This window comes from Ctenopharyngodon idella, chromosome 13 (genome assembly GCF_019924925.1).
Source record: "Ctenopharyngodon idella isolate HZGC_01 chromosome 13, HZGC01, whole genome shotgun sequence".
In the NCBI taxonomy this organism is placed as follows: domain Eukaryota; kingdom Metazoa; phylum Chordata; class Actinopteri; order Cypriniformes; family Xenocyprididae; genus Ctenopharyngodon; species Ctenopharyngodon idella.
Genome location: NC_067232.1, coordinates 6,177,352 through 6,321,530, shown reverse-complemented (window position 1 = coordinate 6,321,530; position 144,179 = coordinate 6,177,352). Strand labels below are relative to the sequence as shown.

General features: G+C 36.4%; 8 protein-coding genes across 16 annotated transcripts; 3 read left to right on the top strand and 5 right to left on the bottom strand.

Annotated features, from left to right (window-relative positions):
* Window positions 1-9,066: 9,066 nt before the first annotated feature.
* emx2 (empty spiracles homeobox 2) lies at window positions 9,067-18,868 on the bottom strand. 2 transcript variants are annotated; one of them, XM_051915878.1, is made up of 3 exons: window positions 13,342-15,320; window positions 11,798-11,982; window positions 9,067-10,334 (listed from the first exon to the last, which is right to left on the bottom strand). In XM_051915878.1, exons 1-3 carry the CDS (start codon window positions 13,730-13,732, stop codon window positions 10,167-10,169), a joined length of 744 nt encoding a protein of 247 aa, XP_051771838.1. In that variant the 5' UTR covers window positions 13,733-15,320; the 3' UTR covers window positions 9,067-10,166. The 2 variants fall into 2 exon arrangements, with proteins under 2 accessions (XP_051771838.1, XP_051771839.1); XM_051915879.1 differs by lacking the exon at window positions 11,798-11,982 and having other exon boundaries at window positions 13,342-18,868.
* Window positions 18,869-19,100: 232 nt separating this feature from the next.
* On the bottom strand, window positions 19,101-34,442 carry eif3s10 (eukaryotic translation initiation factor 3, subunit 10 (theta)). Of its 2 annotated transcripts, none has more exons than XM_051915872.1 (22): window positions 34,210-34,442; window positions 33,302-33,492; window positions 32,609-32,745; window positions 32,232-32,395; window positions 31,500-31,699; window positions 31,007-31,215; window positions 30,655-30,826; window positions 30,199-30,303; window positions 29,756-29,854; window positions 29,529-29,645; window positions 29,149-29,334; window positions 28,713-29,060; window positions 28,491-28,595; window positions 28,237-28,350; window positions 27,827-27,949; window positions 27,493-27,646; window positions 27,118-27,299; window positions 23,314-23,393; window positions 22,667-23,202; window positions 21,029-21,167; window positions 20,274-20,443; window positions 19,101-19,746 (listed from the first exon to the last, which is right to left on the bottom strand). In XM_051915872.1, the coding sequence occupies exons 1-22, from the start codon at window positions 34,256-34,258 to the stop codon at window positions 19,553-19,555; spliced, it is 3,774 nt and encodes a 1,257-aa protein (XP_051771832.1). In that variant the 5' UTR covers window positions 34,259-34,442; the 3' UTR covers window positions 19,101-19,552. The 2 variants fall into 2 exon arrangements, with proteins under 2 accessions (XP_051771832.1, XP_051771833.1); XM_051915873.1 differs by having other exon boundaries at window positions 22,682-23,202.
* Window positions 34,443-35,672: 1,230 nt separating this feature from the next.
* On the top strand, window positions 35,673-40,814 carry dennd10 (DENN domain containing 10). Its single transcript, XM_051915874.1, has 9 exons — window positions 35,673-36,127; window positions 36,515-36,711; window positions 37,816-37,895; window positions 38,090-38,238; window positions 38,482-38,593; window positions 39,021-39,121; window positions 39,216-39,323; window positions 39,399-39,493; window positions 39,634-40,814. The coding sequence occupies exons 1-9, from the start codon at window positions 36,088-36,090 to the stop codon at window positions 39,799-39,801; spliced, it is 1,050 nt and encodes a 349-aa protein (XP_051771834.1). The 5' UTR covers window positions 35,673-36,087; the 3' UTR covers window positions 39,802-40,814.
* A 44-nt stretch (window positions 40,815-40,858) lies between these two features.
* sfxn4 (sideroflexin 4) lies at window positions 40,859-44,996 on the bottom strand. Of its 2 annotated transcripts, none has more exons than XM_051915876.1 (14): window positions 44,827-44,996; window positions 44,650-44,715; window positions 44,385-44,447; window positions 44,274-44,300; window positions 43,620-43,674; window positions 43,456-43,481; window positions 43,270-43,323; window positions 43,127-43,189; window positions 42,879-42,947; window positions 42,281-42,371; window positions 42,030-42,145; window positions 41,670-41,755; window positions 41,456-41,573; window positions 40,859-41,266 (listed from the first exon to the last, which is right to left on the bottom strand). In XM_051915876.1, exons 1-14 carry the CDS (start codon window positions 44,863-44,865, stop codon window positions 41,189-41,191), a joined length of 951 nt encoding a protein of 316 aa, XP_051771836.1. In that variant the 5' UTR covers window positions 44,866-44,996; the 3' UTR covers window positions 40,859-41,188. The 2 variants fall into 2 exon arrangements, with proteins under 2 accessions (XP_051771836.1, XP_051771837.1); XM_051915877.1 differs by having other exon boundaries at window positions 44,650-44,701; window positions 44,827-44,984.
* Window positions 44,997-45,724: 728 nt separating this feature from the next.
* Window positions 45,725-49,007, top strand: prdx3 (peroxiredoxin 3). Its single transcript, XM_051916872.1, has 7 exons — window positions 45,725-45,886; window positions 46,446-46,563; window positions 46,670-46,811; window positions 47,041-47,176; window positions 47,448-47,551; window positions 47,704-47,869; window positions 48,766-49,007. Exons 1-7 carry the CDS (start codon window positions 45,812-45,814, stop codon window positions 48,814-48,816), a joined length of 792 nt encoding a protein of 263 aa, XP_051772832.1. The 5' UTR covers window positions 45,725-45,811; the 3' UTR covers window positions 48,817-49,007.
* A 1,097-nt stretch (window positions 49,008-50,104) lies between these two features.
* On the bottom strand, window positions 50,105-64,959 carry tm9sf3 (transmembrane 9 superfamily member 3). The gene is made up of 15 exons (XM_051916871.1): window positions 64,710-64,959; window positions 60,990-61,185; window positions 60,654-60,776; window positions 57,600-57,760; window positions 56,314-56,391; window positions 56,079-56,210; window positions 55,640-55,806; window positions 55,350-55,444; window positions 55,049-55,179; window positions 53,999-54,138; window positions 53,678-53,746; window positions 53,425-53,571; window positions 53,135-53,218; window positions 52,000-52,076; window positions 50,105-51,869 (listed from the first exon to the last, which is right to left on the bottom strand). Exons 1-15 carry the CDS (start codon window positions 64,800-64,802, stop codon window positions 51,802-51,804), a joined length of 1,761 nt encoding a protein of 586 aa, XP_051772831.1. The 5' UTR covers window positions 64,803-64,959; the 3' UTR covers window positions 50,105-51,801.
* A 2,567-nt stretch (window positions 64,960-67,526) lies between these two features.
* Window positions 67,527-73,598, bottom strand: LOC127525069 (lysophosphatidylserine lipase ABHD12-like). 3 transcript variants are annotated; one of them, XM_051917302.1, is made up of 14 exons: window positions 72,339-72,475; window positions 71,977-72,042; window positions 71,759-71,850; window positions 71,577-71,670; window positions 71,327-71,446; window positions 70,752-70,782; window positions 70,624-70,669; window positions 70,390-70,519; window positions 70,235-70,272; window positions 69,633-69,721; window positions 68,781-68,863; window positions 68,557-68,635; window positions 68,330-68,454; window positions 67,527-68,166 (listed from the first exon to the last, which is right to left on the bottom strand). In XM_051917302.1, exons 1-14 carry the CDS (start codon window positions 72,422-72,424, stop codon window positions 68,139-68,141), a joined length of 1,107 nt encoding a protein of 368 aa, XP_051773262.1. In that variant the 5' UTR covers window positions 72,425-72,475; the 3' UTR covers window positions 67,527-68,138. The 3 variants fall into 3 exon arrangements, with proteins under 3 accessions (XP_051773262.1, XP_051773264.1, XP_051773263.1); XM_051917304.1 differs by lacking the exons at window positions 71,977-72,042; window positions 72,339-72,475 and adding an exon at window positions 73,475-73,598; XM_051917303.1 differs by lacking the exon at window positions 71,977-72,042 and having other exon boundaries at window positions 72,339-72,506.
* On the top strand, window positions 73,559-136,332 carry srbd1 (S1 RNA binding domain 1). 4 transcript variants are annotated; one of them, XM_051917299.1, is made up of 24 exons: window positions 73,559-73,671; window positions 74,108-74,175; window positions 74,429-74,720; window positions 75,561-75,812; window positions 75,998-76,164; window positions 77,663-77,780; window positions 77,897-78,035; window positions 79,327-79,423; window positions 79,609-79,771; window positions 85,632-85,735; window positions 86,850-86,957; window positions 87,037-87,194; window positions 88,827-88,917; window positions 89,003-89,110; window positions 102,435-102,526; window positions 106,613-106,695; window positions 119,721-119,827; window positions 121,239-121,406; window positions 122,589-122,738; window positions 131,177-131,361; window positions 134,192-134,401; window positions 135,014-135,118; window positions 135,244-135,332; window positions 136,168-136,326. In XM_051917299.1, the coding sequence occupies exons 2-23, from the start codon at window positions 74,108-74,110 to the stop codon at window positions 135,330-135,332; spliced, it is 3,054 nt and encodes a 1,017-aa protein (XP_051773259.1). In that variant the 5' UTR covers window positions 73,559-73,671; the 3' UTR covers window positions 136,168-136,326. The 4 variants fall into 4 exon arrangements, with proteins under 4 accessions (XP_051773259.1, XP_051773260.1, XP_051773258.1 ...); XM_051917300.1 differs by having other exon boundaries at window positions 135,247-136,332; XM_051917298.1 differs by lacking the exon at window positions 136,168-136,326 and having other exon boundaries at window positions 135,014-135,255.
* Window positions 136,333-144,179: the final 7,847 nt, after the last annotated feature.

Genomic DNA, 144,179 nt, shown 5'->3' with positions numbered 1-144,179 from the left:
CAGGTGTGCTAGATAAATAATATGCAATTTCTGTTTTACTTTGTCGAATTAATGTTTTAAAATCTCCACCATCTGGGTAAGAAAACTAGTAATCTATAAAATGGGTGTTATTGCAGATCACTTACTGTTGTATATTTGAAAATTATGGGGATCTTTCACAAACCAATTACGTCTCGCATGTAAACAGAGACACAATGAACAGGTCCGACCAAACCACACCTGCTCTTTTATGCACTGCAGCTTCCTCCATTTGCCAGTTAACAAGTTTACATCTAGGCTAACTGATATTCAAAATGTGGGAAAAACAGCTGAATAGCAGGCGGGGGAGATATAACAGATTCAGGTCAGACTGAGGTGAAAATTAACATTTCCCTCCATTTTTCTGAAGGGTCTGAGAGCCTAGTGTCTGTGGTCAGACCGCAGGCCATAGCACTGATGAGACTGGACCACTAACACCCAAGGGAAGCAAGTTCCTAATTACCCATTGTGCCTGACAGAAGCCTCTTAATTACCAACTTCATTAGCTTGCTGGTCTTTGTTTTTCTTCAGAGGGGGCCAGTAGGATGGGGGTGGAGGCTCGTAGGAAGGAGAAACGAGTTGCTGTTTTAGCACCTTTTCTCCCCTTTCTGAACAATTCTTTTCTCTCTCTCTCTCCCTCTCTCTCTCTCTCACTCTTTACTCTCTCTGAGGAAATGTTAAGACCTCAGTCAAGGATCTAATTAGATTCATGGTGAGAATCAGACACCTTTTAACTAGCCTCTGGAGTCCCTAAAAGGACAGCAAGTGACTGGGCAGGAGAAAAGAAGAGCTTCTCACACGCACACACATGTACACACTACCTTTCACGTGTGAAGTGGCCTGCTTTACTCTTTTCTCTCACGTAGATTTAAAAAAAAAAGAAGAAAAAAAAGCAACCTCCAGTGAACACAAACCATAAGACTATATGAAAAGGTCCAACGTAGTTAAAAATGGGTTTTATTTCATATTAAATATTATTATCAGCTTGAAAATACAATATAGGCTAATCAAAAATTTGTTTTTATTGCCCCAATAGCTTACACGTTTGAGGATCCTTGATGATAAAAATAATATAATAATTAACATGTGAATAGTTTATATGACAACAGTATTTAAGAGGGAACTTTTCTTAGATAGAAAAGTACATTGTCTTAATCCTTCATTATTAGCCCCAAATAGCCTACTTCAGTCCAGTGAAAGCATTCTTCTATTTTGCCGTTCTGCTCTTCTCACAGTGCTCTGTTGATGGAAATAGTGATCTTTCCTAAAACTGTGAGTTATCAAAACATTAAGGTCATAAAGTTGAAATTGTGGTCCTGGGTTTGCTTTTTACGCGTTTTTTTTTTTTTTTTTATTGCACTGCATTAGCCTACGCACCTTTGCACTGCATAACTGTCCAGGGGTGCGTTTCCGAAAAGCATCGTTAACTAACATCGCAAGTTCCGTCGTTACTATCATAGTTCAACGATTTGGTGTTTCCCGAAACCATCGTTCAAACGAACATTCGCAAACTACATCGCAAACTTGTGTGGTTGGAACAACAGCTCTCGAGCTGTGGTTAGAAGCATAGTTTCTTGTTTTTATGACATGTGGACTTAATAAATCGTTGTCTTGAGCAAAATAAGCAAGCTGACGTTAAGTACAATGCATATCTTTTATTTCGAATAATGAGCCTATGATTAAATCTGGAAATAAAGCAAAATAACTGAGAAAAATGAGAATTAGTCCCCAGATGCCATGTCCGTAATTTATAGCATTAATTCGATCTGAGACGGATTAATTTAAAGAAGTTATTATACTCCACCACCTGCGTGACATCATTCACCAACTTGGCTGAACGACATGTTTGCGACAATACGATTTCGGGAAACAGTCGTGACTCGCTAGTTGATTTGTCAACGATGCATCATACTATGGTAGTGAAGTAGCTACGTAAGCCTAAGTTCATCGTAGAACCATTGCCACCACTATAGGCTTACGACGCTTTTGGGAAACGCTACCCAGGGGTGAGTTTCCCGTATAACGACGCTTAACCACCAAATACGATGCATTGTTGTAGAAACTATAGTCACGACTGTTTCCCGAAACCGATGTCGCACCTCATTCGGACCAAGTTAGTTCAACAATATGACTATTATGACGCCATGTGCAGGTATGGTAATAACGAATTAATCGATTCAAGATCGCATTTAATGTATTTATTTTTATTGGTAATTTACATAAATAACAGAAAGCCATTCATTTTTTAAATCACGTTAACATACAGTAGGCTTTGGCGTAGGCCTACACTTTATCCGTAACCAAGGCTACACGCGGTTCATTCAGTCAGCAGCTTTCTCCGTCCACGTAACCTTTTTTTGTTTGTTTGTTTTTTTTTTTTTTTCTGACATACTGCTGTAACGAGCTAAGGACTACTTCATTGTTTTTGTTTCCTGTCGTTTTGCTTTATGTGATGTTAACTTTAACTTCGCGGGTTCCCTCATACGTCGGGATTCCTGTACACATCAAAACGGCGCTGATTGTTGACATGCTAAAATATAGACCTATAGATTAAATATTTAAAAAGGATGAAAGACAGAATGTAGCTTACTGAATGTTAGCTTGCTTGTTGTGCCCAAGAGCATGATCTATTAAGTCCATGTGTCATTTTAACTAGAAAGCTTCTAACCACAGCCAGAGAGATGTAGTTCCAACCATGTAAGTTTGCGAATTCGTGGGACTAGGTTTCGGGAAACTCCAAATTGTTCAATTATGTTGGTAACGACGAAATGCCAATGCGACCATTGACTAACGAAGCTTTTGCGAAACGCAACCCAGGTCCAGTTATTAGTTCTATTAATTATTCAGTTCAAAGCAATATTCATAATGTACTCACCCAAACTGGAGTCATTCTTAAACAAGAAAGTGAACAGAATTCATCTAACCAAACTTTTGGATCTCGTGCACCCTCCTCTTCTCTGCTCCACACTTTCCCACTAAATGCACTGGCCAAACATGGATCATTAGCATTTTTCCGTTTAAGAACATATTTCTTTTAGTTGCACGGGTGCAACTGTTGGACAATATTTGGTCTATAGGCAACGCACCAGTAGTTAATTTGGGTCTGATTCCAGTTTGAATCAGGGATAGAGCCTTTGACTTTCAGAGGTTGACACTGACAGTGAGTTATGTCAAGTGGTTTAGTGTTTTCTGTCTGCATGAGAAATGTCAAAGGATTGACATAAGTCCCAAACTGAAAATGAAATGAGTCTGAAAATTCCAGACCACACTCTGTGTGTGTGTGTGTGTGTGTGTGTGTGTGTGTGTGTGTGTGTGTGTGTGTGTGTGTGTGTGTGTGTGTGCTTATATCAAGTTTACAAGCAATTTGAGCAGTGCACGTGAAGCAAGAAGATATGAAACATTTCAGATAATACAGATCAGGCCTATGTATCTTGAATAACTTTTAAAATTGTCAAGACAGAACGAAATGCATAATCATATAGGCTACTTGAATGTCTAATTCAAGACAACATATGAGAGGAGTGACCACGAGGGCAGTAGACGAGGCGAATCAATACGGCAACACATGTGATATATTTAGTGAGGCCATTGTTTATTTTATTTAGGGAACGAATCGAGGATTTTCCAAACAGCGAGACCCCAGGGATATTTTATCAGGTGTACAGTTCAGCCACGTGGAATACATTAGTACTTTTAAGGGAATGTCATTTGAAAATAATAATAATAATTATTATTATTACCATTATTATGATTATCACAAAGTCTAAACTCAGAAATAAACTTTAACTTTAAAAAACGCTTGCACTTGCACGCTCGGCTTACGACTCCTCCGTAAAAAGTTCAAATATCATTTCATTTAAGGAAGAATTAAATAAGATGTAGTGACCACAACACTACTTTCAAAAGTCGTGCATTGCTTTCAAATATAAAATACGCGAGGCAGTGCACTTGGGACGAATTCCAGTGTTAATTTAGTTTCAATCCACTATATGCGAGGTGGTCAGTTCACCAAGCTGACCAGGTTCATGCAGAAGATCCAAGATACCGCAGCAAGCTGCCTGCCAAACTGACCGACTTACACTATTTATTTACAGTAGACTATTGTTAAAAGTTCGTTATTTGTGCACTAGGTCTAAGCGCTACAGGTCTGTTTCTAGGCCTATTTGTGGTCTGTACGTGCATGCGTGCGTACAGTGTGAGCTCCCCTCTCTCGCTCTCTCTCTGTATGCGTGTCTTCAGACACCAAAATATGTAGAAGTGGGCTGTCTGTGAGATCTATCCATAGACCAGTGGGGAGATTTGCAGATTTCATTTTAAAGCTAAAGTTACAGATTTTAGTTCTGTTAAGTGATTTCTGTTCTTTTAATCATCCAGGTGTTAGTTGTCTCTGCTTTTACTTTCCAAGAAGTAAAGGCAGTTTAAAGGTAGAACGCTAGTTGCACTTATAGGCTACTTGATCCTTAGATAAAGTTTACCAAAATCATATAGGCCTAGTTATCTAACCAGCACCTAAAAACGTTTGTAAATTAAACACAAGTCTGTTGCATGAAACTTTGAAGGATTATTAATAGCCTAAATAAACTACTATTATAATTGCAAGGCCATTTAACACTATACAAGAATTTAAAAAATAATTTTAAAAGTAATATAAAAGGTGCTGGCAAAATTACCTTTTAAAACAAAAGGCTACTCCGCAGTGTGTACAGTGTACATGCCATTTGATAGGTCCAAAATTACATGACAGATAACAAGGCTTAGCTTCATAGTCCTACCTTGATAAGAATAGTGATTTCATTTAAAAATACTCTTCAATTAAATTTTACCAATAAAGTTAACAAAGAGAATTTGAGAGAGATTGTGCTATTCCCACTTGCTCTTCTTCCTCCTCCTCCTCCTCCTCCACTTCCGATGCAGGTTCAGCATAGCCAAATATTGGACGTTGGTGATTGATTGCAGTTATAAATGCATTGGATCTGTTAAGCTGTCGACCAAAACAGCACAAAGGAATAGCTAAGCTAAACAACTGCAGGGTCACTTAAAATGATCCACACAGCGCGCTATATTTTATCACGTGCATTAGACCATCTCCATGCAGTTGAGCTGTGCTGTGCTGTATTCCTTACTCATTGTGTTGAAATATTTATGATTTTTTTTCTTCCGAAAGCGCAAATCATTTCTTTATTATAGAAATGTTTACTTTGATTACGTGCGATTCTGATGTTTGGCAACATTTTCACGCAATGTAATATTGGGGTCAAGACGACAAATGTTTGGCGAATTTTTTGGACTATAGGCTACTGGCGAAAGTTGCGGCCATAGTTCAGCACCTTTGTACCTGACAGCTGTAGACACATTGTAGGCCTATAGGTTTATGTTCTAGGCAACTTAATGCGATCTATGTAAAAAAAAAAAAAAAAAAATCCATACAATGGTCTTTATAAAATCTTAAGAGCGTTTGCATTATAGGGAAACCCAGTTTACGTCGTACACTTTTTCATAGCTAGCTTGTCTGTTGAGCGACTTAAAGGTTTTCGTCCAGGACCATCTAGATTTTACACAAATAACTACACATAAATGCATTTTTTTTCCATTGCAAAGACTAATGCATTAATAATAAGTCGACGCGTTAACCATAGATTTTTAACATGTATTCTAGATCCGTCCTTTCAATGCGGATGAAAAACCCGGAAATTGTAATGCTGTTAAAGTTGTCAATGAAATGACGCTTTGTGCCATCATAGTAAGGCAGGTGAAAGCCATAACAAGGCAAAGGTAAGCCCTAAATCTCACGCGGCGGGCTCGATAAAGTCTCAGCAGTGACACCGCTGTCACCCGTGTTTTACCTTTGATCCATTGATATTTGTGTGTTTAGTGGAGGGGCGGGGATGGAGCCTTCATGCAAGCAAGGGTTAGAGGATTTGACAGCTGCCAAAAGAGAAGTACAATGCACTTGACCAAGAATACAAAAATTAAGGCCTATACAATTAAAATTCTCACCGCACTTTCATTATCTTCTAAAAGTTGTGCCTAAATTTACTAAGCCTAAATAACAGCGCAATTCGCCGTCTCCAGACTTCCAATCTTAAATCATTTTAAGAATGGAAACTCTAATCTTCTTCGTTAATAATAAAATGAGAAACTGAATCTAAGATGATGATATTTAATTTGTAACGTAAACTATTTTGAAGGGTGATTATTTTGTAATTGCTCATTAGTCTTGTATATTTATCGCTGTACCTTATGGCAAGGCCGCGGGAATTGTGAGGGGGTTGATTCTCCCATTACAAGGATCAGTTTCAAAAGCAATTTGTGAAACTGGATAGATTGTGTTTGTCGTGACGTCACATTGCAGTCCATGCTATAAATATCACCTCAAACCAACATTAATGGCCAGTTGCAACCGGAACGCGGCCCTCTGCTAATACAAAGTCCAACGAAACTATAAAGCAAAAGCCTGCAAATAATTTAGGACGGTGCAGGACCTTTGATCAAAAGACAGCTATTATGTTTTTTTGCCAACTGTAAATAAATTGAAGTGGAACTGGAACAGGCTGTACTGTACATCAATCTGCATTATACTTTTTAATTTTTCAAGGGTAGCTAATCTTATATCAGTATATGGTGCAATGCATCATAAGTTGCTATAATGTAGGTAGTATTTTTTTTATTATTATTTTTTTTTTAATCAAGGCATAACTTTATTTTGCACACCAGCCCAGACCGTCCACCGTACTGTAAAACTGCCTTTTAGTAGGATCAGCGGACGTAATTAAAGCTAGTAATTGCAGATTAGAGGTTTTGGGTCATTGGGGTTATTTGATAGGAGGCTGTTTTAAATGACGGGTAATTATTTAACATCACTCGTATGGCGCAGGTTTTTCACCTGTTTAAAACCCAGACCTCAATTTCAGAAACCACTGCAAGCAAGTTTCACCAACATTTTTTTCTCACTGTATGATGAATCATGGCAATGGCCCTCTGTGATTGATCGTTTTCCCTCTGCATAAGCGTGGCGTTGTTGAACATTTAAGTTAATGTTGCTTCTGAAACAAGTTATCGCAGCACGGGGTAACTTAAGCGGGTCAGGAGGTTCTCAATACAGCGAGTCCCATGGCCCGTATGCTTGTTTAGTAAAGCAAATCGATTAATAGGCCTAGCCTATACAAGGTCGAAGTCATAGTCCATCGCTCACTTTTTGTGAATAATGACATTTCTGTGGGTAGAGATTGTATCTCTCCCAAATGTATTCAAATAATTTAAGATGATCAGAATATGAATAATTAGTTCGACAGTTATTCAAATTAAACACGGTGCTAATATATGCTTTGAAAACAGGCTAATGTATAGAATAGAATAGGCCTATATAGCCTACTTCGGCTCTCTAATGTTAAATTAAATTAATTTAGTCTTTTCAACTCAAATAACGTTAACAAATTTTAAAAAGTTTCTAAGCCCATACTGTTTAGTGAAATATAATTTCCCTCCTTTAAATTCAGCTAGCTAATTGTCCAGCATTAAATGCAAAACACCAGTCGCATTTAAATCGGCAATGCAAAATTAATAAAGGGGAGCAAGCGGTAACGAGGGGGTGTCCTGTCTTTTGAGGCACAACGGAGGGAGAAAGTGCGCCAAATTTGTTTGCAGCGGATCAAGGCTCACCGCCTTCACTGCACTTTCTTTATCTTAATTCCAACTTGAAAAGATATAATTATCTAGTTTGAACAGGGCTGCTATCAAATCCTTCTTTAGGCAGGGTAGGGAACAGCTCGAGTGGATTGTGGGCTCTGAGCTGCTCGGTGTTGCCCGAGATAGGAGTAATGAAGTTGTGGAGTCCGGAGATACAAAGGGCATTAACCTCATTAGCATGAAACCTTTTCTTCTAACTATTGTGGGACCCTTTCAGCCTTCTAATCCCTCTATTTCAAAGCTGGGTTTGTAATAAAGCTTTTAGGGGTTTTTCAAAGCTAATAGTATTCTCTGCAGATTTTTTTTTTTTTTTTTTTTTTTTTTTTTTTTTTTACCGTTATAGTCCACAGACTGTTCAAAAATCCCCTTATATAGAATGTGTATGTATAGCCCTCTAAAAATTTTAACCTTTATCAAACTACGATTAAAAGTTTTGGGGACAACACGAAAACGCTCAGCAATTTTTCGGAATATTTTGTCACGTAAGTAATAGTATTTTTATGCAATTTTATTTTATAATAAAAAAAGTCGATTATTTTGGGATTGTTATTGTTTTTGTTTGTTTTTTGTTTTGTTTTTTAAAAATTGATTCAAAATAAGGTAATGGATGAATTGACGTGTTTTCACATACAAATATAGGCTAAAATTAATATCTGCATTCCTATAATAAAAAACAAGAACTGAAAACGAAGGCTAGATACATTCCATCCGTTGCTGCCGACAAGATTTTAAACAAAGCTCCTATTTTATGGCACATTGCAAACCTTCTCTTATCGCGTTGTGAGAGGTAGTCAGATTGTACTAAATTATGTCCAACCAGGCCCCCTTGGATCCACGGATTAACAGATTAAAGTGGACCACTGGGCAATGCATCCCCTTTCCCCCACATATTACTCGTATGATAATTGCCTAAACTGATTTGCACTTTCACAAAAGCTCGCAGGACTCTTTGTAGCTTGAACAGACCAGACGCTGCTCGTCTACCAATGGAAATAAAACTGGTTAATGCCAGTCTATCAGACTGAGCGGCAAATGAGGCAAGAAAAAAACAAGCACTTCGCTCTGGAAAAATCGAGCTCAAGACCGTTGTTTAGCATTCTAATTGTGTTACATTTTAACCAGTCCGTTTCCCCGTTACATACTTTATATGCTCGGATTAATTACACAGCTGGTGGAATATTCCATTGATAACTCCATTGAATAGTGATAACTATGATACCTCGCCTGTTTGTCCTAATGACAATGACACCAAGGAACCGAATCAAAAGAAGAGAACTGTCAGTGCAACCCATTCAATGTTGTCCTATAATGTTTTTTCTATTACAATGCATCCTAAACCATTCACTATACAGGGCAAACGTCTCATTTTGGCCTCTTTTTGTAAAACAAAAAGGCTTTAATTTTATTCTGAGCAACATATTGATAAAACTTTATTGACAAAATATTGACAATTACATACTTCTTGGAAGTATACTTTGTGTTAAAATTGTAGCAAACTTAACACAAACACAAAATTATTTACATTCTTGTAAAAGACGATTTAACATAAACATTAGCTTTTAGTATCTCTATACATGGAATACGCTCAGTGCTTGAAGTTTTGCTGCCTAGGCGGCCGTCAATTCTTGCATTAATCCTTCGAGGCAACTCTTTAGAGGAGGGGCGAGTCCCGATCATATATTCGCACCAAGATTACGGAGTCATGGTAAAGCTTAAATTTTAAGGAATGTCATGGAGAATTTTCATTATAATTACTATTGTATGTGGTAAACTTGAATAAAGTTTTTTTTTATAATATGGTTTTAAATTGGTTTTACTTCTTAAAAACACTATAACGCAGCACTGCTACTTCATATTGTTTTCACAATCACTTTAACACGAGAATCATAAATTCAAAGACTGCACACTGTTGTAAAAAAAAAAAAAAAAAAAAAAAAAAAAAGGAAGAAGCACACAACATTTCTCAGATTAAAAATCGAATCAAAACAAATTTACTTTGAAAAAGGTCAAATTAATTAACCTACCAAAAATCCATTGCTCTACCATGCAATTCAAGTTTTACAAAAACAGCTGTATATTTTGGTATCTTGATGCGGAAGGTTCACGTCTTGAAAAAATAAAACGAGAGGAAAAAACCCCTCAGAAGTGCAAATGTCCTATGCGCATTTGAGCTATGTTTTGTAATAGTGGTGATGAGGTGGTGCGGGTAGTGTGGTGATGGGGGCGGGGGGCTGCATGTAATACCTGTCAATCACCTTGCCTTGGCAACGTGAAAATTATTGACAGTTCCCTTGTAGTGACAGCAGTGCCACCAACAGGATCTCTCACCCTCAAGCTGCCGATCTCGAAGAATCAAAATGTGATATTGGCTTTACCCTCTCCCTCTGTCAGTACACAGCATCCTTATCCGTGACATCCTTCAAGCCACGCCGCTGTCCCGGGTTCGAACAGTTTAAGTCTTTTTAATCGTCTGAGGTGACGTCAATTTCCTCAGGGCTTCCTTGTTTTGTGGCCAGTCTCCATCGGTTTATGTGATGAGTTCCTTTCTTTTTCTGTTGTGAATCCGACCCTTCCTCCTCCAGTTTCTGACGCTTGAACTTCGTCCTTCGATTCTGAAACCAAACTTTTACCTGTGGCGAGAGAAAAAAAAATGAAAATAGACCTTATCAGGTTAAAATACAACCGCTTGGTCTCTGAATAAAACAATTAAACAAAGAGAGTTTGCCTAACAGAAAGTATCACTAACAGGCCTTGCGAATAACTAGGGCTAGACGGACAAAGAAGTGCCAGGTATCTCACAGTCAATCTAGTCGCGAGAGCATTGGTCGACTTTCATTTAGTGTCTTCGGTCTGAATAAATTAAAGCAACATAAAGAATTTAAATGAGGTATTAAATACATTTTACTGATATGTGAGGATGAGATTGGGGCATGGCTTTTCTTTTAAACTGCACCTGACCTGTTTACGAACGACAGGTTGAATCATCAGTATCATTCCCTGCTGCTACTTCAAACTCAAACTTGAGGAGCGGAAATGGACAATAGTACAACAGAAGCAGCATGTGATTGTACATAATAGTGTGATACCAGTGTAACTTCACCGACACTGTCGCTTATTATCACGGATCATTATGTTAGCTGGCCTATTTACAATTCACCCCTCATTACTACATCCCCGTAAACCTTTTCTATTAGCATACATTGGTAAAGTTCAGTCTTTAGCTTAATTCATCACCTTTATCATTCATATCATCCGTAAAGCTCGCAGCTGACAACTTGGCAAGTGAGGCACATTTAATGTGCTTTCAGAAAGCTAATTGAAGCATTGAAGTGGCTCGTAGTCCATTTCTCTCTGTTGCTCTTCAGAAAGGCGGCGTTTAGAAAAGGGCCGGTGCTGTCACTGGGACAATAGACTCCGACCGGGCCACTGAACGATACGCGCAAATACGATCTTAAATATGGTTAGGGAAATTCATAGAATCCGCCTCATTCTTTTAAGTGTCCATTTAAAACGGTTAACTGGTTAATTGCCAAACACAAGAGCCCTCTGCCTAAAACGGAATCGTTCAACCTCATCAAAAACCGGGGTGAATTGGAAATGGTGGATTTAACTCACTTTAAACCATTTCGCTTTTAGAACAATGCTTAGCTCTTTACGCATGTGATTGCCAACAAAACCAAATGCTAAACAAAACAACATTTTCTCTTATAATCAACTAGAAATCAAAAAGTCGCGAAATCTGTAAAATAATAATAATAATAATAATAATAATAATAATAATAAATATATAGTATGCTCCAATACTAATTGCGACTACAACTATATAAATATGCTTGTAAAAAGAACGAATAAACGTTAAAAAACATAAAAAAAAATAAATAAATTTAAAAGCTTTCATTGTTTATTAAATCATTCAGAATGGCATTTGTGTGACACAAACATTGCCTATATGATTACATTTAAGGTATAACCATAACACGTAGCCGTTTCAAGGACTAGCAGTTGTTATTTAGGCCGTATAATATCCACAGCCCCACGCGCACATCCGCGTATGGCTGTACACGCTAATGAAGACAGGTAAACATCTTCTTACCTGAGTTTCTGTGAGGCTAAGGCTGTGAGCGAGCTGTTTTCGTTCCGCACCGACGACGTAATGATTTTTTTCGAAAGCATGTTCAAGCCGTAGTAGCTGTGATGGTGAAAAAGCTGTACGAATCCTTTTGGGCTTTCTTGCCAGTGCATTGTGCAATAGGAAGCTTTCCGGACTCGTTTCGTTTCCTGTAATGAAAATGATGAAAATCAAAACCCATAGTCTCCCATAATAGCTTCAATTTTCAATATAATTGTTAGACTACACTCATTGTGTTCCCATGAATTAGTTGCCTACTATAAGGCCTGGAGTTTTAAAACATTATATAGAATGCAACATCTTACTGAAAATATAGCCTGCAATAATATTACAATTCCCGGTCTTTTCAAATAGAAATTGTGGCCAATGTGAAAGAGTTTTTTCTGTCTTCTTTCTAATGTGCTCGGCATATAGTGATAGCCACTAAAACATTATCACTAAGTAAACTTTTGTTGCAAATGCAAATGATAGACAAAGTAATGTTAATTTACCGATAATCATTCAAAATATGATGCTCACAATATTATTTTCCTACACTTAAATAAAACATACGGAAATATAAGCTACGACTGTTTTTATTTCAGAACTGAAACATTCTCGAACTAATTCAATGGCCTTGAGTATCTTCACCAGTGGTAGGCTAAATGAAGGTTTTCATTACGAGTGTTTCGGTAATCAACTGGGATGACAAATGTTTTTCCATATTTAATATTACAAAAGTAAAATAAAAAAGTTAGACTTCTGCTATAACATTTATGTGTAATTTAGTAGTAGGTATGTATTAATACGATAGTATCACACTTATTAACGTTTAATAATATTAACGTTCATTTTAAGGGAAATTAGATCACAATTTTACAGCATTTAAGAACCAGACAAAGGCACTTTCAGATAAAGGCGAAATACGAGAAGAAAAAAAAGTCAAACGGAAATTAAACTTCCGTTCTTTTCATAAATTAATTCGTTGCACTTAGGTTTTTTTTCCCCTAGTGATATGAATGTGTATTATTTGTAAATTTTTTCATATAGCCTATTCAACTATACTGCATTCAATATGTTTATCATAGTAATTCTTTTAAAAGGCGATGGAACGCATTTAGGCTACGCTAAAAAAATAAACAGGCTATTTAAACTTTAAAATAATTATTTTTAGTTACTAAAAAATCAAAAACGAAAGTTATAAATACTTTACTTGTGAGTTTTGAACTAGCTTAGTATATATGGAATAAAGCCAGGTTTCTTTCTTCCAGAAATGTACTGAGAACCGTTGTAAAATGCCATACTTAATACTTCACAACATTAGCCCATATTTCGATACAATAAAATGGTTATAAACTTTTTTCGATAGCATTAATTTTAGCATTTCTAATATATATGCACAAAAGCGACATTTAGCTAATTATCAATGAAAAACCGCCGTGTCCTTGGGCCGTACGTGTGGCCTTTTTTTTTCTCTCTGGACGACTGGTCAAAATAATTGGCGAATAAAATATTTTGCATGAACTTACCTTGAAATCTGTGTCCCAAGTATCTATATCTATGTATCAACCACGGGTAAAAAGTTGAAGGGTCCCTTTGCTGGCTTGCGAAAAGAGGGTGCGGACTGTGCGAGGACGACAGTGGGTGAGCAGCCAAAGCATGAGGAGGAGGTACTGAATGGACTGGGACGGCGGAGTTGGGAGGATGTGAAACAGCCTCAGCGAACACCAAGTCCGGGTTTGAGTAGACGCCCCTGCCGCTGGAATGAAAGCCGTTTAAAAATGGATTCATCTGGCTTGAGTTTGCATAGCTGAGCGCCGCTGGTCGTATGGGCTCCTCGGATCTCGACGCTGGCAAAGGATTATCCTTCGCTACCAAAGACTCTATGGTAAAACACCTCTTCGGTGTGGGTTGAAACATGGTTCACCAGTCAAGATTCCCCAGTTTAAGTGAAAACGGCACACGCGTTAGCACTAAAAAATACTCCACACCCAAGACCAAAGTTTTGTCAGCAAGAGACAAGTTAGTGGCAGCTAAAGAAATGGTAAAAAAAAATCTTTCAAAAGCACACAGCTCAACACATCGTGAGAGAGGTGGCCGACTTCTCCAGACAATCCATGAATGTGATCGGTTCCTCACCAGTTGTGCTAGCGATTTGTTAGTTCATGAGCCTAATTAGCTCTGGAGTCACATAAACAGTTTCCTCTGAAGCCTGTAATGGCTTGGTGATTGGTCGCTGCCGCTCGCCTTAAGGTTGAGGGAAGAGTCTTTAAGTGCGTCAATACGAACGAGCACGGAGAGGCGGATTCAAGCAAAACGGAACGGATTCGCCCAGAAACAGAGCTGTGGAGCAATTTACATACGCAGCTGATCCCATTGAGAGACTCAAGGTACTTCAGCATGTATTTGTGTTGCACACAGGGCATAACGACGCTTTTACACACGCTGTTACTACAGCGCCTCAGTGCTTAATCAGTGCACGTTTAGATGTATAACTACACATGCTGATTTGTACTTGACTACAACAGTATAAATGCGGAGTATCGTTCCAACAAATGACTGTATTTAATGAAATGATGTCAGAAAACAATCAGTTCAAATGACAATCTCTGTATATCAAACTTTTGAAGGTTCTACTTTTCTGGCAGTTCGGTGGGCCTGTCTTACGCCCACCTCTGTATTGTCTCTCCGCGTTTTCATTTTCTCCGATGGGTTTGTGATTAGTTTAGGGATGAGAGACTCTCTTTCTCTATTGGCTAGGAGACAAGGATGAGGCTTATTAGACACAGACAATATTTTCAGCCCTGTTTGTTTGTCGTCTGACTACAAGAGTCTATTACCCTCTAACTACTCATTAAATTAGCTGAGTTCAATCCCATTATGGGTTACTAATGTGCATTCTGCATCTCAAAAGTTCAGGTATGCACAGTTGACAACGCGATATCTCTTGGGTTTTGCAGGGTGTGAGGTAGTTCGGTGATATTTTAATAACGTTTTATTCTTTTTACTTTAGATAAATCTCATACTGCGCTACAATGGCTTAACATATTATTGGGTGCAAATGAAGGCAAATTTAGGCCATATTAGTAGAATATGTAAAATACGGAAACTGCAGACATTTTAACAAAATTTCTACACTTCAATTTCTACCGTTATATAGAATCTAAAAAAATTAATTAAAGAAAAAAAAATTAAATAAATAAATAAAGCTAGTCTACTGAATTTAAAACTCGCGTTTTATGTCATTTTTACAAGTGTGTTTTATGGTACGGCAGTGAGCCCAATGTGCAACAATGTGGGAATAAAATATTAGCCTAAATGTTTACTAAATATATAGTCTACATTTTCCCACGGTTATTGTTAACTTGAATAATTTTACCTATAGCTCTCAAACCCCACATTTGTTAAAATAAATGTACAATTCATCAGCTATTGGTTTAACGTACGAACGCAGCATGACAATATAAGTGGTATTCAGTAGGCTACTCATGCTGCATTGCATAAAACGAAGGAATTATTCTTAGATCTATTACCCTTTCCCTTTAGCTTTTACTTGTGTTAACGCAAAGTGAGTTTATAGAGTAGTTTAATTTGAATTAAATTTTAATAATAATAATAATTATTATTATTATCAATATTAATATTATTAATAATATTTATTATTATGTCGGTCTATTTTGCTTGCGTCTGATTTATTAGTAAATGCACTGCTGTGTAGGCTACTATCTCGGCGTGTTCAAAAAGCCTATACTTTTTTGTTTTTATAGCCTAATCCTGTTATAATCCTAGCTCAAATATTGAAGTGATTTTTTGATTCCAGAAAGAATCCCGAATCTTCAAGCGTAGGACGGACAGACATCAACAATTAGCTATTCAATATTTAATTAAAGGTTATTATTAGGTCACTCTTAGATTTTGCTCGCTTGCTCTTCCGTGCAGTGAATTCTCTGAAGGCTGTTTGTTATTGCACTTTTGGTACACTTTTGGACTCCAAACAGCTGATATAGCTACCCCGCACATTTTCTTGAACTTCCATTTCCTCGGCCATAAATAAATAAGACACAACATTTCGATTTTTATTATGAATTAATCGTTTGCTGATGTAAATAAAGCACACGTTTGGAGGAAAAACGGCAAAAGAAATTGTGACTTATTTTTTTTTTTACACGTCAGTCTTTTGTGAATTTGCTAAATAAGGCATATAGAGGCTTTTAAAATCAATTTAGATATTCTACATTATGATTTCAGCTTTGTATTCTAAAGAAAAAAAAATGAAATGTGCTGGATGAGGATCTGTATGCTTTTCGAAGGGGGTTCAGAGTGCTCTTCGATCCTCGCACTGAAGTGTAAGGATAGTGCGACACCAACTGGTACTTTTACAAAATGCACTTTCCGACAATTCTTGGACGTTTGGCTTCACAGTCGGCCGCATTAATGAAAGCATAGTCTCGCTTGTCTACATTGCTAATTCCTTTTTTTTCTCTCAGGAAAATGACATTTATCGTTAGCGCATGTTTACAGCACCTTTCGATTACATTCAACGACATCGAACGTCTTCCTTAATCGTCCATGTTACCACCTGCAGTTAGTGATTTCTTAGTTCTCCCGGTCTCCCGTGGACAAAGAATGACAAGCTCATGACAAGCTTTGACGAAAACATTCAAATCCCACAATTAGATTCACTTGATCAAAAACAACCCAGCGTTACATAACATTTGCAACACTTTGCGGGCCTATAACATAAAAAAAATGTAAATAAATTGCACACGTTACAACAAGCTCAATAAATAATGATAATAATCTAATAATAATAAATGATCGATAAATGAATAATTTTTCTGATCTCAACTTTTAATTTTCATGGCTGTATTATTGATTTTGCACTCTGTCGAAAATAATATTTAAGGGTTTAAAAGAATAATTTGTTCCCATATATGCCTATCGTTAATTTGTAGCCTACATGCTGTCAGAAACCCTTTGATCAATAGCAGCACATCGTTTTAGTCTCCAAAGCATATTGATCTTTCTCCTGTGTAGTATAAAGAAAATGTTAAAAAGTTGCCGGTGACGTAGCCTAGACACAAAAGCGCATTGAGCTTAATTCGACAATTTATTTGATCCATCCTTCAAAAATGTGCCGGATACGCAATAATTATGTGGATTGCTTTTGAAAAGATGTTATGAAATGTAACTGACGCCCATGAACAGCTTTTCGAAGAGCATTGCAATAGAAATGTCAGCTGAATTATGTTATATCGTCAAACTGCAGGCTTCACAATCATGTATTCCGTGTGCAAGACCTATCAATTCCAATATAAGAATTACCTCAGAGCTGTTCCTTTCACTCCATGCATAACTTGTAAGCACTTTGCACAGATATCGAAAGGAATTATTCTGGGGTTTATATTAGTCAAGTAAGCATTTATTGACAAAATATTAACCTACTAAGGTTTTTGCTTTCTAATGATTTGCATTTTGAATTCAAGAATTGTATTCGCATTTACAGCGCATTAAATTATAGTGGGCCTCATTTTGAATTCAAGAACTGTATTCACACTTACAGCGCATTTAATATAATTGTAGTGGGCCAATAGGTAATTAATTCGGAAATTGCAAGTAAATTTCGCCATGAAATTTAACTTAAACACGTAAATAAATAGTCTACCAAAGATTATGCTATCTGATCACCTGATGTTTTAGTCATTTTCATAGGAACGCCAACTCGATGAAGCATTTGACAGCTAGCATTTATCAGTTTGGATATTACTTTCTTAAACAAGCCACATGTGTAAAATACACATAACATATAGGCTGCTACAAACCATATAAAATGCTGTCCTAGACCATTAAGTACAGTGCAACTGGAAGACTTTACAAGAAGCCTATCCCACTATAAAACATTTTTTATTTAACTCATGTTCGTTATTATCGTAACATTCCACTTTTGTTTGCCGCAACGGCCGTCATTTTTTGTAGCCTTTGCGACTATAACGATTCGTTTTTCTAAACTCCTGCCAGTGATATGATCAAAAGTATTTTATCTATTTTTAAAATTCGATTTAGTTCTGCGAGACTGAACTTATAAAATGTTTATAAACTAGTTTAAACATGATTTTGAGTTAAGTTCAATGGCTGGAACTAGACGGAAATGTTCTGTACCTACGCTATATGACTTTCTTTTGCTACAAAAGTATAAATGCGGAGTGTGGTTCAAAGAAATGACTGTAATCACTGAAATTCTGTCAGAAAATAATCAGTTCAAATGACAATCTCAGGACATTGATAGATGGCACTGGGTGGCAGATGCATATGTGTCGTGTAAAGGCATGGATCCCACATTCACAAGCAGCACCCCTCCAGCTCGAGGTCCGCGGAGTTTACACACGGTGACCCGTGGTCAAACTTCACAAAGCAGGTCTTAGCAAATATAAGGGTCTAATCTAGTTTGGGAGTTCATAACCTCTTGCGTGGGAATTTGAGGCTCCAATTGTGGGATTATTGGCCTTAATTGTGGATTTTCCACTAGAATGCAACAAAGACCTCTAACATAATTGTTTCTCTCTTTCTTTCTAGTTTTTTCTGCATAATGATATAATGCGAGCAAAAGTTTATCACCCTCGCAGCGGGAAGAATCACGATCCAAAGAAGCCCTTCCATGAAACTAAGAACTCGCATTGATGAGGTTTACCGAGGATTACCTCTTATCAACGTGTGTGTGTGGTCTTCCTAGCCCAGTTAGTTTAACCAAGAGCCAGTCTTTTTTTTTTTTTTTTTAAAAAGGTGGCGTAAAAAAGAAAAAGGCCAACCTAATCGAGTTTGAGACTAGATAATGCCATTATTGTTTTTTGTATAGATCTCACTCTACTGTTAGAATTGTCTGCATTTTTCCCAATTTGCAACTAAAAAAAAAAAAAGAAAAGAAACACAACAGACTGTAAAGTTCATTTACTAAACCTTTTAATGTAGCAATCAGGAGGACCAACAGCAGCGTATTAAACGCTATTGTTTTCTACTAACAACAGCATAAATGAATAGATTATAGGGATCGAATCAATTGTTCTTGGTTTATTTATGAAGAAGCGTCTAAAGCTTCAGAAAAAGTTGCTGAGATTTAGGTGACACCTAGTGGTGGCCAAAAAAAAAAAAAAAAAAAAAAATCAACCATTGAAAATCCGATGCAGGAAGACTACTTAAATAACCATTGATTCTTATTCCAGACAGTTTAATTTATGACACAAAAAAAGCATGATATTGTCTTCTGCTGTATGATAATAACTGAAATTAGTCATTTAATGAGCAAACGACTTTATTAATAAAGATTTTTTTCATATTTCTTGAGGGCATACAACCACAGCATAAGCAGCAACTACAGCATAACCTGATGATTTCATCTCAAAACCTCAGAACTATTTGAGGTCTTTGAGGTCATGTCTGCAAAAACGTTCATGTTCTACAACACCCGCACCTCAAAGAAAAAAAACATCTACTTAATTTTGTGTGACCAATTTAATCCTCTAAGCATGCATAACAAAAAAAGGAATGAGCTACTTTTCAAATGTAAGGTGAAGTTTTTAAAAAGGGAAGAAATTTAAATGGCCATGTTTGAAAAGCCACTGTAAGTGTTGTAATTCTATGGCAAAGCTTTATGCATTTCATGTTAATGTAAGCAGTGACCTGTACTGATTAGAGAACACATCAAGGCTTAGTACAACATCAAGCAAGAAAAATTATGCTTTAGTATTAGCGGCGGACAGTGGTCCAGCCATCGTCATCCGTCTCGTTCTTGGTCCGACGTGGGTTTTCCTTATCTTTGTCAGAGCGCCAGGTGCTCTTCTCACCGCCCTCAAGGTCCCGTTCACGTGGTCTGGGAGGAGCATCTCTTTCAACCTTGCGTTCCTCCCGTCGCTCATCTCCACCACGACGCCATGAACCACCTTTTGAGTTGGAGAAAAAAAAAAAAAAAAAAAAAAAAAAGATAAGAAACTGACCTTTTAAAGGTGCCCTAAGCCGTTTCACTGATTCTTTGTCTCAGAGGTCTTGGACTTTATACTGACATCTACTGTTGTGGATGGATTTTTTTACTTCTGCCTCTTTAAACCAGAACTGCTCATTTTGTTTTGTTTGGAAAAAAACTTAATGGATTCAATTGCAGTTTTCAGGCTTTGTGTTGGTGTGCATTAGGCAGTGTTTGCAGCAGCAAGGCTGTCTTAGAGGAATTTTGCACTGTTGTGCAAAAAAGCTGTGAACATTATCATTGCTATTAGTAACTCTGGTCACTCATGATCCAACTCTAAAACAGCTTTTTCTGTGCGACTGATACAGTGTATTTATCTCAAGCAAGTGTATATTTTAATCAAATCTTTCAAAAAGTTCAAGTTCTTTGTGTGCAACTTAAAAGAACAAAAACAAAATCTAACTGCACTATTAAAGGTGCATTTAAGGCAGAACATAAGATTCTAACCTTCATCGTGGTCTCTCTGGGGGGCTCTACTATCACGTTCACGGTCATCTCTGGTCCTCAGGTCACGGCGCTCACGGCGATCCTCACGGTCAAAGTCTTCACGACGAGAGTCACGCCAACTGCTCCCCTCATCACCACCACCACCTCTTCTCCAGCCACTGCCTTCTTCCCTGCACATGCACACACATTCATATTAAAAACTTGCTGGACTTTTAATTACAAATAAGCCCAAAATACACCAGGACTCTTATTCTGAAATATCTATGCATTAGTAATTTCAGCTGCTCATTCAAAAAGAAGCAAAACATGCATTCTCAACCATCTACAACATATTACAATCTAAAAACCAGCAAGTAAACACTGTCAATTCATCAACAGTAGATCATAAGCAAACGCTTGGCATACATGCGTGGAACTGCTCTGAAATGCCTGTAGAAGACACAACAGTGCTATATTTTTACTTTGAACCATGCAACACTCACATTCAAGTCAGACATTTGAAGTTTAATAAACAGATTAGGCCTTAATCACGATTTCTGTTTTTCTGTCCCCAAATTCAAGTCCTCTTAAAATGATAATTTGTTATACCATTAAAGAACTGTTATGACCTTGAAATGTCTTAAGTTCTGTTTTATCAAATTTAAGACTTTTTAAAGACCCGCTGAGACCCTGCATGAGTTGAAAACAAAAGCCTTCAGACGCCGGTTTGTTTTTCATACAGAGTACATTTTATAAAAGTTGCATTATGTTTTCACCTGGGAGGGCGGCGATCTCTAAATCGATCTCCCTCAGTACGGTCATCTCCCTCACGCTCACCACCATCATCATCACGGTCAGTATCACGAGGAGGTCCCCAGCTTTCCTCCCGAGCCTTCTCTCGCTCTCTCCATCCACCTGCAAAAGGTTACATGAAGTAATTGCACGAGTTAAAAAAAAAGTTTATTAAAAAACTGAAACTGAACTGACTACAGATAATAAATACACTGAAATTCACTGATCAAACACAAAATGGTTAAAGAGGTCATATTTATTCCCCTGAGGTCCACAAATATTAGCTAAGGATTTGCAACAAATGCAGTCATAATTTTTTCCATTTTCCACCCACCCTTCCTCCGACTCTTAAGGCCCTGATATATTCCAAGTGTGATGTCATTTCAAAACAAAGGCAAAAATGAAAAAGCTTGCTCTTGGCAGGTAAACAGCTTCGAACTACCACTAGTCTGTGGATTACATAATACGCAGGTAGGTGTGCTCTGGGGCTCTGCCTTTAACGTGGAAATCTTTATTTCTTCTGTTCAATCTGTCGAGGTCAGACGCAAGTAAAAACATGAACACACTGGAGAGCAGCTTTAGAGTAGAAGTTGAAGTTTTAATTCTAATTAAAAGCAACACAGACGTTATTTTTTCCTGTTTAATACTCAGGCATGAACTAAAGACGAAAAAAAAAAAAAAAAGAAGTAAAACCTGTTCCCCCTTCCCTCCGCAATTATTATTAAAAAATATTTTACTAAATTATTAAAGAAATTTCTTATAATACATATTATTGTACTGTACACTTAAAAAAAAAAAAAAAAAGTATTTAATGATAATAATACTATACATTTATATGTAATATGTTATAATAAAAGCATTAATAGAATAGTTATTATTAATAATAAAAATAATAGTAATAATTCTTATTTAAATTTTATTTTACAGAACAACAGTAAAATTACAATCCTAAGACTTGGTGTTGTCCTAATTTCTTTGCTTTTAGACATTAAAATATTGAGCTTTTATTTATGTGGAAAACCACAGGGAGACTAACGCTTCTCTTTGCTGACAACATTAGATTTATAAACAATTCTCATAACAAATTTGGAAAGATGGTTGGAGCATGTTCCGTTACCAAATGCCAATTATAAGCGAATCAAACACAGCAAGTACAGAATAGTGTTTACTGTGAATTGAAACAGAAAATGAACACATTATATAAGAATATATAATTACATCCCAATCATTGCGTTTTGATGATCGAACTAAGCCATATCACATTCTCACAACCATGCATTGTCAAAATTCATAAAAAAAGTTACCAGGCAACTGGCGAGTAACACTGTTTCAACACCGATTTTTACTCTGATTCGGCACTTTGAACCCTGTCTAACATGCTAAGGGTGTCCCGTAGCTGGCGCTGCAAGCTCGTGCAATGCCGTCAAAAGCAATCCGTACATTTAGCAGTTTTTTTTGTCAGGCCATTCCATGATTTCAATCATCATTCAGTAACTAGCCACCCACCTTGCATCACGATGTATTCCATTGCATCGTGACAGGAAAATTAGATTCCTTGTGATATGACCCCTTTAACAACATATTTGGCAATCTGCCCTCAGCAAGTAAATATAAGCAAATACCATTTGGGCTCACACCTGGTCTCCCAAGTGGTTTCCACGGTCGAGCGTCATCGCCACGACGTGGGCCAGAGTCATCCATACCCCTGCGGCCTCCCCTATCATCATCACCCCCTCTTCTGGGGCCCCAGTCATCATCTGCCCCACGTCGAGGCACTCTGGGTTCATCCATGCCTCTACGGGGCCCACGGTCATCATCAAAGCCTCTTCTTGGGCCACGATCTTCATCAGCTCGTCTGGGGGCACGGTCATCGTCCATTCCACGCCTTGGTCCACGGTCGTCATCGCCTCTCCGGTGACCTCGGCCATCTTCAAAGCCCCTCCTTGGCCCACGGTCATCATCAAAGCCCCGTCTGGGTCCACGGTCATCGTCACCTTCCCGGCGTGGACCTCGTTCATCATCAAATCCGCGTCGGAGTCCTCTGTCATCTGGGCCACCACGACGAGAACTATCTACGCCTCTCCGGAAGGGCAGCTCACGGTCGCGGTCTTCTCGTTCAGGCTCTTCACGGCCTTCACGTCCTTCCTGACGCCATTCCCTGGGAGAATTAAAAAAAAAAAAAAAAAAAAAAAAAGGACACTGAATCTCAATACGTGGCATCTTTAAGCTAATCTGTCATCAACTTATCAATTAAATAGATATCACTTACTTGTCAGCAACAGGACGTCGCCACTCTGACTCGCCCTCAACGCGTTTCCTCCAGCCACCCTCTTCCCGTTCAGGCCATTCCTGAAGAAAATTATTTTAGAAAATTTGAACCTAGATATAAACATTTGTATTATATCTAATCAACTGACTTCTGTCATCATCTGGTTAAAATAGAAATATACACAAAAGACATTTATAATTACAAAAAACTTTCAAATAAGTGCTGTTCTTTTAAAAAGTTGACTTTTTTTTTTTTATCAAATAAATGTAGCCTCAGTCAGCATAAGACTTTTCAAAAACAAAAACATCTTACTAACGCTAAACACTTGAACAGTAGTATATTAGAATCCACTCACCGCTCAAAACACAGGATTTTTTGTTCAGCGCAGAGTTCTGCTGACTCAATGTGTAGACGAGCGCTTTTTTTTTTTTTTTTTACATGCTTGACGCACTAATATATATATATATATATATATATATATATATATATATATATATATATATATATATATATATATATATATATATATATATATATATATATATATTCCATTGAATAAAAGTTTTGTTTTTAATTGAATCGTGGCCTTTGATTTCACAATAGCACTATGCTATTTTAGGGATGGGCTATATTTTTTTTCCATGGCATACAATTTCGATATTTATCACGATATTCATTTACCATTAATGGGGAAGGCTTTCCACATTTGTTAGACCCTGAGAATGAATGTAAACTTCTTTGTTCACAATTAAACTCCACAGAATAGGTACCTTTTATACGATATTCCTTAGACAGGGTTTCTGCAGGATACATCAAATCTAATTTAATGCTTTTTAATGGCATTTTTTTTATTTTTAATGCCATATACATGTAGCCCTTTACATTTGTTTGCTTCTCTGCTGCTACTCTTTGTGCTTACATAATGTATTTTAATGCAGCCAAAATCCCAATAAAACTATTTCATCTATTTTTCTTTTGTTGTCAGACAATATGAAATAGTGAGTGAAACGCAGCTCGACATTAAGCCTCATCATGTGCTTGTCCTATGGAGAAGTAAATCGGTCATTCACTTGTTCACATTTTCACTAGTAAAAAAGTTGCTTGTCTGGGGAGAAAAAAAAAAAAAAAAAAAAAAAAAAAGGATTTTTGTGTGGTGTAAATATAAATTTATTCTGAATATTCTTTCAGAATATTGCAGTTTTGACATTTAAATCTGCATATTTGTGATATTTATCCCCAAAACATTTTTTAACCTTTATAAGGGGCATGAATGAATGACAGCCAGTACAGCCAGTAGGTGGCGGCAAGTGACCATCTTAATAAGCAAGTCATTCATTCAAATGATTCGTTCAAGTGGCTGACATTATTGATTACAGCAGCACTGTGATTCTACAGCAGATCAGCTTTTTCAATATAATCCAAAGGATTTCTTAAATTGTTCTGATCAAAAAAAAAAAATTCTTTCTTTTAGGCACACACGGACATCAAGAATCAGCGTATGAATCTCAACGGTGACAAGCAACTTATTCTGATAAACAGATCAACTCTGAACACTAGAAAACAAGCTACTAAAAAGTCACATAAAAACAGCAAAAAATAAAATAGTGAGAATAAAGGAAATTACTAAGACAATTCAGCTCATAATTTATTCATGCAGCAATGCATGATGGGAGCCATGGATGAATTTTGATTGGTGGCACCCAGAATGCACTGCAACATGCTGATTCTTGATGTCTGTGTGTGCCTAAAAGAAAGTTTTTTTTTTTTTTACTCAGAACAACTTCAGAGAAATCCTTTGGATTATAATGAAAAAGCTGGATCTTCTGCTGTAGAATCACAGTGCTGCTGTAATCAATAATGTAAATCTAACTCAGAGATTGGGCTCTAAATGAGTTCAGGTCAAATAATGATTATGTGAAAACATGTGATCATCTTTTCTCTTTGCTTGTCTGGCTATTACAACTCAGTTACAACAGCCCAAACAAAATCTAATATTAAAAAGTTAAGGGTCAAGAGCTCAACTAAAGCAAACCCTGATCTCTATGATGACGACTTAAATTGTGATTTTCTCCTTTGATTCTGCTTGTTAACAGCAGATCACCTTCCTGACACTTTTACTGTGTTAAAATCATTGACTCAGTTAATGTGTCAGAATTAACACAAGTGTTGTCCCTAAACTCACACACTGATGTGTAAAAATTTAACACATTTTGAGTCAGTTTTAACACATCCTTTCTAAGAGTGTATACTGCATTCATTTTAACTGGTCAAAAATAGTACATCTATGACAAATTGTGTGATTTATGGCACATTAGTGTGTTAAATATTTTATGCTTGTGTAAAGAAGAATAACACACTGGTTGAGTTAAAGTAACGCAAAATGTGTTGTCCTTAACTAGACACACGGGTGAGTTAAGATATAACACAGGTTGTGTTGTTTTTAACACATCTATTTTAAGAGTGTACTTGTTTATTAACTGTTGTATGAAATCAGTGTCACGTTTACAATCGTGATGGTATTCAGGAAAGCACTCTTGGTCGTGTGATGTTGCTTAACTGTATCATGTGTTATAAAAACTCCACATTTTCAATTTTTACAGCAGCATTTAACCAAGTTCTTGCGTGTGCTGCGCTCATTTGTTTCGATTTCTCCTGGTACATCAGTACATTATACATTATATAACCTATTATTATCCACTATCGATCGCCACTTGCACTAAATGTAATAAATGAAAAGAGCAGACGCAGATAGAGGTGCGCCTGCGACAGGAAAGCAAGATCTCGTGTTTGTGCAGCAGTACTGGAGAGTCTACTTGGGCCGCTGCCCAAAACAGCGTTACAGCAATTTTGCACCGGCCGGAGGCAATTACCAAACTGGTTCCGCGTGTGTATCACACCAATGTTCATATTTTGTGACAGCAAATTAAAGTTATTAATTATGAAGGCTATATTCAAAATAAACCGGTAGTATTATTTTTCTTCAAAACTATAAAAAAAATGAATGCCTGTAAGAATAAAATTTAATGACTTTTAATGCCTTTTAAGGCCTTAATTTTCGCAAAATCCATTTAATGACTTTTAATGCTTTTTAATGCCCCGCGGAAATCCTGTTAGAAATAATAAATATTAATACTAAAATAAATGTTATTACTTCGAGAAGTACATTTTAGTATAGGCTACAGTAGTGATATATTTGTTATAATTTCTTGAAGTTTTAGTTTCAGTGTGTATTTGACGGTAGTTTTTCCTCAAATGAAATCTTGTGAAGTGACTCTCAGAGCAGCTCTAGAGATGAAGTTAATCTGTTTATGTCCTCATAACACGCAGACTCTGAAAATACTGAGCATCACGTGTGCGAGTTTGCGTATCAGACAAAACCGCACTGTTCATTCACACCGAGACACGCAGAAATCACTTATTAGTGACATGCGCTGACTGCCTGTTGTCGAGTTTACTTCTGCTGTGTGATAGGCTGTTAGATTAATCCATACCAAGTAAAAATGCCCAGAGCTTATCATATCTCAAAATGATATAATTTATCACCAAGCCCTATGCTGTATTATGATTTTTAAATATCACGTAGCCTTAGAAAACAGTCTAATGATGCGGTTTACGGATTCTTGTCCATGGAATGCGCCACTTCCGGTATTCTGCCATTTCATCGACACAGATTAAAAAAAAAAAAATGCTTTTTTTTTTTTATTTTATTTTTTATAAATCAAGCACTCATATTTAATTGAACTGTGACAGCCCTAGTAGTGTATGGTGTACAAGCAAATTTGAAGCAGGGTTCATATGAGTTACCTTGGTGGGTTTTTCTTCTGGTGCTCTCCTCTCCTCCTCCTTACGGCGTTCACGCTCCTCAATTTCCTGTTGTCGGGCGCGCTGCTTTCTTTCCTGTTCCTCCAGCTTACGCAGACGCTCCTGGTATTCACGTTCTTCCTCCTCTCTTTGCTCCTGTTCCAAGCGTTCCCGCTCTTCCCGCTCTAAAACACACAAAATCAAAGACCAAATTCAAAAATTAAAAAGCGAGCACCTGCAGCAAAAACAGCTTATGAATGACATGATTTTTATGAAGCCATAATTTTTGCAAATTACACAAAGAACCCACAAAGAGACTTTTCATTTAATAATAAAGCATCACTGTTAACTAGGGGTTGAAGAATGGCAGATAAGAACCTTTTTTGAGCTGTTCTTCACGGATTCTCTGAGCGTCCTCTTCTTTCTGGCGATAGAAGGTATTTCGTCTGTCCTCCTTACGCTGCTTCTTTCGCTCCTCAAGACGCTTCTTCCTCTCCTCGACCATACGTTCTTGGAACTGCTTGAGTTTTTCCTGGGTACATGAGAATTGCTCATAGCTTAGCTAAGTGTCAACATCCTTAATGTCAAGGACTTTATGCTACTACTGAAACTTTTCATCTAATACATTGTCCATACTAGTCATTGAAAGCAAATACATAATCTGTAAAACATTAACTGAATAAGTGAGAGTTGAAATTACAATTTGATTTACCTCATAGATGAAGCTTCGAGCAGCTTTAATTTTGGACAAAAAGTTCTCCTTGTCCTCCATCATCCTGGACATTCTCTGTTTGTGTTCTAACGCCTTCTCACGCTCCATCTTCATATTGGTTATCTGAGCAACAGATGAGCACAACCTTTAGCTTCAATTACACTAAACAATATGACATCACAACATGATTCAACATATGTACTTTACATGTGGGTGATATTAATAATCTCGGAATCAAACTAAAACCAGACAATGACAAAGTACGGCCTCAAGAATTACTTCGAACTACAGTTAAAGTGAAAGTATGTTCTAGTATGTGGTGGATTTAAAACTTCAGCAAAAAATTGAAACATGGACCAGAGGGCAAAGTAAATCACATTCGAGCGCAAAAGGCAGTATGCGATTATTACCCTCTCTTCCTCCTGCAGCTCCCATAACTCCATGTCTTTGATGCGCTGCTCCTCATAAGCTTTCTTGATCAGAGGAATCTCCTCAAGGCGCTTGGCCCTCTCAAAGTAGTCGATCTGGAATATGTATAATAATATCACATCAGTGTAATAATCGGCTGTCATCTACTCACCTAGTACACAGGATTAACCCTAACAGTTTACCAACATACTTACTTGCAATAAAGTACTTCATGAATGGATAACGGAAGCTGTACCTTCTTTTCCTGATTTTTCAGACGCTCTTGAAGTTCTTTCTTCTCCTTTTCTAGTTGTTCAACCTGTTTGGCCATGATGAAGTCAGGGTCCAGTTCCTCCAGATCCTACAGCATAAAAAATAAAAATAAGAATTACTTTATTTCATTTCCAGGGTAATTTTGCCAATAACACATTCTGTTAGTTTCTGGGCTCAATGTCCACTTCCCTAACAAACTCATTACCTCAATATCAATATCTTTGAAGGCCTTGGCACCCAGCTCAGTCTTCTTGATCTGCTCCAGTCGCTCACGCACTGTCTTCTTTTTGATCTGCTCATGTTCTTGCATGATGCGCTCCTTCTCTCGCTCCTTGGCCTCCTGTCTAAGACGCTCCTCCTCGGCTTTGCGCACCTTCTGAAGCTCTGCCTCCCGCTGCTCCAGCTCCTCTTTCTCCCTCTGGATGTTGAGGCTCTCCAGACGCTCCTTGCGCTCCTCAATCGTTTGCCGGCGAGCGAGAATGCGCTGATGCTCTTTGCGGGCATTCTTCAGGTAAGCTGTGATGGCCTGTTGACTCTGTTCCTCATGTTCTTGCTGTGGGCAAAGGTGGAGGTGATCATCAAACTGAAAACTAAAACTGACCAGCAGGGAGACATTCTATGAAACGTAACTGTTCTCTTACCAGTATGGAGGCAGGTTTGATGACTTGGATAGCTTTAGCCAAGGAGGATGACATAGCAGTGAGCTGATTCCGTATCTGCTCAGAGGGCATGTTCTGTAGGAATGGACCTACTGGGGAATCCTCTTTAGTAGAGTAGTTCAGATCAGAGCCAAAACTCAGTGTGCGAGATGAATGATCAATGCGCACCTTTAGGTTTAATAAATACAAAGTGACAGTTACAACAGAATTTTGGAGATTTTCTTCTTTAACATTTAAACACCTATACTAAGATGCTTGCATTAGAAGATAAGTGTGGAAGATATACATGTGCTTGTTAAGAAATGTAAAGACAAATGAAAGCCAGAAATTATTTTTGATGACTAAAACTTCATGTACTGTACCTGCAGGTCACAGTGCCGTGCCGCATCTACAATTGAGCGCTCCAGTTGGAAAGCATCAACAAATGGTACCAGAGATGCCAACCTGCTGAACTCAATGCTTTGGTAGATCTGAGCCACCTGGTACGTTAAAAACCCAGAAGACAAGACTGAAGATTTGCAGAAGAACAGAGCATGCAATGATTCCTCAAGTAGATATCTGAAATCTGGGGGTAGATATTCACACCAACCTGTTGTAGCAGTCTAAGGATGGTGTTGCTCTGCAAGTGAGGAACATAATGCTGCAGGTCTGATTCCTTCTCAGCTTGGTCCCTAACCCAGTTCAACACCTATGCATCAGCAGCAAGAACACAAACACTACATGAATATTATATCTTTAATGTGCGTTGATTTCAGGAACACCACAATACTGAAGACTGCTGTGTCAAAATGGTCTAACAAGGGCATCACTCTTCCTCTCAACTACAATTAAGTTTATGAAAATTAGTCACTTGATGGTTTTAATGGTACAGCATGGGTGCGTGTTTACTCTGGAAATGTACATGAGTCTTATAAGCTCAGAATAAACAACAACCAGAATAGACAGTCAGATAATTTAAATGTAATGTAGCTAATACATCACTTAAATTACAGGCACAAAGCAAATATGCATTATGGGGCAAGTGCTACTCACCTTAGTCACTCTTCCACAAAGTTTAAGGGGGTGGAAGTCCATCTCCAACCAGTTGTAGAGCTCTTTGACTTCAGGGACAACATACTGAAGCAGGTTGAACCTCACCTATGACAAGAATAATACCCAAAAAGAGTGTATTATTTGCAATATTTGAAATCTTTTCCAACAAAACTTTGCCAAACATCTACCAAATATCAAGAATATATAGCGATTAAGGGATAGTTCACCCAAAAATAAAATTTCTGTCATCATTTACTCAACATGAGAGTTTTGGTTAAATTGACCCTCAATGGAAGGACAGAAACCTCCCAGGTTTCATTAAAAACATCTTCATTTGTGGGTTGAAGATAAACAAAATCTTATGGCTTGAAGCGACATTAGGGTGAGTAAATATAAGAATATTTATTTTTGGGTGAACCATCCCTTTAAACAGTATTACAATAGACAGGCTATTACCATGTCATTGATGAGACTCTGGCGGGTGGGTGGAGACTGTAGGCCAAGTAGAGTAGCTAGTCTGCGGTGTTTCTCTACAATGATACCATCCATGTCCAACAGACGAGCGATATCAGTGCGCTCAGGGGTGATGGGAATAGACAGAGTGGCCAAAAGCACACGAGTGGACATTCTGAGGGAAATGAGTACAATACACAGAGCAAATAAACATTTGAAGTCTCAATGAACTAATAAATATGATGAAAAGTTTTCTGATTTCAAGTGAAAACTACTCTACTGTAAAAAATAATTCCACAAAGCATTTAACCCAATTCCTCGATCAAGCTGAAAATCACTCCTATTTAATGCTAACCTCTGCATCTCTTCTTGGGTGAGGTTCTTGCGCATCTCTCGGGAGAGGTGATAGAGTCTGTGTAGGGTACAGGCATGGAATAAGGCATTGCCAGACTTCCAGAATACAGTGGACACCTTGTTGTAGTAGTTGGCCATAAGCTGAGGTTTAGGGGGCTTCTTTGAGAGGGCGAACAATCCATGGATGTCTTCAACTGCTTTGAATGCTTCCTGTGTTTGAATGCAACCAGTGTAATCAGTCAAAGATGGTGCTACATAAATATAGCACACAAAAATACCATTTATTGGCATATTATTTAATTTTTTTATTTATCTTTTTCTGTAATCTATATAGTTTTGTTCTTTGTTTGCAAAGCACTCTGGAAAAAAGGTTGAAAGGTACAGTATAAAAGGAGAGTATATTCAACTGAATATATTTGAATTAAACAAATTCAACATTTCTATGAATTTAACATTTCTATGGAACATTTGTGCCTACAATGGAGAACAGAGACCTGCCACAGCTCCATGCTAATAGCGCTGTCCAGCTGGACCAGACGTGTCTCAAGGTGCATGGACTGACTCTCGGGATTGTTCAGGTTGATGGCAGTGCTCTGGTTGTGATGTCGTTGGATCTGACCCAGGTGCATTCGCAGGTTGTCACACAGCTTACGGAACTCTGCTTTACGGGTGTACTGCAGGCAAAACTTAAATGCTGTGAGAGACAAATGAACATTTTTTTTTATAAATTAGTGTACAAACAAAACTTACATTTTAGGTATCATAAAATATGATTATGCACTATCATTAAAAAGATTGGGATTAATGTGTTTTTTTTAGACACAGCAAAACTGCTTTTCAACATTCATAATAATAAAGAAATATTTCTTGAGCACCAAATCAGCATATTAGACACTGAGCTTTACCATCATTATGATTAATGATATGATAATAATGATATATGATTATTTTCATTTTTTGCCACATTACTTCTTTAAAATATATTAAAATAGAAAACAGTTATTTTAAATGGCATGTTTCACAATATTACTGTTCTTACTGCATTTTTGATCAAATAAATGCAGCCTTGGTGAGCATAAAAGACTTCTTTCAGAAACATTCTAAGAACCTTACCGATCCCATTTTGAATGGTAGTGCATGTATTTATCCACAGTAATCTGAACTACATTAATAAGAAGGGACCACACACACAAGATGTCTTTGTATTATATGAAGTGTACACTGACCTTGCTGAGCAATGTCATGGTAAAGGCGCTCCACTTTGGAGTTATTCCTTAGCAGGTCCAGGCACTGGCGGTACGACTCCCACAGAAACTTGACCCAAGGCGTGAGCAGAAGTCTGTCAGTGCGGTCTTGAGTGTCTTCACCACTGACGGCACTCAACAGAACACTACAAAAGAAAAGAAAAAAAATGAACTTGATTGTCCATATGAACATGAAATTGAACATAGATGTCCTTTCTGATAACATAGATGTCAAAATTGAACATGACTTCTAGATGTAGAGAAATTCTGAAATTACAATTAAAAAAAAAAAAAAAAAAAAAAAATCTCTGTAGACACATTAGTAGGAAGGAACGGTTTAGGCCTATAGGTTCTTGTACCTTTCTGGGGTCTGAATGTTGTCCAGATCCTCAATGTCCAGCACCATCTGCTGAGACTCCTCTTTCGCTGTCTCAGTCTTCTCTTCCGCAAGTTTCAGGTAAGCACGGACCACATCTTCCAAAGATTTGATATTCACCTGAAGCATAAGAGTAGTAGTCAGTAACTTCATCCTTAGGAAGGATGAAACTGATCATTTACGTGTCTGTTTTTGTCTATACAGAAATTTGAGGCCAATTCTACAATAAAAAAGTTGATTGGAAATATTGTATAAAAATAACCTAAGAGCATTATGACATAGATTTCTATAGTGAAAAGTCACGATGAAACAGAAGTAGCGACAGATCTTTCATTCCATATTGTGACGTATATGCAAGTGTAACGGATCAATAAAAAGTGAAGATAAAAATAAAAAAAAGTTTGCATTCACAAGTGGAAGCAAAGTTTTAAGCAGACTAAATGATTGGAGAAGTCTGTCGTTTTCACTGGATGATTGAGTTATGACATTTTAATTATACATAATGAGGTCAAAACATGTTTAAAAAATGAAAATGTGCACAGATGAATTGTTCACAATAAGATCTATAACATGCATTTAGAAAAATGATAGGGTGAATTTTCATTTCATTCCAACTTTAAAATGTATAACTTTCTGCCTAAGTTAACTATATTGTTTGTATAAAAGGAGTGCAAACCTGTTGACAGATGTTTTTGTACTGATACAGTCCCTCTTTTGCCAAGTGGCTCTTGCGAAGGTCCACACAGAGCTCCAGATACTTGAGCATAATTGGCTCGTGTATCTTCTGCCATGTTCGATGTTTTTTGCTCTTGATGACATCGTAGAGCACATCCAAAGCTGGCTGCTTTTTACCAACTTCAAGAAACTCTGAGAAAGAGAAACAGAAAGACTGTCATGACATGCAAATTTTTCAATTATGACATAGCTACTGCATCCAGATGGGAATGAATCACTGGAACTAATGCAATACTTCATTTATGTATCATATAGCCTTCAACCCAAATATGACATGTACAGCTGACTATAAGGCTACTATAACAGAGAAAAAAAATCGTGTCATTTTGTAACGTTACGTTAAAGCTGGTGGCAGGAGCGAAGTGCTGCAATTCCATTCACAATCTGTTTGTTATTTTGTCCAAATTACTACGTATTTGCTTTTGATTCATGAATAAGCGGAAGACTGTTATAGTCTTAAGGATATTTTTTCCACACATACTGTCATTAAATCTTCAACCTCGGATACCAGAAGTTGAGTGCTAAGCTAGCGGAATGGAATAGCTTGCTAACACGCACGATAGCATTAACAAAAACGGTCTCAACGGTCTCTAGAAGTATGTAGATTATTTACACTTTATTTATAATCAAGTCCTCTCTTTGAGTACACTAAGAAGAGGTAGATGTGATAGAATAAATCAGGAAATTTGAAACGCTGCATCATACATGACACACAGGCCCAGTAACGGTGACATCCGGCCTGCTCCAGAGCCTGTGAGAAACATGGCTACTCCAGCACGCGCCATATCGAGCTAACAGCTATACCCACGACTACAGTCCAAGAGACGGCCGGTTACAATTTTCACTCACCGTTTGCTCGCTTAAGAGCATTCTCCGGTCTCTGGAAATAGGCTGGCATTGTTATGGCTTGCTAGCAGGCGGTATTCAGGTAGTCGAGGCTGTTTTATTGACTCTGCCTGCCCATCCGCGCTGTAACTTCACGCCGCTCAAGCAAGAAAGGACTAGCGCACGTGAACTGCGCCGGCGAGGAAGACGAGAGTTCCCGTATGTGCGCGTACTCACCACTTCGTCCACGCGCTCATCTACAGTTCAGATGACAGACATGATGCAACAACATGCTAATTAAATACAGGACTAAATAAAATCATCAGTACTGAAATGTTGCGCAGAACGAATCTGTCGAAAGCCACTGTAACTTTGGAACGGTTAATTTTTCAACCATTAAAAAAGGAAATTACCTGCAGAAAAGCAGCTTGACACATTATGACAAGAATAATTCAATTTTATGGCTTTTATTGTAGACATTCATAGTAGACATTAATAGTACACATTATTTAAAAGATGGAAGTTGACCTTAATATTTGACCTTTCAATAATATTTTCTCTATAGGATACAAAAGACTTAAGGGTTAAAAGTAAAAATAAATAAATAAATGAAAACATGGTATATTGTAATTATTAAAACTACAATTATTGTTTTGGAACAATTACATTTTGGAGGTTGAGTAGTAAATGATACAGATTTTTTTTTTTTTTCGTGTGATTTATCCCTTTAATTCTGTCTTTTGCTTTAGAGTTAACAAGGGAAAATAGTAAAATTTCACAACACTTCTTTCTTCTTGTTAAAATAAATGTTTTATTTCAGAGGTTTCCAAAAGCAGACACTATCAATATTAATACGAGATATTTTCTTTGTTACATAAAATGTTCACTTCAAATCAATTAATGATATTTATACGTATGGTGATTTTTAAGAGTAAGGTTTAATTTGAATATTGAATCTCAGGAATCTGTATACAATTGTATTTTAAGTGCTTTGGGACAGACTACATGAATGTTTTTTTAGTTAAATAATGTAATAACTGCTTTTGAATATCACATTATTCATTTTTTGTTTTTATGCAAAACAAACAAGTTAAATTTTTGTGAAATAATATTTCAATTAAAGATGGGTTTATTTACACAAATGTAGATTAGATAAAGTTTCTCCAAGTTTTGTGGCGTTTAAAGATTATTTAAAAATTTATAATTTAGTTCGCCTATAGTTTAATATAGTTTCTACAGTAGTCATCATTCGAAGTGGATCAAAAAAGTTCATCAAAGTTGTCCTAAGAAGAAGGTTCTAGGACATCTTTGATGAAAGGTTTTGATCCACTTCAAATGTTGACTACTGTATTTCAGTGTATGTTGCTAGGATTTATTGTGTTCGTGTTGATGATAAAGCCTTGTTTGAAGAGGTTTAATAAAGGTTCAAATAAATTTTAATCGCACCAACACACTAGATGGCAGCATGTTTCTGGATATTTTAGTTGAACTCGGAGCAATAAATCCCGGAAGAAGCGTGTTGGTCACTTGACCAGTAGTGGATGTCCACTGTTTATGATAAGTTTTCGTTGTTTTCCTCTTTATTTTTCTTTGATACACGTACTCGCGGAATTATTGCAACTCAACAACTGATTCGCTTACACTGATATTCAGAAACTGATTGATAATTGGCAACGCTAGGCTTTTTATTAGAAAACTGCAGCTGGATTCAACAAATAAACGTCTGTTTTACAATAATATTAATTGTTTTCTGGATTGACTGTCCCGACATATTTGACAATGGGTTGTGTCTGTTCGCGCTGAAAAACATTTGCATGTGCTTTCCAAACTGTAGACATAAACTGTTCACAAATCATTAAAGTAACCTATTAGAAACAGATTAACGCGGATAAGGAATGGAATATGGCTACATCTGACTTGATGCTGAGTCTTGGACTTATTGGTAAGATCGAAATAACTGGAAAAGATAACATTTGTATATGTACATTTTATGTATTAAAGCGATAGCTAACTCCAAAAAAGTTATGTGATAACTTACTCGTCCTCATATTTTTCCTTACCCGTATGAATTGTTTTCTTCTGTTGAGCACGATGAGTTGTTAGGCAGAGTGACAGCACTATTTGTCAGTCACTATTTACTTTCATTGTGTGGAAATTAGAAAAAAGATGCAGTGAAATGGTGACTGAGACTGTCGGTCCCTAGCGTTCAGTCTAATATCTCATTTTGTGTTCTGCCGAAGAAAAATGGCATATGACAGAATATTTTTGGGAAAACTATCCCTTTAATTAATTATATTTTGTCAGTAATAAATTTGTCTCCTTTACACAGAGAAAGATGTAAATGCAGACACACTTTGGGTTTGGTGTTATCCTTCCATTGGTGCTGATCTGCGAGAAGTTCTGTTGAGAAAATGTTGCCTGACGTTGGAAAATCGGGTGCTGCACACGTTTGTGTTCGGACAGTACAGCAGAACCTGGTACTACATCACCACTGTCGAGGTTCAGGAGCCAACTGCACTTAAAAAGGTACCAGACTTCACGATTAGGACACCACTACCATCCTAAAAGCCTACAAACCTGTGCTCAAATAATGAAACAGGAATAGTTCAACATAAAATGAACAGTTTGATCATATGATACTTTTTTGTTAATTTACTCATCTTTATGTCATTCCAAATCTGTGTGACTGACTTTCTTCTGTGGAACACAAAAGGACACAAAGCACTTTCCCAGCTAACAAAAATATGTTCTAAGAATGTTGCTAATGTTAACTATGATAACTTTGAAGGAATGTTTTATTAACATTACTGGAAGAATGTTTGCTTGTAACCTTGCCACAATGTTAGCTAAAGTTCTGAGAACGTTCAATGTTATCTGGGTTAACGTGACAAAAAAGCACCATAAAAGTAGTCCATCCTCGTGCGCTGTATGTTCTTTGTCTTGTAAAATCAGCCCTGTGTGAAAAATGTAAATAATTTTTCACTTATAATTGTTTCCACTGCCAAACAACTAACAGTCAAGATATTTCTTGTTTAAATTTACACTCTCCAACTGTTTGTTGAAAGTGTGATGTGAAAGAAGACATGTAAATTAATAAAATCTTAAAACATCATGGCCTGGTTTCACAGACAGGGCTTAGACTAAGCCAGAATTAGATCTTAGTTCAGTTAGGGTATTTAAGTAGTTTTTAGAAATGTACCCTAGAACAAAAACATTACTGGTGTGCATTTTGAGACAAAACAATGGCACTGACAAGTTTCAGTTAAAACAGCTCAAACATGCATTTTAGTCTAGGACTAGATTAAGCCTTGTCTGTGAAACCGAAGCATGAGCGTTTTTATAATGAAAGCAAATTTTACTATTTACGCCAAGCTCTAAAATATTGTATTAAAATAAGTTTTAAAAAACCAAACTAGGGCTAGGTGTATATATTGTTTGAATATTGTTGTGGACGATAGGTCTTGGAGAGCCACTGCTATAATCTATTACAATTATAACTTCATTTGTGACAAATCTGACAACTTAGTATATCTCTTCATGTGCTTTTCACCTTAAGTGTTGTATGCTTTGTACTTATTTTTAATCAAAATCATGCCAGCTTGCTAACTGACTTTTCATTTTCATTCAAAGGTGACACATTTCTCAATAGTTGTCACAGCTAAGGACTTCAACCCTGAAAAATATGCTGCATTCAGTAGAGTTCTGTGCAGGTAGGTTTAATTTAAGTAAAAACCATTTAGTTTCACAACAGAGGTTTCCACTTGAGTGTAGTTGTTTGTGTTGAGTTTAAATAATTGGTCATTCGGCATTATTACTTTGAGTAAGCATCTTCTGTTTGTCATTAAATCATTTCTAAGGACATGTGTGTTTGTCATGTTGCATCTGTAACATTGTTTTTGCTCAGGACATATACTAAACATGGGAGTCCTGTGAAGATGATGGAAGGCTACATTGCTGTTCTGACCAAAGGGATATGCCAGAGTGATGAGAACGGCTCCTTCCTTATCAAAGATTATGATGTCAAGAAGGCCTACTTGGCTGGCTCCATAAAAGGTTAGGGGTGCACCCTTAAAGTGAACATTACAAGCACTTATGGCAGCTTGAAGCATGAACTGAACAGCTAAAATCATCTGATGTATATTTACTTTTGGTACCATAACCATTTTCTCCAATTGGCTTCATGGTTGTTATTTGAGAAATCTTTCAAGAAAGCATCTCAATTCTGTAAAACATGTACATATGGTATCCAGTTTGCTATATTTAAGATTTCATGAGATGTTTCAATCTTTATTTTAGATGTTGTGTCACAATTTGGTATGGAGACCATCATCCTTTACACAGCACTGATGCTGAAAAAAAGAGTGGTGGTCTATCATCCACGGATTGAGGCGCTGCTGGAGTTCACAAGGTAACCATGGAAAGTTTCATTACACAAGATCATTAAGTTGACATGAAATCAAAATTGACACTATTGTGCATGATTCATTGACGTACATTAATCCAAACTAGAAATGTGTCAGATTAAGGAAGTAAAATAGGTTGCAAACAGCATTTCACATTGAATTTAAGTATCTTAGTGTTTATGTCCTGTGGTGCTGTAACAAAGAGCACAAAAGAAGTGCTTATGTTTCTATTTCTTTCTTTCTGCTGCGATTTCTGCACATCATGTAAGGATAAACTGTCAGGGGTCTCATAGATTGATTGATTCATTTCTTTCAAAAAGAAAAGAAAACAAAAAAAATATTACTGACCCCAAACTTTTGAACATAACGATAATGGTCATGCACTAACAAGGCTGGAAGTGGTAAAAGTTTTTTTTTTTTTTTTTAAACCAGAGCTCTTCCTGGCCTAGTATGGCATAGAAAAGACTGGTCCATCCTCCACCCTTTTGTTCACCTGGACAATAACGAGCTGGAAAACCTCAAGCTGTGTACAGGTATGAGGGGAAAACAAGTCCTTCTCCCGAAACTAGATTTATTATCACTCTTTCAATGGTTATGAATCACTTTGTTCACTATCTATCTCTGTAGGGTATGTTGCAGGGTTTGTCGATCCTGAAGTCAGAGACCGATCAGACCTGTTTGATGTGTATGTAAATCTTCCAGACAGTGAGATCACTGTATCACAAAATGCCAAAGGTGAGAGATTCTGCTTTACAGATTGATTGAGACTAGAATTGTCAAGTACCACTCACCATGCCTTGTTTTTTTCAGAGGCAATGGCTATGGGAAAACTCCATAAAGAAATCGGCAACTTCATTGTCCAGGCTGCAGAGGACACTGATCGCACAGATGCACAGGTTATTAAGGTGAGTAATAAAAACAAGGTCCTAAGTATTAGCAAAGAAACAACATATAGCTGTAGCACAATTTACTTTTGAAGTCCTGAACAGTCCTGAAAAACTGAGGTTTAATCCAACACCTTTTTTATGTTTTAATCTGTTTCCAGGATATTTCAATAAAAACTAAAGAGATCCTCAGTAACCTGATGTCTCTTGCTGATGAAGCAGACAACTCCAAATTGACTTTGGAGACTCTGAAGCAGCGCCATTACCCTCCAGCGACTGAAAACTTCCTCTTCCACTTAGCTGCAGCTGAGCAACTCCTGAAGATCTGACCAATCAGTGCATCCTGTCCAACTGGCATGCCTCACAATAATCACTGAGAGAAGAACTTACCTTTCATAGTGGAATCACAAAATGAATTGTAACATTTGAAAGAATCTCTGGCTAATTTCAGGGTTGTGAATGGGACAAAAGTTTTATTGGGATATAAATTTATATTTCTTATAAAGATATACAAAAGATAGCTATAACATGATCCCCTCCTGGGTGCAATTACGAATGCTGAATGTGACATTTCTAAGTGATAACAGGTTTGAGGTAAATAATTAATAATCAAACCTTTTGGTAGCACTTAGATCTTGAGCCAATGAACAATTTATATTTATATCTCTGCAAGCATTAACAATGTATCTAATTAAGTTGTTCATAATCCTTAATTGGGTTAGATGTTTGAAATTTTATAATATTTCATAATTGCACACCAAGGGCTGATGGTTGCCTAGTTCATGCCTAACTAAACATTTATTTAGCTGTAAAATAATAATAACTGTTATGGTAATTGTTCAATTAAATAAAATTGCTCTAGTGAGGTTAAATTCAGAATGTAAAGCCACTGAAAACTTTTTTTACTTAACTGTTGAGTGCCAAAATCTAACCATAAAGTTATGTTAATTAACAATCTGTAGGTCTATTCATGTAAGAGTACTTTTTATGATAATATACTCTAATTTAAATATACAAAAGTCATTCCTCATGTGGGATGGAACCTTGTTCCCACATTTTGCATTTGCATTGCCACATAATATTGGCTTCAGCATTCCTTTATATGTTTTGTTTAATATCCTTATTAATCTCAAAACCCCTTATCAGCTAGGGCTATCCTCTGTGCATAAATCGATCATAGAAGAAATTCTGATATGTGTGCAATATATCCTGAAGAAAAGAGGATGCTCAAACTGTACATCTTTAATTTCTTAAACATTGTCCTAATTTTCAGAGTCATAAAATGCTGTTTCCTCAGATACTTTGTTAAATGCATATGTGATTATTAAATATACAAAAAGTATACGTGAGTGGCAACAGGAATTTTATTGACACTAACAAACAGAGTGAGGGTATAACTGTTTAAGTTTTATTGGCATTATTTGGTAAAATCCATTTCAATGCAGTGAATTCAGCTATTAAATTCATATGAATCCAAAACCGTACAGCTGTACTTCTTAATTTGGTCATTACGTATTAGTGCAGCATTAATTAGTAGCTCATAAACCCTTTTGGGGGAAAAAGAGTGCATGTTTTTCATACTTCTAGTGGACACCATTTTGAATTTTTTGTCAAAATGCAGTTAACTTAATATTGTATTGTTTCCATTGTCATTTCATGTCAGCAAACCCTGTCAATAAAAGTCACCCTCAAATAAGCAAGTTTGCAATAGCAACTTTACAGTCCTCTGTGGTAAAACAGTTCCCCATTACTTTCAAGTGACTGAAACTCTTTTTCTAAATTCTCCCTCTTTATCTGCAAAAAAAAAAAAATAGGTTACTTGTCTGAATCATGCTTATCTATTGGTGATGGATAATGCATTTTTTGATGAAAACATTTAGAGAATTGAATGTATTTACAAAATTAAACTGAATAAGTATGACAACCTGGTTTATAATAAATCAGCACTAAGATTTAGCAGACATCAGTTATCTAATGTGTTACCTTGCCAAACTGTGGAAAAAGACTGAAGGACACAGGAATCATCAGGCCAAAAATAATGGCAGTACTGACATGCCGAACAGGAGCGATTATCATTGGGTTTCTTTGGCCAAACTTTGCCCTGAAACATTGACAACCGATTTCACATTTTCACACTATCAAAACTTTTAAGAATCAAATTGTGAAATGGAAAGCAAATGGAAAGCAAGGCTTGGACCTTTTAAGAAGAGCCAGCAGAAAACTGGGAACAGCTGCAGTGGTGCCAAAGAGAGCCGCTCTTGAGAGGGCTGTTTCCTTTATGGCCTAAGACCAACATGATAGAAACCAAATGATGCTTGAGATCCATGAATGATTAGATGTGAGACAACATAGAATACTAATTACATGTGAAGAATATACACCAATGAGCCAAAACATTATGACCACCTGCCTAATATGCTGTTGGTCATCTGCCTGCTGCCAAAACAGATCATTCACTTCAACTGTGACTGGACATAATATTTTGGCTCATCAGTAATATTTTAAATAATTTAATGATAAAAAGTTTAGGTGGAATAAGGTTTTGTTGCAGTCTCACCTTGGAACCAGCTTCCTTTGAGGCTCCGACAGCATTCCCGTTAGAATCAAACACTTGTATTCCGTTCTCGGACTCTTCACTTCTCACCACCATTACACTGAATGCAGCTAGACAGGCTAGAAAACCACATGTTTGGCTCAAAATTTTTCAATGGTATTATGATACTAGAATGCATACTTTAGATCAGGAATATGTATGAAATGGAGTAACTATGCTAGGTGTGTTGTGTGCATGTACATTGGTGTTCTTACCTGAGAGAGGAATAGGTAAAAAGGATCTACAGATGGTCTCAGTCACAGCACTGAAGAGTCTAAAACGCTGGAGTATAATCTGTGGAAGAGCCTGAAAAGAGAGCATATCCAGGTCACATTTCACCCCAAAATCAAAAGAAAATATTTATCTGTACTACTATAAAAATAGTATAGTTCGCTGCTTTTGATTAAATAAATTAGCATAAATTAAAATACAACAAATGGTGTGTGGAAAAAAATAATCTATAATTTTCCTCACAAAACCTTAATGAGAATTAAATGATTTTTTTCATTACATTAATGATCATTAAGAGAAAACGTGTGCCTAATTGTTATTAAAATTATGGGTATTGTGTATTAAAATAATAATAATAATGCACAACATCTGAACGGTCCTAAATTAGGCTTAATTTCTTAAACTAAACATAACTTTGTTTCTTTCTTTTGATTTCAGGGGGTGAAATATGACCCGGACATGAACCTTGACAGGTTTCATGAGATTCACACACCTGTGTCAACAATTTTCCAAACATAAAATCATCAGATGAATATGGTTTGTTGACTGAGAAAACAGGACTGTGACAAAAGTCTCTCGTACCCCTGCAAATGTTGAGTAGGAAACTGTTCCAACGATAAGAAGTGACTGCTTCATTGATGTTTTGTTATCCTAAGCAAAAAAAAAGTGAAATAAATATAACAATTAAATTATTATTATTAGTCACTTGCACAAAAAAAGTAAAATACATCCTGGGACATAACACTGTGGTTAAAATAGTCTGCTAAGCAACACAAAGACAATTTTTTAAATTTTATTTAAATGTAATAAAAAAAGAAACAATTCTTTACCTTAGTCGCTGTTGCATTTCTGTTAGAATGGTTGAATCCTGCACAGTATGTCTGAAGCAAAAACTATAGCAAAAATTGTCACAAAAATTGATAGTTGATAAGAAGTTATAAATAAAGCCAAACATGTACAAGAATGTACTTACTTGCCAAAACAAAGCAGGTTTAATGCCTTTGTGAGGTATTAAACTTGCAATAACCTGTGGAAACAAAAATATGTGTGATCTTTCATTTGTGGATTATAAAAAAAACTCACAAATTTAAATTTTTAGTTGCTCATCTCTAGCACACTGTAAGCATAATGTAAGCACATTCTGAAATTGAGAACTCACCAATGGAGCAGATATAGGCAGAAAACCTGAAAACAAAATTAAAAAGATATCATCAGAGAAAGAACATTTTCAATTCAGATGAATGCAAACTGCTTCACATATATGAAGCAATATTTTAAGTGCATAAATTACAGAAAATACAAACCCTCAAGTTGTTATTATACCTTGAGGACGAAAAACTGGTGAGATTACAGCTCCAGTATCAGCATGGACAGAAGACTGAAAATGTATAACATTGTTAATGACAAAAAAATGTAAATAAATAAATAATCAAAATAAAATGTTAAAGTCACCATGAAATCAAAAAGGACAAATATTGTTTTTTTTTTTTTTTAAATAAAATACTGCAGTATTTATAATAAAATGATTTACACGTGCACAACATTATTTTTTAAAAATTAATTTGCCCTCATAATCTTTCATCAAAATCATTTCCCTCTGATGGTGTGTTTTTAACCCTGAGGGCGGGACGACCCGTCACTCATATGAGATCACAGTAACCACAACCATACAATCAATTCCCAATGGACAAAATCAAGTCCCGCCCTACTTTTTTTTCTTCAGGAAGCCATTTCACTTAGATGTCAAAATTGAATCTATTAATATTTATTATATAATTAAAATTATACAATTATTACAACGTGAAACAACAGAAGAAGCAAGAGATCACACTAAAACATAAGTTAACACAGAGAACATATTAATACAAATTTTATTCTTTCAGTTCTGTAGCCTCCTTCGTCCCATGTCAGAAGAGTCAGTGAATATCTATATATGTTTGTCACGCTCACTTGAAATATGTAAATTCATTCACTTACAAGAGACAGTAACCAGGCATTAGCAACCTAGAGAGAGAGACAGATAGGAATATTGTTATGAATGAATGAATGAATGAATGAATGAGCTACTAAACATATTGTGCAGCCTACTTTTTCATTTCTCTGTGTATTTCCCTCTTTCTGAAGAAGTGTCCGGGCTTCCTCAATTTCAGCCTAAGGAAAAATCATATTATGTATTTTGTTGTCATATTATATGTAAGGAACAAATATCACAACGTTCTTTTCATCCTGTATGCGCGTGATACTGTTCATATAGTCTTTCTATAAGAAGCAGTTGACTGTACTGATGTGATTGATGTTATATTACAGTATGTGCATCATATGTGCATGTGCTGATTATGTTGCTACTACTCACCTGTGATGACAACACTAAACGGGGGTCGAGGATGTTGAACCAGAGACGCAGTCTGCTCAGAAAAGACTGCAAATTTATTAATTTATTAATTTATTTGTCGCTGATATCATAATTTTCATGAATAAGACAAATACAAATCAAAACATTTTAAAACGACACACAGATTCAAGAAAGTACCTGTCCATTGTTTTGCCAGTACTGTAAGTTGGGGTCCATTTTAGCTTTTTAATGACAGCTCTACAAGCATTACCAATTCATTTTATTATTCTTAAACACAGCTTAACTTGTGTAGGTCACGCAGATAAGACATGCTTGAGACTGCGACGCTTCCGCATGTCACGTGCTCAGACATCATCCAATTATATTCCAGCATGATCAGGGTGCGCGCGGGTGAGCGTCAAGACAAATAAACGTAAAAGAGCCATCAAATTAAAACGAAAAACCTATGTATTGTTATTTGACACAAAATTGGCAATTAGTTCATTTAGTTCATTCAGTTTCAATTAAATTATTCTTTGCTATGCAACAGATTGATGGTTTTAATTCTGTTTAGCAAGAAAAATGTTTTAGTATAATTCTAAAAATATCCACCTTCGGATTGTGGTCTTTTTGCTGTGAAATCTTTAATAATATTTAATATTTGTAATATTTGTAAATGAAATAACTTCTGCATTGTTAGAAATATTTCAAGATGAACATTTACTAGAGCAACTTAGATTTACTTGATTATCCAATCCATACATCATTTTTATACATGCCTATAAAAATCGCGTTAATAAAATTTGTTTAATACAACATGCTTTCGAGAATCGTTTAACGTAGACCTTCCATTTATAGCTCTCAATCAGCATTGCATTATATATTTTGCCCCCCACAATTAAAGCAGAGCTTTGATCATAAAAATTAAGCATTTAAATATCCTGATGTATAAAAAAAACATGAAGTAGGACATAAATACACATGCAAACCTTATAGCCTATAAAATTTTCTGACTATTATTTTATATGTCAGGCTTTACAGTGTTAATATAATTTTCAAACCTTGATTCTTGTGGGCACCAATTTATCTATTATTTATTTGTATTATTAAGCAATTATTTTAAGCAACTGCTTAGGGGTGTGCGTGTGCTGCGCAACAAATGCAAAATTAGTGCGCAGCTTTGATGCTCAAGGAGTTTTTGCGCACTGAGCACATTGGCAAGATGGCAGCCACCATCGGGAGACTTCTCGGGACTTCTGTAAGTTTCATTTGCAGTAGCGATAAATCAAATTTCTGCTGCGAAAGATTATTACGAGGAATGAGTGATGAATTGCATCTAGGTGCAATTTGGTTAGATTCTGTTAGTCGTCGTTTGGTTAGCAGATACGTTTCACGGTATTTAACCTTTATCCAGCTTATGCAATGTTCACTGTGAAATACCTGTCAGAATCACCAGTGCAATTGTTATGTATATATTGTGCAGACCTTTTTGTTATTAATAACTAATTAAAAATTTGATGTATTTTCAACCTAACATGAAAAGTAGCAAGTTTATGTTAGATAAAAGTATGATATACTTTTACATAATCTCGCTGCAAATATGTGTCTAGCTTTAAAAAGCACCCAAATGTACAGTATTCGTGGAATGTGCCATTATTCAGTGGACCTGTATAGTTTGACATATTTTTTTACAATGCGCACAATGTTAGGAATATGAATGGGCATTGGTCAATATTAGGGCATGGTGCTATCTGTTGAAAAGTGATAACCAACTTGTGTAACGGCTCTTTCATGTATGTCCCTCCTTTTCACAACAGGCAAGAAGAGCTGCAGTTAATGGACTGAAGGTCTTGGTCCCTCACAATGGACCATCTGTGATCAGGGCCCCACAATCCCTTGCCTGCATTGCTGCACAAAAAGCTTGCTTCTCAGTCAGTAAGTCTTAAAAGAGTAATGAGGTTTTTTTTTTTTTTTTTTTGTGCCTTTAATTAAATATATTACTATTTTTTTCTAATCCATCATGCATGTTTGTAAATATCAGGCACTGCTAGATGGGCTGCAGCAGTCACTCAACAGGCCCCACATTTCAAAGGCACTGCTGTTCTCAATGGAGAGTTCAAGGAGATCAGCCTAGAAGATTTCAAGGGCAAATACCTGGTCCTTTTCTTTTACCCACTAGATTTGTAAGTTAATCTGGTAATCTAATAATTTTGAAATAAAATTACATTTTTTAGTAATACAGCATTCACTCTTGCATAAGATTGTCTCAGTATAGATAGAGCATTCTTAAGAATACAACTTCCATTGTAATATTTTTTAAAATTTATATCTCAATTGTAATTATATTTATACATTGCTATAGAATTATTGATTAAATTAATAAATGCTTCTTTATTTCTGCCCACTTGGCAGCACTTTTGTTTGCCCCACAGAGATCATCGCCTTCAGTGACAAAGCCAATGAGTTTCGTGATGTAAACTGTCAAGTAGTTGGTGTGTCTGTGGACTCTCACTTTACCCACCTGGCCTGGACCAACACCCCAAGAAAGGTTCATACTTAACTTCACAAAGGCTGTGTACACACTGCACACTGTACACACTAAATACACTTGTCACTTTACAGTGTTTATGAGGCCTTATTAGTTGGCTGAAATGAAACACACACAGTATACATGCTGTCCAAACAGTGCAACGATTGACATTGTACACATTACGGTTTATACATTCTCTAAATAGGATCAAGGGATTGGGAAACTAGAATCAGAAATGCCTAAATCATGCTAAATGTTAATCTTGCCAACTAAAGTCTGGTTTGTCTAGAGTGGAGGATTAGGGAAAATCCACATTCCCCTGTTGGCTGATCTCACAAAGCAAGTGTCCAGAGACTATGGGGTCCTGCTGGAGGGTCCTGGAATTGCTCTAAGGTACTGTAATTTAATCAATGGACTTGGCTTATTTTATTTTAGACATTCTCAAACATTTTATTTCCTGTATCTGTATGCTTGTTTTCATGCTTTGCTAAGCTGGAGAGCTTTATAGCAAATTATCCATTACTAAATGATGTTTCACGTTATAGGGGTCTTTTCATTATTGATCCTAATGGAGTGATCCGACACATGAGTGTAAATGACCTGCCGGTTGGACGCTCTGTTGAGGAAACCCTCCGTCTGGTCAAGGCCTTCCAGTTTGTGGAAACCCATGGTGAAGTCTGTCCTGCCAGCTGGACCCCAAAATCACCCACGGTAAGCTTTTTCTGTTTTACTGGTATGTCATTGTACGATATGATTGTATAATATGTGGTCGGTGCATAAGACTACTATGAGTAAATGAGTTACTGGATGAGTAAATCCAACCTTTTTTTTTGTCAATGTGTACACCGTTTTAAAGCAGTTAAAGGACAAGTTTACGAGGAGAGGGGGGGGTTGTATTGTTACAATGTTGGTAGTATATGTAAATAAACTCTATTCATTTTGAAGTACTTAAACTCCTAAAACCAGCTAGATTTAAAGGTAGGATAGGCAATTTCAGAAAGGCCAGCAATAGCAAGCTAGCTTTGAAAGCATAAGATCCCACCCTCCCTCGTAGCCACGCCTACTCCAAAACACATGAACGCGCACAGCCAGAGCAGAGTCTGCAAAGCATTGTGAGAGAGATGATAGATTTTTTTTTTTTTTTAAATATTTAGACCACTTCTATTATTAATTGCTCAGGATGTGAAGAGTTTCAACCAGTATAACAAAAAAACATTGCCTACCCTACCTTTAATCCGTAAATCAAACCTTTTTGTAAATGTGTTAAAGGATAAGTTCGCTGTTATAATGTCCGTAGTATACGTAAATGAACTCTTTCTTCATGTTACCTGCATCTCCCTGATTATTTATCATTATAGATTTATGACAGATCTGGGTGCGTAACATGAAGGAAAAAGTATGCATAGTTCATTTACATATACTATGGACACTGTAATACAAAGCTTGTTGAAAATCAGTGAACTTGTCCTTTAAGTTATTGTGACTGGGTAGTATTTGGCCAGCTATGAACTACTTAAGTCTGTCATGGCCATAGATAATGGTGTAAAATGTAAGGTTTGTGGGGTTGTTGCTGTTGTTTTGACTCTGCATTTATGTATTTGTTTTAGATTAAGCCGACTCCAGATGGCTCAAAGGAATACTTTGAGAAGGTCAACTGAAAACCCTAAAACTATTGGTACTGACAGATCCTGCAGATCTTGGCATTTAACTGAAACAAGTCCATAATCCATATCCAAAATCCACCATTTATAGACTTAATGTATCAGTATGTTAGCAGTTAATAGGGAGTGGAATCTGTTTTGATTTATGTATTTAAGCTGTTCAAATAAAAACTGCACTGTTAAATTTGTCTCTTTGCCATAGTACATGCTTTCTATCCGAAGTGCTTCACTCTCTGACATAAGCAAATAATTTGTGACTCTTTGAATAAATATTGTGTAATTGTATAAAAATATATGCATGGATGAAGTTCACAATAAAACCAGTAACATGCATTAAGAAAATAAATAGGGTAAATTTTGATTTCATGCTAACTTTCAATGAATATTATGCCTTAAAGGTACACTATGTAACTTTTTGCTCTCCAGCGGTTTAAAAACAAATCCGCATGCATTTTGCGGAAGAACAGTTTGGTTGTGCTTTCGCTCTGCGTGACTGTACAGACTTCTTTTTTTTAATGGGTGATTTCCTGGAGGTTCGAGATTTAGCATGCTCCATGTTAACCTTTATTTCTCTTGTTGGGACAACTAACTTATGCTACTGCCATACCATACACATGACAAAGTAGCCAGAGCAACTTTTCTCCATTTACAGACATGAAAAAACACGTATGGGCAAGTGACGTCTGTACGCAATTTCCCATGAAAACCATCCCATCAGGTCTAAAATATAAAATCAGGGTAAAACAAAAACACGTTTTGGAAGAATTTATGTATTGACTCATTATTTAAATAGTTGATTTAGAACAAAAAAAGTTACATAATGTACCTTTAAGAATCTTTGCAAAACAATGATCCCAGGATATGGTGGAATAGGAGATATTAAAATCCTAAGTACTGCAGGTAATATTTTTTGTTATAACAAATAATTCTCGTTTGTAAGCTCAACAGTTTAAAAATATGCATTTGTTACTAAAGGTTGAGAAATCTTGCTTCACATTATTATTCAAGGACAGTAAAAGGTACTGTACAATGATGATAAAGCAAAACTTTGATATCAGTAACTAGAGTTTGGCTGATTCTTGTCCAAGTTATTTTGACAAACACACTTAATATGTTGAAAACAGATGAAGCTGCCGTCACACCATTTGTTTATTCTACTGAAAAGTGCAATCAATTACATACTGATTGTGTGTAATTCTTGAAGTTCCCATCAAGTACGCAGCTGTCCCTGGGGAGAAAATTTTAATTATGACAACTTTTCCTTCATATATAAACCATGCCTACATAACCTCAAAAACAATGTTTATTTTTTTTTTCTCCTTTTTACAGCAAGTTAATATTGTGTTTAAAATGTCTCTTTAGACTTCACATGGAACATGACATGAAGAACCAGAAATCAATTTTTTAAACTGGGAGGAATGGGTTTTAGAAAAAGGCTTTGCCACTTCTCAAACTTTTTTTTTTTTAGTTACATACTGTATTTACACAATTGAACAAGAAAAATAAGAACAACAGCTCTAAGTGTGTCTGCACTTAGTAACCATGAAAACATCTAGTAAAGTGTACAATAACTTCACTTTGTACAGTATGTCTGCAGAGATTTAGCATGTGCGCCTAAATTGTGTCTGACAATCACAATTTTGGTTCAGATCATGGATACAAAAATAAGCATGTGAGTCAGCTGTCCAAGACAATGAATAGCCTTTCAACTCTTTAAATAAAAAAAATAATAAAAAAAGCTGATGACTATCTCCTCTATGAGCAGCACAAAGTCAATGAAGCACTTATTTTTGAGACCGTTCTACAAGACGCAAATGAAGGGTAGTGATGAGGGTCACCTAGTGTGTAATAATGATAAACAAAAACAAACAAATAGAATCTGGTCATTTGATTTGGTGAAAAATTCATGCAATATCAGGCAAGATGTAACGGTGCCACCAAGCCCACCCCAATCGTCAAAAAAAAAGTAACAAAAAAACCTTAATCTGACTGTTCATAAAAAGAAAGAAAAGACACCCTTTAATAAATCTGTACAACCAAAATACATTTGGGATCTACATCTACAGTTTTCATTATTAAGGTTATATACATGGCCACCCCCCTCCATATATTATCTTTACGAGCAGACTTCATTCAAACCCCAACATCAACATAAGACTGAACTGGAAAAAAAGAAATATCACATCACACATCCCATTAAAACAATCTGCCACCAAACCATCATTTCAGATCATCAGTCTCACTAGAATCTGCTTGTGGATAGCGAACTGTATCTGATGTGCCAAGCTCTGTTGCTCAGGTCTGTGGATCTGAGCTACAGGACAACAGATGCCCTTCAAAAGGTAGAGCTAAAACCTGGCTGCTTCAAATATTGGTTTATCTATTTATGAAAGAAAAAAAACTAAATTAAATTTCTGTATTTTGGAATTTCAAACCACTTTATGAATTTGGTGCGATTCGTAAGCATGTAAAACAACACTACAATGATGGCATTGTACGACTAATACAAAACAGACAAGCAAGAGGATGGACATTAACCCCACTCTCTGATATTCACATATAATAGAACAAAGGCTCTCAATACACTTTGGCCTCTTCACTGAAGAGAGCTAGACTATTCCATCAATAAAGACCTGTTCAATGGTTTTTGGGGGTGGGATAGAGTTATAAGAAATAGGAGCAACGTTGTTATGTGTACTTTCTTTCCCCTTTTTTTATCTGCATTTACTGCCTGCATTGCCTCTGGAGGGAAAAACAAAGCAGATAAAATTAAAAAAAAATTACAATAAAAAGTCCTGTTTATTACACCTCTCATTTTACCCTTGTGTACGCATCATGCCGCAACTTTTAATTCATTGAGAAAATGGAAAACTAGATTTTGTACAAGATACCACAATCTCTTCTTGCAAAATAAATGGAGACTTTGTGCCCGCGTCGATCGGGAGGAAGTGTCGGCTGATCCGCAGCATTGCTGCAGAGTTTCTAGTCGATTTTCACATTTGTGTAGATCTTCCTCACAAAGGCACTTGTTCCCATGTAACCTACCGCTCCTAAAAACAAAGAGAGGATGCATTATGTTAGCATAACAAGAATGTCGCTCCCCTTTGCCATATAGCAAAATTTATGATTTAAGAGGAGAATCACAGTACTAGAGAAGTGATTTTGTTTTCTTGTACTCACCACACATGATTCCCAGAGCAGTACTAAACACAGCCATGTAGCCAAAATAGAATGACGTCTGAAATAAGCCATACATCCTGGGGAAAAATTTGCACATGCTAATCCTTGGTATCAGATCCACAGACTTAAATCTACACACAGACAATTACCATATTTTCTGGAAAATAAGTCTATAAGTTTTATAATCTGAAAACATGCTGCAACCTATATAATGCTATTAATGTCAAGCATGGAAAATAGAGTATGTATATGTACAGAAAACAAATAAGTAGTGTTGTCAAAAGTACTGGCCGCGATACCAAGTCGGTACTGAAATTTTAAATTCGTAAACACCTCTGACTGGCCTTCGTGTTCATGTGCTCATCAGATATGTCTGCGATTGGCTACAATGATCAGCGCTTCAAAAACTTGTTGTAAATAGACATCTTTGACGCTCTTCATTGAGCGCTTACACAGCAGAGGTGGAAAGTCCAGGGGTCAGAAAGTAAAAGTCCTGCCATATTTTTACTCCACCCACTGAAGCAGTGTTACAGTTAATGAGATAATTAAGTGATTAATTGAGTGATGATTGACCATTATTGAAGACACCTGATGTTAACAAGCAGAATCACTGAAGGAGAAAATCACAATTTTTAAGACACCATCATAGAGATCAGGGTTTGCTTTAGTTGCTTTAGTTTACTTAAGTGGGTGGAGTAAAAATATGGCAGGACTTTTACTTTCTGACCCCTGGACTTTCCACCTGTTACACAGATAAACATGGGAGCGTTTAAAAGCAGGCGTCTATCAGCGGGCCGGTCCCCAGATAGACACCTGCTTTCAAATGCTACTGCTTTCAAATTCAAACACTTCCGTGTGCTTTCAAACACTCCCGTGCGTTGATCATTGTAGCCAATCACAGACATATTTGATGAGCGCGTGAACACAAAGGCCAATCAGAGGTGATTACGAATCCGATCAACAGTGCTCAAAGCATCATATTTTTTAAAATTTCAGACCTGGTATCGTGGTCAGTACTTTTGACAACACTACAAATAAGTTCAAGCATTGCTAGTCTGACACAGCAGTAAATGACAGTCATTTATATATAGAGCATTCATACAATGACATTTAAGGAAAAGAAACTAAAACTCACTTTGTTTTGAAGAAATAGTAGTAGAAGGAGTACATGTAAACGTAAACTGCTGTTGAGGCTGCAGAGAGAAAGCTTGTCCACTGCCTGAAAAAAAAAAAAAAAAAAAAAATGAAAATAACATCTTAAAACAATTACTGTCATTCAGTCTCATGAAGTCATCTGGTTATGATGCATTTATGTCCCTACAAATTTAAACGCCTCTGCGGTCTGATCCCAAGTACACTTGGGAGGATGGATGTGGAAACAAATTAAAAAAATTATAAGACAGTATTGCATGTAATGCTCCTTACCATCTGTAATCTTCTGCATTGAGAAGGAAGTAGGTACAGACGATGGTGACACAGACTGTAACAATGCACAGGATCACCAGTACCAGCATCATAAATCCATACACATAGTAAATCTTGTAGGCCCAGAAAGATGTGAAAATGAAGTACCTGAAAGAAATTGTGAGATGTTTTTTTATCTTACAGATATTCATAATAGTTATGGGTGTGCGTATACATATAAATACTGTATGTACCCAGAAGTGTGCAGACTTACATCTCGATGAATATTGACCCAAATGGAAGGATACCACCTAGACACACAATAACCGCTGGCTCCATAAACCTGCCAATTCAGAGAAACATTGAATAATAACAAGACAAATTTATTTATACAAGTCTATAACTATAAATTTATCTAAAGATAATTACTTTATGTAGAAAACCTTCAAAGTATTTACATTCAAATCAATTTGATGATGTTTGAACAACACAGAAAACAAGTATGAAACATGACGACACTATGGGGAATATGGAACAGTATCAAGATATGTGTGTGACACTCTGTGATGTGTGAATCATGATTGATTGAGGTTACCATTTCTTTTCTGGGATGGGTCTGGGTACAGCATTGACCCTACAAGGAAAGTTGGGCTGACCGGAGAGGTTCCTGCCCAGGATTGTTCCCACCAGGTTCAAAGGCAGAATTACAAAAAAACAGATGCAGCACACTGCAACCTGATCAAATAAGATACATGACAATTCAACAGATGCAACAAGTATTGTACCAAAGCAATTCATGCTTTAAAGGGTTAGTTAACCCAAAAATGAAAATTCTGCAATCAATTACTCATCCTCATGTTCCAATCCCATAAGACTTTCATTCATCTTCAGAACACAAATGAAGATATTTTTAATGAAATCTGAGAGATTTCTGTCCTTCCATTGTCCTTCTACTCACCCCAAATTCTCATGGTTCAAAACATTCATAAGGAGATCATCAAATAAAAACTTATGAATGGTTTAATCCAAGCCTTCTGAAGAGACACGATCAACTTTATGTGATGAACAGATTTAATTTAGGCTGATATTCACATATAAACACTGATCTTAGCAAACTAAACGGAAGCTCAAGTATGTGTGCTTGACACGCGAGAACCAATGAGGTTCATTCTCGCATGTCATACCAGCATGTTTCTCTCTTCAGAAGACTTTGATTAAACTACTCAATTCATATGGGTTTATTTTGATCTCTATGAATGTTTTGAGTGAAAAGACTTTCAATGGAGGGACAGATCTCTCTTAATTTGTGTTCCAAAGATGAACAAAAGTCTTATGGGTTTGGAACAATATGAAAGTGAGTAACTGACAATTTTCATTTTTGGGTGAACTAACCCTTTAAGACTAACAGGTGTATAAAACACTTTCAAAAAATGTCATGTGTAATATGAAGAGGACTTGAAACTAAATGACGCTAGCATGTTCACAACCAAATTTAATTGTCTAAAATAACATATACAATGTGAAATGAGGTGACTGTCTTTCCTACTCAGCAGTTGATGTCAGTTTTAAAATCTGCCTGAGAAAATCTTGACTGAGATAGGCATGTAATCGACTACACACTGTATAAGGCAGATGACAAACTCACCATGGTGCCGAATGGGATGGCTCTGGAGGCATGGTAGTAGATTGCAATGAAGTTGATGAAGAATGCTGTGCCACACACCATGGCAGGAATCAGAAAAGCTCCTATGAACATCTGCTTTATCCATCTCCTCCCTGCACAAATGATGTACAATAGTTGCAAGAAACAACAAAAGTCTGTAGACAACTAGAACACCTTCAATAGGCTACCTTAAATCTTTACATTTATTATATCTTAATTAGATGCTTAAAATGATATTTGGAGCTTTCCTTATCGCAGATGTTACAAATATTAGTTTGCATACCTCCTTGTTTTGCATAAAGGCTTCCACCAAAGTAGCCATTGACTGGGGATGTGGCAGCATAAACAAATATGGCTGTACTCAGCATGGACCCTCTCCTACAAGGGAAAACATAAAATTCCTTTGATGAGCACTTCAGAAAATGTGAATATCCCTCACAGCCCACCTTTCAATAAATGTCCAAATGTATATCACGATTATACAACAATGTCATTTTTATTATAGCCATATAGACAATAGTTAAACAATACAAGTAGTTTACCATTGCCCTGTTAATCATAGATAAAACTCACTCTGTATACAAGTCCTCAATCATGGCCAAAATGATGACTATGAGAGAAACAGAGAAGATTTGACAGCCAGAGCCAATGAGGGAGGAGAATATCAGCGGGTGGCTGGACGGCCTGAACACATCACCGTGAACCTGCTTCCATCCATATTCATCACCAAGATCACGATCCTGATAGTGAGATATAAATAAGATAAAGAAAAACAGAATGTGCGTTGAGTTTGATAAAATGCAGAGAGGAAGACGCCATCCCTGAGAGGAACACAGCAGTAAAATTATGGAGATGTTATCAGAGCTATCAAACATCAGTCATTGTGAGGTTATGAATAAACTAATTCATAACAGATACAAGATAAAACAAGTGTGTAAATTAAAAGGTGATGGGATTCATCAGGCTGATTTAATAAAGTATTTCAAAAATTTTGTGTGAAAAAAGTGATCACCATGTCATCCATTTCCTCTTCTTTGCTATATCTGGCATAGTCTTTCCTTAATGTCCTCATCAGGATCATTGAAACAAGGCCCACCAGGAAAATCACCATCATGAAAGAGTTGAATATTGAGAACCAGTGAATCTGTCAGGTGCAAAACCACACAAAAACATTCCATAAATTAAATCTCATTCAGCACATTTTAAATTAGCTGGGAAGGAGTTAGCAAATAATATGTGGCTTTTACCCGGTGTTGAAAGAAGGACGGATCAAGATATTTGTCAAATCTATCCTCAAATTTCACATCAGATTTCTTCCACTTCACCTGTGAGGATCGGCAGAAAGTTTGTATTATTATAAATATGCATAAGAAAGAGCCTACCACCAACGGAAACACTGACATTCTTCACACAATAAGCATTAGTATTACTTTTCCACACAAAGTTGAATTTCAAATGACAATTTAACTAGCATTAGTAAATATTAGCAGTAGTGCTGTCAATGTTAACGAGTTAACGCATGCGATTAATTTTTTCCAGTTTAACGTGTTAAAATATTTAACGCAATTAACGCAGCATCCGTTTTTTCTGTCATCCTTTGGCATAGCGTTACATTATATGATCACGCTCTTATTCACGAAAATGCTTTTAAAACATTCAAGCGCTCCAAAAAGAGAACGCGCTGCCTGCTAATGCCCTTACACACTTGACGCACAAAAAGACGCGCGCCAGTATCAAGTTCTCTTTCGCGCTTGAACGAACAATAACACACAATATTGCCAAAAATATCCGTTCTGTCAAATATCCTCATAAGAGCAGCCTTGAATGAGTTAAAACGAAAGTAAAGAGCTGTGAGAAAGTGGGACGTGTGTGAGATCCGCGTCATGTGCAGCAGCGGCAGCTCTTAAAGTGACAGCAACCACTAATGCCGTCTGTCATTGAAGATAATGAAAGAACAAAGGTAAAAGTGAAAATTACTCACTGCTCTTGATTAAAGAACTTTTGTCGCTTTAATAAGGATTAATCTATATTTAATTTAGGCTATAACTTATGCAGTGCAGACAGATGATAACTTTATTCAGTTTCTGTATATTTCCTACCTGCTATTTACCTGTAGGAAGGCCACAGGTAAATATGACACTTATTATGGGTTTATGTGAGAAGCTATATTTTTTTTGAAGCCTACTTTTTAAAAAATTTATAGCTTTCAGCTACACTATAATATTGAATGGCTATACTTTATGTTTAAAATTGGAGGAAAAAAATCAATTTAATCAAGACTGTAACTGTATCGTGTCACTGGCCTTCATTCAAAAAAAGATGACAATAAACAAGTATTTAAAATACACTGTCTTTATGTTGTTTCTACCTTAATTTGGAGATTAACTGTGAAATTACTACATTATAAAATATATTAAAAACGCAAGTGTTTGTAATTGCGATTAATCACGATTAATCACAGAAAAAATGTCAATTTTAATCCATTGACAGCACTAATTAGCAGGTTTCTGAGGTTCAGGAAAGTTTTACTCACCGAGTATGACATGGGAATTCTTGTGTTTGGCACAAGCTTGACCTTCCCCTCACTGGTCAGGTTAACATCCACAATTCTATTCCCATTGTATCCAATCTCCAGCTTTTTGTAAGTCCAGAGATAATAGTCCTCTCCATTCTCATCAGCTTCACCAACAATACCTTAAATAATTCCACAAAAAAATCTTCAGCTTAGAATAAAGGCAAAAACTTCACATAATGTTAACTGTATATTATCAGTTTAAATAAATAATACATTAAATCCAAATAAAATAATGAAATACTTTCATCAAAAATGTAATAATTTTCTCTGCCTGTCTGAAATGACTGGAATGAATAACCACTAATATCACAGTCTAACATTTTACAATCCAACCAAACCCTAACGGACAAGTCTTCTTGAATATTGCTTCATGTGAAATGCTTCACATTACAGAGTTCATGTTGTCATTTCAAGTAAATAACCAACAAAAACATTTAAGCTATCGAGACAAACTTATTATAATGCATATTAGATCAAATTAAATATTTCTCCAAATATCTGCAAAATCAATATATCAGATATAATTCTCTAAAATATACAGCTCACTCACATGGCAGTTAAAGCCCAATATCTTTTCTATTAGCTTAATTTATTAAGTTCGTTAAATAATTTATGAGCAACTATTAGAACACTTAATAACCCTACTGCTCTTTCAGAACACATGATTTTACAATTCATTTAATTTCGTTAGTTCTGTTGAATAATAATGGTTTGTTAAAATGTCCCCTGGAGGGAAAGAGTGCGTTTAAAATGCTTCAATAAATGATTTCCCTTTCAGGTACAGCATTTTTTTTTTTTTTTTTTTTTTTGAGAATTAGGTAATGGCTTAGTAACATGCATTATCTGATGTACAAAATCATTTGAAAATCTTGTAGCAAGCAGACAGTCATTAAATGGGAAGCTTACAGAAAATATACAGCTATTTTGACAGCTCACAATGGATCTTAAAGAACTCTCTGGCATTTTTGTACCAGCGTCCCTACAATGATGACTGCTAACTTGAGTCCCCCAAATGCTGTGGAGATGCTCTTACACAAGCTGTTGGATGTGAAGAATTATGTGTAGGGTGCACGATGCCATGTGAAAAGAGGCCATATTCTGAAGCACCTGTAAGTATGGTGGCTTTATCTTTCTGAACGTCTGCTGAAGTCTCTTTTGGGAGTGGACATGCTCTGGACATATGCTGCTGACATAACCATTTCCTGACTAACTGGGAGGAGACACTCAGCAGCCTGATGGTGGATGGGCGAGCTGTGTTAAGGGGTTGCCAGCAACCCCGCAAAATCACCAAGAGCTTAAAACGGATTGCAATTTGAAGGAAACCATTGAGTTCTCCATGAATCCAACCAAACCCTAACGGACAAGTCTTCTTGAATATTGCTTTATGTGAAATGCTTCACATTACAGAGTAAATGACATTTCATGTTGTCATTTCAAGTAAATAACCAACAAAAACATTTAAGCTATCGAGACAAACTTATTATAATGCATATTAAGTCAAATGCAATATTTCTCCAAATATCTGCAAAATCAATATATCAGATATACTTCTTGAGTTCTCCATGATCTAGGTCATGAAAAGCTACATCAAAGTTGAATGTCTTGCCAACCTCGATGGCTTTATGGGCCTCAATCATAAACAGTTTCATACACATTGTGACCATAGGCTCAAGAGACAACAGAATTCGAGAGCTCTCAAACAACACTGTCCAGCAGAGCGGAAGAGATGACTAGATGGACACTCTCACCCTGAGGGAGGGCAATCATTGCATCCCATTGAGTGCAGGGTTGGAGATGTGCAAGCTGGGAAGCAGGGCAGACACTAACGCAGTTGTTAACTTGTGGAACAGTGGCTAACATCCAGATGCCAGGTCTTTTTCCTCTAGATTTTGAAACCACTTCTTTCAGTCATCTTGATGCTCCTTAAAGGGCTTGTCATGATGCTCCTTAAAGGGCTTGTCACAGAGCAACATGACATCAAGCATCTTAATGACCTTCTCAGCAGCCTCAAATGTTGCATAATGGACAAATCAATACTTTCTAGATGCATTCTCATCAAAAACTGTCACAGAACAGGATGTCCCAGAATGACCACCAGATACATAAAGATGTACAGACGTTGCCACTTTCGTATCTTTGCAAAGATGAATCCCAAGAGGACCTCAAAAAAACTGGTCTTCAATGCATTCTAATCATCAACAGGATGTACATACATAGTTAACTGTACCCTGGAGAACAGTTGGTTACCCTGTCTCTGCACACCCGCACAGAAAAGATGTGCCTAAACAGAATGAATGCAGCAGGATTTCATTCACATTTTAGTGAAGGTCACCCACGAAACAAATACCCCATCTAGTCTTTTTGATGAATAAAATGAACACCAGAAAACTGTTTGTCGTTTTTGTTGTTTGTGCTAACAGATGGATCTCAAAAATATCTTTACCCTTCACAATTGCTGTCTCATTTATAAACTGTCTCAGCTGAACAGTGGTATTGTGTTATTGTAATTAAAACTATTATAAAGATATTGGGTGAAAAACTGATTATATTAAGATTATATTGAAATTTAAAAAAGAATAAGAAAATCTCACAAGCACAACAAAATGACTAAAAATTAAACAAATTAAACTGAAAAGAGAAAATATAAAAATAAAAGCTAATTCAAAATATTATTATATAAATAATACAATAGTATATAATTAATGCAATAACACAGCAAACATTCTCCATCTAAAACCTAGGGACTGTTAAGGTGTGCTCGCATTATTTCAGCAAACATTTGAAGCAAAAAAAGATCCATTGTGAATAGAGTAGCAATTCACAATGTTGGGACAACACAGCAAATTTGAGTGACCAACTTGAGTGAAATCTGAATGGGGAACTTTTTCACCCTCACCCAGATTACTATTGAAATGACTGGATTAACTATATAACACCACACACAAAAAGCAGAAAAGTATTTGCTGGAACAAACCAGTGCTTGCCAATCACTCTGGCTTCCAGGTTACTCACCCCAGATGGGAAGGTCATCTATGTACATTTGGTACCAATAGTGGTTCTTGATGGCATAGACAAACGCATCTTTTTTAGGTTTGTCTAGTTCAATGTCACAGTATGTCGTCTGCATCACCTCCTCTGTAAAAGACAATTACACATTGCATTCTTACAATCACCACAAGAGCAATAATCTTACTTTCTATCAAACATGTGACTGAATGATCTACGAATGTAATTTACATAATGTAAATTACACTCGTAGTAATTTACATGGAATACTATTTAAAGCTTGTGCCCTTGATAAACTTTATTTGAAGTTAACATGCTAGCCACAATAACACAAGACCATACCTGTGTACTTGATATCCAGACCGCTGAACTCCAATTCAACCCCCTGTAGCGCCTCTCCTAACGTCTCATGATAATGACTAATAGTCTTCTTCGTGCCCACACAGAATGGTAGGGAGAAATACTTATAGGTCTCCTGTCGGTTGTGATAAGGGCCCACTGTATTCATCCATAGAACCACCTCCTCTTTATCTGTGTACTGCAGAAGAAAGAGAACAGTCATTAGCTACCTGTTTCAAATATCAGCATCTACTTCTTTGTGATGTTAATTCAACTCCAGTAAGTCACCAATTAAAAGAGATTTTTAAAACTAAAGCCAAGCTCAGACTACTGGAGTTTTTGCATTTTGCACCTAAACAATGTATAAATAGTGCAAACTAACATATTTATTTAATTAAAACTGACTAAAGAAAAACAACAGTCTGAATACACACAGACACACACTCTCTGTGGTGTTCAGGATGTATGTATGTATGTATGTGTGTGTGTGTCTCAAGCACACCCATAAAAATTACTCCATTCAATGTGAGATGAAGTCAGCTGGAAGTTAAAGGTAGGGTAGGCAATTTGTTTTATAAACACTTTTTATTATACTGGTTGAAACTCTCTTCACATCCTGATGGAAATCAATAATAGAAGTGGTCTAAATATTAAAAATGTACATTTATCTTCTGTGGAAGTCTCAGGAAACAACAAGCTTATGCTGCGCTCACTCCATGTTGTAACCGTAATTACAAGATGGCAACCCATGACGCTCTACCCAGACCTGTTTACATCCTCAGACTCGGATATATGCATTTCAGTGTCCACACTATCAATGCCAAAATGAATCTGCAGCAGTCAGGTGGTACAAGTAAGTGCTCTGTAAGTTGTTTACGTTCATTATTATCGCAATGTTTTGTGCTTTTAGACATGAGGTAATTTAACGCTGTCTCTCGTCTCGTGACAGTTTGCAGACTCTGCTGTGTTCGTTCATGTGTTTTGAAGGAGGTATGGCTTTGGAAAGCACTCTGAAAGGAGGGTGGGATCTCATGCTTTCAAAGCTAGCTTGCTATTGCTAGCCTTTTTGGGAATTGCCCTACCCTACCTTTAAGTGATTTTATAATTGAGACTGACAAAATTATGATGCTGCCAAACCCGCAAGCAAATAAAAAAAATGCAAGATAATCAAGAAAACTAAAAAATGCTTCTTTTCAACCACACAGTATCATTATTTCTGTGTAACATATATTCATATTAAAATCACAGAAGTACTGAGATACAAGTTTATAGTTCGAATATAAACACTGATGTCTATGGTACAGCAAAATATAACATATCACCTTTTGAAAGTAATAAATAAATAAAGATTATATCAAATAAAGATATCAATTACATTGTTACACCACTAGGTGGCGATAAGTGACTTAAAAAAAATGTATTTGTCATTTAAACATTCAGTCAAGAGATTCATTAAAAAAAACAATGATTCATCCAGTAATGAAACAAGTGAAGTCTTTATGAGTGAGTCACTGAATCATTCATTCAAACCAATTTTTTTTTAAATAATTCATTCAAATCAATTAAACGTTTTTAAATAGACTGCAGCACTTAAGATTATGTCAGAACCTCTAGTAAATTGTATTATTTTGTTTAGTTGTCTTTTCAGAATCTTGGGACAATTGCGATCTCTATTTAAAACAAAACAATAGTGATTCACAATTTACCCAGAACCATGCTCTAACTTCCAGACGTTTCCAGTGTCGAAAAGTACATAACATCAAAAAGTTATTTATACGTATACTCAATCTACATTCAACAAAATATGCTACACAGTTTTGTTTAGTGACCAATATGATGTACTAGAAGCAACAGCACAAAAAAAAAAATTACCTAAAATGTGCCTGCTCCTTGATATACATACATTTACAGAATAAAGTATGCAGAACCTATGACACAGACCTTTGGAAGCAATGTTATTGTTGCCTCTCAATGTTTTTTTTTTTTTTTTTTAATATCCTGTTGTATCTTTGACCCTATTCTGAGGCAAATTACAATACATGATTAGACATACAAAAAAAAAAAAAAAAAAAAAAACAGACATTTCTCGAAATATCTTCCTTTATGTTCCACAGAAGAAAGTAATTCATATAGATTTGGAACGACATGAGGATGAGTGTATGAACGCAGAATTTCTTTTTCTTTAAGGGGTGAACAATTCCTTAAATTCTTTGAATTAAGAGGCTAAAGAAATGCAGCAAAGTCAGGGTGTGAACCAGTAAATCAGGTAGTGTTACACCATCCTATCTGAATCTACAGAACAAATATAATAGAGTAATACAGCAACACTCATGACAATGGATAATGAACATGAGAATAAGAGGAAGAAGACAACCGCATGGGTTACCATGAAACCTTAAACACTGTCTCCTATGCTCAGAGGTATTCCCGTTGGCATTAGTTTGAACAAAAAGAAGCACAATATCCACCAGAAATCCCCACATCTCGAGACAAAAGATGGAAAATATCCGAGAACTTATACTATTTTATGAGCTATAATTCAACATCGCAGATGATGTGTTATGCTGAGTTATTCCAGTAATATTATGGAAGTTGTGAAAGCGGCTGCAATAAAAGTGAAGATTTACATCTCTGTAAACACCCAAAATCAACTTGTCTAAACTGATCAAGTGTCATACCACAGATGATTTTCATATTGTATTCAATAGTGAGAATTTTTACATGCCAATGCTTGAAATGCTGATGAATTTTGTAAGCATCTGTAGAACACATTTTGATTAAATATTAAGATTGTTTTTTTGTTTTGTTTTTTAATTGCACATGCACAGGTGACCTGTTCACAATAAGATGCATTTAGAAAATACAGTGAATTTTTATTCTATGCTGACTTAAAGTCATCTCAAATCCAAAGCAAACATTGTTATCACTAGGACTATAATACTGTACTCTGTACACAAAGAGTGTAAAATTGCTACAATACATTTTTTAATTGTAAGCTGCCTTATATAAAAATCTCCATTCTAATTTTAATTTTAAAAGATAATCCATGTAATTGTGGTCGAAAATATTTAGATGTTATTAAATATTTCTGAGTTATGTTAGTGTTATGTGTGTTACATTACACCTTACTGGAGAGAATAATGGTGATGAACATACTGTGACCAAAATATCATCGAAAAAAGACTGCCATTCCATCACGGTATCATTCTTGCAACCAAATCTGCTTTTTACTGTAAATGGAACAATGTTTTACAGTGCATCAGTCATATAAAAGCCTAGACGAACCGGATGTGTGTGTGTACAGACGGACATATTTATTTGAGCTAATGACGGTTAGCCGACCCTTCAGAGTAACCTAACACATACACAAAAGAAACGTACACAACACACGAAACACATCTTATGCCTAAAATAACATTATATTGATTATGCATCATACGAGGAGTCGAAACAGAGCATTTCGAGCACAGCCCTGCTGTTTGCACAACATAATGTAATAGGATAGCTGATGCTAAGCTAGCCACGTAGCTTCTGATGTGCTTAGCATTTCTAACATAGACACGGGACAATGAATCCTTCACCGTATCAAATGTTTTGGATTCATTTCTGTCCTTTAATGTTAAGCACTTTTGCCAGAGCAACCAGTTCAATATCTAACGTCTCTCGAGACTATAACGTTACACACCGAACACAGAGGGCTTCTCGGCCCGCAGTTTATCTTACCTTATGGTCGTGTTCATCTGCTCGAACTGGTAGCAATGAACTAAAAACAGTCATCAAGACAACCACTTCAATCGTCCACCTGCAGAGCCCCATGATTTTCTAGGGAAAATTCTGCGACTGATTTGAAATGGTATCTTTTTTGGGGGCTATCCCACCTTCCTTCTTCCTGGTTCTATGACAGTAGTTGTCTTGAGATGCTCACATACGAGTTTGTCGTAAAACTGTTCAGCGAGTGATCAGCGCCTCCACCGCTGATTGGTGGGAACAGGTCACATGAGTAACTTGGACCTATCGTTGGAGAGAGCGATGAGTCAACGTTGAGGAAGAAAACCCTCTGCTTCGCCACCCATGGCCACGTCATCTGAGCGCAAACAGAAGCGGTGGAAAGGCAGGCATAGCAGGATGTAAAACCGCACTGATGAAATGTTCATTGATAGGAACTTAAAATAATGTAGTCAAAGCTCACGCCTAATTAGTAAACTTACGGTTGTAAGTTTAAAATTATAAAAGCGCTAGCCTAATTAATTAAACGTAGGTTAATTAAAGACCCTTGTGATCGTCACCAGGCTTCCAAAATAAGACATTTAATAAAAACAAAACAAAAAGTTTACATGAAGAGCTCATTTCCCCCAAAATTTTTGACCTAACCTCTTTGACCTAAAATATTTACTTCACCTACTTAAGCTAATATTTAGGCCTAAACCATTTAAAAACAAATTTGCATGTTCATGGTTCTCTGTCAGATGGTCACATGACATGCAGATACATAAAATAATGAAATGTTTTAGTGTTTTATTTTAATTTTATATTTTTTACTTTATAATTTCATTTTATTGTTAGCTTTTCATCAACACACTAACCCCCTGCTGTTCCCTCATGAACCCCCAGGGATTTTCAAACTCCTCTTTGGGTAAACCTATAGGTATTTTTGTTTTGTTTTGTTTTGTTTGTTATTTGAAATGGGACAGGTAGCATAGCATGTTGGCTAATACCTATATGCATTTGCCTTGCAAAGTCCTTGATAATGAGATGATTTTCCTAGCCTTTTACAACTCCAACACAACATTTAAAGAGCACAAGAAATCAGAATGAGACTTTTGTGCTTTGTCATTCAAATGCTAAAATGATATTGTCCCTTTTCCTACTTGCAGCTGACTAGCAAGCGGCAAATCATGATTCATTACCGATATGTACTTTCTAGATCCCCTGCTGTCTGCCTATGAAACACACATTGGCATAGACAATACTTTGATGATCTGCTCCACAATGAATATTCCACCTGGACAAGGCTGGCACCACTTATGCTTTCAACATTATTCTTCCCATTCTCTGTCTATCTATGGCTACAGCAGGACAATTCTATTAAGTAAATATGCATAAACAGTAGATACTCTTATATTATACAGCATAGGCCTACATAACTTAGGACTACTTTGCAGTCCAAACATTTAAAGCAACCTTGTATAATGCTAAATTAAATGACCATTAGTTGCCCACACAATGAAAAACCTGGAAATGGATCAAGAAATTAACTATAAAACTGATTTTATAATGCATTGTGAAAAAGGTTTTACTGCAGTCTGGAAAGAAATTGTTGTTATAAATATAAACAATGCATGTGTCTTTATCACTATAATGTGTCATAACTTTAAGTAGTTGACAGCATACACAACAGCAAATTATATAATTCATATAATATATCATATGAATTCTGTCATTCAAAATTATCACGACACATTCTCTATTTGTTTTTCATTCTCATTCTCGTCAGCCCCTCTTTGCAAGTCTTTCTGATGTCACAAATGCTACAGTATTTAACAGCAACAAAGTCTCTTGCTCATTTTGTAGGTTGACGTTTCAGAGTATTTGATATGACGATTTTAATGGTTTTATCATGTGACAGCTAAGTTCATAACCAAACAAATCGCTTGATATGGAGTGTGTACATGAACCTTGAGTACTACTCAAATATACCACAAACATGGCTGAGAACCATCCTCATTCTCACCGGCTTGATGAGATGCCTGTTGGTGCTGCTGAGACTGATGGAGGGAGAGAGGGGGAAAAAAAGCAAGAAGAGCTTCTGAAAGTGGCCCACTCTCCATTTTCCTCAAAGCAGAGCTGCCAAATATGACCTGGTTCAGGCTGAGAAGGACTACCAGAGTGAGGCTGGATTTATCATTTAATAGACATTTGCAGGTGTTATAAATTTGGCCACAAGCTTGGCCAAAACTTTCCTTTTCTGTTCTGGATTCATGACTGGCATGATATGACTGACCTCTGTGCACATTAATTCTTTGTTTTGTCGATCAGGTGGCCGTGAAATTTTCAGTGAAGGGACCATATTTCAAAGTGGTGAGTAGGCTTCACTCCCTATCGATTCACAGCCACTGTTTTCAATTTATAACATCTTATATTAATGTTAATCACAGGCTACAAATTATTTTTCAGTAGGCAAACTTTTTTGTGAACTTTGCCTCCCTATGGAGATCAGCCTGACATTGATGGCCAGTAAGGGCCCGGCGTTCCTCAGATAATTAAATTGCTGGACTGGCAGGACAACAGACCACTACTTCATGGTCATGGAGTGGCCCTTGCCTTGCATGGACTTGTTGAGCTTCATGAGCTCTACGGAGGAAGCCTCGATGAGAGGACAGCAAGACATGTTATGCAGCAGATCATCAACGCTGCTAACACTCGCTGCGAGTGCGGCGTCTTCCATCAGGTCATCAAACTGAAGAACCTGCTGGTAAACCAGGACAGCATGGAGGTCAAACTGATTGACTTCGGGTGCAGTACACCCATTAAGAAATCTGCTTTCAAAGTCTTCATTGGTATGTTTTATTAATTAGCTTACAGAAATGCATCATATTCAACTTGCTGTGGAAATGTATTAAACATCAGACAACAAAGGCAGTCGACAGTGTGGACACTAGGTATCCTACTATTCAAAATGAATTGAATAATGAAATGTATATATATAAAAAAAACACTGCATAGTCTTCACAATATGAATTAAATATAGCCTACATTGATTCATATTAAAGCTTAAGCTATTCAATCAAAGAGCAGTGAGTGATTTCTATTTTTCTATTGTTGTTTGATTAACTACTGCTGCCCCTTTAAGAACCATATATGGTTTACATCAATATACTCACCAAAATGGTTCTTTTTCGCAGTTTATTGTGCTTAACTCTCTTTAACATCAAACAGTTCCCGCACTGTATTTTTTCATTCATAACAAGACAATAAATTCGCCCTAATGGGAGAAATTCAGTAAAATATACTTCAGACGTTACAATGTTTTTATCAAAGAAGTGCATACTGTTTTCAACAATTCTAAATTTACAGTTACAAAACCAGTTACAGGAAACAGCTATTTAGCTGGATCTTTCTTGGTGTGAATCCTTCTCCTGCTATGTGTCTGTCTCATGCCTTCAGTGACTGCACAAACTCCCTGTAATAATAAACATAGGCATTTGTTTTGCTGCCATTATCAAAGTATTTCTCCAGAGCTATCTTTACTTGCAACATGTTACACCTAGTACCTTGTATCTCTTATGAAAATTCTTTGAAATCTTAAAATTAATAATATTCAGAAGAATAAACCATGACATCACCTTATGATATCTGGCAAACCAGGGTCTTTATATAGCCCATTATGAAGATATCCAAGCGATCCTTTAAATGGTACCAGCTTGACCCGTTCATCGGAGTTCTGGGCCTTTTTTGCGATTCTGTAAATCTGAGCCAGAATAAATGTAATTTAAAGGAAAGATGATTTTCAAATGATATTCCAAATGATTTTTTACAAGGTAAATTAAGTTTCATACACACAAACTCAAACCTCTTGAGCCGAGGTGAAGGGCACTAAATGGTCGTCTTCAGCATGGAGAATCATAATGGGAGTTCTAATTTTCTGCAAACTATCAAAAAAGAAAAAGAAAAGTGAGATGAAAAATTTACAGTGAATTTTCATATTTAACATAACACTGGCATACTATTCCAATCACATTTCTACTCATATTGTTAAATATATTTTAATTACTTTTGTGAAACAATATCACGTACTTCTTATCATTTGGAAATTCCACAATGTTGTTTTTCAGTGGATTGAAAAGGAAAAACTGAATGTATGGGAACTTCCAATAAAACTGGAGAAAAGAAAAGAAGGTACAAATAAGACTTATACGGGTTAGTTCACCCAAAAATCAAAATTCTGTCATTAATTACTCACCCTCATGTCGTTCTACACCCGTAAGGCCTTCATTCATCTTCGGAACACGGAAATAAGATATTTTTAATTAAATCCGATGGCTCAGTGAGGCCTGCATTCAAAGCAATGACATTTCCTCTCTCAAGATCCATAAAGGTACTAAAAACATATTTAAAACAGTTCATGCAAGTTCAGTAGTTCTACCTTAATATTATAAAGCGACGAGAATACTTTTTGTGCGCCAAAAAAAACAAAAACGACTTTTCAACAATATAGTGATATATAGGAAATGTCATTGCTGTGAATGGAGGCCTCACTGAGCCATCGGATTTAATCAAAAATATCTTAATTTGTGTTCTGAAGATGAACAAAGTTCTTACAAGTGTGGAATGACATGTGAGTAATAAATGACATTATTTTCATTTTAGGGTGAACTAACCCTTTATATGTAATAAACTGTGATTAATGACCCATATTATCTTGTGTGATTTGTCCATGTAAAGTCAAATTTTATCAGAATTAAAATGTTCAGATTTTAAGTTAATTTTACTTTGTATGAAAATACCAATTACAACGTTGTGAAAGGAAGGGTTTTAAAAATATCTAAAAATGGTCAATAAAATAAAAATATCTAAAACAAAAATATCTGATACTCATTTGTCAGGAATTGTTTTGCCATGATTTCTAAGATCCTAAATGTTACTTACCCAGGAAAAAGGGTGTTCAAAAATTTGATTAGGTGCCACTCGCCCAGTCAGGAATGCACCCTCAAGTATTATTCCATCAAACTGTTTTCCTGTCAAGAAATGTGCAGTTTTTTAATCAAGAAACTTTCAAGAAACACCATTCCTTCCAGTCAGGAAATGTATAATTACAATATGTGAAGTGTTATACGTTCCTCATGTCTTGTTCAAACTTTTGTGTTACTTCCTGTTTCTGTGCCTATTTTGTAGTCCCTTGTAGTTTTTTGTGTTGATTAGTTCCCTGATTGCTCCCAGGTGTGTCTTGTTAGCTTGTTACCCATTTTTATATACTGTATAGCCCTTGTGTTTCCCTTGTTCCTTGTCAGTCGATGTCTGCTGTGGATTTATATAGACAGATTGTGCCTCAACTCCTCGTGTTACCAGGTTTTCCTGTTGTTGCCTTGTTCATGTTTTTTCAATAAACCCCTCACGTTTAGATCTGCGTTTCCTGCCTCACATTACATCAAGCTTACTATGCTATAGAATGACAAGTGAAAGTAAAAAGCAAGACAACACTGAAGAGACACCAAGACAAATAAGAGCATAAAAATAAGCCAAATTCTTACCTTGCTCCAGTAATTTCACTGCAGTGTTAGTTGATACACTATTGACAAAAGAAAAATACTGCTGTTATAATTTACAGTCATATAGTATTGATTGTCTTTGTTTCTAATATATTAATAGAAGTGGCAAAAGTCAATAAAAAGCAGATTCTACACACCCACTACCAAGCGAGTGCCCCCACACACACACCAGGCTGTTTCCACTGCGTGCCTTAACCCAGTCATACAAGTATAAGGCATCAGTACTCAGACCGGCCTCTGTAGGTTCCCCAGTGGAGTCCCCGAAACCTGACAGATTTTAATACATTTGAGTAAGCAATGGAAACATCATGAAGTTTAAAATGAGTTCTAGTGATTGTGGGCTACAGTGAAGTGACAACATTTTAACCCACCTCTGTAGTCCAACGCCAAGACATGATATCCAACAGCACTCAAGACCTGTATGGCCAAGACACTTCAGTCATTATCACTTTTCAAGTTCTTAGACTTTCTACATAATGAAGTAAGTGAGTTTGCTCACATTTGCAATTCCAATACGGTGGGGTGCAGATCTATTTATTGAGGTACAAAAGTCATGACAGCATCAAGACAAAAGCAAATTATTAACATGTATTTTCAATAAAATGCAAAATGTATCACTTTATTTATTGATTTATTTATTTAGAAGAGAACCAATTTTAAATAGTAGCCTATAACACCATTAAACAAGAAAAATTGCAAAGGAACTCAATGTGGTAATTGTATTTAAGGTGGACAAGTTGATAATATCGTGGTAGTGTTTACACACTTACAGTTTTTATGCTTGGTTTCATTGGACTGTGATATTTTGTTTAAATAGTGAGGTTGCGAAAGGATTGAATGTGGATGTTAAGTGATATGCTGCAGTTGCCCAGCCCAGTTTTTTACTAAGGTAAAGTGCAAAGCAGTGTGAAGTTCAATGCACAAGTTCAATGTTTATGTATATTGTTCAGACATTGCATAGTGTCTGTTTAGCAAATCAAAGGCATACAAATGTAATCTTTAGTGAACAGTGATTCAGAGTCTTAAAATAAAAAGTGTTCTCTTGTATTTTAAGTTGATTAAAAGGTTTCCTGCCTGTTACCCCCATTGCCATGGAGGTAGATGAAAATTGGCGATCCATCCGCCAGAGCTTTCTCATACCACTCTAGATTCTGCCCCTGCGCCTCCTTCCATCTATGTTCAGGTACGGTATACCTATAAATTAGTTACGTATAATGCAAGAACAAAGAAAAAGAAAATATTGACAACCTCAATATTTGTTATTGTTGATTTATAGTTTATATTGTTGTGTATATATGTAACATGTAGTTGTCTTAAAACTAACCACACGCCCACTCTCACTCCCTCCTCTGGTTTGAGGTAGATATTTATAGTGTGATTGAGACCTATATCCGAAGGTCGGCTGAGGTCAACATAGTCTGGAGAAATACACAAATGAATTTACAGGAAAAATCCACAAACTACAGCACATAGAAAATACATCAATATTGGGGAAAAGTTGCATACCAGAGAAGAGATACAGAAGAAATGGTACTGTTGCAGAAAGCACACACACTGAAAGGAGTCCCATTTTAGTCCAAGTCCACACCCACTGAGATCTTAAGAAAAGAAAATGCACAGAATCTTGGTGTAAAAAGGTCAGATTTTTGACCCAATAGGTTGCATTCAAAATGTGGTGAAGACAAATGTATTGTTAAACCATTGCAATGTGTTTTAGTCTTTACCTTTGTTTACAACTCAACTTTGTAGTTGTTGAAGATAAAATGTTTTCTGTTGTAATGGTATGAACTCTGCTGAATTGCACAAATAACCTTCATAGTTTTAGCTTAGTTTTATTCCCGATGTCTTGTGTTGCCTATACACATCAAAGTTTTTTTTTTAAACTTTGCAGATTTAAAGTAAAATTTATAGTCACATTTTAAAGGTTCTCCTCTTTTACAACCATATTCAGGACTTAATGACACATCTGTTAAACATTGCCTGATTTTGTTGCTGTCAGTTTTATGCAGTTGTTATGCAGTCACAAACAAAAACAGGTCTACACTGAATTACTTTTGAAGAAGTCAATACAGCAAATGTGACTTGCCTTGGATGCTCATTTAAATCCTTAGGTTTCTGCAATCTCCCTGCAGACTGAAATTTTCTTTCAGATTTATTGATTCTTCGCTTCATTTTGAAGAGCAGGGAACACTCTCAACGTTTACTTTACACAACTTTGGCAATAATTGGCAAACAAACCGTGCAACTCACGGAAATGGATGGGTGTAAAGAGCAAAGAGCATGGACTGGGCTTATGTGCACACATCTTTTTTTTTTTTTTTTCACTCAAGACATGCTACATAATTTTGGTGTGACTTATGAATATACACTGCTCTTGATAGGCTTTATTTATTTGATCAGTTATGAAAATAAAGCAAAACAGAAATAGATATAATTAAATTCCCACTGTGTAAAGCAATGTCCAAAAACAAATAAGCTTGTTTGTATAGCCATACTTTGCAAAGTATACACATATTGAAACACATTTTTAATAAGTTGTGTATTTTATGGAGAATAACCCAGTTTAGGTTAGATTTATGGTACCAGCCTTCATTAGTAATATTAATGCTGAAATTCTCAATCAGAAGATTACAGTGTCATTATTCATATTCAAAAAAATGTTCTCGCACAAAGCACACTACTCAGCAAAAGTTTATCTCTTGGCTCTCTTTTACAATCCAGATGGCTAAAGTTCTGGCAAAGTTCTCTCAAAGTTATTAACAAACATTCTTTTTTCTGAAACATTTTAGTTGAATTTTTACTCTGAATTTTACTTTTTTTCAGATGGTTCAGAGAACATTCAAAAGTAACATTCCAATACTTGCAAAATAACAAAATAGAGAAAACATTCCCTTAATGTTTTATCTAACATTCACATAAATCGTTTTTAAAACATTTAACAAACTGGATGTTCTGAACGTTCTAAGAACATTCAAATTGAAGTTTTAATAACTTAATGGGAAATATAGCAAAATGTTCTTAGAACATATTTTTTCTGCATCTCTTGGTGGCTTCTTTTACATCTCTTCTCTCCTAATGGACTTGAATGTTTAGACTTGGAGAAGTATCAAGAAGTAACGTACCATTAACATATTGACAAATATATTAATTTACCATTAAAGATTGAAAAGTTGAATTATTTAATTAAATCTGCTTATTTATAAATAGAGAATGTTTACCTACCTATGTTAAACCTGTTTACCTCCTAATTCTGTATACTGCTGAAATAATTTGAGGAAAAAAAACAGGAAGATGAACCTTTATTATATATTCTAAGCGTTCGAGAGCCTTAACTACATCACTTCCTGCTGCTGACGTCGCTACAAAGCATCTTTCAGTCGTGAAACGGGGGATAGTTTCATGTCTGTCAGAGGAACACTGTAAGTTTTAACAGTTCTGTAAGCGGCTTCTGTAGGTTAACATATCTGGTTTAATACTTGGTCATTTGGAGAACCAGCATCTAAGACAAATTACACGTACGTGCTCGCGCGCTAAATTCAAAATGACTTTCGGATTCTACAGACAGTTTTCTGTTTGCTTACATTTAACATCCACCACAACAACGTTATACATGCTTTTGCATTGCGCTGAGTACTTTGCACATATTTGACGTGACACCTGACAGGAAGGGTTTTCATATTTATCATAGTCACATATGAGCGTCTATTCTGTATATAAGTATTAATGAGATAGATAACATTGTCGGGTTGAAAACATCCACGTCCAAGTTTTAAAAGAGTTATTCTTTTTATTCTCCCATACATCCTTATTTGTTATTGTCATTTAGTTTGTTTTCATTTGTTGTTTCCCACAAAGATGCTTCGAAGAACAAGAACAGCAAAGGTGTATAAAGAGCCAGAGACGGATGATGAATCTGATGACACGTGAGTTCCTTTGCTTTGCTTTCACAATCCAACTCAATTTTTTCAAAACAGCTTCCAAGAAGACTAAGATGCAACACTGTGTGCAGTAAAACAATCTCTAGGCTCTTTCTGCCAATAGATTAACAGTGTTGAAAACATGCTCTTGAATTTTAGGTAGTGACATTGTTACAAACTAATGATGTAAAAATACAAGATCGTCTATTTCTTATTCTCCCTGATTGCTGGATAAAATAGAAATCATTTCTTGTTACAGAACAGGCAATCAAAAAGATGACAGTGAGGGGTTAGATGAATGGTTGCCAAATTTAAATAGCAAAGGCAAAACTAAAGGAAGGCACCAGAAGGGGACAGATGAACCTGCTGAAAAGAAAAAAGTCACCAAGAGGGTGGCCAAACCTAAAGAGCCAAAACCTAAAGCAGAGAGGAAGCCAAGAGCTGCACGGGTTCCTAAAGCGAAGAAGGAGAAGACTACTACAGAGCAACAAGCTGAGGATGCAGTTCTACCGAAGCCTGAATCACACCAGCATGTGACAGTCAAAGAAGAGGTAAGTTTTTAGTATTTGACTCGGCAGCAGTAACTGTCTTGTAATAAGTGTACTGTAATTTGCTCTGCATAAAAGCATCTGCTTTTCTAACTAATTACTAAATATGGTATATATACCCTGACTCACGTCAGCAGTTCTAATATAATTTAACCAACACAGACATCATGTACTCAAATCACTTACTTCATTGGGATGTCTAGTGATTCTATAATCTATGTATATTCTATGTTCTATAATTTTATCTCTTGGTTAATTTGGCTAAATTCGACATTTTCAGTACATGCACTACCATTTAGAAGTTTGGAGTCAGTAGCACTTTTTTTTTTTTTTTTTTTTTATGAAATTAATTCTGTTCAGCAAAGAGGCATTAAGTTGATCAAAAGTGATGTTTTAAAAAAAAAAAAATCAAAAAAAAAAAAAAAAAATCACGGTTTCCACAGAAAGATTAACCAGCACAACTGTTTTCAACATTGATAATAATAAGAAATGGAAATTTCTGAAGGATCATGTGACTGAAAACTGGAATTATGGCTGCTATATATTCGGCTTTGCTATTACAGAAATTAATGACACTTTATAATATATTAAAATAGAAAACAGTCATTTTAAATTGCATTAATATTTTACAATATTATTGTTTTACTGTATTGTTGATCAAATAAATGCAGTATTGGTGAGCAGAAGACACTTCTTTAAAAACATTTAAAAAAATCTTTCTGACTTTTGTATGGTAGTATAGCTTGACAATGACATTAGTTAGGCACTTTTCACATCAGCAGATGTCAGCAGTTCTAATATATAATGTACTCAAATTGCTTTCGTTCCATTGCCTTATTTTAGAGGTTGTCCATCAACTTGAGCAGGGAGTTCAGTAATAATGCAGCTGTCCCAGGAGATATGTGTGATGAGGGTCCATCCTCCAGTCAACATTTTCCCAAGATGAAAAAAGAGGAGCCAGATGACAGCTTCACCTTTGAGGAACCGGCTCAGAAGAAGCAGAAGACCACAAACATGCCCCAGGGAAGACCTATAAAACTCAAATCGGGCAATTCCTGTGTGGAAGACTTACAGATGAATTGGGATCCCATTCGGGTGGGTTATTAATTTCTTGAGACATGAAATAGTGATTGACTCTGTGTTGTTTTTGAAATAGTTGGATAAAGGTTGTTAAATGTATTATTATTTGCTATATTGTAAATGCAGTCTTTTTCTTCTCACATAGTACAACTCAAATATTTCAAGACCATTTATTTTTAATCCCATGTTATCTCATGTAGGTTCTTGCTGAGAAGACGGGTGTGGAGCAATGGGTGTGTGTGAACATTGCACAGCTCTTCCAGGAGGAGAACACTATTCCCTTCATGGTGCGCTATAGAAAGGAGCTGATTAACCATATGGATGCAGATGCTGTTCGAGACGTGCAGCTGACTCTTGAAGAGTTACGGTAAGACTGGAAGGACAAGTCAAAAAAAAGAAAAAGAAAAAGTAGACCAGAAAGGATTTTTTTTTTCCCTTTCATTTTCAGACTTGTCTACTAATTAGTGCTGATTTTATATTTTAAGTAACAGGCTTGACATAGTTTAATAAACTCATCTATTTTAATTTTCAAGGAAATGGTTTGTTGTTGCTGGATAAAGTTTTTTATTTAATCATTTTGCAGAAACTGGATGGATGGATTTTTATTTGTATATCCTGACTGCTTCCTTGCAATTAATTAATCTATATGAAAAGGCTTTTAGCAGATGAGTGTCTCCAGTGACACAAAAAGCTGATATTTGAATATGGCTATTAATTGGCTTGAGTTACCTTGATTAGGTTGCTAAAATCAAGTGTGACCTATAGATGGCAGCAGAGATCAAGCTGAGTAATGGGAAAAATTGTTCTCAATGGAACTGTCTGGTGATTCTATAAGGAATTTCATCCAGTCCAGGATTAAATGACAAAGTAAACAAATTTTAACACTTGGTTAATTTGGCTAAATATGACATTTTCTGTTCATAAACTATTGTTCAAAAGTTTGGGGTCAGTAAGACTTTTTTTTTTTTTTTTTTTTAAAGAAATTAATGCATTTATTCAGCAATGATGCATTACATTGTTTAAACAGTAAAGACATGTATAATGTTACAAAAGATTTCTATTTCAAATAAATGCTATTCTTTTGAACTTTCTATTCATAAAAAAAAAATATTTAAAAATGTAGCACAGATTCCTGCCATTACAGGAATTAATTACACTTAGGGCCAGATTTACTAAACAGGGCAAATTAGTGTGAGACTACAATTCCATAAAAGCGCAGATGGGAGTGTTAAGCCCTGCGCATGATCTACTGACGACGGACAAATTAAAGAACACAGACGTAGCCGGATCATTTCCATAATGACCAACGCAATCTACTAAGAGCAGTGCAAATTAGAATCTGGTTTAAGACATGCTTCTTTTGGATAGTAAATAATGACGCAGATACCAGTAAATTGACAAGCACAAAACCTTAGTAAATCACCTTGCCTGATTCATTTAAATAGTCTCCTCCCATAAATTTTGCGTCTGAAAGGGAAACGCCTACAAATGCATATGCAATAATGTAAGCTGCAAAAATAACCCAGTCCACACCTTTTCAGCGTTAGTTTTTCACTGTGCGTCTTTAGTAAATCCTGACAATATTTTTTTTTATGCCACTGGCGCAAGCTGTTAATAAATCTGGCACTTAATATATTAAAATAGAAAACTGTAATTTTAAATTGCATTAATACTTCACAATGTAATTGATTTACTGTATTATTGACCAAAGAAATGCAGCCTTGGTTAGCAAAATAGACTTCTTTCAAAAACATTAAAACATTTTGAACAGTAGTATAACTTGATAATGTAATAGACACTTTTCATAATAAGAAAGCAAACTGAAAAGCAAACAGGATCAACTTAATTTTATGCATGTGTCTTAGGTCAGTGGCCAAGAAGAGCAGATCTGTTATTCAAACACTAAAGAAGGAGGGAGTTCTTACTTCAGAGCTGGAAATGGCTCTGAAGAACTGCACAACAGCTGATGAAATAGACCATGTGGTGAGAACAGAACAAGCTTTTCAGCTTATTTACTTTGAAATAAAATTTTGATCATTTGGTGAGGTTTTTGTCTGTGAGGGATGTAATAATAGCCTATACTTTTGTGTTGTCTTCAGTATGCCCCCTATAAAAAGGGCAGTAAGTTGTCCAAGGCCCGGCGAGCTAAGGAGCTAGGACTGGAACCTGTTGCGCTGGCTCTGCTTCAGGCACCCCAGACACTGGACCTGCAGTCTTCGATCCAGCCCAACACTAAGGGTATCAGTCCTCTGTATACTACTTGCAGCAATCTGCATGTTATATTGGTGCTTGTATGCCAGAGGCCCGTTGCATGAAGCTAGCTGAACAAACTCTGAGTTTCAGAGTAGGTTTATTGTTTGAACCTGGTTCATATCAGGTTCAGTGGGCTCACAACAATGCTCGGTATAAATATTCTCTGGCAACTGAAGTACCAAAATCTGAAGTGCCAATCACATGGAACATAGAGAGCGTCAATTTGAATTACTTCTCGCGAAGTTGAATTACTTCATTAACTAATGTTAATGAAGATTAGTAAATACAGTAACAAATGTATTGCTCATGGTTAGTTCATGTTAGTTAATGCATTAACTAATGTTACCATATTTTTTAATATAATTATTATATTAGTTGACAATTAATATGAATATGTTATTTGAATTATACATAATTAAAGTTTATTTAATATAAACATAATAAAAAATAAGCAGCAAAAGACGGGCAATTTTGTCTTTAAAATTTTTACACTATGAACCGCTTTAGTTTGGAGTGAGAGATATAGGTGGAGTTGCTTTATTGCATCCAAAATATGTCACTTTGCTCACAGCTGATTGGCCCAGTTTTGGTTTGTGATCTCTAACCCAAAATAAAACCTGCTCCGGATCAGGGGTGCTTCTCAAAGCCAACTATGGTCGCAAGTTCCGTTGTTACCAACACAATTCAATCAAACTTGCGACCATAGTTGGCTAACAATGCTTTTGGGAAATGCACCCCAGGTTAGCCATGTAGTGTAAGTTTCCATGCCGGTGAACACTGCTAAACACCATCTTGAGCCCGAAAACCGGAGTTTGCTCAAAGTAATCTCAAATTTAACTGGGTAGGAACTGAAACTGTCTTAATGCAACAGGCCTCAGATGCCACAACTCATTTTTCATGCTTACCCAGAAAGTACATTAATTTAACAATAATAGTTTTTGAAATTGATTTATGGTCCCAACATTGCCTCCTTAATTTCTATATCAAATAAAAAGTGATAAAAGGCATTGAGTCAGTAGAGGGCAGCAAAGGACTTCAATTGTGACATATTTTTCAAGGCATTTCTTCCATTTATATGCATTCTTATGGATTCATTATTATACATGACATTTACATTATTATATAACTGTGGAATATTTGTATTGTAAACATTTGCAGGAGTCAGAGCTATTCAACACTTTCAACCAAAGCAATGCAGTTCTCATCAGTTAATGCAGGGTCACTGATAACTGTGAATATTATGTGACATTTCAGCTGTTTTGCTTCCTGTGTGTAGGGTTGTCGACCCTGGATGAGGTGACCACGGGTGTACAGGAGATCCTGGCAGATATGATTGCAAAGGACAAAGAGACTCTCACCTATGTCCAGTCACTGTGAGACACTTCAGCAAACCCAATATTTGCTGCTACTCTCCAGTCTCTCTTAATTATTATCTTTCTATTATATATTAATCTTTTTGTTTTACTCTCTTGTCATTATGAATCTCCACTTACATTTTCTAACCTGTCAGTCCCAATTATGTGTGTATGTTTGACTCTGCATACATGTATGCTCTCAGGTGTGACAGGAGTGCAGTGACCATTCACTCATCAGTGTCTAAAACAGCCCTGAAAGAACAGCAACCACAGCAGGGCAATCAGAAGAACAAACCGAAGGACATTGCCAAGTTCAGCCTGTATACTGACTTCACCTGCGACGTCCAGCGTATCCAGCACCATCAGGTATAGTCACCTCTTATCTTGTGCCATACCAGATTCTTTGTGTGCAGATAGGACACTTTTAGATCTAAAAACTTTTTATTTTTATCTTCCTTTCATTCAGAGATTTGAATATCATGCTGTGATATCACTTTCTTGGCAAATTACACAAATGCCTGTTCCACAGTAATATGTTAAAACTGCTATTTCATTATCTTCATTATGATAACATTTCTTGCCCTGTGGTCAAAAATTTGGTTTGTTTTTCTTTTGGTCTATTTGTCATTTTTATCAATGCGAATATTGGAGAAAGGACAGAAAATCATTGGGAAAGGAAGGGGTAGTGGCTAATATCAGTGTTATTTTAGTATCATTAGAAGTATTATTATTATTATTATTATTATTATATAATATATTATTATACATGCTTATTATACATATATTATGTTATTATATTATTTTTTTCATATATATATATATATATATAATTTAAATATTAGTTAACAATTACAACACTGGCTAACATACACTTACGTAGTGATGTAGTATTACCAAAAAAATCATACTATTCATCTTTTCTCAATCGTTAAAATATTGGAGCCTGGGACTTAAAATGCCAGGACTACGTATTAACACTACCAGCCAAAAGTTTGGACAGCCACATTTAAAGTTCTTTAAAGATATTAAAAATCTTTTAAACCTCCCTTCTCATCTAAATGCTTCTGCTATTTTTGTAGACTGATATAAATTGTGCCTGCATATGAATTTCTTTGAAAAACAAAATTTTAATTCCATTCTGAATAAGTTGGAGTGGATAGTAAGGAGCTAACAAGTGTCCAGCATATACTTCACTACTATGCAAAAAGCATCTCAGGATACAGCTCATGAAGTCTCTGCATAGGGTGGACACTTTGAAAAAGCTGAAATGTACTAATTTTGATTTATTTAACATTTTTAGTCACTACATAATTCCCATACTTGTGTTATTAAGGGGGATTTCACACCGGCAGTTTAGTTCGAAACGGGGTACAGTTCGCATGAAAAATTGCTAATGTGAAAGCTGTCATGTGAACCTGGGTGCGCAACGGGGTACCGAACCCGAGACTACCTGAAGGAGGTGGTCTGAGTTCGGTTGGACTCGAACTGTGCCGCGGTTCGTGTGAATATGAAAGCTACACTCGAGTGCGCACTTGTTCAGAAAGTAAAGTAACCTGCACATGCGTTTCAGCCGATTATAATATATTTACTTCAATAAAACACATGTAAGAGATGATAGTGTTGATGATTTATCTTGGATTCGAACAGGAGTGAGCCTGCAGTGTATTCGCGTTTTGTGAGCGCAATCAGAGCGGCAAATGAATGGTAATCAGCTGTTTCCTTAAAATAGTCTGTTTGCAAGCAGCGGAAAACCGTCTACATGCGACGCCCATACAGGAAACCCAAGTGTCGTTTACTCTGCTGCACACAATAGCACCAAATTAATATTAAAAAAACAACAACTGAATTTTCTGACCCGCGTTCTGTTTTCTATCATGCGCCGTGCACGTCTGTGATGACGTAAGATGAACGCAAATGCACCAGGGTTCGATAGAATCAATTTGAGTGTGAAACCAGACCAACGCTGCGGGAGGCACCAGGAACAATCGCGCCCGGGCTCGGACCGTGGCAAACGAGCCCAGTGTGAAAACCCCCTTAGATTTCATGGCTGTTCTATTATTCTAAAATAGTATGAAGGTCATAATAAACAATGAGTAGGTGTGTCCAAACTTTTGACAGCTACTGTATATGTACACACTCGAGCACAATCCACCACTCCACACACACTGACAGTGTTGTTCCACATACACAGGTCCTCGTGCCACTCTTCAGAGCTCTTCGGTCATCGCAGTTTAACTGAATGTGTTTGTTTCAATGGTGTCCCCTTCCCCCTCTCTCACTTCATGGCTACCCGCTTACTCAGAGTTGGTTATGGGCCACATGTCACAGTGACTCAGTCATCCTTTTCTCCCTGTATTCGTCTCTTTCACCCTGTTCCCTATCCCCCAGTCATTCCCTATCTCCCCCTCTTAACATATGTGACACGTCCCCATCCACGTGCCTGTGGATTAAAGGCTAGGATTGACAGACACTGCTTCATGATGACAGCCGCTCATGGGCTCTGTGAGGAAGGAGGGGGATCAGGGCGTGAGGGTGAGAGGGAGAGAGACAAAGAGCGAAAGAGAGGCTGAATGAGTGAGTGAATGAGTGCTGGCGAAATCTCCTGTGAAGCATACAGTTTACCCGTTGTTAATCTGCTGACGTGGTTTGTCAGTGAGTGTTAATTTGAGTTTGCCGTGACCTGTGAGCTGTCACACTCGGGCTAAAATGAACCTTTTCGTGGTTTTGCTAAGGAACAGTGTGGAATGTATTTTGACAGGAGGCATGTGTATACACACATACTTGCTTGTTTAATTTAACACATCAGTTGTGAGAGTGTATTAAGGACAGATGTGTGTGCGTGTGGGTTCCACACGCATATCGAAAGGGTGAACCGGTTGGTGAAAGGATTTGTTGGTCTTGGTGATGCCATCATTAACAGAGGGTACATTGTGAAAATTAGGCAAAATGTATGCATTTTTATTCAAGTTCAACTCCAGATTGATATGTCTACACTAGTGGTTTAACTGACTGTTGAAAAATGTTACATATTGAAAGATGAATAGAAATATAACTTCATTTGATGAGTTTAAATACATTTTATTTTAACTTAACTTATTTTAAGTTAATGAACTTATTTATAGTTTATATATATATATATACAGTTGCCCTCAAGTTTACATACCCCTTGCAGAGTCTGCGAAAATGTTCATTTTAATGAAATAAGAGGGATCATAAAAATTGAATGTTATTGTTTTATCTAGTACTGTCCTTAATAAGCTATTTCACATAACAGATGTTTATATATAGTCCACAAGACAAAATAATAGCTTAATTTATAAAAATGAACCTGTTCAAAAGTTTACATACCCTTGATTCTTATGCTGCCTTCATGTGCTATCGGAATTATCGTAAATACGAGTTTCCTAGGTAAAAATTGCACACGAACGCTCTTTGATGTCGTGTTTACCACTGGGAAGTTCGGAAATAATTTTGATACCTAAATTCATGAGATGGGCGTGCCATAAACTTTAAACATGGTGGAGGGGAGAACTACTGTTGTGACAGGTATGATTTATAAGAATCACACCTGTCACCCCATCACACCTGTCACCCCCCACAACAGCTAGATCATCTTGTCTTGTGATTAATGTAGTGCATATTTACATATGAATAATCATTTGAACCATATTGTATGTTTTATACACAGCGAAAATAGCTGTATTTGACCGAAATTACAGAATCGTCAGCAAGCAGAGTATCTCGATAGCATTGTGAATGATTATGATTGTCAGTGCATGGGACACTACATATAATTTTGGTTTTAATAAGATTTTCCCAATAAATAGGCAAGAATAAACCGGGTGTCCTCCATGATTCCTGCTCATTCCAACAACAAAGCACTTGAATGCAAAAAGCTCATAATCACTACTTCTGAAGTGGGAATTATGAAATTTCTCATAGCACGTGAAGGCAGCATTACTATACTGTGTTGTTACCTGAGTGATCAACCACTGTTTTTTGTAATAGTTGTTCACGAGTCCCTTGTTTGTCCTGAGCAGTTAAACTGCCCAGTGTTTGTCAGAAAAATCCTGGTCCAGGTCCTGCAGCAGATTCTTTGGTTTTCCAGCATCTTCTGCCAGTTTGAACCCTTCTCAGCTGTGGCTGTATGATTTTGAGATCCATCTTTTTACACTGAGGACGATTGAGGAACTCATATACAACTATTGCAAAAGCTGCAAACATTCACTAATGCTCCAGAAGGAAACATGATGCATTAAGAACCAGGGGGTGTAGACTTTTTTTTAATTGGATGATCAGGATAAATTGTACTTTTTTTTTTTTTGTCTTCTGGGAAACATGTAAGTATTTTCTGTAGCTGGAGGGCAGTAATAAATGAAAAATATGATCTTTAAACAAAGTAAGAAAAACTTGCATGTCATGGATGAGATTATTAACGTTACTTTAGTATGAAGCAGAGCAGGGCCGAGTGCGTATGTGGGGTAACGCAGCGCTGTGTATCATATTAAATTTGAGTGTGTTGAAAATTATTTTATGATGTTACTCACTTGTTGCACACTGCAGTAAGCTTAATCGATATTAGAATTTAATACATGCTGGATGGCTTGTGTTGTTAAATGTCATGCAATTAATTTTAAAACATATTGTATGACTGAAAGAATGCTGTGTTACTGTTAGTAAAAATAAAGCTGCATCTGATTATTCTATGTTAGCCACTTGACAAAATACTGTTGTCTCTGAGGCATGATAAAAACATGGTACTTGCGGAAAATCAAGAAAATAAGATTCAAACAATAAGACTAAACGTGCTAAAGCAAGAGATCATATTTATTTTGTATGGAGAATGATCATTGTTGTATTTTGAGCCCCATGTTGTGTATGTTTGTTTTTCTGTACATGCAAAGATAGGAAGTGAAAAGTTCACCCGTTCTTTCTGTTTTTGTAGAGGCCATCCTTTATTGCTCTGTTCCATGGCAATGCAGTTGCCTTTATTTGGAGAAAAAATATTGAATCGGAATAGCTCACTCTTTAAAATAATATTCATTTCTGTCGCTTACATTCCTCATATTTTTCCAATTATGATTTCATTGTTTTTGAGGAACATGATATGTTGAATATTTAGACTAAACTTTTCCCCCTTCTCTGTTTTGAAAATGTCATGTTTTGGACTGGCATGTCTTACAGCAGGAGAAATATGACACTAAACTAAATCTGAAAAAATGGGTTTTTAAAATGGCTGATTTTTCTTATTTTTGTCTTTTCAGTGACAAGTGTTATATTGAATCTTTATTTTTTGCACACATTCTCTTTTTTCCAGTTTATCAGCTTTGTTTGTATGTGACAAACATAATTTTAATACTGGTTGTGTGATATGACAAACAGGAGTGATTTTTTTGGATATCTGTGCGGCCTGTTTTTAACAGCTGTTTTTTTTTTTTTTTTTTTTTGGTAGAAATGTGTCCTCCATGAATATAAAAAGCCATGCTTGCTTGTATTTTTAGGGTATGTTTGTTTTTTCTCAGTGTAGTCCTGCTGTGGTAATTTTACACATGGCATGATTCAGACCAGTTGGTTTAATGTATGCATTACTATTAATATTATATTATTATTAATATATATCCAATAACTACACAGGGCTAAGTTAGAAATGACACAGTGTATGGAGAAAAGTTTGATATTTGTTTTGACATTTCCCTCATCTCATGCAAAACTTCAAATGCGATAAACATCGCATGAGAAAACCCAAGTAAACAGCTGCCTTAGGGTGTTGAAATGCCAAAATATGGAAATATAATTTTCATCATATTTCTGGCTGCATTAATTCACGTCTTGATCGGACCATTAGCTGTTGAGCGGTGCAGAGGGGGCGGATGCCTGCTCTGTGGTGGGGTGTGTGTTTGTGTAGGGGGTTGGTGGCATTTGTCAGCTCGGTTCTTCCGCTTGGAGTCCAGATTGATGGGTCATCTTTTCCTTCTTGTTTCCTTTCAAAAGGTTTTCCTCAGAAAAGGTCAGATACTTAAAACTATTTGCTTCACAGCATGTCACTTCCCCTTACAGGGTCAGTAAGGGAAAAGTGAGAGAGGCACAGAGCTTTTTGGTGCGACACGAGTGCGTCTTAGTGCGCACTGACTTGTTTTAGGAGAGAACGGGAGGGGGTGGTACCGACGGTGCACTACCGTGCCTCGCCTTGTGTCGGCTGTCTCTACAGGTTACTCTCTTGTTTCAGACGTTAGCCATTAACCGTGGGGAGAATCTGAAGATTCTGACAGTGAAGGTCAACATCCCCGACTGGGTGAAGAATGACTTCTGTAGGTGGTGCGTCAACGTCAGGTCAGCACACACCCAACAGTGTTCATACATGCACCACACCTCATCTTCTTACTTTCTTCCTCATGGTCTGGCCCAATGCCGTTGGGTTGGGAACTGACTTTTACGCTGCCAGGTGTTAAAGATTATCTATGGGTTTTGATACTGATGTAGCTCTTTCCAATATGCCTCAGACCTCATTTCTTTAAAAAAATGTTTTTGATAATGTAAAAAAAAAAAATATTGGTTAAATGTATTTAGTGAATATTAATAAACTTATCTCCATATAAAAAGAGAAGATCATATTGTAAGCTCAACCTAATATTACACAAATTAAAAAAGCTCTTTGGAAGTTACATTAAATATAATAACCATCAACATACTACATGAACAAATGGTAACACTTTATTTCAATAGTCCGCTTTGTTTTTTTAGTTACTATAAGTAACTTTGCAACTACATGTCAACTAGCAGTCTTTAGAATATTAGTAGACTGTCTCCTTAATATCTGCTAACACTTTATTTTGATGGTCCACCAACAGACATTCTACTGACTATAAGTACCTTTGCAACTACAATTTTTTCTACTAACCCAAACCTGGCAGTCTACTAATACTTTTATGAGAGTTAGTTGACATGTAGTTCAAAGTTATTTATAGTTGGTAGAATGCCTAAAGTGGGTCATCGAAATAAAATGGAACCTGATTTTTTTTTTTTTTAAATAAAAATAATTATTTGTATTTTAATTTGAATGTAACATTTTTCTCATATATTTTTTTTTTATAAGTAATTACTTTCATTTGAAGGAAGTTTATTTTTATTTAATTAGTATTTAATTTATTTTAGTAATTTTTTAAAACATTTTTACATTAAAAAGTCATTGTGCCAAAATTGATTTTTCATTAAAAGAAATATTTCAACTGCAATGAAAAGCACCTTGTTCTCAAAAAGATAATTAGTTGTCTCCGTGATTACTTACACATTTAAACTTAGAAGTAATTATTTCCGTTAATTATTTAACTGTAGTTAGTACACAATCATGTCATATTTTGAATACACTTAATAGTGTTTTGTTTTTGGGAGGCTGTATGAGTATGTGAACTGTCTATCAAGACTATATCTGCTGTTTGACTTAAAGATGGAGGCCACAGGGATTTGCACGGCCAGAACTCATGACAATTTTGAAGAATGCTGCTGAAGATTCCTACAAGAGATTCATTCTGCCCTTTCTCAGTCGAGGCTACAGGTTTGTTCTCACAAAATAGCTTATTTTCTTTACACTGAACGCAAATATGCATTGCCTCCTCTTTTTCTTCTTGTCCCAGGACTAAGTTGACTGCTAGTGCAGAAAAAGAGTCCATTGCCATGTTTGTTCGTAATCTGCGTCAGCGTCTTCTGATGTGTCCTGTGCGTGGGAAAATCATCATGGGAGTGGACCCAGGGTTTCACCACGGCTGCAAACTGGCAATCCTGTCTCCTACCAGTAAGACACCATGTGTAAATGTGTAATGAACTTGGATTAAATTGTATATGCACACAAACACAGACATAATATTGTATATTATTAGTACAAATTAAAATAACTGTTCTTACTGTTCTGTTCTTAATTAATTTTTTTTAATTTAATGTTAAAAACAATTTTTGTTCCTGAATATATTTTTGAAAACATGATACATTTTTTTTTTCTAGGATTCTTTGATTAAAAAGTTCAAATGAACTGGATTTATTTGAAATACAAATCATTTTTTTACCAAAATAAAAACAAAATAAAAGCATAAAAATGTGTCCTTGCTGAATAAATGTTTTAATTTCTTTTAAAAAAAGTTACTTAGGCAAAACCTTTAAATGGAAGTGTTTCCACAAAATTATTAAGCAGCAAAAACTGTTTTCAGCGTTTATAATAACATGAAATGTTTCTTGAGCAGCAAATCAGCATATTAGAATGATTTCTGAAGGATCATGTGACACTGAAGACTGGAGTAATGATGCTGAAAATTCAGCTTTGCCATCACAAGAATAAATTATATTTAAAAATGTATTCAAATAGAAAATAGTTATTTTAAACTGTAATAATATTTTGCAATTTTACTGTTTTTACTGTATTTTTGATAAAAAAAAAAAACCTTGGTGAGTGTAATAGACTTCTTTCAGAAACATTACAAAAAAAATCTGAATTCTTCCAAAGAAAAAGTAAAACTAGAAAGATATTAAAAAAAGATTAATTTAATAAACAATGATACAATATTTTAGAACAATTGACAAAAATACCTGCAGATCATGCATGTGTTTTTGTCAATTGGTTCTAAAGGTTTTGGGAGAAAATGAAGAAAGATGCTTTTTCTTTGTCTTAATATTTTACTGTAAAATTGTAATCAATATGTTTTATTATAACTTGAAGTTGTTTATTTAATTTATCTTTTATAATATTTTTCTAGTTTTTCTTTTGGCTGTCAACTAACAATCTGATTAATAATCTAATAGTAATGGATAGTTATGGTAAATTTAAGCTGATGTTTTGAAATCTTTGTAATCAACCAAATATAGACTAGTATTGAAATGGACCAACATAGTCATAATGAACTTTTGCCTCTTAATTGTAATTGCTTTTAGTTTAGTGCAGCATAATTTTAAAGTTGATGAAGGAGAGTGTCTGATTGGCAGGTGTGATGAGAATGCCCATTGTGTCCTCTCAGTGCGTGGAGCTGCACGCTGTGCCCTGTGTGCCCCGCGTCCAGGCGACTGATCGGCCTGGCGGGTGTGTGTCAGGTGGCATTGCCATATTTGCCCTCTGCCCTGCAGCAGCACCACACGCAAACCCAGCTTGACTGTGACATGTCTGTGGGTGTGTAGTCACATGACCTGCCGGGCTCTTGAGGTGTCTATTGCTATTAGACTGCCTCTGTCAGGCTGACAGAAAATGGTAGCCGTATTGTCTGAGGAGAGGGGAACAAGGTGGAGACAAAAAATTGAAGGGGAATCGAATGAGAGTCTGCTGTATATACAAGATGATGATGATGATGATGATGATGTATTGTTAAGTTGATTTCCACACAAAATCTAGTCGCATGTGTCCTCTACTGTCCTGACATATCTCCTCTTTTTATTCTTTCCTCAGGTCAGATCCTGCACACAGATGTGGTGTACCTCCATGGCTCAGCTAAACACAAAGAGGCAGAAAAACTGCGCCATCTTATGTTCAAACACAGGTATTGCAATCATAGTGATGACACTGAGCAGTTTGTAGGCACCATAAAGATCTATGAATAACTTGATATTTTTGTTCTCCCACAGCTGTCAAACCATTGTCATAGGAAACGGCAAAGCATGCAGGGAGACTGAAGCCTTCTTTACAGACCTAATTAAACAGCGCTTCTTCAACCCCATGGATGTGTCCTACTGGTATGACATTTCCCTTTTTAAAAAACAGAGCAGACCACTGAGCAGTACAGCAGATGTTATTCTCCTGAGAGTTGCTTAGCAGTTTTTGGCTGCGTTTGTTTGAGGTCACATCAGGCTCTTGTACAGTCTTAGTGCAATTGCAGCTTGAAATTTGAAAATTTTTCATCAATAAACTCTACTGAGAGCGAAAATAGCAACTGTACAGCAAGGTACGCAGAAAAGGAGCAAAGGAAATGGTGCCGGTCTGGAATGTGTTACTCTTGCGGGTTTTAAATGGTATCTGGACCTTGTTTGACTGTCTCTAATTAAAAACAAATATTTCTCACCGCCCTTCAAACCAAACCAGTCCAACGTGTTTTCCTCCAACCCAAATAAAGACTGGATCTGGGATTGTCTCTTTCTCCTTCTAGCTAGACTCTTGTTTGTTGACTTTTGGTTCTGACTGGAGAGCTGCCCAGAACCGCTCTGAAGTGGCCGTTTATGGCATACACTGATGGGGGTTTTCATTAAAGCTCTCCGCATCCCTTAGCACAGCTCAGATGGGTTGCCAGGTCTGCCTCAATAGTTCTCTGCAAAGCATGATGTGTCAAAATTGACATTCAAGGCACTCCACAAGTGGATCCATTTCAACCTACATTCTAAAATGAAAGTGGAAGATTTGAGATTTCCAAATTGGCAGTGCATCGTCAACTGTTATGGCGGGCATGCCAGGCAGTTTGAACTTTGTTTCCTGTCCTGGTAACCACAGCCAAGTATTTGTACAAGCAGGGTGCGAGTTGAAATAAACGATACTTTAAAACTGCATGCTTAAATGTTCCATTAAGTGGAGAAATGGATCTAGTAGCTGTATTTGCATGAAATGCTTGAACACGACGTGTTCTCGCTTGTTGTATTCCTCATTTTTAAGTCGCTTTGGATAAAATTGTCTGCTAAATGAATAAATGTAAAAGAAACATGGAGCAGTTACATGTACAGTGGGTACGGAAAGTATTCAGACCCCCTTAAATTTTTCACTCTTTGTTATATTGCAGCCATTTGCTAAAATCATTTAAGTTCTTTTTTTTTCCTCATTAATGTACACACAGCACCCCATATTGACAGAAAAACACAGAATTGTTGAAATTTTTGCAGATTTATTAAAAAAGAAAAACTGAAATATCACATGGTCCTAAGTATTCAGACCCTTTGCTGTGACACTCATATATTTAACTCAGGTGCTGTCCATTTCTTCTGATCATCCTTGAGATGGTTCTACACCTTCATTTGAGTCCAGCTGTGTTTGATTATACTGATTGGACTTGATTAGGAAAGCCACACACCTGTCTATATAAGACCTTACAGCTCACAGTGCATGTCAGAGCAAATGAGAATCATGAGGTCAAAGGAACTGCCTGAAGAGCTCAGAAACAGAATTGTGGCAAGGCACAGATCTGGCCAAGGTTACAAAAAAAATTCTGCTGAACTTAAGGTTCCTAAGAGCACAGTGGCCTCCATAATCCTTAAATGGAAGACGTTTGGGACGACCAGAACCCTTCTTAGAGCTGGCCGTCCGGCCAAACTGAGCTATCGGGGGAGAAGAGCCTTGGTGAGAGAGGTAAAGAAGAACCCAAAGATCACTGTGACTGAGCTCCAGAGATGCAGTCGGGAGATGGGAGAAAGTTGTAGAAAGTCAACCATCACTGCAGCCCTCCATCAGTTAGGGCTTTATGGCAGAGTGGCCCGACGGAAGCCTCTCCTTAGTGCAAGACACATGAAAGCCCGCATGGAAGGACTCCAAGATGGTGAGAAATAAGATTCTCTGGTCTGATGAGACCAAGATAGAACTTTTTGGCCTTAATTCTAAGCGGTATGTGTGGAGAAAACCAGGCACTGCTCATCACCTGTCCAATACAGTCCAAACAGTGAAGCATGGTGGTGGCAGCATCATGCTGTGGGGGTGTTTTTCAGCTGCAGGGACAGGACGACTGGTTGCAATCGAGGGAAAGATGAATGCGGCCAAGTACAGGGATATCCTGGACGAAAACCTTCTCCAGAGTGCTCAGGACCTCAGACTGGGCCGAAGGTTTACCTTCCAACAAGACAATGACCCTAAGCACACAGCTAAAATAACGAAGGAGTGGCTTCACAACAACTCCGTGACTGTTCTTGAATGGCCCAGCCAGAGCCCTGACTTAAACCCAATTGAGCATCTCTGGAGAGACCCAAAAATGGCTGTCCACCAACGTTTACCATCCAACCTGACAGAACTGGAGAGGATCTGCAAGGAGGAATGGCAGAGGATCCCCAAATCCAGGTGTGAAAAACTTGTTGCATCTTTCCCAAAAAGACTCATGGCTGTATTAGATCAAAAGGGTGCTTCTACTAAATACTGAGCAAAGGGTCTGAATACTTAGGACCATGTGATATTTCAGTTTTTCTTTTTTAATAAATCTGCAAAAATGTCAACAATTCTGTGTTTTTCTGTCAATATGGGGTGCTGTGTGTACATTAATGAGAAAAAAAAAAATGAACTTAAATGATTTTAGCAAATGGCTGCAATATAACAAAGAGTGAAAAATTTAAGGGGGTCTGAATACTTTCCGTACCCACTGTATATGAAAACACATGAAAGCACTGTGTGGAGTATGGTATCATTATTTTAATTTAAATTTATTTATATTTTCCCTTGAAGTGGAGAGGAAAAAAAATTAACTTATAATAAAGTTAATTTTTTGTGCCAAACATAATCAAAATATTGATATTAATATTGATATTTCACCCTTTTTCTGACCCTTAAACTTCCCATTTTTTTGCCTTTGAGACTCAACACACAAGAATGATTCCATAGAATGCTTACACATACATGGACCTGACTTACTTTTGGAGATTAATAATGCCAAAGTTGTGATAGTTAATGTATTGCATTGTACACTACTAAATTTAGGGTTGGTTTTTAGAGTTGGTTAAGATATATATATATATATATATATATATATATATATATATATATATATATATATATATAATTTTTTTTTTTTTTTTTGAAAGAAGTCGCTTTATGCTCACCATGGCTGCATTTAAAAATAGTAATATTGTGAAATATTATTACAATTTAAAATTACTTTTTTCTATTTTAATATATTTTAAAATGTAATTTATTCCTGTGAGGGCAAAGCTGAATTTTCAGGATCATTACTCCAGTCTTCAGTGTCACATGATCCTTCAGAAATCATTCTAATATGCTGATTTGGTGCTCAAGAAACATTTCTGATTATTATCTATGTTGAAACAGTTGTGCTGCATATTTTTTTTTAAGGATTCTTTGATGAATAGAAAGTTCAAAAGTACAGCATTTTTACAGAAAATTTATATAACAATATAAATGTCTTTACTTTCACTTTTGAACAATTTAATGTGTCCTTGCTGAATAAAAGTATTAATTTCTTTCTTAAAAAAAAAAAACAAAACAAAAAAATCTTACTGACATCAAACTTTTGAAAGGTACTTTGGAAGTGTAGATGAATTTTGTGGTATTGTGTTTTAGGTGTTAAGTTTGTTAGGAAATATGTACTTTTTTTTTCATTCCCTTTTGAAAGTTCATCTCCACTTTGCACTTTGTGCATCACTAGTCAATTAAACTGGTGGCTTCATTTGCACCGTCTGCTATCTGTCTCCCCACTCCTCAGCTTGTTCAGAAATAAATCATCATCCGTTGCCCCACCTACATCCCTTGCTCCCTCCCTTCTGTCCCGACGTCCCCGCTAGCCATCTCTTTTCCTTTCTTTTGCCTGACTGCTCCTGAGGAATGACAGGCAGTGCCGGCAGACTGTGTGCGGTAATGAGCCTGCGGGATGAGCTGCACGGCTCTCAGCGACCTGGTGCTCTTCGTTTAAATGAAGGGACACTTGCCTGTTGAGTTGGTGGGGTTGTTACTTGAGGAAGACCAGGTTAAACACTGACCTCTTGCCATTTTCTTCCAGTTCTTTCTATAATAAGGCTTTTTTTTGTGTGTGATTTGTATTGGTACTTAGATGTTCTTGTTAGGAAATTGGGAAAATTGTCTTTACACTGGACTTCACTTGCATGCAAGAGTGTAGTATAATGAAGTTACCGTTAGTAATACATTAGTGTTGTTTTATTCTTATTTGTATTTATTTTTAGCATAAGCTTCCAGCTTCCAACGTCTAGCTTCCAGTGTCATTCGCTTCGTTATTTTACCTGCCCTGTGCTGCTGGTATTTGTTGTCATATTATTTTAATTCATTATCATAATCATAAATGCACTGGTTTTACTGCACTGTGTTATTCTTCTAGTTATTTACCTATAGTGGCTAACTTTTTTATGAAGTACTCACTCAAGAACTGGTTTAGTAAGATTTTACCAGAAAAGATTTTACAATTTTTATCATGTGTTAATTAAAAAAAATCTTGTATAATTTTAACTGCTGTATTTTTCTGTTTGCTTGGTTTTTATTTTTTGTTTACGTAACTCTTGTATTATTGCAACTCAATTTTTGACATGAAAATAGTAGGGGTGTAATGATACCCTCATGTCACGATTCGATACATATCACGATATTGAACTCACGATACAATATTATTGTGATACTTCAAGACATATATAGCCTTAGATGATGACATGGCAATAAAAATAAATAACTACCACTACTACTTATAACGGCTAACGAATCAGAAGTCTTGCACAGAAAATAGCTTATTTCTGTGTTGCAAAATAAGAATGCAAGAATGTGTATAGTAAATATTAAATATACATTATATAATTAATTTAAATTAAATAATATATTTTGTATCATACCTTTATTATTATTATTATTATTATTATTATTATTATTATTATTATTAATGTTGTTAATATGTAATACAAAAGTACTAGCAGGCATCCACATAAACTGTTGCTGCATTCGAATAGCCATCATTCTCAAAGTTCTACACATCAATTATTTTGGCTAATTTGTTAATGCTTTCACATTTTCCATATTCAAATCAATTTCAAATGTTTTAAAAGTTGCACACAGTGCACACATGGTGTAGGTCTTTTTATTAGTCTCTCTTGTGACAATTTGCCTTAATACCTGTACAGTACACTGAGAAGCTCACATGTATGATGTAGAGTTGCCCTCTTCTTGAACTTTGTCTCTGTAGGTTGTGCCCCAGTTGAGTCCGCTTCAATATATTAGCTGTGAGATTTACACCATGCTTTGAACCTCTTCCCTGGAACCCCTCTGTGGCGCCCTCCTCTGGCCCAGCACTCTTTACTGCCAGGTGATTTTATCCTTCTAGACCGTTACCATGATTTGAATTGGTTTGAATTATGATTAAAGGTACACATAATTAGCTTTGAACTTGGGAGTGTGAGATTCCTGGAATACTGTCACTCACTGTGACTGTATGTGTGTTTTATCAGTATCAGTGTGTGTATGCTGGATTCTCATGACTAATACATGCTCAAAGGGCTTCTAACATCCAAGATGACCCAATAAAAGTTGACCTTGGCTGACATGGCGTCTTAACGCTTCTAGGAGAAACACTTGGTGCTTTGGTCATGGATTTGTCATAGTTATGTTGTACAGATTTGGGTTAGGGGTTCATTACGTATTGTGTGCCATATAGAATTGATATGTTTGTTTATTTTAGAGCAACTGCACTCTTATTTACTGAGTGTGATTTGTCAATTATATATTATAAATGGTGTTTCCCTTCTAAGAAACATGTTCAGAAGGTGCTGCTCTGACTCTGGTCATTGCTGCTGTTTGGCCCTGACTTTGCCTCTCGCCCCTAAAGGACAAAATGACATGTATCTTGCTTAACGAGGGAGCCTGTAGTGTTTCGACTGTCAGGACAGTGATCCTGATACTGAGCTATGGCTACAGACTGATTGGACAGCTCTGTCAGTTCTTAAGGTTGAAGACAGTGGCAGTGACCACCCATTTCCCCTCAGGCTTGCTCTCTGCCACCAGCCGGCCAGTCTCTGGTCATTAGACTCACTTTGCAGGGGAACACAGAATTACAGGAGCTCTCTCCTCTATCCTGTTCATTTTTCTTTTAGTACACTCTGTTGCTGGGATCAGTTGTTAACCACTTCAGTCTTAATAGGAAAGAAACTACCACTTTCTGTAAATTATTAATAGATGCATCTTTATAGTGTCCTTAACACTGGCAATGTCATGCAATGTCAGCATGGATGAAAAAGTCTATATGAAACATTTGTTTTTTAAACAGGGTTCGTACAAGGTGCTTAAAGTGCTTGAAGTACTTGAATTTGACTTTTCGAAATTTAAGTCCTGGGAAACCCTTGAAAACAGCCATATTTATGAAAAGGTACTTGAAAAGTCCTTGAATTCTTGAAAGACAATATATGTGAAATTAGTGTTTAATTTTATTGATGTAACTTATCTTTTCACGCAAAATTAATGCTACAACCCGTCTGATATAGATATAGAGCCATTTCTCATGGCTATGAGTGTGATATTGCTCATATAAATATCCAAGTATATGATACAGCTTTCATTTTTCAGCTCAATTATATATTCATGAGAAAAAAAATTGTTCGAATAAGGAAAGTGATAGCTTGGTCATAACCTTTCAATGGTTAAAGTTACCACAGTCATTGCATGTGCTACACTTTATTTGTACCATTTTGTTTTATTAGTTTATTTTTATTTATCTATTAACCTTTTTAGAATTTGAAAGATAACAAACATATTGTTTGATAAGTGAGATCTCTGATTGTAGTCCTTGAAAACCAAAAATGTAGTGCTTGAAAAGTCCTTGAAAGTCCTGGAATTTCATTTTACATTATCTGTAAGAAGAACCCTGTTTTAAAGGCACAATATTCAAAAATATTACATTATTATTATTATTATTATTATTTCCCTTTTACCAGGAGAAAGCTTGCTGTAAAGGATATATATTATATTATATATATGGGCATATATAAGAAAATAAATATATAAATAAAAACATGAAATATAAATATAAGCTATGTATATAAATATTAATAATAGTTATATTTAAATAGTTAATTCATATATATGCCCACATATATAATATAATACATGCCCTTTACAACCAGCTTGCTCCTGGTAAAGTGAAATCACTTTTTGCTGTAAGGTCTTGGATGACTAGGATTTTGCATCAGGGAAGTTTGTCCTTTGAGGAGGATTCTGGGTAGGGTGATTAGGACAGTGAGGAATGAGGAGGAATATTTGCCAGTCACAGGCCCATGGCTAATGGCTCACTGAGGGATAGATGTCCGCATCACAGAGGACAGCCAGAACCAGTGGCTCCATAAACAACTGTCTTGAGCCCGGCCTAATTTTGATTGACTGCTGTTAATTTATTGAAATTTATGGTAATGTCTGTGTTTGGTTGACAGTTGTGGGGCTTTTATTGACATCAATGTGCCATCTTACATTTGCTCTTAGATTTATCTTGCCATTGAAAAGTACAGCAGTCAGGTTTTTAAATGAGTAGTATCTCCTATTTGATCTACAATACATCCAAGATGCAGTAGTTTTTGGAATTCTTTTTCTTAGTATCATTATCATATTGGTTAGAAAACAAACTGAACGAATCATAATAAAGCTATATAACCAACGTTCATTCAGTAGTTAGATTTATAACAAAATAATTCAACTAATATAATTTGTTTACCTAAATCTGGGCTGTTTAAGGTTGCTAAATGACATAGTAATTTGTTACATAGAATTTAACTGATATGTGGTATACACTGTGATATCGTATACACTATCGTTATATATTTTTGAAAAAAGTCTCACCTAGGCTGCATTTATTTTATCAAAAAATACAGTAAGACAGTAATATTGTGAAATGTTGAATTTAAAATAACTGTTTTCTATTTTAATATAATTTAAAATGTAATTGATCCTTCAGAAATCATTCTAATATGTTGATTTGCTGCTCAAGAAACATTTCTTATCGGTGTTGAAAATGGTTGTGCTGCTTAATATTTTTGTGGAAACCATGATTTTTTTTCTGATGAATAAAGTTAAAAATAACAGCATTTATTTGAAATAGAAATCTGTTGTAACATTATCAACGCTTTTACTGTCACTTTTGATGAATTCAGTGCATCCTTGCTGAATAAAAGTATTCATTTTCTGCTGAACAAAAGTATCAAGAAAAAAAGCTTTTGAACCCTAGTGTATTAGCTGTTACAATAACTAAGAACATGGAACATCCAATCATAAAAAAAAAAAAAAAATCTAAATGATATTAAATTATATATGTTATATATTAGATTTTGGTATCTGGAGTTTATCAGACAATCTTGCTTACTACGAATGCTTTCTTGCATCTAACACGAAGTTTCCAGAAGAACGGACATGAATACTGCAATGTCACTCCCTATCCGCCTAGTGCTGATTGATCTGTGGCAGCCAAGCATGAGATCAAGCAAGCGGTCCACTTGAAAGTTTTCATTGCCTTAAACTCACATGCCAAATCCCCATTTGTCAATTTCTAATCTAATGTGCTCTTGTGATGTCAGAACAACTGGAAGCAATCCCCACCAGTAAAGTTTTTAACATGCTGCACATTTCATGCCTAATTTACTTGTGTTTGGCCATTTTAGGTTGTAGTTTATAGCCCTTGGAGTACAGAAAAAGAAAATGCAAGCAACATCAAACCATAGAAACCTCAATTCCACATCGGCATATATGAACTAGGCTTCCAATGAAACTGGTCTTGAAAATTAGAATATGGAAAGCTCTGGAATATCCTTTTTATGGGCTACACTTGAGTGCTTTGAATTGCAAGATCCATTTCCACAGTGTGAACCATTGAATTTACAAAATATTCTTGGTTTAGATGAGGTTCTTGAGTTTAAGGCTTGGACACCAACATATATTCAAAACCCCCTTTAGCACGATACGCAGGAAAACGTCCAGCAATCTGGACAGCTGACACCCTCTGCCGCAGTTCTTTGGGTGTTTAAAGGAGGAAGGGGTGTTGAGGGGGTGATGAACATCTGCCACCAGTTTGACGTGAGTGACTGTGAGGTTTTGCTCTTTTCAGAATTGTGTGATGGTGGCAGCTTGAATGTGCTGTTAACTGCACCTCCACACTGACTAGGCACTTCCTACCCCCTAGCACAGAGCCTGAGACTGACGACCTTTGACACCTGCCATTTTGGCCCTTTTCTAGGCAAAAAATGTCATAGTGTTTAGACTTGGCATTGGTCTGATATCTCATGATTGTTTTTTTTCTCTTTTGGGAATCCCTTGGGTCTGCTGGCTGAGCAATTTTCCCAAAAAATGTTTTCTTTCATAGTACTGTTTTTTTTTTTTTTTTTTTTCAACTTTCAAAGACAAAAGACAGACTTTAGTAAATTTTGCACATTTGATGATGAGATTAAATTTTTTTTATTTAAAATTGTATATTGCTAATAATCTATATCTCCTTTACTGTACATTAAAATAAACGGAATTAGTATAGTAATATACACTACGATTCAAATGTTTGGGGTCAGTAAGAGTTTTTGAAAGAAATTTATATTTTATTCAGCTGCATTCAATTTATCAGAAGTGACAAAGCGACATTTATAATAATATAATAAATAAATGCTGTTCTTGAACTTTGTTCATCAAAGAATTCTGACAAAAACATATGGTTTCCACAAAAATATGAAGCAGCACATCTGACTTTGTATGATAATAAATGTTTATTGAGCAGCAAATCAGCATATTTCTGAAAGATCATGTGACACTGAAGACTGGAGTAATGGCTGCTGAAAATTCAGCATTATTATCACAGGAATAAATTTCATTTTATAATTAATTAATATAGAAAAATGATTGAAATTGTAATAATATTTCACAATATTACTGTTTTTACATCTCTTGTATCCAATTTAACATTTATCTTGCATAGGATAAATGCATAATGATAAGTTTTTTCACAGGGACCTCATAACTATAAAGTCTGGGTAGTTTTTGCCCTAAAAAGCAAACTCTATCAGAAAAGTTATAAAATAATCAAATAGTATGCAACTTACTCTGCTGCATAATTGATTTGTTTGTTGTTGTTTACTTAATAGTTTGCAGAAAAAAAAAAAAAAAAACTTTCATTGTGTAGAATTTTGAATTTCCTCACCTTTGATATAAACAGCATGTTTGCTTTACTTTTCCAAATGTAACTAGTATTATCAGGAACAGTGGACTTCTATCTGCAGGATTTGAAGATACCGTGACAATATTTCTTCACCCTGCAGACAGATCTGATGAATGTGTTTAATTAGAACATGTGTTTAGGGGGCAAGTATCAAAGTATGTATCCATCTCTTGGTGTCACCCGGTGGTCATGGACATTGGGAGGGGGAGATGGACCGGCCTGGAGGGTGATGACAAATACTGAGAATACCACAATTACTTACAGTTAGAGGGGGCCCAGCCATGACTTTGCCCAGAGACTCTCATAGAGAGATGATAGTCCCCAAAGTGTGGGTGTATTGGGTGTGAGTAAGTGAGTGACTGTCAAACCTCAAGGGTCATCAAGTCATCTGCAGCACTTGCAGGCAGGTTTTTTCTTTGTTCTTATGTCTTGCTGTCCACTTGAGCTGGGCCGAGTGCTGGCAGCCTTCTGCTGCCTGCCCTTTTACAAGTTCAGCCGTGCCCTTAATGAAGAGAAGTGGCTGGTCGATATGATGCATATCCATGTCAGAATGGTTCAGGGCTTGTACCCGTTAACCCTTGCAGCCCTTCTGATTTATTCAAACATGACAGGTTCATCTCTTTCTCAATATCCAAAACCTGCTCTCCTTTTCAACACTGCTGTCATACCATTCTGGTGGAAAGAATGCAGAAAAATTCTGCGCACTGAAGGACTACTACATAAGGAATTATTTATTTAGTTTGATGAAGACCGACATCAAACCGAATCAACCACAAAACTAAATAAACTGAGTTTAATAGACTATTTAATGAACATTTAATTGATTTAAAGGTACTCAAAATTAGAGATAGGTGTATTAAGTGAATCCAAGTAATCTATTACATGAAAATTAAAATATAAATAAAAAAAGTTTATTAATTTGATGTTCTTTTCAGGAAAAAAAGACCAACATGCATTTAAAAAAATGAATAGTCATTTACTTGTGCACATCCCTAGTCAAGAATAAATACCACTGTGCAACAACAACAACAACAATAATAATAATAATAATAATAATAATAATAAATATCATCATTATTATTATTATTAATATTTATTATTATTAAATGCAATAAAATTAATGTTGTTGTTCTTTTATTATTTTATTACAAATTATTATATAATATACATTGTTTATTATTATTAAACTGGATATTTTATTATAATTATTTAATTTTTAATATATTATTAGAATATAGTATAATAAAATATAATGACTACTATGTCTGAAAGAGACATTTGGATAACTTTCATCCTTTAATTTCACGAATAACAATTAGTTTTATTTATATGGTATTATTTAACATATTTAAATATGTGATTTTATATTTATGAGTTTTATTTGAATGTTTATCAGGGTTGGCATCTGTTTCCTTCTTAATTTGTTCTTAATCTTTCTAATAACCTGCTCCACCTTGACCCCTAGGTCATATGCCAGGGCTCGTTAGTACTGTCATCATGGCGATCTGTCAGCTATGGGAGGGAGAGGGAGGAGGGGAAAGGATCTGGGAAAATGAGGACACCAGTCAAACTGGTGGTCCATGTCACAAAGCCTCTGCATCCTGTCATGAGTATGATGACACTAATTGGCAAAGTTACCCAAAGAGCCCTTAGGCACCAATAGAGAGGAAGCAAATGTAATGGAGGCTGCAGTGGTGATCTGCCCTAATTTGTAGGGTCATTCTGTAACAGTGGTGATAATCATGTGCGGAGGACATTTATCTTTGCTGATGTTTTCAGAGAGAGAATTTATTTATACTTATTTAGCACACCATAACTCTTATTTACATTTCCTTGCTTTTGTATATAACATATCTGTACATACAAATGTTGTCTATTTTGTATATTGTTTATTTATATTTTTATATAATTTTATTTTAATTTTATTTTATTCACTTATTCTATTTTATTCTGTTTTTTAATATCTTTGTCTTGTCACTGTCATTCTGTCTGTACTGTAGAAGCTTCTGTCACAAAGACAAATTCCTTGAATGTGTAAACACACTTGGTAATAAAGCTCATTCAGATTCTGATAATAATAATAATAATAATAGTTGTTATTATTATTATTATTATTATTAAATTAGCAGGCAATAATCAATATTTTCCAGCAAGACCGTTTAACATTTATTTTGAGTTACAGTATATCAAAACATAATAGAGACAAGCACATTTACCATTAAGTCCTCTAGATGGCAGTATTTACCCATATTTTTACATTTTCATTCTTTCTGTTAGATTAATAGACCATTTTATTGCACAAATTAATGGTTTAAAACTCTTAATATGTGAATCAGTATTTAGAAGTATAATTAGTGGTTAAATTGTTAAAACTTATGTTTTATGTTTTAATTATTGTTAGTATTGTATTTGTAGCCTAATTGATATGGGCTTTTTGTTGGTTCAGGTAGAGTTAACCTTACCAGTGGAAATATAACTGAGTGCACTCTTTCACTATTGAGCCTGTGTGGTCATCAAACTGCTCCCTCCAGTGGGACTGACTCTGCAATTAGTGTATTATAAATCACTTTGAGTGGCAAGCAGAACAATACACATGCTACTGAAAATGTGTTGAGAGAGAGAGAGAGAGAGAGAGAATCACCCAAGTGAGAATCACTAAACCAGTGATTGACAACAAGGTGCACCCAAGGGAGTACTTAGAAAGATGTCAATGCTTTGCAAAATATTTTGGCTGTCAGATGATTTAAATAACTATTAGTAATTAATATCATGTTTGCAATACTCTTTTAAGGAATAAAGATTCTTCAAAATATGGATGTAAAGATTTGTACAAATTTGTATGGATAACACTTGTAACAGAGCATACTGTATGTGCATGACAGCACAGAAACCTAATGCATTTATAACCTTCTGAATCCATTTTTTTTTTTTTTTTTAGAAACTTGACAAATGAAAACAGGGCTGTATTGTGAGATTGTGTTTTGAAGTACGTCTTCCATGCATTGCTGTGTACTCTACACTTCGGTTCCTGCTGTATCAACTACAAGCTTGCTATGGAAATGTATTTAAATGGACTCTTTGGTCTGACGCCTCCTAGACGTACTGAGGGAGCTTCATAAGTTCACTGGGGTCTTCATGAGGTTAGCGCTCTGATTTCCTTGGAAACCAGCTTCAGTATGTCTTTGTTGTTTCAGCATAACAGATGAAGCTGGAGCGTCCATCTACAGTGTGAGTCCTGAGGCTGTTAAAGAGATGCCTGACATGGATCCCAACTTAAGGAGTGCAGGTAATTTACATATTCCTCCTTTCCATACACTCAAAACTAGTGATTGATCATTTTAGCTTTTTTTTTTTTTTTAATTTATTTATTTTTTTTTTACGTCAGATATGATGCAGATATATGTAATGGAATTTAAAGATGACGAATGAGACATATACAAAATCTGAAATTAATTATTATTTGTACATGTTATTTACTCAAAATTCTCTATAAAAACTGAAAACAGAAAATGTTTATCAACTGTTGACAAGGCTATTGGCAGATTTTGTAATTGAGACAAGGATTTAACATTTGTTATTATTTGCCAAGCCTACTGGTGCTAATAATAAAATAAATAAATACAGTATTACTAACACTATTTTATATATATATAATTTTTTTATTTTTTTTTATTTTAAGCTGCCATTTTATATTTTATTTTTAAAAATACTTTAAATAAATATAATGGTAAAGATGCTCTTATATAAATTCAAGGCTTTGTTATGGTTTTAGGATTTTGCAAATATAAGTCAACAGCCTTACCTGTCAGTCCAACTCAGCTCCCACTCAACCAGACCTTTACATGCCATTTCAGTCAACCTTGTCTCCTTAGTCTGAAACGGGCTCCCTGTCTCCTTTAGGCCACATTCATATCTCCAGTTGTCGATACATGGACTTCAGAAGACGTAACAATAGTCTTTCACAGTCTATCAAACCTTCTAGTTTCACTTCTCTCTATATCTGTCTTACCCATTAGATATGTTTCTGTGAAACAGAACTTTCTGTAAAAAGGTTTGCCTGTGTTCAGACCACACAAGCACCCTCAACTCCTCCAAAAATAAAAAAGCAAGGCGAAAAGTTTGGAAATCTCTCAAATGTTCTCAAAAACAGGATCTGAGAATTATACCAGACTTCCTCTATAAAAGCAGTAAATCAGTATGGGATTAATCATAAATTTTCCTCTGGTCAAATGCAAGAGCAAACTAGGGAGCTATATTTATCGCTTTTATGAAAGGCGTAAGAAATTGGACCGTCCTATGTGGGATGTGTGTAAATGTGTGTAGTGTTTTGTGTTTCATGCATTAAATGCAATGCTACATCACTAGCGTAGATAATGTAGTATATATATATATATAATGTTACAAAAGACTTCTATTTTTAAAAAAACTAGATAATAGATAATAACAAGGAAGATTTATGCTGGGTACACACTGCACGATTTTCAAAGTCGTTGGATTGCTGTTTTTCTCACACTGTCTGGGGTACCATTTGTTTGCTGTTGTGTGCACATTACATGACTGATCGGCGACAGGGTAGATTACATGACATTTCAGAAGATTTCAGAAGACACAACATTTCAATAGGAAGAATCGGCAAATAAGACTGACAAATAATGTAAGATCACAAGTGAGATGGGAGTTTTTGTGTGAGACTGGATTTGTTAAAATGATAGCCTTAAAGAAGCTTGCGATTTAAGTTGTCTGTGCTGATTTGCAGCGGGAAAAAAAAGAAAAATATGAAGGAGAGAATGGTTGTTTGCAGAAGCCATGATTGATAATGTTTTGTTGCAGGTGTATGACTCCTCTGAACTTTCCCTCGCCCTGTATCTTGCTCTCTCATTGGCTGTAGGTTGTTGCCAATGTCATTTCCAGTCAAAATACATTTCACATTGCAGGACTCTGAGTTGCAGACAGGTCCAGATATTTGGCATGCTAAATATTTTATGGCCATCAGTGACGCATCGGTGCTTGTCTCAGTTTGCGTCTTTGATAACACAAACTATGTGATTGTCACTCACGTGAACAAGCACCGATTTGCCTCCTATTTTAGGAATTTGTCTGCGATTTTCACAAAACTGTCGGCGAGTGAATATGGGGGATATAATCATGCAGTCTGTACTCAGCATTATTGAGCAGCAAATAAGCATTTTAGAATGATTACTAAAGGATTATGTGACACTAAAGTCTGGAGTAAGTTCTTTCTTCTTAAGCCCCGTTTACACCGTCAGCGACTTTGTCGCTGTATGTAAAAAGTAGCATTCTGCTGTTGGAGAGTGTTGTGATATATACTACAGCAGTTCTCAGTTCATTAAATCATTAACCGGATTAGCAATCGGTCAATCAACAAATTAAACTTACTTAAAATTACTAAAACGTCATTCAAATTTGACAAATACTCAATTTTCTTGTCCTTAATGATCAACATAATGTAGGGGAAACTGTAATATGAAGTGCAGCAGTGCTAAACTGTTCACTACATTATATAATTAACACAAACAATCAATCAAACTCACTAAGACTGCCGACAGTTTCTTTCACTCGCATCATTTTATTATGTCCATATATGTGGTTGCAGACGTGAACCAAGCGGTAACGTGAGCTCCACTGAAAGTCTTTTCTCCTATTGGCTGTTGCTCGTGAAATTCGCTGCTCATTTGCATAAAGTTTGCATAAAGCTCAGATTTCTGAACATTTGTAACTTGATTCGCGCCGCTTGACATGCCTACATTCTGTCACTAACAGTCATTGCCACTCGTGTCATCGAAATTCACCGGCCCTTCTTTTGAAAATGAATGGGATCATGTCGCTTTGTCGCTGCGTGTCGTTGGTGGTGTGAATGGGGCTTTAATATACTTCATTTTTATGAACACCTTCGTAATTAAGTAAATGTTGCCATTTATATGTTAATGAATTTGCGTTTTTGACTTATTTCTCATTATGACACTTCCTGAACTACGCTGAACATACCTGCAGTAGAGAAAGGTGTTTATATCTTGATTTAGGACAATTGTTTCCAGAGGTGTTCAGCTTTCTATAAAGATCAAGGTGTATGAAGTGGGTGACTGTTGAAGGAGGTTTTGAGGTGGCTTGCTGGAGCGTGATCACCAAGCCTCGCTCGCTGCGTCTCCACATTGAACTCTGTGGGAAATTGCTGCCTGTAATAATATTTGGAAAGGGATGGAGTTTCAGCTCAGGCCTTGTACAGCGCACACAAAAGCACTTCTCTCCACTCTCTGTAATGTGGAGGTTGTGCTTGGGCAGAAAACCACGCAATGTCTCACATTCTGTCCTGTGTTTTCTGTCTGAGTCGCTCTCTCTTTCGTTCTCGCCCTCTGACTCTCGGGACACATGGTCGAGTTAAGATGGAAATCTGACTTTCATTTGCTGACCTTCAACAAGACTAGATAAAGCTAATGGAACAAGTGCGCCAAACTGCTTATGTTCATTTCATTTTATAATATTGTGTTTGGCTGGTCACATTTCCTGGGGATAAATTTTTTCTGAATTGGGTTTTTATTTGTCTTTAATTGAGTTCTTATTTGACCAGACCTCTCTTAGTTGGCCCATGTATGACAATTTACTAGGATTCAGGAGTGAGTGTGTCTGTTAGTGGGCCTCTCTCTCTTTCTCTCTTCCTTGTTCTTTTTCCCTCTTTCTCTTCCTCTTCCTCTTCCTCTTTCTCTTTCTCATTCTCTTTCTCCCAGACAGATGATGGCATATTCATCTGTAGCTAGGGCTAATACATGATTTGTTCACAGTGTTTTTGTAGATTATTTCATCCTTAACCGAGTTATTTTTTATTATTATTATTATTGTAAACGTTATACTTTTTAAACAACTTAAGATTTAAAAAAAATTAAATCTTGATGACTGATAGAATGTAACTGACAATAATAATGGCCTACGATAATATTTGTATATTCATTTCTGAAAGGTCTTTCTTCTTTCCATCTTTTTGCATGCTCATTTGTGATTGGCTTTCTTTGCTTCCTTTTTCGCATCTATTTAACCATATATATGGCCACATTTAAACTGTAAACACAGTTGTGTGTTGCAAGCCCTGATATTTCAGTAAATGCAAATCTTGTTTATTAATATAATCTGTGAAGGTGTGATTAGTGCAGTATGTTTCACACAAGCCTTTGCATGATTTAAATAGAGTCTAATTTACAAAGATTTATGCTTATGTGAGCTTAATTTATTCTTAATTAAGTCTGTGGGTTTATTAAAGTGTAAATTGCTGTTCTCTTGAGGCATTCATTATTATATTTGAGCATTAACTGCACATAATGGTGAGATCATTTTCTTCCTGTATTCTTTTCTTTGTCCTCAGTGTCTATTGGGAGGCGGGTTCAGGACCCTTTAGCAGAGCTTATTAAGATTGACCCCAAACATATTGGCATTGGCACCTACCAGGTGAGTCACATGACACTCACTCATTTAAAACTAGTTTTCTCCTCTTCAAAAGCGTGCTAATAATGGGTTGTTAGTTCATTATCTAAGTGTTTTTATGGCAGTAATGTTTATTGTGTCTTAAACACTGTCAACAGCTGTGTGTCCTTTCACATAATACTGTGTACATGATGTTGTGCCTGGCTCTGCTCTTGATGCAGTCAAATGTTCGAAGTGATTGTAGGCGCATTCCCAACTTTCTAAGCCAGGCTCTGATTTTTAGTTTTGAGTAATAGGAGTTTAAAACAGAAGTCAGCTGGACTAGTGAGCTAATCCTGTCTCTGACTGTTTGCTTTTGCAGTCTCATATTATGAGTAATCCATTTTTCTCATGAAATTAATTCTACTATGATTCCCAGTAGCATCATTTGTTGACTCAAGGCTGGGCCTGATTTGTGTTTTTTTTTCTTTCTTCTCGCTCTTACTTTTCATCTTTTGATTTTTTTTTTTTTTTTTTTCTAGCTGTCCTGCATACTTGATTTCTCTCTCCTGCCCTCTGCTGCTCTTTTTTTTAAACATCATGGTCTTCAACTCTGCAGAACCTCTTGTTGAAATAAATTCTTTATATATGCACTACCAGTTTCCACAAAAATATGAGGCAGCACAACTGTTTTAACATTGATACTAATAAGAAATGTTTCTTGAGCAGCAAATCAGCATATTAGAATGACACTGGCTGCTGAAAATTCAGGTTTGCCACAAAAGGAATGAAATGTAAATGGCTATGTAAATAGCTAAAGTACTGTACAAATTAATTGTAAACCAAGTCCACTGCAACCTTGGAGCCGTTTCCCAAATAAGGAGAAGAAAGACCAACTTGCGTCTTTACAAAAGGATCAATATCACGTATCACATACTTCTCACTGCCAACTTTTTGACTCAGAAAACATGCACATGTGCTGATGCTCACAGGTTTAAGTTAGCAAAGGATCAGGGTCACCTCGCCTTGCCCCTTGCACAGTGTGAGTGTTGTCTAGTCTGCATCACAGCGACCCCCTGCACGTCTGTCAGCACTTAGCGTTTATTTACCCTGCCACATAATCTGAGCAACACAAGATGCCTCTCCACCACACTGACATGCTGAGTGATAAGTGTGTTTGTGTGTGTGTGTGTGTGTGTGTGTGAGTGTGAGTGAAAGGGGTTTACAGTACGTATATCTGTGTTTAGTAGACAAATAGACTGGACCAGGTATAGTGATCTTATTTCTTATCTGAAGATCTCAAGTAGGGCCGTAAGCACTATAAGCGTTGAAGGGTGAGTTATTATATACCCACTTCCCTCAATCATGAATATGAGGTTATAATCGCATATCTTTTGAGTGGTGACAGGAAAAAAGGTATTTTAGATTGTTTGTTTCTGTAAGGTTTGTCTTTAGTGGTTGTCTCACTTTAGAATTCCATAAAAAGATATATTTTACTTTAAAAATATAATGTTAAAGTTCACTTAATTGTCTTTCAGCACTTATGCCGATACCAATACTTTAATAATTAAATCCATGGTATTGCTGATATTACATTTCTTATATGCTACAAATGGTGCGAAAAATGGATATTTATTTTGAGATTTACTAATTGTTAGTACTAATTATTAGTGTTTTATTAAATATAAATAGTTAGTTGACAGAAAAAGCAATTTGAATATAAGCATATGGGAAATGAGCATGTACAATTAAATATCCAATATTGCACAATATATATAACATAGACCAATACAGAAAAAAAAACTCTATAACCAATATAAGATATACTATAACTCAATTTCTCACTTAAAGAGTTCACCTTCACATGACTTTTGATTGCACATCGCCCTCTATTGTTGCTTGTATTGTCATGACATGCCATTAAGTCAAAGTGGGTGGGACCTCTAGGGTTTAGGTTTATATAGTTAACTGTCAATCACTGAGACATAGGTGGAGTGTGTTCAGGTTTCCCAACTGCTTAAAGGTCCCAGAGGGCACATTTTACCATTTTACCCAGCTGTGAGAGAAAACATCACGCACACCCCTGGATATTAAGGAAACTGTCACTCTCCTTGGCACACTTTCTTGTGTATTTCTCATTTCCAAACATTTAAACCAGCAATAAACCATTTTTATTATTATATTATGTTAATCAGTGTTCATCAAAGATGTTTTTCAGGTTGCCTGCAGGAATATGCATATGTTAGGTTGTACTTTAATTTTGAATTATAAAATAGGTTCCATTTAAATGTTTGTTTACAAAGGAACCAGTCTGTTGGTTACATAGGTGTAGTAAATAATCTTATTTTTACACCATTTATTGCCTGTTCAGAACAAGCAATCTATTGGGTAAAAAAAAAGTTTTCGATGGTTTAGAAGGTTGTGTAAAGAAAAAGCACCAGTGATGTCACTCCAGCCTTCTCTTTTTAATGAGCCTGCTGAGACTGTTCCCTCAGGGTAAAACGGAAGAGAGTGAATGAAGGTGTAAGTATTGACTGACAGGAAGCTGATTGACGATGATTGATAGCTGATTCCATTTTCGCGTGGGAAAAAGGAAAAGTTATGTGCTCTGCTGAACACATTCACTCATTCTGATCATGTCTGATCTAGCTATTATTTTTCCATCTTTTACCTATATGACTTTTCCCTCCTGCTTGGTAATGTCAACAATTATCTTTCATTTTCTTGTCTTATGGCTGTTTACATTCGTTGTAAACCTTTTAAAAAAAGTAACACAAGCGTTTTTTTCTCATGACTTTATTGGGTGAGTCCAGTAGTGCAGTATGCATGGGTGCAGCTCATGTTCTGTTTGACAGGTGTTTACTGACTCCAGACCTGGTCTCCAGGCTTCACCTGAGGTAAAGGAAAGATGGAGCAGAGTGTAGGTGAGAAAAGTGTCAGAATTAGTCGTTAAAGTGTCAGCCCACTGCCAGGAAACTGCATCATCTGATTTGCTGCCAAAACGCTTTTTTGAATTAATGCACAATGTTTTTAGTGGAGCAAAGGAAGCTTTGAATAATTCTTATGTACAGAGTTCACAAGGTTGTGGCGCCCTGGAAACATCAGGGAATTGTAAATGGTGTTTTTTTTTATTGCCTGGAAAAGTCATGGAAAATTCTGTAGTGAATGTTTTTTTTTTTTTTTTTTTTCTCCTAGTAATGCTCTACTCTAAAATATTTCATTGACCAGATATTAAGCTTGTATAGACATTTGTTATTTATATTTTTTTGTAGTCTTTTCTTTAATCTGTTACTTCACAAATTGATCAAATTTTTTAATTAGCAAACCAGTCTGAATCATAAAACTCTTATTCTGTAATAACAAATGATTGGAATGATCCTGACAAAGTCAAGAAAAAATCAATGATGAACAAACACTACAGTTCAAAAGTTTGGGGTCAGTATTTTGTATTATTTTAAAGGAATTTTTTAGGAATTCATTCAATTGATCAAATGTGACATTCAAGACATTTAAAATACAAAATATTTTAAATCTTTATATGTTTCAAATAAATTGTGTTCTTTTGAACTTTCTATTTATCAACAAATCCTGAAATATAATAAGCAGCACAACTGTTTATAATATTGATCATAGAAAGAAATGTTTCTTGAGCAACAAATCAGCACATTATGATTTCTGAAGGATCATGTGACACTGAAGACTGGAGTGATGATGCTGAAAATTCAGCTTTGCCATTACAGGAGTATATTCAATTTTAAAATGTATTTAAGAAGAAACAGTTATTGTAAATTTTAATAGCCTAATATTTCACAGTATTACTTTTTACTGTATTTTTGTTCAAATAAAGGCACCCTTGGTGAGCTTTAAAGGGTTAGTTCACCCAAAAATGAAAATTCTGTCATTTATTACTCACCCTCATGTCGTTCCACACCTGTAAGACCTTCGATAATCTTCAGAACACGAATTAAGATATTTTTGATGAAATCCGATGGCTCAGTGAGGCCTCCATTGCCAGCAAGATATTTAACACTTTCAACACCCAGAAAGCTACTAAAGAAATATTTAAAACAGTTCATATGACTACAGTGGTTCAACCTTAATGTTATGAAGTGACAAGAATACTTTTTGTGCACCAAAAAACAAAATAACGACTTTATTCAACAATATCTAGTGATGGGCGATTTCAAAACACTGCTTCATGAAGCTTCGAAGCTTTACGAATCTTTTGTTTCGAATCAGTGGTTCAGAGCGTGTCAAAGTCACGTGATTTCAGTAAATGAGGCTTTGTTATGTCATAAGTGTTTAGAAATTTCAGTGGTTCACCACTGGGGGGCGTGACTTTGGCAGCTCCAAACTACAGAGACCTGCCCGCTCCCGCAAAAAAATGATATATTGTCGCGCTCCGGCCTGTAACATTCATGTTTTGTCCCGCTTCCGCCTGCAAAATCCTGCATAAAAGTAGCTTGTATAGATTTTTGTCCGTAAATCTTTGAAATAAGTTGTGTCGCCACATCCCAGCATAAACACTTCCAATAAAATATTTGTTATTAAAGCATCAACATTCACAAACCACAGTTAGTTTTAACCGAAAAGTAAGCTGCTGCATGCATGCATGGTTTGGTATGGCAAAATGCGCGCAAAGAGCGCTCCCTTTATAACGACTAAAAAGCTGACATCTCAGTTCATCACGATCCCACAAAGCTCTGTTATAACACAATGAATATATGAACAATGAATCTTTCATAATGTTTACACTTTGTGTGTTATAATAATAGGATTCGTGAGCGCGCAAATTTCAGCACTGCATAAAAACATCGGCGTTTTGAGTGGTGAGAGGATTCTAACATAAACACCTGATTGTGTTGCGTCTCCATTGCGTCTCAGAAATCAACAGATAACTGTGATTGGCTACTTTGCTCAACACTTCAAACACAAGTTTTAAATAGAATCTCGCATATGCTTGCGACTGTAAATCGTTTTTATTTTATATTAGTTGTTCTTGTTGCTTTTTTGCAATATATGAATAACAATTTATTATTTTTTAGATATTTTATGTTTAGATATTTCTATTTTGCGGGAGTCCCGCGAATCATTTGATTCTCTCAACCCGCACATGAGTAATGTCTCACCGCACGTGCCCATCAAATCTTGTCCCGCACCGCACTCTGTTGCATTGGGTCCCGCGGGAGTGCAGGTCTCTACTCCGAACCACTGATTCGAAACAAAAGATTTGTAAAGCTTCGAAGCTTCATGAAGCAGTGTTTTGAAATCGCCCATCATTGTTGAATAAAGTCATTTTGTTTTTTTGGCGCACAAAACGTGTTCTCGTCACTTCATAACATTAGGGTTGAACCACTGTAGTTTTCTGGGCATTGAAAGTGTTAGTTGTTTAGCTGGCAATGCAGGCCTCACTGAGCCATCGGATTTTATGAAAAATATCTTAATTTGTGTTCCGAAGATGAACGAAGGTGTGTGGAACGACATGAGGGTGAGTAATTAATGACATAATTTTCATTTTTGGGTGAACTAATCCTTTAAGAGACTTCTTTCAAAATATTCCTGACCACCAAACTTTTAATAGTAATATACATTTTTCTACAAGTGCTTTAATGAATCTGTCAAATATGTTGACCGATTGATCTCTGAATGATTCGTTAGTGAATTGTATTGAATCACAAGGATTTAATAATCTTATCCAATAGTCCCAAATAACTCTAAAGATCATCAGTCTGAAATATACAGTTTACTATTAGTGCCTTGTGAATTTGTCAAACTGGCTCAGACTGAATCAGAAAAAATATTTCTCTCAAATGATGGAAATTTATTGGTCAAAAAGAATGGGAACATATACATGAACTTCAGCTCTGTCAGTTCTTGTCATCTCTTACACTGCTGTTAGGATGTCTTCAGCTGTTTTCAGATTCCTTGTTTAGAGCTTTTGTGTTTTGCTGAAAACGTAGGTCTCTGGTTACGCATGAGGCAGAGGTTTGGGAGGTATGTTAAGGAATCTCCTCAGTCAAACATCTCTGTGTGTTCCGCTCTCTGGGAAGTGTGTTTTCAGAGCCTGCAGCTGGTTAGATCTACGTTGGGTCAAGAGGGCGGGGAAAGAAGAGAAGAACTGATTGACATCTCAGAGTGGCAGCTTTTCATAAAAAAAACCTGTTAACTGGGCTGAGTGTGGACAGACATACTTTGTTCTGGCGCTGGGGCCTATCCAAACCAAACAGGACCTCGCACCTGAATTTAATCCCGCGGTTTGTGTGAGCCTGTATGTTTTTGTGTGTACGTGTGTGCGTGGCTTGGGTCGGAGACCTCGCCGTAGCTTTGCTGGGCTTGGTGAGGCAATGTAAGTGCGTATTTGTGTTACCACTGGCCCGTCCCCTGCTCTATACCTGGCATGTCGGGGTCCGGGATATGTGTCTGTTCAAACAGTGGGCAGGTTTAAAAAACTATATGAACTCCAACCACATTTCTTCACCTATTCCCCAATGCTTTAATTGAGTTTTGGTTGTTTTGTCTTCAAGGTTACCACAGCGCTAAGCCATGTCAAAGCTCAGCTGTCAGCCGCTCTTCCTACTGTGAACGAAGACCAGAGAGTGTGGCTTGTGTGCGTTTGAAGACAGATGGAAAGCTTAATATCGGCTTTAGGCGAGCATGGTCTTTCTCAGGCCCTCCTGGAGATGTTGGTTTGATTCTTAACGTATGCTCTCTACCAGATGCGGCTCAGTGCGTCTCAGTTTTACACTCACTAATTGAAATGGTTATGCAGTCTTAGATATATCCAGTAGGATTGACAAGAGATTGGAGAGATGATGTGGGTGAAAGCCGAAGCTTTTTTCAACTTAAACTACTAGAAAGATTTGAAGTGTCTAGGCTGATTTTTCACATCTGACCACAACAATTTCAGCTTATATTTACATTCTTGTTTAGCTTTGTTCAATTTGTCCACAGGATTGATGTGTTTTTAAAGCCTTAAAGGGATAGTTCACGAAAAAACGAAAAATCCAAATCTGTAGGACTTTCTTTCTTCTGCAAAACACAAAAGATGAAGATATTGAAGAAGTTAAAGAATGTTGGTATCCAAACAGTTTGAAAATTGACTTCCATTGTATGGACAAGAAACAGAGAGAATATCTACTTTTATGTATGCTCTATTAAATGCAGCTCAGTGCGTCTCAGATTTACACTCACTAATTGAAATGGTTATGCAGTCTTAGATATATCCAGTAGGATTGACAGGAAATTTGAGAGATGATGTGAGTGAAAGCTGAAGCCTTTTTCAACAGCTACTACTGGAAAGAGTCTAGGCTGATATTTCTAATATGACCACAACAATTTCAGGCTATATTTATTTTAAGCTTTTTTTGTACACAGTGATTTTTGTGTCTTCAAAGACTTAAAGAGACAGTTCACTCAAAAATGTTCATTATTTGCTGACCCGCATGTCATTCCAAACTTGTATGACTTTCTTTCTTTTGTAGAACACAAAGGAAGGTATTCTGAAGAATGTTGGTAACCAAACCATTTTGATGACCATTGACTTCCATTGTATGGACAAAAAAAAAATCTTCTAATTTAACTATCTTCTTTTATGTTCTACAGAAGAAAGTCATACATATTTGGAAAGACATGAGGGTAAGCAAATGATGACCAAATATAAATTTTTGTGTGAACTATCCCTTTAATTCACTCCCTCCTGACCCTCCAGTGCCAGACGGCCCGACAGTTGATACGGATCATTGGCCGCTCTCTTGTTCCATTATATGCTGTTCATTTGACTTTTTCTCCCAGTATGTGAGTGTTAATATCGCAGTGGTGGCGTCCCACCTCGTAAATTAGTGTACCCTTGCACATAACTTCCTGGAACATCCTTTAAAAATAGATCTGGGGGGGCCTTGATGATTGATGGCTTTCTAATGAGTGCGCATTCCATCAGCAGAGCTCCAAACCGCCCAGAGGCGACACTTTTTGGGTGTCTATCTCTCTTAGCCTGCTCAAGGACTGTGAGAATTTTCGCTCCATCCGCGCTCAAGGCGCTTTATACAGCCGACTGGCTGCCAAATACTCAAAAGCTAACCTTAGGGTTTGGGAGCAGCTACATGGGAACCTGTCCACACACTTCTCAGGTTGCATCCGGCTATTATGCGGCAGTATAAGTTTTTGTACGATAAAAATAAGGAGTTGTTTGTTTATCTTTGTGAGAAAGTACCTTGAGCGTGCAGTGATTTATTGATTATCAGTAAGCTGCTTGTGATATTGGCATTGTTTGCGTGCGGCAGTGATGTGTTGATAAGTCTAATGAGTTACCATAAATATCACATTGAAAAGTGCATTAAACTGTTTGCAAACGTGTGTCTAAATATTCTTTTAGAGAAAATAAGGATCATTAGGAATGATTGGGATGTTGTTGAATATCTCAGCTACTGCACTCAGGCTCTCTTGTTTATTGTTTAGATTTCACGTTTCATTTCAACACAGGCCTTCCAGTAGCGTACATCATTTTCTCACCTCTCTAGGGTTACAAAGTAAAAGTATGAGAAATTTTGACAGAATTTTACAGCCGATAGCATTCACCCATGTGAAGGCTGTTTTTGTGCAATAAATGTTTTGGCTGTCTTCTGTATCACTGGCTAGATTTAGGAGGTGATATTAAAATATATAAAATATATATATATATATATATATATATATATATATTATTTATATTATTATTATTATTATTATTATTTTTTTTTTTTTTGCCAGTTGCAATGAACTGCATTAACCACTAGAGGCAAAAGAATGCATGACTTCTGAGAGCTTTATGACAGATCTTTGGTTTTTCACACAAACACTTGCTCCCAGGGGATGTTTAGTGCTCAAGATCTCAATGCCGCTACTGTTGTTTAAAACCATTACCATTGATGTTTACTGAAAGTTTAAGAAAATACACAACCTGGTGCAGAATTACAACTAGATATTGCAATATGAAGATAATGAAAGGTGGGATTTTTTTTTTTTTTTGTCTGTGATAAATGATTTTGGTCCAGTTTCACAGACAGGGCTTAGACTAAGCCAGGATTAGACCTTAGTTCAATTAGGGTATTTAAGTAGCTTTTATAAACATAACCTAAAAAAAAAAAAAAAAAAATCATTACTGGTGTGCATCTTGAGACAAAACAATGGCACTGACATATTTTAAGATATGTCAGTACAAGTTGCTTTCAATTAAAACAGCTCAAACATGCATTTTAGTCTAGGAATAGTTTAAGCCTTGTTTGTGAAACTGGGGGTTTATGGCTTTACTTGGATTAGAGTACGCCATTGTATACAGCCTGACAGTATTTATCACACAGACGTCCTTGTTCTAGTGGCAGTCATCCGGATCCTGTCAGGTCAAAACACACATTCTGCTCTTTGCTTTAACCCGCACAGCTCACCCTCTCCACTGCCTAGCAGTCACTCAATATCTCACTCATCCTTAACCCACTGAGATGTTACCATTGTGCTGGTGTAATCCATGTTTATTTATCTTCATTCAGTTGTATCTAATAGGATACTATTCCATCACTCTGCTTGACATTGAAGAACTAAGAATCAAAACCTAATCACCACTGCACTGCAAGTATATATGAGATACCCTGCCTTACAGGAATCCAATTATTTTAATTTACTTTTATTTACTTTTATTTTATTTTATTTTTATTTTATTTTATTTTATTTTATTTTATTTTATTTTATTTTATTTTATTTTATTTTATTTTATTTTATTTTTATTTTATTTTATTTTATTTTTTATGTTGCCTGTTTAATAGTTTTTAGAATCAACCCACAAAATATCTTCTGCCATCAAAGAGGAGGGAAGTGTCCTTATCTCGTATCTTATCACACCTTTTCTCTGAGTGCTTTGGTGCCTGCTCTCAACGGACATGTGTTTTGTGGACAAACAGGCAGATCTGCTAATGAGTTTACAAGATCAGATTTCTCTATGCAACAACATTTGTTTTGAGGGTGATTTTTTTTTTTTTTTTTTTTTTTTTTGAAGAAACATCTGCTTCTCAGACCACTTTGACATTCTCAATGTTTTCTTGGCCACATTTTCCCAATCTGAATGTACTGCATTTTATTACATTGGATAACAGTTCTTCAGCTGGCACATTGCGTCGCTTTGAGTTTAATGTGAAACATGATTGTCATGGCAGGATACTTACTGTCAGTCTTTAGTGACTGACTATAAATGTAGATATAGGAACCAAAGAAAAGGGTGTGTTTAATATCAGCTAAATTGGTTTGTTGAGGAAGCTAGTTAATTTGTAATATGTCCAAGAATGATTAAAGCAAAAGATATTAGGATAAAGTATCTCGATCCACACCATCTCAGACCCACCTTTTACTTTTTCCCCATTGGTTGTGCAATTTCAAACACTAACACTCTCTGAAAGTAAACCACTGTGTCCAAATATGAGGGAAATATATCGTCTATGTCTTTGTTTATTATTTCTGCCTGTTCTTGTGTTAGTGTGTGACTGTGTGTGTTTGTGTGTGAACAAGGGAGGTTGAATGTGTATATTGAGTTAGTTGTAAGAGGCCTGTGGGATTCTTGGACTGTTTAATATTCGGAATTTGTATTCACACAAACTTTATAACACACTAGCGCACGCAAAGACAACTTGAAAGAATTAGATCTTAGTCACACTGTAAATTTACACACAGAAAAGTACACAGAACTGGCAATACATGTCGTACACTCCCAAACCACCACAAACTGTCATTGCTGCTCTTTTAAATGTTGGGTTTTCCCCTAATTAAAAAGAAAATTAGAGAATACAGTATTCTGACCTCTTAATGTTTCTCCTCTTTTAAAAACGGGCAGGTGATTCAAAATTCACATGCTCCACAATTCATCAAAAGAGCTTTGAATTTAGTTAGATTGAAGTCAATGAGCTTTTTCATCACTGAGTAGTTTAACTACATTTTGTTTTCCAGTGTGTTGAACTCCACAGAAATGGTTCAAAGAGTACAGTATAAAGTTTACATTTTGCTATTTTTTTTTTTTTTTTACCTTTATGATGCTGTTTCATATTAATTAATTAGGGCCCGAGCACCGATGGTGTGAGGACCCTATTGGAATTGCTCAGTCAATTATTATTCTTCTCTGAAGTGAATCGCATTTTTGAGGGCCTAAACGTGCTCAAACTCATGAAACTTTGCACACACGTCAGAAGTGGTGAAAATTTACATCTGATTTGGGTTTCAGGATTAGGTGTGGCAAAATGGCTCAATAGCAATCACCTACAAAAACTCAATTAAGCGCCCTTCGCGCTACGTTTCACGTGCAGGTATGAAATTCGGTAGACACATGTAAAAATCTGAAAACCCAACAGGAAGTGACATATTTTGAATTTTCTCTGCAAAATTTTTGCAGTTTTTACCATTTCCAGACGTACTTTAACAAACTCCTCCTAGAGCTTTAATCAGATCAACGTCATATTTGGTCAGTCTAATCTAAAGGCCTTTGCGACATTAAATTGCGAAGATCTTGAGTTTTCGCTGAAGGGCGTGTCCGTGGCAGCCTGACAAAATTCGATGTTTCGCCATGAAACAGGAAGCTGTTGTAACTTGGGCATACGATGTCTTATCTGCCCCAAACTTCACATGTGTGATAAGAGACATGGCCTGAAGACATCTACATGCCAATATTCAGTTAGTCATAGCGCCACCTGCTGACAACAGGAAATGGCATGCTTTATTCTGTAATTCACATTTAAATATGCCACGAAGTACCAAACATGCTAGAAACACGTTAAATCATGCAACATTTGTCTAAGTGCTAATGTATGCAATTAACATCACGAAACAGGAAGCTGTTGTAACTCTAGCATACAATGTCCGATCTGCTCCAAACTTCACATGTTTGATAATAGTCCTGGCCTGAAGACATCTACATGGAAATATTCAGTTATAGTCAAAGTGCCACCTGTTGGCAGCAGGAAGTGTGGCACGTCGAAATGACTGCCGTATTTCTCCTGTATTTACTCGCTTACATGCATGCCGCCCACTAATCACTGTTTTCCGGGTGGCGGTGGACCCGGGTGCTAGGGCCCTTTCATCGCTGCTTGCAGCTTTAATTCATATTCTTTTTCGATAACCCGTTTCACTCTGATGTACATCACAATATGGAAGAAAAGCTATGTTGCTACTTCGGTTTCTTTACAACTTTCAATTTGAGTGAAATTATCTAGTTTTACCCCAAGCCACCATAGCCGACTTTAATTAGTACATGCAAATCTTGTTCTAAGTGGGGAAGGTGTTTGTCGTAATGAGTTCTCCTAAATGAAGTATTGCACATTCGTCTTACAAGGTTTCAAGCACTGGTATAACTTCTTCCATATGGATACTGGTCCCAATGCAAGACAGACAAAGGCTTGTCAGAATTCCCTGCTTGCTCCTAATTTTGGTCAGTTTTGGATTTGGCCTTGCGGTTTTCTTTGCTTTGAATTCCATCTCCATTTTAGAAAACCGCCTCCAAAGTGTGAAAAGTTCGGCTGGATTAACTTTATCAATTCCCTGCACTTAATGGAAAACCCCTGTGAGAGGACTTTGAAGTGTCACAGATGCTTTCCAATGAAAACAGCCTCAGACCTTCTCTCCGTGTCTCTTGAGGCAAAGCGATCCACTGGCTGCCTTTTTATTCAGCCGTCTCTTTTTTCCTCCTCATACCAGCATGAACACCACAAAGTATTTAGGGTTACCGTTTGATTGCCAGTGACACAACATTGGCCTTGCGAAACGGCTTGTTTTTGGAAAGTGACTGAGACAGCACGATTTGTTGCTGAGATATCTAATAGATGTAGACTTTCTTGACATTTCAGATGACGCAGAGTAAAAAGTTGTAATTATTTTCAAAGTAACCATAGTGATTTAGTGAACTTTGAATGTACATCAAAATTGCGATTTGAATCAATTCAACATACTAGATAAAACATCCTTCAAGGTGTTTGATTTCAATTTCAGAGCCCAGGTCAAAAACAAAACCTTTCCTTCTCCTTTCTTACACAAACACACATTCTAAGACTGGTCACTCTTTCCAGCACGACGTGTCGCAGAGTTTGCTGAGGGCAGCGCTGGACGGGGTGGTGCAGGAGTGTGTGAGCTTCGTGGGAGTGGACATCAACATCTGTTCAGAGACGCTGATGAGGTAGAGACCAAATACTTTCCAGCAGGAGTCACAACATGGCAACTTCTCACTCGCCTCCCCGCTATTGCTTAGCACTCTGTTTAGTCTGACACCCTACACGTCGTGCGCTCGCACACACACACAGTCTCACGAACCGTAACATCTTTTCACTTCCCCACTACACACAAACATTGTGATCTACATACACAAACATTGCTGTTCCCTAACATATACACAAATTGAGATATATAGCCTCGAATATTAGTCACATAAACTTACAGAAACACTGAAATGTACACATTCATTATATCCACTCGCTCTGTCTAATACCTTGTAGGATTTCGTGAGTAATTGCAAATTGTTTGCACTATGGAAAAAAAGTGGCTTGGAATAATATGTTTCCAGAATACAATAAGAATCATGTCTACATGCCCCTCGATGTGGCTTAGAAATGTTCGCTTTCATTTACACAGCTTATTCTTTAAAACAAAAACATTCATACAGCACTATAGAGGTAAGTATGTGTACTTAAGCGAGTTAAAAAAAATATTTTGATGAAAGCAGGTAGACATTCATTTTTCATCAATACATTAAATTCAGATACATGTAAGCATTAGACTGAAACAGGCACACATTTCACAAAGATCAGATTGCTATATTTAACTCTTTAGGCTTATGCCTATGACTTATAGTGTACGTAGACACACATACATCACTATTCTGAGCTAGAAAGCTGTATGATCCCATTAAGAGGCAGGGTTAAATGCTCGTGAGGTAGGCTGGGATCAGGTCATCTGTTTACCTGACTTTAAATGAGCTCTCAGTACCAGAACTCCAGACGACATGTTCGTGGCTCCAGCATTATTCGCCCCTTATTTATAAGTGATGACATACAATGTTTACATAGCTGCTTTTAGGGGAGCTGCCACTTCGAATTGCCCATACCGTGTCACAAAAAACTTCTCAATGCCTTTCTGTTTTGTATGAAAAGGTCAAAAAGATTATGAGATCTTAGGCAGCCATTTGGTAATTCTGCTGGAAAATGTTCTCAATATTTTACTAATATCTGACTTCTTGTTTGTGAATATATAGGGATTACATAAGTATGAAAAGGAATTTCCATGGCCTTGGGTAGACTTCTTTATCCAGGATATGTGGATAATGCTGGGTATGGACATATAAAGCAATGACTAATTCTAAAAACAAACTGTAATTGAACCGGGCGGTCAAGCGGGAAGATGCGAGAGATTAAGTTTAGGCTTTTTGGACTACATATCTGTAATATCTGACAAATTAAACATCATTGTGACCTCAGATAAGATATATTTTAGGATGCCATTTCTGAATGTCAGAGAAAAATACCAATACTAGCTAGTCAAGCCCATCAGGACAAAAAGTATGTTTTTTTTTAATGTTCATTTTGTTTTATCAGGCACATAGCAGGTCTGAATGCAGGCCGAGCACGCAGTATTATGGAATGGAAAGAAAAGAACGGACCTTTTCTCAACAGAGAGCAGCTGAAACTAGTCAAAGGCCTCGGTCCTAAGAGCTTTCAGCAGTGTGCCGGCTTCATCAGGATCAACCCTGAGACAGTACGCAGGTACATGGCTGGGCCATGCCACTTCTACTTCTACATGTTTTTGTACCAAGCTACCGTTATATCCTGTAGGGGAGAATGGGATAAGATGTGTGCTGCCCCTTAATCTAAAAAAAAATTATGCATTATTTTTCTCATAACCATACAGTATATTTATAAAAGGCCTGTGTATAAAGTGATATAAATTATTTGTCTAAACATTAGCCATGAATTATTAAATAATTTTTTTCATATGTGTCATATGCTTCAGTTAAGGTGTGCCAGTGGGTTATCTAATAGCGATGATGACTTTTACCTCCAAATGCTATGAAATTAAAATACTATTACAAACACTATTAATATCACAAATGCTATTAGATGATGTTAAAATACTTTTCACTACATTCAAATTTTCTGAATGTTAAACCTTTTTCTGGCTGATTGATGAAAATGCAAATAATGTGCAGTAAAATAGATTTTGGAAAGGGATTGTTTAGTAAATTATTTTACTCATTTACTTGTTTTCTTAGTTGAATTCATTTATTTGGGGCGAAGTTTGACAAGTTGTCTCACTGGACCATTTTTTACTTTTTATAATTATTTGTTATAGGCACTTCTTTGAAAAATGAAATTTATTGGTTTTCATTATATATATATCATACCAGTACAATCAAAAAATGAATACACTGTATTCAAAAAATAAATAATAATAAATAAAAAATTAAATAATAATAATAATTATCGAAACTGTAATGCATGACAAGGTAGGCAAGTTACAAATCAGGCATGGACCTAATATCAGTCATCCTTTGAAGTATCAATCTGAATAAAATTCTCCCACATGTCAACATCTATGTGATTTCCATTCAATTTAGCTAACTATTTTTCATATGATACATTCTCAATCATAAATTCAGTCCACATTTTGTGTGTAGGAAATTGAATATCTTTCCAAAATCTAAGTATCAATCATACTGCTGTAATTACACCCACAGTAACAAGGGAGAAATTGTTATTTTTAATCTTGTTATACGCAGTTCTGATCTCAGTCGATAATCTGATAATCTTCTAATCTCATCCTCATGTATTATAATTAGTTATGATGTCATCAGAAACATCTTATTTGTAGAAACCTAGTAAAAAGTGGCACATCTTACCCCAATATCCTTTTTTAATGTGATGTTTTTGTAATTGTGCTTCATACAGTATCGGCTCTGGAGGGAACGAAGACCTTGAGATTCCTCAGAAACAGACAACTGAGAAGAGAAAAGTCAAGGGCTCTAGTAGCACCTCTAACCGGTTTAACCCTCTGGACCAAACCTGCATCCACCCTGAATCCTACAGCATTGCTTTGAGGTGAGAACACAGCGTGGCACTGAACTATCATATTACTGTACTACAGCAGATGATCATTGGATCTGCTTAAGGATTGACCCAAGTGGTAGCGAGTGTTTACCTCAAGTGGGAGCATCTGGTCCTGTGTTGCTCAGTGTGAGAGTTGTGCGAGCTGTTGCCGCTCGTATGAAAAGCACATTTAGCGTGTGCTCAGCACTCTTTGGCAGTGAATGACGCTCTTCCCGCAGCTGTGCTGCTCAAGTCTGTTTAGACTACTCCAATCTGACACTTGTGCCTGTTGCTTCCAGAAGATGTGCGCACGGATGCCCTGTGGTTTGGATGTGCTTGCATGCATGACAGCTGCAAGTTAAATCAAAATCAGTGTGTGCATGTGAAAGAGGTTTTTTAAAATTGAATATGAACCGTGGGCACGGCATCCGAGCGCTGTGGAATTTGGAGGATTTATTGGTGAATGGCAACTATAATTTAGAAACAAGACATTCATTCACTGCCTATTACTCACTTTTTTAATTTCCTCCATAGCTGATGTCGTACTTTGGCATTAGGTGTAGCACAGTGTGTACTAGTGCAATTACACTTTATTTGTGTCACTTTGTGTGTGTATGTGTGCAGTTGTGTACAAATGGAGACCACATTGAAATCCGGGATTTTTTGGTTTTAAACCTGGAAATAAACAAAGTTGTTTGGTAAAACAAAGAAAGTTATGACTTAAAAATATTCTTAAGAATTATGACTTAAATTATTTTTCTGGCAATTCTTATTCTGGCCTATTTGTAGGTCATTAATCATATGAAAAAGCAAATTTGTGACATTTATTATTATACAATAATCTGTAATTAATGTGTATAAAATTTTTATATATATATGCTCCAATGGCAAAAGAAAAAATCCATTATAACATTTCCATAAACATTTCCAAAAGAGGGAAAAAAATATAGAGGGATTGATTATAACAGTGAGAAAAGAGAATGTTGTTGAATTTGCTGTCAGTCCCTCAGCCGTTGTATTAGAAACACTCTTGTAGTTGTGTTAATTTGTTTTACAAAAAAAGATAATATAAAACAAAGTATAGCATTATAAATGTATATGAATTTAAAAAAAAATGAAAATCTGAAATACTTTACTAGATTTGCGATGTTGATAACTGTGGAAACACATCATCACAGTCTGTGAAAAGGGTCCATTGCAGAAATTCTAATATTTTTGTAATTTAATACAAATTTTCATTAAAAATATAATATTTTAATAGAATTAAAATAGAATTGTAATAGAATTGTCATTCTGAGACTTGTGGACCCCACTGTATGTGCATGTGTGACCTGCGTGTGAGTGTATGCATGTCCATCCACTCGTTCTCTGCCTGATCTGTCATCAGAGGCGCCTTTTGGGGTCAGAGGTCTAATAAAGCCACTTAAGGGTATGGAGTGGGGGAATAATCACGCTGTCATATCCTCCCTCCTCTCCTCCTCTTCTGTTTGTTTTCATTTCTCTCCGTTAGGCTTCATTTCCGACTAAACCAGGCAGAAAAGCCTCCCTTGCAGTCCCTCGTATTATCACCATTCTCTATCGTTACCAAATGCTGTGCTAATGGACGTTGCTCCACTTCGATTGTCATCATGAGCCCAGGCATATTTTTCTTGGAGTAACAGGATTTGATTAAACATGGCCACCAGCAGTGCTGAGTTGGTAATGTAGCGCCCAGCTAATGTAGCGGACTTTAAACAAGGGTTTCTAGGGGGCTTGGGAGGAATTCTGGGTATTGCTATTAAATTGTATCAAATATGTTGCGAGCTTCAGCCAAGGCTGGAATCATAAGGCTAATGATGCGAGCAGAACCGTCTGAGCAATGGCTTTATAATGATGATGACAAGCTTGACATATTCCCAACAATCTGTAACCCATTTCTGCGCTGGGTTCATCACTCTTGTCCTCTGTTTCACCAGCTCATTCTCTTTCCCGTTGCAAATTATTGGACAGCTCTTTTTCATTTCCTTTCTTATTTTCATTCATAGCCCTGTTTATATATCAATGCAGCAGTTGATAAGAATAGAAATTAAATGAAAATTTATCAGTTACTCTGCATCAGTAACTGGTTTGCACTTAATATTTGTAAAGTCGGGACAGGAGGTGGCTTAAATCAGTCACACATTGTGCTTGTGAAAACATGCAGCTTGTCTTCCTCCATTTCGTGAGTGATTTCGTTGCACGTCGGGCGCTTTGCGAAGCGTGGGCCAGTGGACTGTAATGGCGGATCATGTTACTCTAATGTGATGAACTTGATACTCTTAGCCCCACCACTTCCCACTCATACACACACAAATACACATGCACAATATGTAATGCTGACCCCTTGATTGACCATCTATAGTATTTAAGTATTAGCTGTGAAACAAAGGTTTATGTTAGCTCTTATTGGAGACTCTTCTTTGGATATGGAAATGATAACAAAAATAAGCTCTGACTTTACACTTGACTGGTTTATATTTGATATTTATTTTATTATAGCCAATAACTGAGAGTGCTTACTTTGTTTTTCAATATTTTGCGAGAGCATGAAGAGGAAGGTAGTGATTAGGTATTGGCGATAACCATGATAATTTAAAAAACAAATATTGATGTTATTGATATATTGATAAATATTGATTACGTAAAAAAGACTGCAGGAAGTGCCGAACAACAGTAATTTCTTTATGTAAATATTTTATACATTTAAATCCCGTTCACAGCAAGAACAATAACTATGATATCTACTGTATATTAGCGTCCACTGCAGTTATGTCGCCTACCGCTTTAAATGCTCAAGCTCTTTAAATTCAGGTAGAGTGTAATTGGCTATCAATGTTTTTATCGTCCATCAACTGGAAACAATTGTTCTGAAATTGATTCCAGTGATTTTGTTCCTCTGTATCATTATTGTTAAAGTTTTGGTGTGGACTTACCTATTCTCATAGAATTAGAATGATTCTTAAAACGCTGTTGTTATCGTTATCGTCCTTGGTGTAAATGTGTCTTTATGGTTACAAATTCTTATGGTTTTTAAAATATCTGTAGATGTCGTCATAATATTTTTATCGTTAGTTCTTTTGGCTATGATAATTGTGTAGTAAAAATCTGATCTTGTGACAGCCCTAGTAGTGATGTATGGGAACAGTTCACCCAAATATAAAAATTCTGTCATCATTTACTCACCCTCATGTCATTTCAAAGCTGTATCACTTTCTTCTGTGCAACACAAAAGAAGATATTTTGAAGAATATCCTGGACACTCTTTTTCATATAATAAAAGTAAATGGGGACAGATGCTCCAAATTTACAAAAAAAAAAAAAAAAAAAAAATCATAAAATTGCTCCATACTACTGTTGCAGTGTTCCAAGTCTTCTGAAGTCATATGATAGCTTTGTGTGAGGAACAGACCACTGAAAATCTCGCTCTCTGTAGCTTTTGTACCAAATGTGCCGCTGTTAAATGTCGCATTAGGTTTAACGTAAATTATGACCGTTTTCTTTGTGTGAACTATTACTTTGAGTACTTTTCTGTCTTCAACAACCAAGCAAGACACAGATCCATTTTGCCATTATGAGCATTGCCAAGATGAGTTTGAAGAAATGAATAGCTCTTCTTCAATGCCGCATTAGTAACTTATTTTTCTCAGGGTTGATATCAAATTTCTTACATTCACTGATGATAAAGAATTAACTTCAGGGTTACTGCTAAGGGGACCACACACTAAAGCAGCCTCATTGTGTCTGGATAGCCTCTATCATTGGGCCCACCCAGTAGCTTACGGTGTGGGGAACAGAGGCCTCATCCACAACGCTCCTCGGCGGAGCTGCTTTTCATTATGCCCGGAGGATAAGGCAGACTCCGCTCTTCTGGATCCAAAAGAGCAGCAGCCCTGGTACCCCCTAAACACTAACACACCAGAGGGAAACATAAGCCCAGCTGAGACCCCCTCTAGAAACCTGAGCCCTTGGGCCAATCGCCCACCACCGCCACACTCACACTGTAGCTGTTCATAAATCACTCAAGAGTTCAGCTCTGCACCCTCCTCTCTCTCTCTCTCTCTCTCTCTCTTCATCTCCATTCTGTCCTTGTGCCAACTATGGCGTTCCAGAGGGACAGCTGGAGGGAAGCACAGTGTCCCTGACCAACATCACGGAAATCTGTGAAGTACTAGTGGAGGATGATGGGTAGTTGCTGTTGGGTAGTATGAGTGCTTGAGTAATTTGTTGAAATTGGTACAGGGCACAGGTATATGTGTGAAAGTCATTTACAACCAGGTGTTGTCAGGACACTATAAGCCTGAGTCGGAATTTTCAATAAATTTTCTGTTGGAAATTTGTTTTTGTTTTTTTTATGTATTTTTAACACTCTATATGGTGATCAAATGTGAGTTAAAAAAAATCTTACAGACTTCAAACTTTTGAACAGTAATGTATATAAATTCTACAAAATTTAATGTGCTGTTGCTGTTGTTGCTCTGGAGGCTGCAGAACATGCAATGCCACTTGAATGACTCGGTTCTGCAGTTCTTTCATCGAATATTTTACTTGAGAGACAAGCTGGAATTTATCCACAGTGTGTGTTCGTATCTGTTACTCTTTGCATTTTCATCACCTCATAACTCAAAGGCCCAAAAGAGTCTATGATTATTTTTTGTTTCACTAGATCTAGTTCTGCTCTAGAACTGTTAGGTGTTTCAAAGTAAGCATGAAAGGATTCTTATGGCCCTGAACTTCTGTCTTCACAGGTTAGTACTGAAAATATATGACCAGCAATTTTTAGGGTTTAGGTTTGTTCTTAGTAGGTTTAACTCTTAGTATACTTGGTGCGTAACTCATCCCACACTCTTTGTGCTAAGCCATAATAACTTGAATCTTGCAGCTTTTTAAAGAAAGCGAAACTTGTGATTTTCACTTGGTGGATGATAAAACAGGTGTAAAATCCTATAGACATACAGAAGTCACCTGAGCCATATTAAAGGGTTAGTTCACCCAAAAATGAAATTAAGTACTCACCCTCAACGACATTGCACCTTTTGAGGTCCAGAAAGGTACTAAAGACATCAATTAAAATAGTCAACATGACTACAGTGGTTCAACCTTAATATTAGGAAGCAACAAGAATACTAAAATAACTACTTTACAAAAATAAAAAATAAATAAGAATACAAAAATAACTACTTTATTCAACAAATTCATATGTCATAATGCTATGCTATTTTCAATACTGAGCCTGCATTCAGACATAAACACTGATGTTCTGCAACAAAAAAAGTGTAGCAGTATGACAGGGACAGACAAATTTGTTGAATAAAGTCGTTATTTTTGTTTTGTTTTTGCTCACAAAAAGTATTCTCATCACTTCATAATATTAAGGTTGAACCACTGTAGTCACATCGAAGGTTTTAACAATGTCTTTAGTACCTTTCTGGACCTCAAAAGGTGCAGTGTTGTTGCTGCCTATTTGTGAATCAGATACCCTCGGATTTCATCAAAAATATCTTAATTTGTGTTCCGAAGACAAACGAAGGTCTCCATGACATGAGGGTGAGTACTTAATGACAGAAATTTAATTTTTGTGTGAACTAAACCTTTAAGATCATATTTTTGGGGGGGCGTAGGATTCTTTTGCATCTAGGTACACCCTTGCAACTGCATAGCAGTGCCCTAGCAACTACGTAAAGTCCCGTAGCAACCCCATAGCAACACCCTGGCAACCATCCTATCATTGGGTATCATTCACTAATAATTGCATAGATTATTCGTATTTATACGCAAGGTAAACTTTAAAACACATGCCTATACACATGTATTTGTTTTTAACTATGTTCTAATATTCATGAATTTGGAATATTCTTCTAAATGAGAGACCTTTTGCCCAAGGTTAGTCATTTGCAGAAAACACACCCAAACCATCTCCATATTCTGCACAACTTTTGTTTTACAACCTTTTGCCACTCTCAGCAAACATACAGTAAAATGCTCTCTCCACACAGTTAATTGCATGCTATCAGCATCCCACCTGACGATCATACTTGTTCAGGAGGGTGAGTTGAGAAGGAGCAATGATCTGTATGTATTATTAGTGTTGTATATCTATGTGCAAGCTTGGACAGTGTGAAATTGTCTGAGTACATACAGAAGAACGAGTGTGAGTAGATTTGCCTGTCACTGTTGCTGTCAAGCCCTCTATCTGCAGCAGGAAATGGGTGGGGCTTGAACCCACCTGCCCTGTCAGTCAAACAGAGGACAGCTGCGCTGGCGTCAGGCTGTCACGACGACGGTCATCCATCAGCAAGCTGGCTCAGCAGGTCCGCCCCCTGCTCTTGCCAAAACTCACATTCCAGTAATGCCCAGGACCCCAGCATTCCACAGCCACCTCTGGACAGCTTGACCCCCTGCTACAGGCTTGTTGCACGCTCCAGGACATGTGTGTCCCTGTAGAGGTTATACCGCTCATTTGCACCATGCTCTGATAAGAGAGCAGTATTCAGGCACTTACTTGGTGTTTTTATGAGGCAATATGACGAATTATGGACTGGCCTTTTTTCAGTATGTGTTACTTTACATTTAAAGGGGTCCTTGATTATGATTTCACTTTTTTAACTTTAGTTAGTGTGTAATATTGCTGTTTGAGCGTAAACAACATCTGCAAAGTTAGGATGCTCAAAGTTCAATGCAAAGGGACATATTTTCTTTTACAGAAATAACTTTTTAAGGACTACAACAAAGGGCTGGTAGGCACTACAACAAGCTTCTTCCCGGGTTAGTGACATCACAAACACCAAAATTTACATAAACCCTGCCCCCGAGAATACGCAACAAAGGGGGTGAGGACATGTTGGGCTGCTTTAGAGAAGAGGAAGAATTGTTGTAGTAGAGTGTTGTTGCCATGCCCTCATTTTACGCTGGACTGCTTCACAAACGAGGGTCAATTCAATGCTGGATTTGCACAAAAGATTAACATGACGGCACATGCTAGTCGATGAGTTGAATCAACTCCACAGCAACTACATAAATTTATCCACTAACCGTTCAGAAACATACAGATGCATTCTAAAAGTTATAACTTCTTCCTGAGTCTCTCCGTCTGTGTTTGAATCCGGTTTGAACAATGAACACCGTTACCGACAATCATCATTTTGGCTGCGTGAGATTGTCCAGCTTTGTTGTTGTTGAGCAACTGAAGCGTGAGCTGTTAAAGCTCCGCCCTCTTTTGGAAAGGGGGCTGGGAGCAGCAGCTCATTTGCATTTAAAAGGACACACACAAAAACGGCATGTTTTTGCTCACACCCAAATAGGGGCAAATTTGACAAGCTATAATAAATTATCTGTGGGGTATTTTGAGCTGAAACTTCAGACACATTCTGGGGACACCAGAGACTTATATTACATCTTGTAAAAGGGGCATTATAGGTCAATGATAAAATGAAATATACACAAGCAACATTATAATGTTGTGATGCCTAAATTCACTTTATTCCATTTTAGTATTTATTTATTTAATTAAAAAAAAAAAAAAATGTATTATAATTTTTATTTAGACAATATTGTATAGAATTTTATTATCAACCATTTATCGGTTATTGGCCATATTTCCTGTAGAACCTGGAAGTGTCACCTCTGGGCATTTTGTGATAAATAATTTCAATGCAACGTCCTAAACCAATATCAAATCATGACGTGCCTAAAGATTCCCACCCATACATATGTTGTGAATTTACTATACATGCTGTGATCATTTTTCTATTTACAGTATATGGGCATAACAGACTGACCTACTATGCAACAAAGTATAAAGCTGAAGTTTAAGCACTGTCTCAGTGTTGCAGTTCATGATCACATTATGAAAATATTGGCTCATCCTGAGCCAGAGATTATGGGCTGTGCCAAGTAATAGGCCATGTCTGGATCGTTTTCGCTGGCTGTGTTTGGTCTGTGTTCCTGCTTCACTGCTCAAGCCTCAGCACTAACCTTTTCCTTTAATGTATGGTGCTCACTATGCAGGTTAGATTTATGAAGGGAGACAGAGTCTTCATCTCTGGGACTCTAGAAATCAAGATTTAGGGCATAATTAGTCTCACCTCCCCTCCCATATCTACCTCCTCTCCCAGTCTTTGCTTTCCTCCACTCCGTGTGTCGACCTTCAGGCTCCTTGCCGGTGTCGGGGGAGTTCCTCCACGTGTGCTGGGCTCTGGGAAGGGCTATTAAAAAGCCATTCATTAAGACACCACCTCCCATGGACCTCAACAAACCTCACTGCCTTACCACAATATCTGAATCAAGTATATGTGTTTCTATGTGGTCCATTTGTGAATAAGATTTAAATTTTACAGAAGGTTTTATAGAAAATGTCCTTAAAAACTGATAAAATGCACTTAATTTATTTCTTCACTTGTCAAGACTAATTTTCAGTTCTTGCTCTCTTCATTCAGGTTCTTGTCTCAAATAGGGGGCAGTTTGGATCAGATGGGTACTGCTGTTCTCAGGCAGAGTGTTGAGAGCAGTGTTAAGAGCAGTGGTCTGGATGACTTGGCCAAATTTCTGGACACCACACCTGAGACTCTACAGCTCATTGTGGATGGACTCATTCAGCCGCCTGGCTTTGACATTCGTCAGGGTAAGAATCAATCTGTGACATGCTCACACTGTTTCCTCTCTATATAGGACCATATACCCTTTGTATCCGAAGATATTTGCAGGGCTAAAAAAAAAGACTACCCACTGTTCTGGCAAGTTAACAACTGTCACTTGCCCTTTCTGGGTCAGTGCTGTGCTGCCACAATCACATTTGTTGATCTTGTACATTCATTTTTATGTCTTGAAAATGGCTGATTTGTCACCTATATGTTATCTATCTGACTAACATAGATGAGGTTTTGCAAAAATGACTTGTTGATAGTCTTTAGTAAAATTGCTGAAAACTACAAACAAATCAGTTTTGTTTGGCATCTTATGTCATAGTTCTACAGAATGTGTTTTATAAATTTATAGAGTTACATTATAGCTGTGAAATGTCCTGCTTGTTGCAAATTGCAAATAAATAAAAAAAAAATAGTGAACAAAATGTTTTGTTAAAAAAAAGAACTATATACAAATCTAGAAAGTAAAAAAGTACATTTATAAAAATAAAAATGTATCATTCTTTTGTGTTGGGTCCAGTGAAAATTGTAACTACATGTCCAGCAGGAAAAAAGACACTTTGGCCCTGTTTACACCTGGTATTAAGATGCATTTTGGACGATCGGATCACGTAGACGAGGGAGACACATACCCATTTACAGCTGGTATACAGTGAGTGTGTGTTAGAAATCATCAAGAGTGGTGAGAGAACATTGTGCTTGGTATATTTTTCGTCTTCAAACCAAACTTGGCTAGCGCGCTTCCTATAATTTTGCGCTGTCTTTTGCGTTGTTTGAACGCATTTGACCACATGACCGTCTACACTACAAAAGCAATCCGGTTGAAAGTGTTTTCCACTACCTCTGGAAATGGTTGAAAGTGGACAAGCTCAAAGCGTTTTACACCCCGTTTACACCTGTATTTAGTGTCGCCCACTTGTGATACGATCGACCAAAACCCATCTTAATACCAGGTGAAAAATGGAGTTTCAGCTTCTTTAGATTTTGGTGAATTGGTTGCAAATTTGTATTGTATTATTTTGTCACATTCGTACATTTTCATACAGTCTGAGGGTTAGTTCTTTGCATGCTTAGTTTTTTTCTTAAAAATTGAATGGTTTTTGTGTGATTTCATATGAAATTTCCAACTAAAAAATTAGTTAGATTTTCTCATGAGATTGGGTTGGCTTTTCATACAATGCAAATGTTTTTAACTTTCTATAATGTTTTTTGTATCATAGCCTGTGGCAGTGTTTTAAAACAAAAGTTTACTGTACCTCACTGTAACACTCGGATGAAGATTTTGAAATGAGCTTAACACAGCACAGACCACAGTATCAAAGTACTTTCTCAACATGGCCGCTACACAGATCATAGACAATGCTGGCATCTCGTTCTCTTTTCCTCCCTCCCATTTAACGATTCCCCTCCCGTCTCCCCTGAGACCGTCTCTTGTCTGTGAGATGACTGGGCGGCGCTCCAGGCTTTTGAAGTCTTGCCGCGTAATTTGGGGGAAGACCCGCATTATTAAAGCAGACCTGCCGACAGATATATCATTAATGAGAGAGAAAGCTGCGTAAAGAGGAAAGCAGAGTAGCCTTGATCCCAGCTCTAAAATCCCCCAGTGACTCTCCGAGTGAATAAAAACGACCAAACAACAAACGCCTCTTCTGGTTTTTATGTTAAGTTCAGACATCTGAGAAGACATTGTTTTCCTTCTGCGGGTGTTGATAGTAAATGTTATGTTTCATTAAAGGTGACAGGATTATAATTGAGATGAATGTCTTAACGTGTTTTCAGGGTTGGGGAACAGAGTTCATTATATTCAGAAAAAGGTTTTCTTTGGGAATAGGAGTGGGTTTTATTTCCGTACTTGAAAAGATGATGGCAGTGTTCGTTGAAGTTGAATTAAGACTCTGCTGGAGGAAAAACTCTATTTGTAGATCTTTTAGAAATAAATTAACCTGAAATTGACACACACACACACACACACACACACACACACAAAAAAACTTTTGCTAATATGTGAATAAAGTGTTTTTAAATGTCATTGATCGAGACCATTAGTAGCAATGGTTGCAGGATACTCCTGATGATATGTCATCTCATCAGTGTTGTGCACTAGATGGGACTCTAGCTTTCTCATTAGAAGGCTGCAGGCTCACTTCCGCTGGTTGGAAACCTGATGGGTTCTGCTCTGTAGCCAGCTGTATAAATAACTGCCATGTGAGTGGTGCTCTAGGTAAGGTGTCCCGGATAAGAATAATCAGAGATGAATGTTTCCTGGACTGCAGAGCCTGCTGAGAGGCCATGTTTATGTAAAAAGCACCTCCCAAAGAAAATCACCCAAAAAACGAGAAGAGGTTTGAGAGGCCTGGTAATATTATTTGTTTTAAATTATTAACCAAAGCTTGTTTCTAATGTCTAGCTTTGGAGTTCTTGGATCAGTTTGAAGCAGGGTCCTTAAAACACGCAGAGAAGGAGGCTAATGTCAGTCTTAGTCATTGGAAAGAGACGCAGTCTGTTTAAATATTCTTTCTTTCCTTCTGCACCATTTTTTTCTAATGGTGCAGTCATATTTACTGTTGATTTCAGAAATTTTGTGAAATCCAGTTCAATAGGAATCCAAGTTATCGGGTGTTATCGTGCGAGGGCGAAAAAGTTCCCCATGAAGTCGGTCACACAAATTCGAAAGAGAACAGAAAGCCACTTGGTTTAAAAGTGACTTTTGTGTCAACTGTCCATCATTCTTTTTTGCCCACAAAATTTCAGTAATGTAACTGCAACTTTAACCTAATTTTTTTCTTTTTTTTTAATTGTCCTCAATAGATTTTGAGCAGGCAGACTTCAAGCGAGAAATTGTATCCATGAATGACCTGCACGATGGCATGGTGCTGACGGGCCGTGTAACAAACACTGCTTTATTTGGAGCCTTTGTGGACATTGGAGTCGGCCGTTCTGGTCTCATCCCAAAGCGTTTCATCAGACCGGATAAACTTCCTGTGGACCAGAGGCGAAGAAGCCTAGCTCTTGGCCCAGGTGAGCGGGTAGAGGTACGAGTCATGAATGTGGATCTTCAGAGGAATCGGATCAGTCTGGACCTCATTAGGGTTCTTAGATAGGAACTATAATTGAGGATTTACTGTAGTCAAGTGTAGTTAACTGTTTTCATGTAGAATAATGTATTTGTTTATGAAAAGGAAGATTTTGCCATGTTTGACTGTGCTGAATGTGCTGAAAGAGAAAATGTCTTAGAAAATGTTTTTATTTGCACTTTAGCAAGTTTCTTACTAATCTGTCCATAAATAGTAATATTAGATTGTTTTTTCATGTCTTGTGACAAAAAAAAAAAGGTTCTATCTTTTGTGCTTGTAAAAAAGATGTTTTTTTGTTTTACCTTTGCTGTTACTGTAGTTTTCAAAACATTCAATAAAACAGATGTAATGTTTCATGAAACATGACAGGATTATAATTGAGATGTCTTCATATTCCCAAATATGATGATTCCCATTGCAAGTGACACCCTTCCTAAAATTTAAAGGCAGTTACATGTATATATGTGTATATATACATACACCGATCAGGCATAACATTATGACCACCTTCCTAATATTGTGTTCCTAATATTGGGACCTTTTGCTGCCAAAACAGCCCTGACCCGTCGAGACATGGACTCCACTAGACCCCTGAAGGTGTGCTGTGGTGTCTGGAACCAAGATGTTAGCAGCAGATTCTTTAAGTCCTGTAAGTTGCGAGGTGGGTTCAGCACATCCCACAGATGCTCGATTGGATTGAGATCTGGGGAATTTGGAAGACAAGTCAACATCTCAAACTCGTTGTTGTGCTCCTCAAACCATTCCTGAACCATTTTTGCTTTGTAGCAGGGCGCATTATCATGGTGAAAGAGGCCACAGCCACTAGGGAATACTGTTTCCATGAAAGGGTGTACATGGTCTGCAACAATGCTTAGGTAGGTGGTACATGTCAAAGTAACATCCACATGGATGGCAGGACCCAAGTGCATCCTGGTGCCATGTGTTCCCCAGGTAAGCGACGCATATGCACCCAGCCATCCATGTGATGTAAAAGAAAACGTGATTCATCAGACCAGGCCACCTTCTTCCATTGCTCCGTGGTCCAGTTCTGATGCTCACGTGCCCACTGTTTGCGCTTTCAGCAATGGCCAGGGGTCAGCATGGGCACCCTGACTGGTCTGCGGCTATGCAGCCCCATACGCAACAAACTGCGATGCACTGTGTATTCGGACACCTTTCTATCAGAACCAGCATTAACTTCTTGAGCAATTTGAGCTACAGTAGCTCGTCTGTTGGATCGAACCTCACGGGCCAGCCTTTGCTCCCCACGTGCATCAATGAGCCTTGGCCACCCATGATAATATAGAGGCATGTTGTTTTCAAAATTAAATTGGTGTTTGCATTATCATTGTACTAAAGCCAAAGCAAATTAGTAAAATGTTATCTAAATCTACTTCATATTAAGCTGACAGTTGTAAAATTGGTAAAAAAAAAAGAAAAAAAAAAGAATGAAATATATAAATATCTTAAGTTAACAGTCTTAAGTTGTGTAAAATTTATAAAATCTCCAAGCACCCCCTTGCAGCCCTGAGTTTAAAAACTTGTGGTATAATGGATCTGAATATCTTCTGCAGTTAATAATACTCTTATTATTTAATATAATACTACTTAAATATATAACTTAAATATTATTAATATTGTTCTTTTTACATAGATGTTTTTGTGTGTGTGTTTAAACCTATTGTTACTGTAGTTGTTTTTCTAGTACAGCATGATTATGATGCCTGAAGAGGGCGTTTCAGAGGCCAGTGATCCGAACACTATTATACCAACTGGATGCTGTTGCTATGAACCACTCAGGATGCAGCCGCAGTCACAGATGTCACCAAACTCAGGCCTGTTTGATTGACAGCCACTTATCAGGCAGAGAATGGGGAAGGGGGGGGGGCGGGTGTAAAAGCAGCTGCCGCACTGCAATATGACTAGAGGCCGTGGGGAAAAACGAAACCTAATTATCCTAGACTAGCCACGTGCTAATGAGCCCCTTCAAAATTAATCCCATGCTCCCTCGTCTCTATTATCTAATCTGTTTGTGTTTATATGACACAAATTAAAAAAATGGATAAATAAGAAACTTGAGGTGCCCTGAGCACTTAAAACAAACCACAGGGACCGAATTCCAAATGAGTGTGTGATATTTGCATTGGGGACGATGCTTTGAATTACAGAGAAGTTTCGTCAGAACTGAGCTGCAGTGGAAGGATCGAAGTCTTATTGTATGATCAGGTGTGGTGGATTTTACATTGGTTTTATTTAATAATTCTGTCGCAATAAATCTAAAACCTTAATATTGGGCAACATTTCATTCTTTTTCACTATAAATTTTTAACTGAATCTGGTTTGCTAAAAATAATGTTCAGACAGATGATTCCTGATTTTTTGTCATAATTTCTTATTAGTAACATTTTTTTTTTTATATATATATATATTGTATCCCATGAGTACTCCATAAAGACCATGTATACTTACCATTCAAAAGTTTGGGGTCAGTTGTTTAAAAAAAAAAAAAAAAAAAGTTTATTCAGCAAGGATGCATTAAGTTGATTAAACTTGGCAGTAAAGATTTCTACTGTATTTCAAATAAATCTATTCATTAATGAATCCTGATAAAAATGTAACAGGTTCCACAAAAAATTAAGCAGCAGAACAGTTTTCAACATTGTTAATAATAATAATAATAATGATAAATGTTATTTATGAAGGATCATGTGACACTGAAGACTGAAGAAGTGGCTACTGAAAATTCAGCGTTGCCTTTACAGGAAAAAATATATTTAAAAATATTAAATAAAATAAATATTTATTTTAAATTGTAATAATATTTCACAATATTACTGTTTTTTTACTGTATTTTGATCAAATAAATGCAGACTTGATGAGCAAAATTAGTTAAAAAACATAAAAAAATTGTACCAACGCCAAACATTTGAATTATAGTGTAGGTGGTGTGGTTGTTCTGTTACCAAGAAAGGCAGAGGGGGGAATGGCTCGTTTACACCATTGACTATTGGTCCGTGTGTGCAGCTCTTATCTGATTTACAGACTGCAAGTCCTAAAGTTAGATAAAGAACACATGTGGATTTATGTGCACGTGCTGCATTTTATTTGTTAAAACATTTCTCAATCTTTCCCCATTACATGTGTTTTCATTAGCTTAATCAAGAAAAGCATAGGGCTTAGATGTCATTTAAACATCTGGTCCAACCACGCAATGTCTTTGGCGATGATTATGTATGGAGAACAGGTTATGAAACTGGCAGTTAATGATGTGATGAATGCGAAAACCCAGGGCAAAGTACCGCTGTACCAAGCCCACATACACACCAGAGAGTTTTGGGAGTGACAATTGTATTTAAATGCGGGAGTGAATCCCCCAAATCACTGGTTCTTAACCGTAAGGGCGCACAGATCTGACTTTGCCAGGAACAAGCCACCTATCCCGGCCTGGGACCTGGTCGGGGGAGCATGGATCTCGCCAATGGCCACCTCATTTCTCGCTCAGTTTCGGACATTTTTCCAATAGGAAACTACGGAGATCCAGGGAGCCCGAGTGATCCATTGCCCATGCCCACATAGTGGGCCTCGTGGGGAGTGCAACCAACCTCTCCCTCATGTTGTCAACAAAGCACTGGGGAACACCCTCCAGGAGGGCGGCTGGATCTGACTTCGACCGGGAAACAGCCTCCTTTCCCGGCTTGGAGGAGAAGCTCAGAGAGCCCCTGGAAATTCCTCCAGGGCGCCCCATCACCCCTGAGTGCCCGAGATGGTGCACGTTTTTCAGACTTGACCACTTCCATCCACACCCCTAGATCCAGAGGGGCATCCTAAACTTCCAAGAGAGCCTCAAGATCACTTAAAATGAGACAAAACAACCATTAAAATATTTAAAAATCAAGATTTTCCTTATTTTATTGACCCCCTAATAGCTTTTTCTTTGAAGAATAAAGATTCCAAAAATGTTGGAAAACTTAGATATATGAGGGAATTTTAAAAGTGTAATTTCTAGAACTGGAAGACTCATGGAAAATGCCAAAAATATTTTATCGGGTGAAAATTTAGGAAAAATATTTTTAAAGCATCCATATCCTTAATCTTTGTCCAGCAAATCACAATCAACTGGAAAGTCAACTGTCTGAGTAAAAAAGATTGAGAACTGTTGATCTGGATTATCACTTAGAGTGTGAACAGAATTCTGGAGTCACTCCTAAAACTGCAATAATTGACATATTGATAAACATGATAAGCAAACTTAGTGTGAACAAGTAACATAAATACCAACAGTTTAACCTTTTTGATGTCTGCTCTTTTTGAAGAAAGAAATGTTAGCAAACAGAGACATTAATGTCTGAACGATGGCTGAAACTTCGCATTACTAACACTTATGTTTATTGCCTCTTATAAGATGAATTGCTTGTATTCCTCAATTCCTCAAATTGCTTTGGAGAAAAGTGTCTGCTAAATTAAAAAATGTAAATTTAAAAGTCAGATTGAACACTGAACATCCTAAACTTTGGGCTTGGATTTGAGTGATTCTAGTCCACACAGGAGAATGAGGGCTATTTAAATAGACGTGTCAAAGAGACTCACACTGTTTAACTGCATAAAACAGCTCCTCTAGCCAAGAACAGAACACTTCTCTCTTTTTCAGTAAATCAAAGACACATCCCACAGCTTCCACAACCACACACAACTTCCATGCTTGAAAAGTGTTCCAACTGCACCCACTGCTGCCGTCATCAAACACAAGCAAATGACCATACCACTAATGTGCCTGGACATTGAACTTCATGATTGAATCATTGAAAGCCTGTTCTGTACACTTGTAAAAGCTTCATATTAGTTGTGTGGATTTCCCATGAAGCCAATATTGCGGTATGGTTGCAGTAAAATCTAATTAGCCTTCCATCCAATAGAAGAAAAACACCAAGAGTGGAACTGGAATTTTACTGCAAAAGTACTTTGTGTTATCCATGAGGAGTGAGTTTATATGTCCCTTTAGAGAGTTCGTTCAGTTCCCACTGTTAGTTTTTGCATGAGTTTCCATCACTCCGTTGGGAGAAAGATGGTTTGTACTTGTCTAGTTTTGGAAAAGCTGAATTTTCGGCAGCCATTACTTCAGTCTTGAGTGTCGCATGATCCTTCAGAAATCATTATATGATTTGGTGCTTAAAACACATTTCTTATTATTACAGTTGAAATCAGTTGCGCTACTTAATATTTCTGTGGAAACGGCAATTATTTGAAATTTGAGTTTTTTGGTAACAATGCAAATGTCTTTACTGTCACTTTGAATGGTAATAGATATACATACACAGTGTATATAAAGAGGTAGCATTTTCTTATTAAATTTAAGGCTATTTAACTCTCCTAGTTTAGTTGTGTTGTTATTATTATATGCATTTAGTATTGTTGTTCCCTACTGTCCCATTGTGTAATAGAAAACACATCCAGGGCTTTGCACAGACCATTAAAACAACTTCATTCTCTCAGACCCAGTCTACTCATACGCTCTTCTCCAAATGCCTAAGGGCTGGCGAATGGCTGTTTGCATTAGGTTGCACCTTGTCAACAGAGCTTATAAAAGCTGTTGTCCCCAAATGAGAGTGATATCAAAACCTCAACGCAAGCATTCGATTAGCAGGCCCATGAGGGCCTCCTGTCTCCCCAGACCCCCCTGCCCTCCAACCCTACTGAAAGTCATCTCGCTCCCTCTTTGGCGGCCATTAGACTAACTGTGTTACCCAGCCCTGGGATCCCCTGCAGCCCCTCAGCTCATCTCCACTAAGTGGATAATGTCTTTAGACTGATTATGAGAGTGAAGGATGCTATTGAGATGGGGCCCTGCAGCAGTGAGTCCTTTACAGGCCAAATATTTTCACAGTGGTCCAGGTGTTTCATTCTCAGGAGGGGGAGGGTTTCACTAACATGATTGACACAAATGTAAGGAGAGATATTTCACTTAGAATGATAGCTTAGCTACTATTTTTATCTTAAGGCTGTAAGAAACCAAAAAATGAAATTCTACTCACTCATATTGCTTGAAATACTTTTCCATACAAAAAAAAATGATACTGTAATTGTTCAAAATTGCAAAAAAAAAAAAAAGATAAAACTTGTGCATCACTTTTACATTCAGTCAATTATGCTTTTAATAAAAGTGGCTTCCGAATGAGGACAATTACAAGCAATTTATCATCCAAGAATAAACACAGCACCAAATTTCAGATTGAGCTACAGCGAGAAATATATACAGTACTGTATATATATTTTAATCCTTTTCACATTATGTATTTAATTGTATTATACATTATATTTATTACTTAAACTTTTTATATATTAATTATAATATTTATATAATCTTGTTGTGTGTGTGTGTGTGTGTGTAATATATATATATATATATATATATATATATATATATATACATACATACATACATATACACACACACACTTTGGCACTGATGTAGACTCAACCTCAATTCTTCCACAAACACAAATTGTTTAAAATTTAGTTGATTCAGGCCTCTTGGCCTTCAGTATTATTTACCGGGTAGTCTCTTTCCTCCTAACAATACTGTGAAATCCCCCATCAGAAATATTTGTGGACTCAGTAGACCTCTTCCTTTTCTTGGGTCATCAGTGTAGGCCCCTTTGCTCGCTGTGATTGACAGGCCTGAGTAGGAAGTTGCGTTTCCACTCGCCCTCACCTCACTGGTCCCCTGATATGCGAAGGCTTTATCAGTGAGACTTTCTGTAGACCTTCTGACTTTTTCACGTCTCTCACCTCATATGCATATTTCATATCCACGGATCAATTTCACCCACCGGAAGGAAAAGGGGTACACATGAGGGGGAAAACCCTTTAATGGCCAGAGAAACATGCATACTGTGGTCTAAAGTTGAACATAAACCGTTGCAACTATAAATTTGAAAAATAAGAGAATAAAAGACAAACCTATTGTTTTATTGTTGTTCTAATATATATTTGTTTCTAACTTATTTGAACCTACATTGAATTGAACTGCTATTCTAAGTAAATATATATTTTAAACAATCTGAAAAGTATGACGTCAAGACTTTTACATTGCTGTTCAAAAGGTGATTTAAGATTTGTTTTGAAAGAAATTAATACTTTTATTCAGCAAGGATGCATTATATTGATTAAAAGTGACAGTAAAGATATATACGGTTACAAAAAGATTTCTATTTCAAATGAATCTTGTTCTTTTGAACTTTGTTCATCAAAGAATCATAAAAAAAAATGTATTACGGTATCACATGATCCTTTTTGAAGGATCATGTGACGCTGAAGTCTGGAGTAATAAATGCTGAAAATTCAGCTATACCATCAAATTAATACATTACATTTAAAAATTTATTAAATAAAGAAATGTATTGTGTAATAATAATTGTAATAATATTTTTCAATATTACTGTTTTTGGTCAAATATTGTTACATAATAGTTTTCATCATTTACCATAATGACAGAGGCCTTAGAAGATTTATGTTGAATCCTCAAGATCAAAAAGATCATGTATTTTGTTTGATGTTAATGGCCTAAGAGCATATTTGATTCACTCCTAACAAATTGGCAAATTTCACACACAAATTAATTTTAACTTTATTCTCAAATGATCTGTTAATCAGCGCTTTAAATGTCCTTAAAGACCCAGTTGAGACCTCTGATTTATTAAAGTTACCGCTATAACATTGTGCAAAATTATTTGATGTACTTTTCAAATTACATTGTTTAATAAATCCCCTGTAGCCAGTGAACTTCATTGTAAGCATTGGTAATGACAGGGGAGGACATGTCCTGACGTGTCTCTGAGATGCTGATGGTGGCTGCCAGGACATTAGACCTGCTGAGTAATTACCCTTCATTTAAGATATTCAACTTCTAAACAATGAGGAGTAATAATACCTTATCAATGTCAGACTGACTTGTCACATTATGACAGATTTACTGTTAAAACAATACCACTGGCTCTCGAAAGCAGACCTGCCCTGAGACGAGCCGTCTGCACTCTACACATGGGCCGCTTCCAGTGCTGTCACTACATCACACTGCACACTCCCACCCATGTCACACTTCCACAAAACCTCATAATGCACTGTTCTCAAAAAAAGTAAGTCTCAAAGCATTTCTGACTGTTTCATTTTAAGTTTGAGAACAGGATGAAAGCTCTTTGACACCCATAATAAACTCCAATGTGATCCATTTTGATTTGATTCAATTTAAAATGTGATACTGTTTTCTTAACAGATTGGGAAGCTTTTAGATTCATTTGTTGATTTATATCTGCTAAGAACATTTTAATAAAAACATTATTTGAAATTCTTAGTGCGGGTGTGTAAGTGGGTTGGTGTCTGTTTCTCTGTGCGATCATTTAGGGAAATAGGAAGGAAGGAGGTGGTCTATTAACTGTAGTGCTACTTGGCCCTAACACCTTTAAGACAGCTGATGATAATCTATTTTTCCCAATGCCCAGCAATTCAGGAACAAGAGGAGACAGGCCTGTCATCAAAAGCTTTCAGTCATTTTGGCAATTAGCTGAGGTGGTTTTTCAGTGCAAGTGTTGGCGCTTCTGCTCTATCAAATAGATACAAGATGTCAGTTTTAGGCAGTGGACTCTTGCCTTTCAAAGCAAGTGGCATCAAGACTACAAACATAATACTATCAGCAGTCACACATGATGCAAATGCCTTGTTTTAATTTAGTTTAGTTAAAATACCTTTCAGGCATAATATAGCATTTTTGTGAGGATCAGAGTTCAGGCTGTATGTGACACTTCAAGGTGTGATGAACTTCATGCTGACCCCTTTGGCAAAAAAACCTCACACTCAATAAGTCCAAACACGTTTCAAGCGCAGGACTACTATTTTTTTTATCCATGTTGTCCTTTTCAATAGGAAATTTGACATTTGTTCAGTTTAATTCAGTTATTTGTTGGCCAGTGGTCCAAAAGAAAATCTACTAATAACAACGGCCAAACAGTTAGCTGTAACAATTAGAACATGAAATATTTTGTGCTGTATTTGTAATTATTTTTCAAGCAGCATAAACAAATTGACTTAAGGCCAGTATGGGGGTAACACATTACAAGAAACATGCATACATTTACACATTAATATTTGAGTTACTTTTTTTGAAGAAAAGTAATGCATGTTTACATATTTAATCAATTTGCTTAAACATTTTTTAAACTTGTGTGCGCGTGAACAGACAAAAAGTATAAGTTACAAAACATTACTTTCAACTTTCAATAAAAAGAGTTGTACAGTAAGTAATATAAACTGTAATGTTAAGAGATCTTTTTAATGGGATACATAGCTCTAGTAATATCTAAATGTAAATTTTAAAAGACAATTAAGGAGTATGTTACTGTATATAGGCTATGTTGTTCAATGCATTGTTGTGTTGCACTTACAAAAAATACTTCTCAGTAAAAAAAAAACCCTGAAATGCTTGAAAGTGAGCCAGGTGAGAAAAAGTAAAGTACTTTTAATAAAAAGTTACTAAGTAACATAATTAGTTGAGAGTAATGCAATATTGTAATGCATTACTTTTAAAAGAAACTTCCCCAACACTGCTTAAGGCTGGAATACACAACTTTTGCAAAGATTTTTATCGCGATTTGCAGTCCGGACAAGTCAATGCTAAGTGCCAAAAGTAAGAGCCAGTGGTGTATGAAAGGCACAGACTCATATATTCTAGT

Coding starts and splice junctions, on each gene's coding strand:
- sfxn4 (XM_051915876.1), bottom strand. CDS start 44,865: ATGGACCCCAACTTACAGTACTGGCAAAACAATGGACAG. Junction 42,146..42,280: donor TTTACCTATTCCTCTCTCAG/GTAAGAACACCA, acceptor GTGGTTTTCTAG/CCTGTCTAGCTGCATTCAGT. Junction 41,756..42,029: donor CAAAGGAAGCTGGTTCCAAG/GTGAGACTGCAA, acceptor TGTTGGTCTTAG/GCCATAAAGGAAACAGCCCT.
- eif3s10 (XM_051915872.1), bottom strand. CDS start 34,258: ATGCCAGCCTATTTCCAGAGACCGGAGAATGCTCTTAAGCGAGCAAAC. Junction 29,061..29,148: donor TCAAACCTGCCTCCATACTG/GTAAGAGAACAG, acceptor CTTTGCCCACAG/CAAGAACATGAGGAACAGAG. Junction 21,168..22,666: donor ACCAGGTGTGAGCCCAAATG/GTATTTGCTTAT, acceptor AACCTTTTGCAG/GTGGATGGAGAGAGCGAGAG.
- LOC127525069 (XM_051917302.1), bottom strand. CDS start 72,424: ATGAAGCGAAGAATCAATAAATCTGAAAGAAAATTTCAGTCTGCAGGG. Junction 70,783..71,326: donor CATGGCAATGGGGGTAACAG/GCAGGAAACCTT, acceptor CTCAATAAATAG/ATCTGCACCCCACCGTATTG. Junction 70,670..70,751: donor ACCGTATTGGAATTGCAAAT/GTGAGCAAACTC, acceptor TTGGCCATACAG/GTCTTGAGTGCTGTTGGATA.
- prdx3 (XM_051916872.1), top strand. CDS start 45,812: ATGCTCAAGGAGTTTTTGCGCACTGAGCACATTGGCAAGATGGCAGCC. Junction 45,887..46,445: donor GGAGACTTCTCGGGACTTCT/GTAAGTTTCATT, acceptor TTTTCACAACAG/GCAAGAAGAGCTGCAGTTAA. Junction 47,552..47,703: donor GGTCCTGGAATTGCTCTAAG/GTACTGTAATTT, acceptor TTCACGTTATAG/GGGTCTTTTCATTATTGATC.
- dennd10 (XM_051915874.1), top strand. CDS start 36,088: ATGGCTACATCTGACTTGATGCTGAGTCTTGGACTTATTG. Junction 38,594..39,020: donor GCGCTGCTGGAGTTCACAAG/GTAACCATGGAA, acceptor TTTTTAAACCAG/AGCTCTTCCTGGCCTAGTAT. Junction 39,324..39,398: donor TGTATCACAAAATGCCAAAG/GTGAGAGATTCT, acceptor TGTTTTTTTCAG/AGGCAATGGCTATGGGAAAA.
- srbd1 (XM_051917298.1), top strand. CDS start 74,108: ATGCTTCGAAGAACAAGAACAGCAAAGGTGTATAAAGAGCCAGAGACG. Junction 78,036..79,326: donor GATCCAGCCCAACACTAAGG/GTATCAGTCCTC, acceptor TCCTGTGTGTAG/GGTTGTCGACCCTGGATGAG. Junction 86,958..87,036: donor TTTCTCAGTCGAGGCTACAG/GTTTGTTCTCAC, acceptor TTCTTGTCCCAG/GACTAAGTTGACTGCTAGTG.
- emx2 (XM_051915878.1), bottom strand. CDS start 13,732: ATGTTTCAACCCACACCGAAGAGGTGTTTTACCATAGAGTCTTTGGTA. Junction 11,983..13,341: donor CTTGGGACACAGATTTCAAG/GTAAGTTCATGC, acceptor TTTTCATTACAG/GAAACGAAACGAGTCCGGAA. Junction 10,335..11,797: donor TTAGCCTCACAGAAACTCAG/GTAAGAAGATGT, acceptor CTCTCGCCACAG/GTAAAAGTTTGGTTTCAGAA.
- tm9sf3 (XM_051916871.1), bottom strand. CDS start 64,802: ATGGGGCTCTGCAGGTGGACGATTGAAGTGGTTGTCTTGATGACTGTT. Junction 55,445..55,639: donor ATTGAGGACTTGTATACAGA/GTGAGTTTTATC, acceptor TTTCCCTTGTAG/GAGAGGGTCCATGCTGAGTA. Junction 53,572..53,677: donor GGGTCAATATTCATCGAGAT/GTAAGTCTGCAC, acceptor AATTTCTTTCAG/GTACTTCATTTTCACATCTT.